The sequence below is a fragment of the Panicum virgatum genome, chromosome 4N (assembly GCF_016808335.1).
Source record: "Panicum virgatum strain AP13 chromosome 4N, P.virgatum_v5, whole genome shotgun sequence".
Lineage (NCBI taxonomy): Eukaryota > Viridiplantae > Streptophyta > Magnoliopsida > Poales > Poaceae > Panicum > Panicum virgatum.
The window spans coordinates 8,693,859-8,837,395 of record NC_053148.1 but is presented as its reverse complement, the minus strand read 5'-3'; the positions used below and the strand labels follow the sequence as shown (position 1 = coordinate 8,837,395).

The following is a 143,537-nucleotide window of genomic DNA, read 5'->3' as shown; positions in this document are numbered from 1 at the left end:
TAATGATACTTTAGTTTTTAGTTATGTAGTAGTAAATTAGTTTAGAAAATTAGTACTACGCATTTATTATTACAATTGCAGTACTATTAGAGACGTGTTTAAAAATTAATTATGATTTAGAATAGAATTTGGCATATGCAGTATAGAATTTGAGTGTCATCACGTAGTTATGAATACTTATACGTTGTAGTTGAATTTCATACTTAGTTTTTACGGATTATTGAATAAGGTAGTGAAGTAAAGAGTATAACTCGATAAGTATTCTGTGATATACAGATATGTCGAGCATGATGCAGTTTCAAGTATTTTATGGTGACTACAATGTTTTGTATGGGCCAAATGGAGTAGATATTTCTACCTTTAAGTGCACATTTAGCGTCATAGATAAACCTTTGGAAAGGAGTTTTGGTTCCATATGTAAGTGGCTGCACCGTGGGTTCGGTGTTGATCTGTTGACACATGTGATCACCGTCCAGTCTCTTGTTAATTGGGAGGTAGAAAGTGATTCATGGGAATTGATGATGATACACAGCACTGATGACTGGCAGAAGTACATGCAAGCAGCTCTAGAGCGTGAGTGGCCTCTGGCCATTCTTGTTCAAATCCGGAAGAAGACACAAAATGAAATCAAACATGATGCAGATCAAGCAACTCCGAGTATTCGAAGAGAGACCAATTATGTTGAGCAAGATGAGTCAGAAGAGACAGAGAACCAAAACATGGGACCACATGGCCTTGCTGATGAGGGAGAGATGGAGGCAGAAGACCAAACCACAATAGAGATGGAAGAATATGAGGACTCATCTGATGACGAGCAATACTCATTGCCAAAAGAGTGGAAGGAGCATGGTTTTGGCAGTCATGTCGCAGAAGACGTACGAAATCAGGAGTGGGAGTACAGAGGGAATGAGGTAGTGCAAGGTGCAACATATCCAAATATTGAAGCCGTGAAAGATGCTGTGAGACTATGGCGCGATCGACCGAGCGACAGCAATGCAGTGCTGTGAGTCTGCATGCACAGAGATTCATCGAGTAGTCATTTCGAGAATCGAATCTAGCCTTTTCAGTGTTAGGTCAGCTAGCCTCTTCACTGTGCTGTCATGTAGGCTTTTTAGGTGCATTTACACTCCACACTCCGGGTATCAGACCTTTGTGCGCCTATAAATACTCTGAAGTTTGTGAACTCCCAGCAGCACTCAAACACCAAAGCTCATTGTATACCCAATGTCTGGAGGTGGGTCTAGCGGGAAGAATTACTACGGTTTTGGGAAAGGAAAAAGGGGAAGAAAGGGAGACCTCATAATATGGGAGGGGCCTCTTGGACCTGATTCCTTTCCGGAACTAGTGTTTGAGTTTCCGCCACAGCACAAGAGTGAATTTACCAATGAAACTCCTCTTCGACAATACGATAACCGTAGAGAACCGTGGCCAAAATGCAGACATGGTGAGGACTGCTTAGTGCAGATGTGCACCGACGGGATGGATGGCGGTCGGCGTTTCTTTAAATGTCCACACGCATGGGTAATACTCGGTTGTTTCATTTCTTTATCTTCAATGAGACACCTTACATGAAATTTGTTTTGCAGTCTTCCGATGCTCCAGAAAACTGTGGTTTTACTAGGTGGGTCGATCCTGCACCAATTGATTCTGTTTAGGAGTTCATCGAGTACCTCCAGATAAAGATCTTTGATCTGGAATGTAAGGTGAACAATTATGAGGAAGCGAGCGAGGGTAACAAAGACGACGAAGATGATGATACCAGCAATGCTGCCGGTTCACAGGATGAACCATGCACTATTCCTTACTGCAACTGCCCTTGTCACAAGAAGATGGGCCCTGCGCCTCTAGCACCACCGCCTGCACCACCTACAATGGGTGGATACTGCGGAGAAGGCTCAACGCAGTTTGCTACGTGGGGGTACGGCTACTAGGACCACCCTAGTGCTAGTGACATGTTGCATCGTTGTGTTTGTTGTGTTTTTTTTAAAAAAAATTACCTAAAGCATGTTAGGTTAGTCCGGAATCTGTTTACCGTAGTTTGCAACGGGTTCTGCCATGCCACTGCATGTGTGATGTGTGTTTCATTATCGTTGTATTATACTTCGATGCTCCATTACGACTAAGTACGATTCAAATTCGACATTATGTACATGTCCAGTGAATGCAAGTTAGGTACGAGACATACATACAAGCATAATACAACATTAACAATACAAAATGCGAATACATCTTAAACCGATGAACATCATATGTTATAGATCATGGCATGAAATTATCTAGGTCGTCATCCGAGTTGACAGATGGTGGTGCTGCAGGTGGTATAGTATGGCTCGACGAACCTCTTGGCTTTCCCTTTCTCTCTTTTCTGGATCTACGTTCATGTACAGGGGAGGAACATCATGTGTTGGAGGCCATGGTTTGGGGGGCATGAAGTCATCCATGTCGTCATCCCAGTTAACACAAGTTTGTGCTGCAGGTGGTGCAACATGACTTGACGAACCTCTTGCCTTTCCCTTTGTCTCTTTTCTGATTCTAGGTTCATGTAAAGGGGGAGGAACATCATGTGTTGGAGGCCATGGTTTGGGGGCATGAAGTCATCCATGTCGTTATCCCAGTTAACACAAGTTGGTGGTTGAGGTGCTGCAGCATGACTCGACGAACCTCCGGGCATCTGTTCTTGCGCAGGCCAAGTACTATCACCCGAAGATCTTATCCACCTACTTCGTCTAGTTCGCGGCATAAGTCCACCGAAGATACATACCAATTTACGAAAATTTGGTGTCGTTTTGTTAATCAACTCCGTGTCCTCAGGGTAATCCTAGCATATAATTAAAAAATAATGTTACTGTTTCATAAATATGGATTCGAAATGGCGGACGGGATTACAACTGAATGAGAGTTACCTTAATGTGCATCTCATACACCTCTGGCCGTATCCATATCTTACAAGAACTTTGTAAGAATCCAATGATATTAGGATGATTCGCTAGTTCACATACTCTCATGTATATCTTCCGACGTTCTAGCAGGTGTCCCTTTACATCTTGCGTCGTAATACCTCGAAATAATGTGAAATCTTTAAACTCTACTACTTTGGACAACACCATCTCTATCGTACCATCCGCTAACGGATCCAACTTCTTACTGATAACAAGATGGGTCATAATATCAAGTATTATACTAGATTTTTCTTCAGTCCATGAAAATCCTCCACAATTGGAGGCAGCCATTGCCTTATGCTGCAATATCAATAAGGTACTTTCACAATTCTATTCTAATTCATAATTAATTTAAAAACAAGTCTGTAATAGTACTGAAATTGTAATACTAAACGAGTGTTCTAAAGCACCAAATCTAATTCAACTAATCCGCTAATTAAATTTAATTGTTATACAATATCAATGGATTCATACGGAAGTTACCGGTAGATCACAAGTACGCAATTCGGCAGAGCTGCGCCGCTTTTCTTCTCCTCACCCCTCTCTTTTTTTCTGAATTTTTAGGCTCAAATGACAAAGGGAATGTCGGCGAATGGCGGCCAGGGCTTATATAGGGGGAAGGGACCCTGTCGCCCCCCCCCAAACGGGCGACAGGCCCCTGTCGCCCCTGGGGTGGGCGACAGGCTCCTATCGCCCGTCGGGGGGAGGGGGGGCGACAGGCCCCCTTTTTATTTTTTTTCGACCATGGACCTCGTTGCAAATTTGAAGAAAAAAAGTTACATCTAGGGTTTGTCGCCCTCCCATAGGGCGACCGGGGGGTATTTTTGAAATTTTTTAAAACAGACATATATTTTTGAAATTTTGATTTTTTTTTAAATATAAAAAAGAAAAAAGGGCCTGCAGCTAGGCCGCACGCACCTTGCACCGGCCTACTAAAACTGGCATGGGCCGCTTGCCCTTCCTGGACTGCGCCGTGGACCGTCCCGGGCCGCCTGGCGCGGGCTTGAATAATCTCTATCTTCTTCTTGTAGCAAAACGTATGTTAAAACTGTACTGCTGCTAGGTTTCGGAGATCAGAAAACGGCATGCCATCCTCTAATTCACTATCTAGGCCTCTGAATTTGCCTTAGACAGTGTTGTGCTTGTGCCTAAACAAATTAATAAGTCCCCGCACACGTACGCATATTCTGCTATTTGGATTTGGTTATATATGTGGTTCCAACAGATTTTGCCATACTAAAGCGAGCATTCAAAATTTCTGAATCCCCTATATATTTGGTTATATATATGATTACAACAGATTTGGACACTCTTTTCCTTTAGAAGGGTATAATATAAAAGGCCTGGGCACTATAACCTGCCCTATAACTATCGCAGAAATCCGATTTTCAATCATTAACTACAAAACATGATAATATCGTCCATCCAACTGTCAAAACCATGCAATTTTGAACCTTGGGGTGTTTTCCAAGGTGAATTTGTATTTTGTGGGAATTAAAACTATTCAAATTTAAACTAAAAATAATAATTTTAGATCAAAAAATGTGAAAGGGGTATCAAAAATTTTCTACAAATGTAACATATCAATTGGCATGATACATTTTAGTAATTCAGATCAAAATATTTTATTTTCATAATATTTGGTTGCTTGTAGTTAAGTCTATTATTTTTAAATAACTAAGCTTCAAATAGATCAATAATAGACATGTCACTTTTTTAGAAAAATTTTGGTACTATTTTCATATTTTCTTGATTTAAAATGAATTTAATTTGATTTTTGTAGATCTAATTAGGATTTTTAAATTTTTTTAAAAAAATACAAAACCACTTGGAAACCACACGAAGGTAAAAATTTATCCGGTTTCGATAGTTGGATGGTCTATGTTATTCGGTTTTGTAGTTGAAGGTTGAAAATCAGACTTCTACAATAGTTCGAGGGTGTAATTCGGACTTTTCTCTTTTTCAATAATTCTCGTTTCCGTTTCATATTGTGTAAAAGTATAATGTTGTCTAAGAATGCCTGGCCCAAATAATTCTCAGTTTCACCTAGCTGAAGCTCCCAAAAATGACATGGATTCCATTTTGTCATACAAACCGATGTACAAATCTCTCCGCGGAAAAAGGATGATCGATTCGAAAATACTTTAGATGCTTTAAGTCTCTCCGGGGGAGCCCCTGCATGTCGTCGCCTCCCTTGGCTGCCGGAGATGGCGCTGCCATAGCGTGCAAGATCATCGGGCGAAAGCTTGCAACGATGACGCCTATGGGCGTCATGTCCCTTCCTGAAGGCGTTGCGGAGGTTTTCTTGCATTGCATATCTTGCCCTTGCTGCAGCACCTCACGCCGCTCGCGCATAAGGGGCAGGCGGGGGTGCCCAAGGAGGAGGTCGAGGAGGAGAGGATTGGGTCGCAGATCCAGTGGCGACTACCCGTCTTCGCCGCCACGACGGTGGCAGCCATTCCTCACACATTCTAACAGTGAGCATTAACCTCTCTTTCGCCGGGGGCAAATGCTTTTTCCATTGGCGACAATATTCGGCGTCGCGATGCACCTCGGCGACCCGGTAACGCACAGAGTCGGTGGATCGAAGACAGTTTGGGGTCTTCCTCCCGCACAAAAGATCGATGGTGGCTATTCGCCACCGATGCATCAAGGTGGAGGGGCAACAGTGAGGGCACACGATTTCAAGCATGGGCCGATTTGCCAGCCGCAGTGGGGGCTGTCTACATCCAATGAGTTTATTTCAAGTTCATTTTGGTGCATATTGTTCAAGGTGTGGTGGCTGATTCGAAGACCGCCATGAAGCGACATCGATATCTTTAGCATTGTCTTGAGTAGTAAACTCAATTCTTTTTTGGATATAGTAGATCTTTAGTACATATATCTTCATGTACTAAAGTTTTTATATTCTTAGTTTTTGTAATAAGTTTGGCTGTGTCACGCAGAGGTTTTAGGCTGTGTGTGTTATCGCAGAGGCCGGAATGTTAATTCCATTATCTAAAAAGATCAGAATAAACGGTCGAATGATATACGGTGCATCTAAACAATCAGCAGAGCAGCATCGGGACCCCACTAGCCACTGGTTAGGCAAAAGGTTTAACTAAAAGTAACTTAAATGTTTATCATATCACATAAAAAGCGACATGAAAAGTGCACACACTAATCATACGCTATTCTTTTATATAGATCATCAGATGCCATCATCAAGCCAATACACTTCGTTCCCATAGAGAAAAAAGGGCAATACATTAAGTACTAGAATTGGACATCGACACGATACAATTCACAAATATCACAAATATACCGTCGATCTCCACACAACAATTGAAGCTAACTTGCTTATACGAAGGTTCTAAGAAATATGAACACAAGAACCTACATGTTTATATGTAGCTGGACACGTGGAGTCCTTAATTTAGTAGTGCTACGTATCTAGGCCTCTAGCTCTGGATTCCGCCTGGAAACTTGAGGCGCCTGGTAGGGGAGTGGCGTGAAGCCAAATATGTTGGGAATACGATTCTACCAGAAATTAAAATCCACTACGTGAAAAAACCAAATTGGTAACGGGCATAGATTGCTATCGGTAACGGGCAAAGCACCCGTTACCCTTTTGGCGTTACTAATGACCCATCATCAGTAACGGACATTTGCCCGTGACCAATAACAGTCATTAGTAACTGGCAATAAGTCAATGCTCGTTACCAATAACATAATATCAGTAACGGGCATCAATTACACCCGTTACCGATAACAAAATATAGGTAACGAGCATCAACATGCCCGTTACCAACAACAGTTATAGGTAACGGGCATTATGGTAATGCCCGATACCTATGTGGAATTAAAATACAAAAAAAGAAATCAATTTTTTTTCTATTCTTTTATTACATCCACACAGTTACATTCATACACGCTTGTACGCACACATCATTATTCTTCTCAAGGAACTTCTCGCCATTGACCATGATAAGGGGAATGTATTGGAGGACCAATCTCTTGCACTGGCAACAAGATAATAATATGATTAAATGCATGCCATGCTTGCCTAATACATTAACTAAAGAAGCAGAAAACAGCTCCTAGTATTAAACTTCAGATTTATACACACAGTTCTAAGGATAAACATTTATGCAAGTTTTTGTTCTTGCAGGGACTAAATCTAAAATTTCTGCAATTTAAGCAAAAGTTTGCACATCAGTGGATAGTAGGAAAAAGGTACCAAATTGCTTACCTGCTGGACATGACCTTCGATCTTATTGCACTCCTTGATGAGAATTTGAATTATCTCAAACTACAGACATAAAAAATGAAGTGTTGGGTCCAGAAAGTCTGAAATTATGAACAGCACAAAGCAATTACCTCCGCATCTGGATCTTTCAGTTTGGACATAACTTCATCAAGCCGGTGGTGGCAAAACACACAAGTGCTATCACTTCCTAATTATAAGAACAAACAGAAAATTTTATTACCTTCTGTTCCAAGGAGAATGATTGAGAACAAGCAAAAGGCACCGGTCTAATCAGATGGGCTAAGCAAGTAGGAGTGATGGTCTAATCACAAAGCAGGAGTTATATCTAAGCCGTAGTACTTAAATGCAATGACAAATACTCCTGCTTATTTCATCCAAAAAGAAATAGCATGACTTAAAAGAATGGGCCACGAAAGATTCAGTTACCTGTACTAGAAATTCTAGTACTGCATCATCAGCCAGCAGTGATTTGACTTTCAATCCATGGAAGTCTGCAAGTAAACGTGGAATATATGAAATAGATGACTAATCAGCAACAATGCATTACAGTCATTTGGCAAATTTACTAAGTGGTTACTAAGAGGCCATGAGTGCAAGAGAAAGAAAAAAGTAGCTCATGAATCAAGATCTACACAAAAACTAGGATATAACAAAGGCACTCAACTTCCAGATTCCAGCAAAGTAAAATAGTGATGCCAGTACACTGGAGCTAGCTAGTTGATTCCAGCAAAGTATATATATAGATGACTATGAAATATATTTGATTCTGCCTAAAAATAAAAAGGACAGCTAATGTGGTACCAGGGATATGCACAAGCAGCTGCCTCCTCAGTATCATAGGCCCCAGCAGATCGTAGATAATTAATTGGAAAGACAGCTTAGATATATTTAGTAAATTGTGGGACTTACCCAAATAGACTATTGAACTGCAAGCAGATAAGTCTCTGATGCTACTTTGTACACATAGTTTTCAACCTGAATTTCTGAGATTTTATATACCAAAAGCTACTTAAGCCATTCACAGCATATCTATTGCACACCATGCATTTCATCGAACATGAACAAGGCAGGAGAGACCATGCCTTACCTCTGTTGTACGCTAATGGGGAGGAAGGGCAACACCTCTGTCGTGGCGTTGACGAGGGCGAGCGCATTGCTGGTGACCTGGACGACCTTGACGGCCCTGCGATGGATGGCGGTGCGCATGCCGGCGTCCACGCCGTGGGCGGCGAGCACTCGAATCGAAGGGAGGAGGGAGGGCGAGGGAGCGGAGGACCAACCGTCGTAGATCCGCCATGCTCTGCGCGGATCCGGTCGCCATGGCCGCCGTGCAGGCCTCCACCACCGCCGCCGCCATGGGAGGGCGCGGGAGAAGGGAGGACGAGGGGGACGGAGGGCCAGCCGCCGCATATCCTCCATGTCCTACGTGGATCTGGCCGCCGCGCAGGCCTCTGCCACCGCCTCCGCAATGGGAGGGGGGAGGGAGGAGGAGGGACTCGGAGTGCCGGGCGCCGCCGCCATGAGAGGGCGCGGGAGGTGGGAGGAGAACGGGGCAGAGGGCCGGCGCCGCCGCCATGGGAGGAGGACGGCGCAGTGGGCGCTGGGCGGACGCGAGACGGAATTTAACGGGATTGACATGAAAATTTGGGTTCGGAACCAGTGATAGGTAACTGTCATTCCACGATGCGTCACCACAAATATTAAAAGTAACGGGCGTTAATTAACACCCGTTACCAATAAGGCTGGGCTGCGACGTGGAGACTTTTTGTGTAACGGACATAGACCCATTGGTAACGGACGTCTTTAATATTTTTAGTAACGGGCCATATAAGTCCGTTACCAATGCCGTGTTATCTATTTGAGATTTTCACGTAGTGATCATGTGTATTCTGAAGACATCGCATTTGCTATATAAAATAAAGTAATCGTAGGCAGGCATAACTCATATGTGAACAAAAACATATCATGTAATGCAATAGATATAGCTGAAAATATTTGCAAAAAAAATATATACCTGACAAACTACATAATAACAATACGGAATGTTAAATTTCAACCTCAAATTAGCACGATATTCCCATTTTTTATCTTTAACTACAAAATTGGATAAAAAGTATCATCTAACTGTTGAAATCGAGCAAATTCGGCCCCTGGGATGGTTTCAAATGTGGGTTTCATTTTTATTTTTTTAAAAAATAAAAAACTAGTTTAATTTTTTAAAATAAAAAAATAATTCATTTTAAATAAACAAAAATATAAACCGGTATCAATTTTTTTATAAAAATACAACTTATCTGTTGGTGCTCTATTTTAAACTATTTATTCAAAAATAATATGCGTAACTGGAAATATAAAAAGCACTAAAAATAGAAATAATTGCATCAAAATAACTCAAATAGAATACCATAGATAGGTTTCATTTTTCTTATAAAAATGTTGGTCTATTTCATATTATTCTAATTTAAAAATGATTATTTCTAATTTTTAGATTAAATATGATTTTATTTAATTTCCACAAAATTTAAAACTCCTTTGAAACCACCCAATGGTCTAATTTCACAAGGTTTTAACAGTTGGATGGCTACCGTTATTTGGTTTGTAGTTTAAGAATGAAAATCAGACTTTTCGGATAGTTGAAAGATGTAAATTGAAATTTTCTCTATTATAGTTGCATTATGTTCAAAAGGACTTGCAAGTTAGCATCCTCCTCGTGAAGATTAAATACGGTGAGGACTAACTGCCATATGGACCTAAGATGAGGTCGAGCAGTCGAACTGTCTCGAGCGGCTACGCAGTTGCTTTACTCTGAAACCTTATGTTCGGATAAACCACATATTCTTCCCTCAGTTCCCACCAACTATTCTCATAGTTTTACACCTAGACAACCTAAATATCCTTAAAAGAAATAAAAAAATGACTACGATGGTTAATCGATACTGTAAAGTGTCTGATGCTTTGTATTATTAGAATAAACCCTACAGAAAGACGTGCATCTCATGAACAAACAGCAGTGTCCCGTCTGGCCACTTTTCGAGGAAAAAGACTGAACGAACTGAAGACAACTCACATATCCAGATACACGAACCATGAAAAGCTAGAGCACACAGTAATCATATTTGTTCTTCTATAAAAAAGATGACACTTTAAAGCCGATTCAGCATATATATCTCAGCATCAATACAGTACAAGATTACAAACCACGCACAAAAATATACCTTGGATCTTAGCACAACAAACCAAGCTACTACGAGGACGCATATATATCTCAGCATCACTACAGTACTAGCTTGCTTATCAGAAGATTCTCAACACAACGATGACCAGCGGGACGCGTAGCTGGAAAGACTTGCTTTCGTATCTCTGTCGATGAAGGCTGTTGCGTTACATCGATGCAGCTCTGTGTATGGTTGCAGGTGCTTATACTCGCTCTCTGAACAGTCGCAGCAGAAGCAGGTGCGCAGGATGCGCCACAGGACGTCGCCACGGTGGTGGCGCCGCGGTTTCTCGCCTCTTTTCTTCTTGTTGTTGCTGCCGGCGACGGCGAGTAGTGCTCCCATTCAGAGCTGGAGGTGGTGATGCGTCTAGTGTAGAGAAGAGAACAGACAAAAGTACTGAGAAGATGTGGAAAATACACTCCAGCTGGCTGCTCCAAGAGTGATGGATGTGCTGCTTTATATAGAGAGGGACCGTATCGAGTGACAGATCGACTGGCAGCACTAGAGTGCAGCAAAGAGATCGGAGAAAGACAGTATGGAAAGGGAACTCACTTTCGGCAGTATCAAGACCCAAAAGTGGCTAGTAAAATACTATGGAAGTGGTTTACGGCTTGATCTGCACACAAATTATGTCGTTACGGACACGACACATCAATTATATCTAACTCAATAGATGCAATACCTTTAAAGAGTAAAGCACGAAAGCGATAACAGAAAAACATTTGCATTATTTTTTATGGGACGATCTCTGCATCAGCAGCTAAGCACACTAGTTTTTCTTTGTCAGAAAAAAACTCATTTCTACTCTAACCAATCTTATTTCCTATAACACAGATGTTTATCTTTGTATTGCGGGAAAAGTTCGATTTACACCATCAAACTATCATAAAAGTTCGATTTTCAACCTTCAACTATGAAAGCGGATAATGAAAGTCGTCCAGCTGTTGAAACTAGGAAAAGTTGGCCCTTTCGATGGTATTGAAGGTGGTTTTCCATTTTTGATAATTTAAAATATTCAAAATTAAACTAAAAATATTCATAAGTAATTTATTTTAAGTCAAAAAATATGAAATGGTTATCAAAAGTTTTCCAAAAGTGTAACCTATCTATTGGCGCGATACTATTAGTTATTCAGACCCAATTTATTTATGTTCATAATGTTTGGTTGCTTGTACTTATTCCTATTATTTTTGAATAATTAAGATTCAAATAGAGTAATAATAGATAAAGTACATTATTAGAAAAGTTTTGGTACTAGTTTTATATTTTTTGGATATAAATAAACTAGTTTTGATTTTTAGATCTAGTTAGATTTTTTTTAAAAAAAAATACAAATCCACCTTCAAAAGTACCCAGAGTCCAATTTGTTCGGTTTTGACAACTGGATGGCCTTTGTTACCTGGTTTCGTAGTTGAAGGTTGAAAATCTTACGATAGTTCAATGTAAATTGGACTTTTCCCTTGTATTGCATAGCAATTAAAAATAGAGTTTTACAACGCCTGAAGAATTATTAACAGCTTGCATTAAATTAATATCTAACATAGAGAGATTATATTAGACAATAAACAGCCAATTAAGGGAAACACATCTAGCTCGAGAGTCGAGATGCAATGACTATAGAATGGTTTGGGGACGTTCGTTGCTACGTGCTAGCAGCGCACGCACCAACTATGAAAACTAACCTATCAACTCCAAGGTTCTAAAAAACGCTAGACGCTAGCCGAACGCTTGCCTATGGTTTAGAGTTTTTTGTGATTAAACGTAGATTGAACATGATTAAACATGTGTTGTGATTAAACGACACTGTGATTAAACGCAACGCTTGGCCACCGTTCAGCGTTTAATCAAGATTAAACGACGTTTAAAAATGTTTTTTTAGAACACTGATCAACTCGCACTCCTACACAGGCTAATTAGAATTTAGAATTACTATAAACTAAAGTTTATAATTAATAATTATAATTATCCATTTCACGCTCTCTTTCATCTATTAAATATTTGACACATACTCCAAAATACATATTTATCTTATCTAGTTGTAATAAGTTTCATTTTGCAGCACATCTCAACGTGTGTTTGATATATATTTAATTGAATATTTTTTTATGAATTGATATTCTTATATCTTCCATCATAATTCGTACATGAATATATGGTTATATGGTGACACATATCATATGTAGTATTTATATAAATAATAACATAAAGAATATATTAATAATGATAGAAATAATAATATAGAATTTTATCTTGGTGCACTTTAGTTTTTATTATAATGATATAATTTAGATTTAGGATTAGGGTTACTTTAACTTTAAATAATAATAATAATAATATAATTGGATAATTTATATACAAATTTTGGGGGTTATTTGCATTATTTCTATAATGGCATAGGTGGGAAATTTACGTGAAGATTAGGGGTTACTATAATTTTTAATAATGGCAGAGGTGGGTAATTTAGATACATATTTAGGGGTTACTTTAGTCTATTTTCATAATGGTAAAGATAGGTAATTTATTAGGAATTATAATAGATCCCATAACTATTATGATTAGAGTTGTTTTTGGATGGTTGGGTGTTTCTTATTTTTGTGAGAATTTTTTGTACTTCTCTATTTTTAAGTGTCAATCTAGAATTCTAGGTGACTTCACCTGAAAACTTCAAGGGAACCTCTAACGGTATAGAATGGAAGACTACGTACGTCCATGCTTCAGGTCGCGTTTATTTACCAAAATGTTTTGGCCACTTTTACAACATTAATTATGAGTATTAAATATATACTAATTATAAAACTAATTACATGGATGGATGGAAAATCGCGAGGCGAATCTATTAAGCCTAATTAATCCATCAATAGATATTGTTTATTGTAGCATGGCATTGTCTAATCATTGCCTAATTAAGTTCATTATATTCGTTTCGCGATTTTGTCTGGGGATTATGGAATGGATTTTGTCAGTTATCCACACTTAATACTCCTAATTAGTGGTTAATTGTTTGAAGTTACTGTAGCACAGAAATATTTTTGGGAAATAAACCTTCAATATGAAGGAACCCATAAGAGCAGGTACAATAATGGACTTATAGCCAAGTTAGTCAGCAATTTTGATGACGTGGAGGAGAGAAGAGAGGAGAGAGAAGAGAGCTTGGCTCCAAGTTAAGCACTAAGCTAGGCACGAATGCATAGACAATAGTGGGTCCCAATAGAGATCTTTGTGAGGAGAAGAGGAAAGAGAATGAAACCATATAATAATAATAAAATATTTGGAGCCAAATAAGAGCCTAATTATTGTATAGTTTGGCTTTTATTTCTTAGTTATGAGTTAAGCACTTGGCTCTATTATTAGCCATGCCCTAATGGTATCTGTACCAAACTAAATGATATGACCCTATAGGCTGAGTCATGTGGTGGTTATAGCATCCTAGTGTTTTATGTGAAAGATCACCACGGCACATAATCTGGCATCTAGTCTAGGGTATATAACCCATGTCTTTTGTGCGCTGCAAACTGCTATGATTACGGTATCGATCTGAAGCAGAACATCAACAACTTAATTAACGGTCGGCCAGCTTGCGATTCACGAGGACCTTTTTCTTTTTATATGCCTGATTCGTCGTGATCGATGTGTGACACAAACTAATTTGGTGTGCTGAAAGTTTTAGGAATAGAGTTTTTCGTTTGGCAGCACAATTGCCCTCCTACGATTTGGGAGGGTTCACCCAACAGGATGGGGGCTAAGGGCGGAGGAAGCAATTTGACCAATATGTCACTGGAAATGACGACCTCCCTTCAAGCTGAGGACAACACCAGTTGGGGCACATCCGGGTGCCGTGAACCACCATCCGGCAGCACAATTGTTTGCTTTCTCCCCTTGGAAAAGCGTAATCATCCGTGAGAATGTTCAGAAATTGGCATCCTAATCCTAATCAAAGAAGGGTGTGGTGTCAATATATATAACTGCGGTTTCAGATTGCTTCAGCTGTGCTATCCAGTGTCAACTAAAGCTGAGAAAATTTTAGACTGACAAACGTTTCAACTTTCAAAAACCTAGCTGGATAGGCACAGGGAAACACTTATACATGTGAGTTTTTTTTAATGCATCAATCTGTGATCTAGTAGCTAGGAGACTGCTATTCTGCTAAGCATCCAGCAGCTTCAGCGTGAATCTTCTCTTTGGACTCTGAACGCCATCTAGGCCTATCAAGCTATTGACGATGTGCTATTCACATCTCGTTATTCCGTAGAAAGGGCAGCGCACAGTCCTGCATTGGTTAAATGAACGAGAACAGAGACTAGAGAGTACTCTATCATTCCTGCCGGCTTTTGGATAATGCACGTTGTGAGGGACCGAAGGGGCGACCAGAGGGGGGGTGAATGGGAGCCAATTCAAAAATTTTGCAAACTGAAGTTTCGGCTTAGTCCCAAAGTGTGCACCCCACCCCAACATCCTAGATGAAGTGTGGAGTAGCTATGGATGAGCTATACCAACCCAAAACACCCCTAGGAACGAGCGAGAGCAATTTGCGGTAGCAATTACGAAGAAACAGAGTGAAACAGCCACGGTATATGAGCATCGGTTGAACCGACGAGTATAGGGTTGAACTCGTCGGTCAAACCGACGTCACAGAGCCGGCAGCAGCGAAATGCGAGCACCGGTTGATCCGACGTATGGGTTTTAGCAGCGTCGGTTCAACCGGTGTTAGCACACCGGATGATCCGGCAAAATCAAACGCCAGCGCCGGTGCAGTTTTCCAGAGGGACCACAAAACTGCGATATCAAGCACCGGTTAAACCGACGTGATCAAAACCATAACACCGGTGCAGTTGTCCAGAGAGACTGCTAAACCAATCACACATAGCACCGGTTAAACCGTCGTCAACTAATTTATATACGTCGGTTGAACGTGCAAAGCCGCAGCAGAAAAGCACTCACCGGTTGAACCGATGCTCTAGGGAGTGGATGCACCGGTGCAACCAGATGACCAGCAGAAAACCCTAACGTGGGAAAGACCTACTCACCGGTTGATCCGACGCATACGATTTCAAAGCGTCGGTTCATCCGGTGCTAGATGAAACAGAGTCCAGAAACGCTTTTCAGCCCGTGTTCTTTTGAAAACTTGATGTTCGAGTGACCAAATCAAGTCCAAAACTCACCAAATTTCGTAGGCATGATCACAAGGGACTTGTGAATACGTCCACGGAGGGAATCGACGAATTACTCCATGGTTTGGAAGAAATCGACGAAATACGAAGCAAGATTGGGGTTTTCTTAAGAACGCAAAAACTTCGATTCATGGTGACTCGTGATTCCGGGGGGTTTAGCACTAGGCTAGATGGTTTTGAATCACTACAAAGAGTCACGAAAACATCTAGAATCAAGCCATCAACTCGTGCTCATGAATCGACAAAAGAAAATCGAAATTCAATCAAACACAAGATGAACAAGAACGAGATGAATTCAAAACCCCGGAGGGCACAAGGAGGGATGGGCCTCCTTTCCCGAACAATCTCAATACCAAATCCTCAAGTATCCATGGCTAAAAACCCTAGTCCTAGAGAGGAGAGGGAGAGAAGGAGGTGGCGCCAGGAGAAGGGAGAGTTGGTTCTGTTCTGGTTGGCTGGCGCGCAGAGGGAGGAGAGGGGTGAGGGGATATTTATGGTGCCCACGCAGGGGTCCAAAATACCCCTAGACTCAAACTAGAGACTAAAACACCTGTAGGGGCTAAACCGGAAATATTTACATGATCCCATCCGACGGCCGGGGTTCTTTCTTCGAGTCGAAGCCTTCTCCGCGATGCCGCCATGTTGATGAAGATCCGGTTCGCGGTTTTGGGGGGTTCGCGAAACCCGGGTAGGTGGCCGGTTTTGAGAAAACCGTCAAAACTCCACGCGCGGGAAGATTCCCGCCTCCACGCCGTGGCCCTAGACGCCGTTCCCGCCTCGGCCTTCTGACGGCCCTAGACGCCGTCCGACGCCCGTCACCTCCTCGCTCGCAGCGAGGCCCTAGACGCCGTCGACGCCCGTCGCCTCCGTCAGTTCCGAGACCGATGCCTGTGCCTCCACGACTTGGCGTCTTCTACCGCCATCCGCCTGCTTGGTTTTGTGGCGCAAACCAAGAAACCCGCCTTCTGTCGTTGCTTGCGCCCTCGATCCCGGAGTGGACGCCACAGCTACCGCCCGGCATGAGCTCCGGTCCCGGCTGCCCTTCACCGCCGTCCACCGCACGGTCCATCGGTCACAGCACCTCCACGGCAGCTCTCCGTCGACACTTGACGCCCGTGTACCTGCAATCCAAAGACCAAGCGCACCATCACACCGCACGGTTGACAATTCACTCATCACAAGCAGGATAGAGTACTCAACATTCCTCAATCTCCCCCTTGATGAGTTCATTGTCAACACACCACAAACGAAACAAGATTGAAACAAAAACAGTGAAGAACAAAGAAGCAAGAGAGAACTTGAACAAGTGACAAAAGCTCGAAAGAAGCAAGAACAAGTCACTTGACCAAGCGAAGATCGATTCCCTAAGACAAGGGCAACGGCTCGACGCAATCGATCAAACATAAACATGACTCCTCAAAGACAGAGGTAGGGCTCGACACAGTCATGCCAGAAGCGGAGGGAAAACCAGGAACTAAACAAAGCAGAAACTCCCACTGAAATGCATTTTCCCCTTACCAATGTAACTCTCACCACATATATGCACTCACCACATGTATGCACTCTCAAAGCCCTGTGCACAACAAGTTTTTGTTCGATCACTAACTTCTTCCCCTTGTTGACACATGCACACATCAAGGCTTAGAACTAAAACTCCCCCTGAACATATGCTGTGCAATGAATGCAATGCAGGAGGTGTAAGTGAAAGCATTCAGGGATACAAGGATATGAGCAACAACTAGTCACAAGCACGTGTGCATCCATAAACAAGACCTGCATCTAGCTCAACATGGTATATCAAATCAGTCTAGAGCTAGGCAAGTTTCAGTTTAGGAGAAATAAAAGCAACACCCTTGATCTAGCACTAGCAAGTAGGGAATGAAAGACAGTGCTAATCAAACTCATACAGGTGAGCCAAAAACATCCAAAGCATGTTGTAAACATTGATTTTGCAATCTCATTTTATCAATCAATTTAATGCCAGGGGTTGAAAGCTTTTCATGCTTTACTTAGCAACAAGACCAAGCCTATGCCAAAGACAATCAGAAGCTTAAGGCACTCGTTTTAGTCATGCACAGCCTTGCCCGGGTTCTCACAAGTGCAAAGTGAGCCATCCTGAAAGCTCGATCAGTGCAACAAGCAATCCCACCTGGATCTTCCCATTTCATTTCAAGCACAATTCAAGCCATTTTATCAATTTTAGATCATGTTAAGTATGAATTGCTTAACGAAAGGCTACACTAGCATGAATGAGATAGCAAAACATATCAACACGCCCTAACATGCTAGTAGCCAAGACAGGGTGACCATGTTTTCAGATTTTCAATTCAAAATAGCTTAACTCAGATGATGTCATACACACAGTGGAGCAAACTATACATGATCACATTTATAAACTCACACTAGCAAGCACTAGGAGATCATAGCAATGTATACAGGAATGCTAGTGCAAGTGAAGCAATGCAAAATGCATAAATGTACAATGCATATGCACAATGCAACTACCAATCCTAGAAAACAAAGAGACAAACAAACAAGACCTACAAAGCTAACCAAGGAAAAGTCAGCGATCAAAAGGGGTAACAAACCCCAAGCTCCCCTCGCAAGCGAGCAAATGTGTCCTGCTCAAGAGGTTTGGTGAGGATATCTGCGGTTTGCCTCTCTGAAGGGACATAGATCAAGTCTATCTGGCCTCCCTCATGGTTGTCTCGCAGGAAGTGAAACCGGATATCTATATGTTTGGTTCTGGAGTGTAGGACAGGGTTCTTTACAATACTAATGGCGGACATGTTGTCTACAAAGATGGGAACCCTATCGTAACTCAGTTCATAATCCTGCAAGGTTTGTTTCATCCAAAGGATCAGGGAGCAGCAGCTAGCAGCGGCAACATACTCAGCTTCTGTGGAAGAAAGCGATACGCTAGCCTGCTTGCGAGAGGACCAAGACACCAAAGATGTACCGAGAAATTGACAAGTGCCGGATGTCGACTTACGATCCAACCGACACCCACCAAAGTCGGCATCAGAAAAGCCCACTAAAACCAGAGAAGAATCCGCAGAGTACCAAAGACCAAATTCAGGGGTGAATTTCGGATACCTGAAGATACGTTTCACCACCTGCTGTGGGAGGTGCGCGGCGAAGCCTGGTACCGTGCACAGAGGCCGACGCCAAACTGAATGTCCGGCCGCGTCGCTGTCAGGTACAGGAGGGAGCCGATCATGCTCCTGTACTCCGTTTGGTCCACCGCCTCGCCGTCCAAGTCCTCATCAAGCGCCGTCGAAGTGCTGATCGGAGTCGGCTGAGGAGACAAGTCACTCATGTCGAACTTTCGCAGCAAGTCCTTGGTGTACTTCGCTTGATGGATGAATGTGCCCTGAGGAGTTTGCTTGATCTGCAGCCCGAGGAAGAACTGCAGCTCACCCATCATGCTCATCTCAAGCTCCCTGGACATCTGCTCAGAAAACTTGGAGACAAGAGCGTGAGAAGAGCCATCAAAGATGATATCATCCACGTAAATCTGAACCAACAGAAAGTTAGAGCCAGAGCGCATGAGGAACAAGGTTTTGTCAACACATCTCATTTTAAAACCTTGAGCAAGCAAGAAGGTTTTAAGCCTATCGTACCAAGCTCTAGGCGCCTGTTTCAAACCATAAAGACATTTCTAAAGTTTGTAAACACGGTTTGGAAACTTGGAATTTTCAAAGCCAGGGGGTTGCTTCACATAAACCTCTTCTTCAATAAAACCATTCAAGAAGGCAGATTTCACATCCATTTGAAAAACTTTAAAACCCTTGGAAGTAGTAAATGCAAGAAAGATCCGAATAGCTTCCAAACGAGCAATTGGGGCAAAAGTTTCCTCATAATCAATACCTTCTTTTTGGCAAAACCCCTGGGCAACAAGACGAGCTTTGTTCCGAACAACCAACCCATCCTCACCCTGCTTGTTTTTGAAAATCCACTTCGTTCCGATGGGATTACAAGCAGGTGGAGGCTCGACTAGAACCCAAACTTGGTTTCTTTCAAAAGTTTCAAGTTCCTCATGCATGGCATTGTCCCAATTGGAGTCAGAAATTGCGTGTCCAACATCTTTGGGCTCGAAAGAGGCAACAAATGCTGAATGAGCAAAGCCAGCGATACTAGTTACCTTGGACCGTGTGACTCGCTCGTTGAGGTCACCTAGCATCTGTTGAAGTGGATGACGACGCTGAATGTGTCGTGGTGCTTCCCTTGTCGAAGTCGCCTCCTCCTCAACCAAAGCTGGTGCCTCCACAGGTGCAGCTGGGAAAGGCTGAATCACCTGCTCGATCAGCCCCCATGAAGTAGATGAAGTCGGATCGGGGCCATCGTCATCGTCCGAGCTCGTGGTGGAGGCTGCTTGGTCCACAACACGCGTGGTAGCCTCAGCATCACCCTCCGCAGCTTCTTCCTCCTCATCTTCAAAGATGGAGGTGCCGAGCTCATCATCTCCTGCAACTTCAAAGACAGAAGCATTGCACGGTGCAGTCTCGTCTAAAGTGAATTCACAAGTCTCTCTGACGATGTTAGAATCAATAAGCAACACACGGTATGATCTGGAATGAGATGCATAACCGAGAAAAATGCCATCAGTCGAGCGAGACTCAAACTTATCAAGATTTCCTTCTTTCAGCACAAAACACCGACAACCGAAAACTCTGAGATGGTCAACACGGGGCTGGCGTCCAAAACGCAACTCATAAGAAGTCTTGTGCATGAAAGCACGCAAAAAAATGCGGTTGGACACATAACAAGCGGTATTGACCGCCTCAGCCCAGTACTTTCGAGGAGTCCTATGCTCGTCGAGCATTGTCCTCGCCATCTGAACCAGCATCCGATTCTTCCATTCTACAACTCCATTTTGCTGTGGAGTGTAGGGGGAAGAATACTGGTGTTCGAGCCCTTGATCACTGCAAAAGGTGTCAAAACGAGCGTTTTTTAATTTTGTGCCATTATCACTGCGAATCGCTCGCATGGTCTGGGGTAGCTCGTTTTTCAACCTCAAGATCAAGTCTCGAACAAACTCGAAAGCCTCATCCTTGGTTCTCATGAAAAAGACCGAAAAATAGCGAGAAAAGTCGTCCACGATCACAAAAACGTACCACTTCCCACCAACTGACATCACCCGAGAAGGACCTACTGTGTCCATGTATAGCAACTCTCCAGGGTGAGCGGTCATCACTTGATTAACAGGCGGATGTGAAGCGGCAATCATCTTCCCGTGGCGACACGGATGGCAAACAAGGTCCTTTTCAAACTTCAATTTGGGCAATCATCGGATTAGGCCAAGTGAGCTAAGTCTCGACAACAAATCGAAGCTCAAATGTCCAAGTCTCCTATGCCACTTTCACATATCAGAAGAAGAACCAGCCAACAAGCAACGAGAAGGGCCAAGAGAAATTACAGAGAAGTCAGCCAAGAAAACCCGATCGCGAGGTAAAATCCAGCAAACCAAATCTCCTCTGGAATCCAAAACACAAGAACAACCCTCCTTGAAGCGAACTTCAAACCCCTCATCAAGAAGTTGCGAAACAGAGAGCAAATTGAACCCAAGGTTCGAAACCAAAGCAACTTCTCTCAGGGTAAAGCGATCAGAAACTCGAACAGCGCCTAAACCACGTACCTTTCCCTTACCATTGTCCCCGAACACAATGTATTCTTTTGAGCGCATCGGGGTGACGTTGGAGAACCATTTGTCATTCCCGGTCATATGGCGCGAAGAACCGGAGTCCATGATCCACCTGTTCTCCAAGCCTCCAACCTGCACATCAGTTTTGAGACAAAGGGTGAACAAATGTCTCAACACTTGGGTTAGCAAAGTGAGAAGCAAACCAGTGTCGAGCCATTTGCTCTACAGAAGGGTTAATAAGATCAAAAGCGTGTCCCCTGTCCCGTCTACCACGAGGCTGACGACCACCACCGCGAGGAAAGCGTGGTGCATCGTAACCTCCTCCAAAGCCTCGGTCCTATGGTCCATAGCCGTACTGAGGACGACCAGGAGCACGACCGGCAAAGCGACCACCCGCTGGAGCACGGTAAACACCACCGTCTCCCTGTCCTCCACCTACACGGCGCGCCCTAGCATCTTGCCTACCACCACGCCGAGGAGGACCATGCACCCGAGCAGAGTACATGTCCGAGTTACATCTCTCCTGCTCACGCCTCACAGCCCGCTTCCTCCTTAAGCACAACTCCTCCAGGTGACCTTCTCTGTCACAGTACTCGCAGTGGTACCTCACCTCTCTCTTGGGAGGTGGAGGCCTAGCCTGCGGACGGGGAGGAGCAGCCCCCTTCTTCTGGGTAACCTGGGCTGTGGCAGCAGGGAACATATCGAAGGGATTCCTCAGCTCATTGGGCTTTGGAACCCAAACCTGCTTCTGTGGAAGTGCTTTTGATGGTTCCTTAAGCACACCATCCACGGGGTCAACAAGTGAAGGCTGTGTGCTCGTGCTAGCAGTGTTCAGAGCACTTGAAGCTCCAGCAGCCTTGCCGATCTTACCAAACAACTTGTCAAAGTCTGACTTCATGTATGAGTAACCGACCCCAAACCCATCACCACGCTTGAACTGCTTGATCATCATGCCCAACTGCGGCTCACTAGCAGAAACCCAACTAAGAATCGCCCTAAGATAGGTATTCTCATTCTCCAAGTTGGTTTTCTCTACCGCAAGATTATCTAAATCAGAGATCAAACCAGGGTAAACATGACAATCAATAGGTGGGCTAGACTCCCCGACCTTAGTTTTCCCCCAAAGACTTAATCAAGGCGTTCTTCTCATCTAGCTCCGACCTAAGCATGGGACAAAGCTTACAGGCACCAAGCAGAACAGGCCTAGATCTAAGCTCCTCTAGTTCACAAATAACAGTGGCAAACTTATACTGCAAAGAAGCTAGATCAGACTTAAAGATAGGACACTCATCACATTCAAGCACATCACTAACAATGGGAGCGTCCTTAACTAGTTCAAGCTCATGCTTGGCCTTGGCTAGCTCATGAGACACGTCAGAAAGCGAGGTCTTGGCAACATCCAAGTTCGCGACGTTCTCATCATGCTTGGCATGGAGAGCAACAAGATCATTCATGTGAGATATGCAGCCAGTGCACTCATCCTCACTAGATTTCTCCCTAGCACAAGCCAGCTCAGCCCTAAGCTTTCTACGCTCTCTAGCTGCTTCCTTAAGTAGCCTCTTCTGGTTGTCGAGAGCGGCGTACAACTCCCTAACCTCAGTATCAAAGAGGTCGATGGTGGAGTTTACCTCTGAATCACTCTCGGATCCAGGAGAAGAGTCGACGTACGTCGGTGTAGCATGTTCACCCGAAGATGCACGAGCACCATTTGCTTAACCCACCATGGTGCAGAAGCCCTTGCGCCGACTGGCCGCCAAGCAAAGGCCAATGAAGCCGGTGGCATCCTTGTCCCGCTTCTTCTTCTTCTTGTCGTTATCGTCAGAGGTCGGTGAAGAAGATCGGTCGGTATCGGAGCTCTTGTCGAGGTCGCTGAGCTGCGCCAGGAAGGCCTTCTCCCGCTTCTTGGCCTTGTACTGGAAGCGCTTCTTGAGCGACTCCTTGTCGAAGCGTCCTCCCCGGTCACGACTGCGGTGCTTGTGGCAACGACGCTCCTTGTTGGAGCCTCCCTCGTCGCGGTCACGGTGGTGGTAGTAGTCGGGGTTGTTGTTCTGGCCACCGCCGGACTTCTTGGGGCACTCGGCGATGAAGTGGTTCGGATCGCCGCAGTGGTAGCACCCGGGGTTCTTCTGCCTCTGCCGGTTGTGGTAGACACGCTGAAACTTACTGATGAGAAGGCACAAGTCGTCGTCGCCCAGCGTCTCTAGCTGCTCATCTGTAATAGAGGGCAGAGAGGCAAGAGAAAAGTCAAGAGCAGAGTTAGCGTTAGAGCTCGATCCACCTGGGCCAGTCACAAGAGCGATGCTCTTGGAAGGAGGGGCACCATTGAGCTTGTCTCGTGTCTGGTTATCCACCTCCGTGGCCTTGAGCTTGCTGAAAAGCTCATTCACAGTCAGAGTCTCATAGCCTGCAGACTCGATGATCGTGTTCACCTTCAGATCCCACACAGAGCGGTCAAGTGCGTAGAACAACTTGAGGGCCTTCTCATGCTCTGTGTACTCAAGGGCATCAGCAGATCTATTCACATTGACTTTGTTCACAATCGATTGAAACCGACTGAACATGTCGCCAATGCTCTCACACGACCCTTGTGTGAAATTCTCATATTCACGTCGGTGAGTCTCGAACAGTCTGGCCTTGACCTGAGGTGTGCCCTCGTGGTAGTTCTCAAGACACGTCCAAATCTTGTGGGCTTCCTGAAAACCCTGGACGCGTGAGAACTCCGCACGAGAAACGCCAGCGAACAAGGCATTGACAGCCTTGGCGTTAGCCTCATGCTCGGACTCCTGAAGAGGTGAGGTCCGAATGGCAAGAACCTCGTAAGCCTGGTTCTTGGTGATCTCCCAAACCTCGGCTCCCATACTTTGCAAGAAGGCTCGCATACGCACCTTCCAATAAGCATAGTCCTCACCGGCAAACACAGAGATCTTACCAAGACTCGTCATGGTCGCCAAGTGGTTTTCGAACCGGTTAAGGTACTAAAAACCTCAACCAAACTCTGATACCAATTGAGGGACTGAAGGGGCGACCAGAGGGGGGGGTGAATGGGAGCCAATTCAAAAATCTTGCAAACTGAAGCTTCGGCTTAGTCCCAAAGTGTGCACCCCACCCCAACGTCCTAGATGAAGTGTGGAGTAGCTATGGATGAGCTATACCAACCCAAAACACCCCTAGGAACGAGCGAGAGCAATTTGCGGTAGCAATTACGAAGAAACAGAGTGAAACAGGCACGGTATATGAGCACCGGTTGAACCGACGAGTATAGGGTTGAACTCGTTGGTCAAACCGACGTCACAGAGCCGGCAGCAGCGAAATGCGAGCACCGGTTGATCCGACGTATGTGTTTTAGCAGCGTCGGTTCAACCGGTGTTAGCACACCGGATGATCCGGCAAAATCAAACGCCAGCGCCGGTGCAGTTATCCAGAGGGACCACAAAACTGCGATATCAAGCACTAGTTAAACCGACGTGATCAAAACCATAACACCGGTGCAGTTGTCCAGAGAGACTGCTAAACCGAACGCACAGAGCACCGGTTAAACCGACGTCAACTAATTTCTATATGTCGGTTGAACGTGCAAAGCCGCAGCAGAAAAGCACTCACCGGTTGAACTGATGCTCTAGGGAGTGGATGCACCGGTGCAACCAGATGACCAGCAGAAAACCCTAACGTGGGAAAGACCTACTCACCGGTTGATCCGACGCATACGATTTCAAAGCGTTGGTTCATCCGGTGCTAGATGAAACAGAGTCCAGAAACGCTTTTTAGCCCGTGTTCTATTGAAAACTTGATGTTCGAGTGACCAAATCAAGTCCAAAACTCACCAAATTTCGTAGGCATGATCACAAGGGACTTGTGAATACGTCCACAGAGGGAATCGACGAATTACTCCATGGTTTGGAAGAAATCGACGAAATACGAAGAAAGATTAGGGTTTTCTTAAGAATGCAAAAACTTCGATTCGTGGTGACTCGTCGTTCCGGGGGGTTTAGCACTAGGCTAGATGGTTTTGAATCACTACAAAAAGTCACGAAAACATCAAGAATCAAGCCATCAACTCGTGCTCATGAATCGACAAAAAAAATCGAAATTCAATCAAACGAGGCACAAGATGAACAAGAACGAGATGAATTCAAAACCCCGGAGGGCACAAGGAGGGATGGGCCTCCTTTCCCGAACAATCTCAGTACCAAATCCTCAAGTATCCTTGGCTAAAAACCCTAGTCCTAGAGAGGAGAGGGAGAGAACCGAGAGGGAGAGAAGGAGGTGGCGCTAGGAGAAGGGAGAGGCGGTTCTGTTCTGGTTGGCTGGCGCGCAGAGGGAGGAGAGGGGTGAGGGGATATTTATGGTGCCCACGCAGGGGTCCAAAATACCCCTAGACTCAAACTAGAGACTAAAACACCCGTAGGGGCTAAACCGGAAATATTTATATGATCCCATCCGACGGCCGGGGTTCTTTCTTCGAGTCGAAGCCTTCTCCGCGATGCCGCCATGTCGATGAAGATCCGGTTCGCGGTTTTGGGGGGTTCGCGAAACCCGGGTAGGTGGCCGGTTTTGAGAAAACCGTCAAAACTCCACGCGCGGGAAGATTCCCGCCTCCACGCCGTGACCCTAGACGCCGTTCCCGCCTCGGCCTTCTGACGGCCCTAGACGCCGTCCGACGCCCGTCACCTCCTCGCTCGCAGCGAGGCCCTAGACGCCGTCGACGCCCGTCACCTCCGTCAATTCCGAGACCGACGCCCGTGCCTCCATGACTTGGCGTTTTCTACCGCCGTCCGCCTGCTTGGTTTTGTGGCGCAAACCAAGAAACCCGCCTTCCGTCGTCGCTTGCGCCCTCGATCCCGGAGTGGACGCCACAGCTACCACCCGGCATGAGCTCCGGTCCCGGCTGCCCTTCACCGCCGTCCACCGCACGGTCCATCGGTCACAGCACCTCCACGGCAGCTCTCCGTCGACACTTGACGCCCGTGTACCTACAATCCAAAGACCAAGCGCACGATCACACCGCACGATTGACAATTCACTCATCACAAACAGGATAGAGTACTCAACATTCCTCACGTTGATATTCATAATTAAAACATCCAGATTCCAGAAAACCGTGAGCGAACGCTAGACCGGATGGTTCTGCTGCGCGCTTCGCACCCTGCCAGCGGGATTCGAACCTGCTCCGTGCCCCAAAAGTTTATATGGTTTGGCTGCACGCTTCGCACCCTGCCTGCCGGGTTTTATAGATTTTCTTTGACTCAATTACTTGGTTTACTGTGTGATGACATTTCCTACTAAAATTGGCTTTAAGCACAATACCTGGGGTTGTCTTACCCTCGCAAGCAAGTTTTTTAATATACACCTTGTTTAGTTGCAAAGTTCAAAATTCCAAATTTTTTCCTGCACAATCTAGACGAAATAAAAAAACACATTGCACAGTTTGCCTGTAAATCGCGAAACGAATCTAACGAACGCTAAATTGCTACAGTAATACTACAGTAACAATCTCTAATGATGGATTAATTAGGCTCATTAGATTCGTCTCGCGATTTACAGACGAGTTCTATAATTTATTTTATAATTAGTCTATATTTAGTACTTCAAATAAAAAAAGATGCTCTTTTAAAATTTTTATACAGCACAACTAAACAAGGCCATATTCCAAAAGACCAGCGGCTGACCTTGACCAGCAAAGCGGCCTCGTATTCCAGAAGACCAGCGGCTGACCTTGACCAGCAAACTGGCCTCAGTGTCAGTGGCCGTCAAGTTGGAACGTCTGGGCCACCGTACGTACCAGCGAGGATTAACTGTGGATTGAGTGAGTGGCCCGATCAAAGGCGCAATAGCTCCTGCATGGTTACATAGGGTCCTCGCTGAGACGTATAATTTGGAAACGGGCTCTCTCGGTTCGTAACCATACGTGGTGAATTACGTCCCTGCACAGTTGTGCGAAAATGGCAAAGACAAATAGGAATCCAAGTTAGATAATTTTTACGTCATTGGATCGACTCAAAAAATTGATAAAATGAATTAGAATAATATTATATGTAAATAATTTGGGAGGAGAAATGAACTAGAATGGCATACCATCGTAATTAATTAGCTGACTCAAAAATACTATTGGATAACCACTTGCATCCTTAAAACAGGTCATGATCTCATGGAGATGAGGAAATAGGCGCCCGTGCTGTATCTAAAACGTCCTCAGCTGCGAGGACCCTCGACTAACAGCATCGGAGCAGTTGGTGTGGTCTAATCCCCAGCCGCCGCCTCGTAGCATCGTGCTTAAAGTATTTGTACTGAAAGTTCGTCGCGATCATCCAAATCATCAGCACCTCGCTGAAAAGATCGATTGATACCGAAAGCGCCTGCAGATCGATGCTTTGGAGACTAAAATAAGGCCCTCTTTATATCCATAAAGCCAAAATATAATTTTTTTGTAAATCACTTGCATGATGTACTAAATATAGTCGAAAAATAAATCGTATTACACAAATGGACTATAAATCGCGAGACGAATCTAATGAGCCTAATCAGAACGTGATTAGACACTAAATTACTACAGTAATGCTACAATAAACATACTCTAATGATGAATTAATTAGGCTCATTAGATTCGTCTTGTAGTTTACAGACGAGATTTGTAATTAGTTTTGTGATTAGTCTACATTTAATACTTTAAATGTTGAAGATTCCCTTTCAAAAATATAAAAATCCAAAATGCAAAGTGATCTAAACATAACGGTAAAAGCCTCCCGAATCTAGCGCATCTAGACAACTACTCAACCAGTAGGCAAAAGGAAGAACTAATAAAGACAATTCACATATTCATCAGATCACATTGAAGCGACATGAAAAGCGCACACACAAATCATATGCTGCTCTTAATTCTTATATTATACATAGATCCGATGCCATCAGGCTGATCCAGCCTACCAGAATAATCAAGCATCATCGCATCGATGCAGTACAATCCACACAACTAAAACACACCTTCGATCTCCAGAGTTACCCAAGCAGCTATAGCTCGTTTATCTGTAGATTCTGAAAACAATAAACTACACACGACATGCATGTAGGCAGACACATATATATGGAGCCTTTTAGTAAATACAGCATAGCCTTAGACGATGGACGACGGCGATCGCAAGTCGTAACGTTGCGGAGGAAGGGAAGGCTCTCGATCGATCCCTGTGCATTACACTACACCATGGACACACCTGCGCGGTTCCTCTTCGGCTCGCCCTCTGACCAGTCGCAGCAGAACCAGGCGCGCAGGATGCGGCACAGGATCTCGCACCGGTGGCGGCGCGGCGGCTTCGTGCCTCCATCGTCGTCGTTGTTGTTGTTGCCGGCGAGGTGAGGAGCTTCCATGCAAAACAAGCTGAAGATGGTGTGTCTAGTGTAGATAACAGACAGACTAGACTCTATGAGCTGCCTGCTCCAAGAGTAGTGGCGTGTGTGGTGTGCATATATATACACAAGGGGTCCGTCGTGTTGACGTGCTGTACTTGTACATATTCGAGTGAGAGACTGACTGCAGTAGAGTGCAGCCAGCAAAAGGGAATGGACAACTGAGAAAGACAGTAGGAACATATTGAATGGGCAGTATGGAATAAGCAGTCAATTACTCGGTCAAGTTGCATTAAGAATCTTTAGACTTGACTTGGCCATATATGTATATGTACGTTCACAGTCCCCCCCCCCTTATTTATAGCTTTTATTTGCCAACATTTTCCTAGCATTTATTGCCTACTACTGGTAGTCAAAGTCGACCGAATTATACATCTCCAAGGCTAGTCTCACTGCACAGTTCATAGCATAGTTATCAAGACCGAGAACTAGATAACTATGCTGGCTGAGTTTGATGGAGATGAACTCCTCTATGATCCCATGAAATTCTCTCCTTCCACTCCTCATCATGAACTAAATTGATGATATGTCACAGAACTAGAATTTAATGCCATGAAACTCTTCATGGCCTAAATATACGCATATACAAAATGGTTAGGCTATGTGATTGTGCATTGTTCATCACAGAAATTCTTGCAACTCGCACTGATTTTAACATATCAGTGTGATAATATGCTTGAATTGCTTTAGTTGCATTGTGATTCATTTGACTTCATCAGTAGTGAGTCACCCATCACTTCATTAGTGTTAGTCTTTTCTCGTTTTCAACATTCATCGGTGGTATAGCCAATAGGGCTAGCCAACATTCATCACCCATCACATCAGTGTTAGTCTTTCTCATTTTTCAAATGTTCTCACTGGACTTTGAACGCTAGTCCTGTAAGGCCACTGATAATGTGGTTGTTCAGATGCCTTTGTCACATTCAGTAGAAAGGCACCATTTGCTTGTATCAGTAGTGAGCCGGAATAAAATGTATAGCAGTACTAGCTAGCTCCTGCTTTGTGGAAAGAACATCCGGAAGACTTGTGTTTGACCTTGACGGCCGAATCTCGGCAGCACAAAGTTTAGCTGGTACAGTCAGTAGTCACACATAAGAATTGGTGATTGCGCTGTGTGTCAAAAGTCGGCTGGGACGAATGAACAGATTCGCGTGGCAGCTTAATCAGCTCAAGGCACGCGCCAACCAGTTTAGTCTAGCTTGGAATTGAGTCTGCATCTATGTGATTGTTATTTTTCCTAATAAATTATCCACCTCTGTTATTATAAAAATAGACTAAAATAACCCTTATATATGTATCTAAATTATCCACATTTTCCATTATAAGAGAAATCTAAAGTAACATCCTAATCTTCGTGTAAACTACCCATCTATGCCATTACAAAAGTAATACTCCCTCCATCCCAAAAAGATTGTCCATTTAGCCTTCAAATTTTGTCCCACAAAGATTGTCCATCTAGATTGTAGTAAAATCCATCTAATTAAAGCAATATCAAATACCAAGAAAGAATTACATTGGGAATATCATGGAGCCAATCAAATGTTTAAGTAAATGTTTTTTTCTGGTTCTAATGCATTTGCATTTATTGATAATATAGGGAACCAAATAAACAACGCATTCTTCAATCACATATGCTATAGTTAATTAGGGGTAACATGATTATTTTCTAATACTAGTAACATGTCTGAAAATTTCTAAACGAACGGTTTTTCCGGGACGAAGGGAGTACAAACAACCCCCTAAATTTGCATATAAATAATTCAATTATGTTATTATTGAAATTTAAAGTAACCCCTAAATCTGAATCTAAATCATATAATTAAAATAAAATATTAAAGTGTACTAATATAAAATTCTAATTACTATTTATATTATTAACATACTATTTATATAAAATACTACCCACGATACGTGTCACTATGTACTCATGTATCATGGAAGAGATAAGAATACCAATTCATAAACAAATTATTCAATTAAATATATATCAAACACATAGAAGTGTGATGCAAAATAAAATCTATTGTAACTAGATAATGATAAATATATATTTTAGGGTATGTATTAGAATATTCAATAGATAAAAGAGGAAGAGAGATAGATAGATAAAATTATTAGCTATAATTTTTTTATATTAATTCTAATTAGCTCGGATTGATAGGCTAGTGTTTATAACACTTTAAAAAGTATTTTATGATATGTAAAATAAAAAGTTGATCATTTAGAAAAATTTGACACTTCCTGAGAGGTATAATTAAAATTTATTTGTGTTGCCGGGCCCTAACGATCCGCCAATATAAATAGGGTCATTTGTGCTAGTGGACGGTAAAAGAGCAAATTCTCCGTATGCTATTGGGAAATATAACTCATCCCTTATGTGCCATTGAAAATTAACACATCCCCTCTATGCTATTTTTTATAATTTTTCATCCCCTATATGCTATTATCGTCAGATTTCACTAACAAAGCTGTTAGAAGATAAGGTGAAAAGACAATTCTACCCCTAGCGCAGCGCGGAGCAGGAGCGTGGGTGACTGGGCCCTCAGCGACTGGGCCCTCAGCGCCCGAGTTCGACGTGCGGCGGCGCTGCAGCACCTCCGCCCACTCGCCGGCGCTCGCTCCCGTGTCCTCAGGATGCCGGCGACGGCTTTTATCGCCAGCTCGGCGGCCGCGGCCTCATCGACCACACGGGCAGCCGCGCGGAGCAGCAGCCAGCCATCGTCGGCGCTCAGCCTCTTCAAGCGGTGGATGTGGTCGGCAGTTTTTTTTTATCGGCCGATATTTCCTTTTTTTCCCCCCGAAATATCGCTTCTATCGCTGGGGGCCGATAAAAACATCTATCGGCCAAAAATTTCGGCCCTCTCCGCTTCCCGCGCAGGATGCCCAAATGGCGCGCTCGCCGGCCCAAAAGCGCCTCCCAGCCCAAAAAATCCCCCCAAACCCTAGAATCGAAATTTCTATCTCTATTTTCCTCACGCGGAGGCACAGGCTGCACCCTGCCCAGCCAGCCGCGCTCATGGCGCCAGGGCCGCTGCCGCTGCCGTAGCCACGAGCCCACGACCCTTAGTTCGCCCGCGGCGCCGCAGGGAGTCGACGAACGGCGGGCGCGCAGGCGGCTGCGCGCCGGCGCCACCTCCACGAGGCGGCCGCGCGCCGATTCCGGCCGGGGAACGGCCAGAACGGGTGGAGGAAAAGGCGGAGAAGGTAGAGGAGGTGGAGTGGAGGCTCAGGGTACAAGGGATTCGGGTGAGAGCGAGTGTGGCCGGTGGATTTGGCGAGCGGGCGGAGGCACGAACTGCTTGGTGGAGTAAGCACTCGCGGTTGCCGGCGGTGTGGTGGTCCATGGCGGCGCTCCCTCCAGCTCCTTTCCCTCCTCTGGTGACTTGGTGAGCGCCCGTCAGCAGGGGACCTGCTAGTGAACTTCACGCACACACAGCTTCAGCCGTTCAGCACTCCAGAGTCCAGATCTTGGTATGTTTTATCTTTTCTACTCAAGTATTTAACTTTGTTGCCAGCAATAGATGATAGATGGTAGAGAAGTGCAGTGGTGAACTTGTGGTTTAGAACCTGAACAATTAGTGCTGAATCATTCTAGGATGTTGTTTGAGTACAAAATGATTTATTTTATTTATTCAACTTGCTGGATTAGAGAATAGTAGAATTAAATGGAAGTGTGTATCAACCTGCATTTTTGTACAGACTGATTACTCTTGTATAAAATGAAATTTATTTTAGGAATTTTGATACAACATGTTTCAATCCTAATTGGCATACAAATTTAGGAGAGATGGAATGCCATGGCAGTGGCAAGGGGAAAGGGAATGTAGCTGACAACAGTGGCGAGCCATCCAGTGTGGCCGGCGGGTCATCTGACACATGTGGTTACTAGTGGAGGTCTGTTTGTGTGACAAAATACCGAATTATTTTTTCCAATATTTGATCTATTTGAATTGTTCTGCTCTAACAATGGATCACACTGTTTTTTAGGGAGGCGGATAAAATTGACAGAACCAATTGCAGATACATGGAGCCATGGGACACAGTCTGGTACAAATGGTTTCAAGTGTTCCTACTGTCCTCTAGGCCAGAAAAGTGGAGGGAAGACCCGTCTGACAGAGCATTTGTGTGGATTATCCGGTAATGTGAAACCATGTCCCTATGTGCCATATAATGTTAAGAAAATATTGCTGAATCAAGTAGCATTAGCGAAGCAAAAGAAGAGAGATGTTAAGGAAAATCGTCTCTATGTTGAGAAGGTTCTCATGGACCATAATTATAGAAAAACTTTGGATAGGCTTGACGAAGAGGCACAATATGAGATGGCAATGTAAAACTCGCTGATGGATATTTGGCTCAACTCCTAAAAGTAGGGCAAGTGGCTCAACTCCTAAAACTAGATTTGGCATGGTGTTCTTGTGCTTGCAAAGTTTTTTTGATAGGCAGAATGAGTTCAAGGCATGGATGGTCTCTCCTGAGTGGAAAAATAGTGAATGGAGAAATGACCCAGACCATGAATTTGCATATGATTGCTTGACAAGTAGAGTGTGGTGGGAAAAGATGGAATTGGTCTTGAAAGTTGTTGGACCACTTTTCTGTGTTCTTCGCTATGCTGATCAAGAAAAGAATGGTACTGTATCTGGCTTCCTTCCAAAGATGATACAGGCATATAATGAGATAACTGGTAAATTAAGAAAAAAACAAAAATGGTAAAGGAGATTTTCATAAGAAGGTAGCTGAAGTAATCAGTAAAAGGCTTCGATATCTTCTCAATGAAACACTTACTCATGCAGGTAACATTATGGACTGATCTGAAATTTTGTTCAGTTAGTGTTGCTTTGGGTTCTTATCTTTCTAATATTAGTGTTTTCTTTACCTTTGTAGCTGCTGCACTTGATCCTCCAGAATTATATAGGTCAAACCTTGCAAAAAAGTCGAGTTCCCAATTTGCTGTAACCATGGCAATCAAGAAGCTTGCAAAGTCAACTTCAGAAGCAGCAGCTGCGATTGATCAATATTCTCAGTTCATTGAAAAGAGAGGGTTATTTGGAGATCCAGAAGCTAAGTGGTCAGCATTAAATGGCAAAACCAGCGCAGGTATTTATCTTTTGTTACTCATGTATGAAACTGATATCTCTGAAATAAATTGCCTCATAGTGATCATGTCCTTTGTAAGCTACTGCAAGTAACTTTTTTTAATTAATTGCAGCTAGCTGGTGGGGTTCTTATGGAGGACAATGTCCAGAATTACAAGCAATTGCAAGACGCATTGTCTCGCAATGCGTATCCTCAAGTGGGTGTGAAAGAAACTGGAGCACGTTTGCTTTGGTGCATACAAAAGTAAGAAATCGTTTAGGCTATGATAAGCTGCAGAAATTAGTGTTTGTGCATTATAATCTGAAGCTGAGCATCCAACAATTCAAAATTGACTTCCAATATTTTCAAGAAAAAGATTCTGATCCATGTAGCACGATGATGGATCTTGCTCTTTATGATGAAAGCAACCCAATCGTGGAGTGGCTGAGTAATTCTATGAGTGAGTCTACACCGGTTCTTGATGAATATGATGATAGTGATGATGATTGGTCCACACCTAGCAAGTTCGTCATTGAAAGTTTACAAATGGACACTGAAGAGGTAGCTGCTTTTAAGCGGAAGATGCAATTGAGCAAGAAAAAGAAAAAGAGAAGGAATATGCAATTGGATGAAGATGAATGTATTGTAGATGACTAGGACACAACTTCTTTAGAAGAACAAGGTAGCCCAGCTTATGCCGAGTCAGGGGACAGCAGTTCCAATGATGAAGATGATGGTGAGTTTAAATCAGCTTCAGCAATTTGGATTTTGTTGTCAATACAATGTAGTTATTATTTTAAATGTTGGCCCTTTTTTTTTGCAAAGTTGATAATGACCTTGGTCACCCCTTTTTTTTTAAATGTAGAATTTCAGCTGGCTGGTTGAAATGGCGGCAAGCTTCTGGCATCCTTTGTGACAAGAGGGTGCCACAAAAGATAAAAGCCAAATTCTATAGGACATCAATTCGTCCGGCGATGTTATACGGTGCTGAATGTTGGCCTACAAAAAGGCGACATGTCCAATAACTGAGTGTAGCAGAGATGCGGATGTTGCGGTGGTTTTGCGGGCACACAAGGAAGGATAGAGTCCGGAACGAAGTTATTCGGGATAGGATCGGGGTGGCACCAATTGAGGAGAAACTTACCCAGCATCGGCTGAGATGGTTTGGACATGTCCAACGAAGGCCTCCTGAGGCGCCGGTGTGTAATAGGGTTCTTGAGCGGGTCGATAATGTAAAGAGGGGTAGAGGTAGACCTAAATTGATGTGGGATGAGTCGGTTAAGAGAGACTTTAAGTATTCGAATATCTCTAAAGAGATAGCTTTGGATAGGAGCGCTTAGAGACTAGCTATCAATGTGTTTGAATTTTGAACTTATTTCTTTCGGGTTTCATCTCTAGCCTACCCCAACTTTCTTGAGAAAAAAAGCTATGTTGTTGTTGTTGTTGTGATAATGACCTTGGTGATGGAAGTGGTGGTTCTAAAGCCGGTGCAGATGTACCAGGTGGTTCAGGTGACTAAAATCAACTCACATGTGACATAAAAATGCATACATGTGGTCATACTTGATTCTGTATAGTTATGCTCTTGAGTTATATTTGAAATTGTAGGTGTTAATCTTGGGGAATCAGCCTCCATACGGCCAAGATCAACCAGGAAAAGAAAACCGGTTGTTAAGAGCATCTACGGCCTATAAAAGGTCAGATGTCCCTTGATAAGGACACGCCTGCGCTGTCCAAAGATCTGCCCAAACTTTCACAGTACTAAAATACCAAGGATTAAGGTAATCTGAATTTTTGTTCTAAAATAGTGAGCACAATAGAAATTCAGTAGCTCTTATCCCACACGAATAACAACTGACAATTATGAGATACTGAATAGTATGTGATAGCAGTATGCACGAGTCTCGTAATGAACAGACTATCAGCAATTCAGACCTCCAATAGGAACACGATCAGATAGCAATATCAATTTATCCTCCCACCTGTCACTAGCACGTGATCAGCAAGAAGCAGAACACTTGGCCACGGCTGCCAGGTATTAGTCCCACGGAAAAGGAATTTAACTGAGCAAGAATTAATCTAGCGTGATATCAAACACAAGCAGCAGCACAATAGATCCAAAACCACCAGCAGCAATTCCAATATTAATTAAAGTGTCTGATGCATAACGGCTGAGATATCCAAGTCAATATAATTTCCGATTGATCAAGCAAAGACTAACAGTAGCAAGGTAGATAAAAGGATCGGCTTACAGTCAATGCAAACCAAACCCTAGATAGTTTCTTCCACCCGCGGCCACGAGGAACCACGATCAGAAGATGGGGATCCACTGAAGAATCCGGAGCAGCGCACCCAGGAAATAATCCTGATCACGCTCCCAATCACGATCCAGAAGAATCGGCAAAGTAGATGAGATCGGAGGGCGTCTCGTTGTTCGTTGGAGAAACCCTAGACGAGAGACACAAATAAAAATCCAATCTAATCTCCCCTCCAGGAGCCAGCGCCCCCCCCCCCTATTACTCTGTGCGCAGCACAAACTCAACATGCAATGGTTGGGCCCGCTAAACAGGCTTAACCTGACAGACCAGGTCCGACTCACACACAAGGAAAACAAAACAGACTCCAATGCAAAGATAAAAACGTTATCACGCTAGGCCTCACATGCAAGAATTAATATAATAATCTGGCAAGGATGCTAATCATGTCAAGCTTCATTAATCTCCACGGCAACCCTTCCAATGTGAATAAATCTTCTAGACTTCATCTCTTGCTTTTGGCGCAAATTAGCTTCAATGGAAAGTATACTGGATGGAGGTACATCAGAAGCACATATTCCTTTATTTCTCTTGATGTATTTTTCAACCAGATAGAAACCCCCAAACCGAATACCAGAAGACTTCGAAAAATCACCAATTGATTTATTTGAATTGACATAATAATTTTCCGTATCAATAATTTGAGGCGCCATGGGCTCATCATCCCTTTCATATACTTCCTCTTATAAGTATTGTCATTGTGATTTCATTTCATTATTAGAGTTTGAAATTGTCTATGTCAATATTTTTTAAGGTGTAGGCTCAAAGGAAAAGAACTAGATGGTGCATGGCACACTTCAGTGGATGTGCTGTTAGCTTTCAGTGGACTCCTTTATTTTGTAATGATGCATTTGAGACTACTTACTTATCAAACGGACTGTAATGTTTGCTAGCTATCTAATGGACTGTAATATGTGCTGTCGAGTCTAGTGGACCTTATTATATTGCTATAGAATGGACTGTAATATGTGGGACTTGGCGATGATTTAATTATGTTCGGTGTGGAACCTATCTAATGCATTCATAATGTTTTTCTTGTTTTTATCTGTGAACAAATGATAGCTTAGCAACAGTTTTAAGTTAAATTCTACAATTTTTTTTAAATTTTTTTTGAATTTGATCTGATATTTCCGATATATCATCTTTACCTTATTTATTTGTGATCTCCGATAAATTTTAATTTCCGAAAAGAAAAACCTCCGTCGCCTCCCGCCCCTGCGCCCCGCTCCGCGTGGCGAGTGCGCCCTGCACGCCTGCTCGCAGGCGCGCAGCGGCGAGCGTGTGCCGCAGCGCCGCCGCGCGTCGAGCTCGGGCGCTGAGGGCCCAGTCGCCCCGCGCTCCTGCTCTGCGCGGCCGCACACCATTCCGCGAGCCCAATCGATTCCCGGATTCCAACACCCCCCCCCCCCCCCCCCCCACCCGCGGCGTGAGGGCGCAGGCGGCAAGCAGGTCCGTTCCATCCTCTTCCCGCTTTCTTCCCCTCGCCTGCTCGCCACCGGACGTGGCGGACACGCGGGACGGGACGTTTCCCGTGCGGTCCGGCGACTGGCGACCGGCGACCGTGGAGCCAATCCAGGAATGTGCTCGCCCCCTGCATGGCGGCGCTCCCACCCCAACCCATGCTGTGGCGGCGGCGTGGCACCACGAGCCCCGCTTGTGCTCCGCTCTCCGCTTCCCTGATTAGAGTTCCCCTGTTTTGGTTGCCGTCTCCTTTCACGGATGCGTGCGCGTGTGCTAACTTTGATTATTTTTTCAACATCCTGCAGAAGCAGAGGACGAAGGTGACCAAGATTCAAGAAGAATACCAATCCGCAACGCCGCCGTGCGACGAGCTCTGGCGCTGAGGGCCTAGTCACCCGTGCTTCTGCTCCGCGCAGCGAGCGCGTGACGCTGCGCCGTCGAGCGGCTTCATCCTATCTAGGGGTAGAATTGTCTTTTCACCATACCCTTTAAACAGCTTACATGATGGTACTGGTATACAGGGGATCGGAAATTGTAAATGATGACATAGAAAAGATGTGTTCATAAGGGTGAGTTATATTTTTCAATGGCATATAGAAAATTTGCTCACGGTAAGAACGCCCGCCAACACAAATTTATTTCTGCTGGGGGGGGGGGGGGGCGCAAACACTGCTGGCCCCTGGTACGCGCCAGCACAAAATCTTTTCAGCATATGTTCGTGCCGACGCAGCGGCGACACTAGCATACCTCTTAACGATTAGTTATGCAGATGCCACGGCGTACTCTGCCAGTCCACCTCCAGACTGTTAAAGAAACAATGTGGTTTCTGAGAGCCGAGGCATAACTTCATCTTGGAATGGATTATGAGTAACCGGCCTATCAACCAGTGCTGCCGTATGGACTAATTAAAATTAATATAAAATAAGACTTAGCTAATAATTATAATTATCTATCTCATGCCCTATTTCATATATTAAATATTGTAACACATACTCTAAAATATATATTTATCATTATCTAGTTGCAATAGATTCCATTATGCATCACACCTCCATGTATATTTGATATATATTTAATTAAACTATTTTTTTGTAGATTGATATTTTTCTCTTCCATTAGTACATGAATACATGGTGACACTTATTGTAGGTAGTATTTTTATAAAAATAGTAACATAAATAATATACTACTACTAATAATAGAAATAGCAATTTAGAGTTGTATATTGATGCACTTAAAAAATTTATTATAATTATAAAATTTAGATTCAGATTTAGGTGTTAATTTAACTTTTAATAATAGTATAACTGGACAATTTATATGCAAATTTAGGGCGTTATTTGCATTTTCTTATAATGGTATGGATGGGTAATTTACATGAAGATTATGGGGTTATTTTAGATTTTTTAATAATGGGAGAGGTGGGTAATTTAGATACATGTTTAGGAGGTTAGTTTAGTCTATTTTCATAATGCCGGAGGTTGGTAATTTAGGAAAGATAATAAATCGAATAGCTATTATAGTTAAAGCTGTTGGAGTGATGGTCGGATGCTTCACGTAGATGCTTAAAATAAACCTCTAATTAGTAACTATAAAAAGTGCCAAAGTGTGCTCTGACAAGTAACTTCAACATGGCAGCACCTTGATCTCCGACCAACTATTACTCCAGAACCAACATCAAGTCATCACCTACTATTACTCCGGCCAAATCAGTCACAGCAGCAGACGGACTAGTAAAAGTCAATGAACATTCAAAGTTTTCACCCAGAAACAGATCCAGGTGCTAACTGCTGAGAGAAGGTTTGGTTCTCTTGCTCACATTTGCATACTCAAGATTGTGCGCATGAAATTCTTTGCTAGCAAATGGGAACCAATTTGGCTAAATGAAAAAAACAATTTCTCAAATTAAAATTTTGTAGCCTAGTAGCAAGACTAAGCAAGGGTGTGGAAGGGGACCAAAAATATTAAGGCCTTGTTCGGTTTGCATCGTATTGGAGGGGATTGAGGGGCACTACTACGAAAATGATTTGTCACAACGTCGTGTTTTTTTTCCAAAGGCGGGTCAAAACATGACCCACTCCTACTATAGCAGTTGACTGGTCCCTAAAATATTTTTAGGGGCAGATGATGGCATCACCCGTCCCTGAAAATGGTTACTATTTTTAGGGGCGGGTGATGCCATCACCAGCTCCTGAAAATGACCACTATTTCTAGGGGCGGGTGATGGTGTCACCCACCTCTAAAAATGCATTTTTAGAGGAGCCCCTACAAATGTCCCCACACAAAAAATTCATAATTGTTTCATACGATCTCGGATGAAGACAAACTTTATATTATGATTGTAGAGCTTAACAAAATCTAAAATTTTGTAGTTGACGACTTTTTCATTAAAGATCATTTAATAGTTCATAAAAAATATTATAAGTTCTCTAGTTTCAAAATCTACAAATTTTGATTTATTTTCAAACAACCTCAGATGCAGAATATAGAGTAGTTCCATATCAAAGTTTTAGTGGTAAGATTTAAAATTTATATTTTATTCCTTATTCATTTTAACAATATTTAGTACCACAAGATCAATTGCTAGTTATGTCCAATATATGGCTATGACTATATAGTATCCCATACAACTCAAGTCATATTTCCAAATTTCCACAATCTTAACCTTTATATACACTGAAATATATTTACTATATTTTTTCTATCTATAGTTCACAATAACCATAGTGTAGAAATTTTACTTTTTTTGGTTTGTTCTACTATATTTAAAGATTTAAATGAATTATCAAAATAAAATAGAAAAATATTTATCGAGGTGGGCAATGGCATGACGTGCCCCTGAAAATGGATTTGTAGGGACGTGCCATGGCCTCACCCATCTCTACAAATTGATTTCAGAGTTATAATAAAATAATAGCATATCCCAACGAGCCACAAGTAACTGTATAGTGAGGTGGAGAGAAAGGTATGCACAAGGCTTGAGGTAAGTGGTTCGAATCCCGGTTTACATAAGTGTGCATACCTCATCCAAAAAAATTATACCTCGATAGGAGAGGGGTTTGTGACAGTGGCTGGTTAGCAGAGATATTTTTTCTTTTTCCTTCTTGCTATTTTTATGGTTTTTTTTTCTAATTTTTTCATGTTCTGGTGAGTGGGCACGTTACCCTCCCCTACAAATCGAATTGTAGCTGCGCGAACTAGGGGCAAATATTGCACATGCCTCTAAAAATAATACGAAGCAACCGGCGCATGCGGTACCTGATCAGAAGCGGCGCCACGCACCATAATACATAGATGAAAAACAAACACTTCTCCCAGCGTCATACGAGGAACAGAGTATGTAGCTGTATAACTGATGTTATGGAAACAATCATACAGGGGACGCGACATTTGGTCAGCATTCTCTCTATGGAACAAAAAAAACTACTTTAAATGCAGTGTTACTAGATACCTCTCAGGTCACTCTAACATTTGTGTAGCCTAATAGGAGCATTTGGTCAGCATTCTCCTTAAGGCATTTTTATCACTGCTCCACGACGAATACAAGAAATTTTGTCGGTGCACTGTAACATTTGTGTAGCAAATAGATCAACAATGCAGTGCAACAACTATAATATGTTCAATCTAACGAAACATAAGCAATATGTGGTAACAAATAGAGGACTCCCACCGAATCATCAAACATACCAATACACATGAACATATGACACTAAATTAAGATGCCTACTGGGGTACCTTGCAGACATCAAGATTTCATGTTCCAAACTACCTACTGCTTGATTCCTCAATGGTTTGCCCTTCTTTAGTCGATGAGCATTTCATCAGAATATCATTATCACTCTCGAATTCCTCTGCTACTGTATCTTTTCCATACTTCCTGGAAGCCTCAAGTGCTTCAAGTGTATGCTCCACTTGTCGCATTGTTGGCCTCTCATCGCCTCTTAAGTTTATACAGGATGCTGCAAGTGCAGCAACTTCTTGGATTTCTTTGGCTCCCTCCTCTATAACTTGATGATCAAGTATTTGTTCTAGATTATCATTGGCAAGCAAATCAGCGAAATGAGCAACAATTCCTTCACCATCAGGGGACACATACAAAAAAGGTTTCTTTCTAGTAAGCAACTCCACCATAATGACACCAAAGCTATAGACATCACTTTTCTCAGTATAAGACGGCCTGTGTAGAAGTACATAGGGTCCAAGTATCCTACAGTCCCTTGAACTCTCGTTGTCAATCCTGTTTTATCCATTGGAATATACCTTGAGGCTCCAAAGTCTGATACCTTAGATGTCAAAGTATCATCAAGAAGTATGTTACTTCACTTGATATCTCTATGGATTATTGGGATTGAAATTGATGAGTGGAGATAGGAAAGAGCACTTGCAGTCTCAGTTGTGATTCTCAACCTATTTTCCCATGATAGTGATATTGGTCCTTCAACATGAAGATGTTGATAAAGGGTTCCATTGGAAATAAACTCATAAACCAACAAGGGAACCTTTGTCTCTAGGCAACACCCAAAAAGTTTTACCACATTCCTATGGTTGACTTGCGAGAGGATGGCTACCTCATTTATGAACTCGTCGATTTCATTTTGGATTGTTATCTTCGATTTCTTGATGGCAACAACATGTAGGTCTGATAAAATACCTTTATAGACAGTACCATGCCCTCCACCACCAAGCTCACGAGTTTTGTCAAAGTTACTAGTTGCCTTTTCAAGCTCATCCATAGGTATGATCATCCTCCCTGCAATATCAGCCCTTTGAGATACTAATTGCTGTAACAATTGTCCACGATTTTGCTTGAAATAATTTTGTTTCAACTTTAGTAGCCTCCTGTATTTATGTCTTTGGATCATGCATGTTGCAATCAGGACCAGAAGGACAAAAGCAGCCCCACTACTAACTCCTATACCAATGGTTATACCTGAAACTCCAAAAAATATTATTATTATTATTATTATTGAGATTATATCACTATTATTATTGGTTACACATTCTTATGAAAGAGCTTGGGTAGATGGTACAAAAATATAGACAAAGATTTTAAGTGAGGCCTAAAAATGGAAAATAGGGCATGCTATCTATTATTCCATAAGCCCTAACTTGAGAATAAGGAATTGTCTGGAATTCTTTATCATGTTCATTTTAAACCCAAATATACACTGAACAATAATGCTACTCTATACATGGTCACTTTACGGTGCAAAATGGTGACCCTTGGCAACTCCAGCCCTCTTTAGTTCAATATTTTTTGAAAATCAGTACAAGTAATTATTGAACTAACGATGACCAATATTCTCGCTAGTGGGCAGTGGCTACTTGTTGTGGTTGGATATTTTACACAACAACCATATATATATAATAAGGCACACCTTGTTATATGTGATTCTTTGCGTTTCAAAAGATTTCTTTTTTAGGGAGTTTCAAAAGATATTGGTACGTACAAGCTGAAGGCGTGCAGTACTGACCTGTGACGGGCCTGCATCCATTGGGAAGGGTATGGTTGCCGGATGTTCCGTACGGGCACCTGCAACGGAATCCCCCGTCTGTGTTGGTAGTGTCCAAAGTACCCATGTTCTTGTGGGTTCTCACACTCATCGACATCTAAGTTCCACTTGTAGCAACAACATATAAGTTATCACCAAAGCCTGTTAAGCAAGTGCGGTACGGTGTGCTCGTGTACTAACCTTGGCATCCCCCGGCGACGTATGGATTGCCCTCGTAGCCTCCGGCACAGTAGCACGTCGAGCCTCCATAGATGTCCCTGCAGTAGCTGTTGTTGCTCGTGCAGAGGCGGCGGCGGGATGTTTCGTCGGAGCACCACTGCGGGAGCACGAGGGGATCCATTGCCGGCGCGTCGTGGAGCGGAACTGACCATCCCAAAACCATGGGCGCCTCCAGCCCGGCCGTGGTCGGCCGGTAGTCGCCGCCGCTGCCGCCGCCTGAGCCCCCGTAGAGAACCTTGGCCGGCCTCTGGTCGAACCAACCCAGCAGGGCGACGAACGCGAGCACAGGATTGTTCTTCTTCTTCTTCTCCGGGATGACCTGCTCCGGCAGGCTGCTGTTCGTCTCTGCGACGACCCGTTTGTACTGAAACCCACTGGGCGCGGTGTCACTTGCGATGATGACCTGGCAGCACCCGATGCCCACTGTTGGAGAAAGGCATATTAGTGCCGGTCACAGGACGGCTTAGTGCCGGTCCCTGTGGCCGGCACTAAATGGCCGGCACTAACGTGACAGACGTTAGTGCCGGCTACTATGACCGGCACTAACGTGCGTATGTTAGTGCCGGTCCGTAATACCAGCCGGCACTAACGTGCCCGCCCCCGCCCGAGTCCTGACAGCAAGGTTAGTGCCGGCTGATATAACTAGCCGGCACTAAATGTTTTTTCTTCTTTATGTTTCTTTTCTTTTCGTTTTTATACGTATGGCTATGCGTATTTCTAGCGTATGTGACTACATAGTCGTATTCTTTGCATTGCACAGTATTATTAGAACAGCATATTACACTATAATATGTCATGTATGGAACACTTAGGAGTTCAAAAGTACATGAGATATTACATCAACTATAATAACGTATCAGCTTCCTCGTCGTCGGATCTTCTTGGGCGACGCTTAGACGGAGATCGCCATGAAATTCGTCCTTAGGATTTATGACTTCATCGAGTAGAAATCCGCATATAGCTTCTTGAATTGCCCTGATCCGAGCGATTTCAATGAGTTCTTCTTTCATCCGCCAACGCTGTCACATTTTTCGATAAAAACATGAGAATAAAAAATAATGAATTAAAATAATGAGCAGATGTGATTGTGCTCACTTACATTGAATGCCTCCACTGTCATTTGCCCTTTTTCACTTGCAAAAGAGTTGATCCACTCGCATACGTAGTATCCACATAAGTTGTTTCCTTGGCCCTGTCTCCAACACTATGGACAAATGTGGGTTACGATATAGAATTTTTTTGATGTTTATTGCGAATGACATTAGTAGCGAGAGTATATTCATACCGGAAAATCAGTCACCCAATGAAGAGGCTCGATTTCACCTATGGGCAAGCCTATGTGTTTGTGGAGGTAGCGACTCCATGCAGTATTTACCACCTCGATGATATCTTGGTACTTTGATTTATCTTGCCTTAACGAGTCGTACACCAAGACCTTGTGCTCCTCAATCGGAATACAAAGCAATATCCAATGAAAGCTGTGCATATACATACGCATAACCAATTAATGTTGATTATAATAGTTATTAAATAGTATTATTAATACGAAGGGATTGAAAAAAAAATCTAACAAAGAACGACTCACTGATGGTTGTATGGCAAGAGAATGAAGGGACACATGCTATTTTTACGCAACCCCCTGTATATAACATTGACTATGTCTCCAGGATTTAGCGCTAGCGATTTCTCGTGTATAATATCGGGGTCGAAAAACCCGACGTTATGAAAGTTCTTCTTTCGGCAAATTTGAATTTTTGACCTACGGGACACAAGAAAAACGGGGATCAATCAACACACAAGGCTAAAATAATGAAATGAGAGACAATACTTACATGCACCATACACTGACGAGGGACTTGTGAAGGGCATCTTGATGGTATAAATCGTAGAGTGATGCAAACTCGATATATACATCATCTGCCCCCCGCCAGAAATGCTCATCTTTAATCCGAGCTGGGAACATCTCTAATTTACTAGCTTTATATTGCACGGCATACCATTTGTGTAACTCGGCCATTCTCGTTGGTAGGAATGGTAGCAACTCTGGCCATATCAAAGGTTCACCAAGTACAAACTTTTTCCTGCCGCGGGCATTCTGTAGGGCCTCCCCAAGCAATTGAGCCCTTGTTAGATCAGTTTGCAATATCATCCCAGCCATGGTCAACGGATCTCTTGATTCATCGGGACAGTCTTCATGCGGCACTATCAACGGAGGGATCGATTGTTTGGACTGCTCTCCGAGCTGGGGAACGGTCTTTGCATTAATCAGGCGATTCTTGGGGTTGCTGTAGCACTTTCTGATCTGCCGATCATAATCCGACTCTCTTTCTTTCTCCTTGGTGGGATCTTTAATGAAGTGTTTAACAAAGTGTGCCTTTGCAACCGGATCTATTTCTGGCTTCTTGTTCGCAGGCTCCCTCAGTAGCTTGCGCTTCAGCAAGAAGGTTTGAAATGATTCTTCTGCCTCTTCCTCTTCTGGAGCCTTCTTTTTCTTCTTTCTTTGCTGCTTTTGAGATGGCTGGACCGAAGGTACCGTGTATGCCTTCTGTTGCTGACTCTGATTCTGTTGTGCGGCTGGTGATGATGCCGGAATTGGCTCACTTTGTGCGGCTGGTGATGGCGGATCCATGCTGGGGTCCCGTGCAGGCGGTGGAGAAGGTGGGCCAACACTAGGATTCCTGTCAGCTGGCGTTGGTGATCTTTGCCTTGAGCACCGAGCGGAATTTGTGTCTGCTTGCACCAATCTTATGTCGCGCTTTGGCCACACGATCCATGTGTGTACGGCATGTTGTAGTTCTGTTTCTTCAGGACTTATAGGGATCGGGAGGTCCATGTCTTCCTAGCGTTCTTCAGTAATTCGGTCAACAAAGACTCTGGCGAATCCTTCAGGAATCGGCTGGCAATGTATTGTCCCGCCCTCTTCTTGGACTTCCGCATAACCCTCAGCACAAACTTTGAGTTTTTTCCCATAAAGAACCAGAAGCTCACATTAGGTCCTAACGGTGATGTCGTCAATGGGGTCCCTCGGCCTGTCGGCACCCAAATTAGGGTGCTCCGTGGAAGCAACACTGCTACGACGCTGAGAAGGGGGGCTGATCTCCACATTGGCAGCTGGTTGGTCCGAGCATTGCCCAACTGCTGCCTCAAGTGACATTATCCGGTTTTCTAGGCTACAGATCTTCTCTGCCACTACTGCCTTGCTTCTGCATCGGCTTCGGTAGGTTTCGAGATCTCCGGAAAAGCCATATTTCCATGGAACTACGCCCACGCCTCGGGTCCGTGCAGTGTGTTCCGCATTCCCAAGAGCGTAAGTCAGCTCGTTATTCTCTCTGTTGGGCTGGAAGGTTCCTTCTTCGGTACGCCTCATTGCGTCCTCGAGTCTTTGGGCAGCCTCTCTTAGTACGTCGCTAGTCACAAACATTCCAGTGTCGGGGTCTAGTGTGCCTCCATGAGCATAGAAGTAATACCTTGCTCGTTTGGGCCAACTCAAGGTCTGCGGTACGATTCCTTTTACAATTAAATTATTTTCCATCTTTTCCCATTTCGGAATAGCAACCTTATAACCTCCAGGCCCAAGTATATGGAAGTTTTTCTTTTTGCTAGCATTCATTTTGCCTTGAATCGAGGCTGCCATGCTGTCAGCACTGTGTTTGTAATTCACGAATTCATTCCACCACTCTCGTTGCTTCTTCCAAACTTTATCAAAATCTGGTGTGAGGCCCTTGTTGACAAAGTTTGCCACCAATTTTTTCTTGAACGAGCCGAACTGAGTTGCCATCTTCTTAAATGCCCATCTCTTTACTTTGTCAGTTTTGCCTGGGAGAAAGTTGAAGTGCAACGACACCTCTTTCCATAACAATTCTTTCTCTGAATCTGGCACGATATCTTCAGGTCGATCAGAGACTTTATTTCTCTTCCAAAGCTTGTATTTTATGGGGACAGATTCCCTAACAAGATATCCCAATTGATTTACAAATGTCGTCTTAATTTGACCAGGGGCTAGTGGCTCGCCGGTTGCTTCGTTGATCTCCGTGATGGTCGTACATCCTACCATCTTCCTCTTGGAGCCACGTTTCCGTTTAGGCTTCGTCGATCCAGATGCCTGAAAGAATCGCAAATTTATCAAGCGGTTTGCTAGCAACTAATGGACGTCGCGGCAGGTATGCGTAACCTGCATAACCCGCAAGCAAGGGTTCCAGATCGAAAATTATCATGATATTAGGTAACTTATTGACTGAAATGTTCATAAGAATTTTTAGCTGGAGCACGACTGCTTACACAAGGACTGAAATCATCAACAAAGCTAGCAACAAAACACAAATAGTTCGCAGCTGGGCTGCATGTGTCACAAACAATATCTTGCTCCTAACATATATATTGAGAAAGCGTTTATCCTGATGCCTGAAAGAATCACTAAACTTTTATACCTCTGCTTCCTCGACATTTTCTTCTTCCTCCCCACTAATATCTTGGTCCTCGACGCCATGATAATGCAAGTTTAAAAATTGGCTGCCATCGTTCTCGTCCTCATCAAACTCTGGAGCTACGTACGCAGTACTATCACGAATGAGGTCGTGCATTAACTCGTCTTGGTTGTCCGTAGGATCCATTTCCACTACCTGAAACAATAAAAAAACATTAAGTATTTTCTAGTACTAATAAAATGTACATATTAGCAAAAATATTGTACACATGTTTATATTCATAAATGCTCACATGGTTATTTAGATCCAGAAATCAAAACACCAAGGCAATCATAGCAATCATACAGAGAAATCGAAAAATAATCCGAAGCCTAACTATGAGACTAATAAGCTAAAAGAGCAAGCATGAGACTATGAGACTATGAGTCAAGATCACAAGTTGAATTTGAAACAGTCGCAAAGAGCGAAGCTTTCCGCCCAATAGGTAACGGTTGGGACACCCATTCTCACTCAGATGTTCACTCCACTCCTATGATCGATTTCAGTAACTAGAGTTTCATGTTGATCTCTACCAGGTCCGAAGTGTCCCTTGAGCTGACAGTTATTGTTCTTAGTGTATCAAGCTGCTCCCTCAAATGTTCCTATGTGTAGTTGCCCTGGTGGAAACAAGTGATAATTAAGATGATTTTAGATCATGCTACACAAATTATGGTTTCGAACAAAAGCACAACTAATCAGTAAATTGTTCTATAAACTGCCCGACGGGCTTGTTCATGTCCGCGACTAGCAGTTAGTTACTTCAACTAAATGCCCAGATGTTGAATTAACTTAATAATTGGTAAGACTGACTTCAATAATATTACGTGGAGGTGATTTGTACTGTAACATTATGATGAAATAGGCAAGATGAGTGCCCGTAGTGACGTGGTCCTGGAGATCAAGAATCTCACTGAGGTGAACTTCTAGGACAAGCTGGATTGGCTGGCATAGTTGGAGGATTCCGGACTGTAGACTCCGACGAATCGAAGGTATTCTGTTTATTATAATTTTTCAACTGATCGATCAGCTGCTAGCTCCTCCACCAGACATCAGCTCGGTGGTCAAACCTCAAGTGATCATCATCATTCATTCATCAACTCAACACTGACTGATTAATCACTACCGCAACAGACGTGATCAAGAATTGATCACGGTACAATAAACAGTATTATATATACGATCAAGGATTATTTGATTCATATAAACTACTAGAAGTTAATTATTGTACTACATACTAGTGCTAGGGTAATTGTGCAATGTGGGGGAGCTCTCATGGAGCTACATGTTTTAAGGCAGCTTTCCATGGAGTCAACCTGCTCTCATCAGTTGCATGCCATGCTATGTGTAGAATCTGTGTTTCTGCAAGTGCAAGTAATGAATTATGATGATGTACTCCTACTTGTGTCCAAAGCATTGTCCCCTTTACTATTTCAGCCATCGGATGATACATATACTAATATACTATCTACTAGTAGATGCAGGATTTCTGGGATCCTTGTGACTGAAATATACTAATATACAGTGACAATAATTCTCAATAGCATGTTAAACCTGAACATCAGGCGTGAGATTTTTATGCTTTAAGCTAGTGCGGTAAAGAAAGGAAAAGAACAGCATCTGTTACTACCTAGAAGTCTGATTTGGAAAAGGAAGAAATCACGATCAGGCGTCTCTTGGACACTGAAGATTCAGGCCCACAGTTCTACACTTCTACTGCTCCATTCACTAGATTTAAATGATGAGGAAATACACAAATGAAGTAATTGTCGGTGCAAGTTCAACAACACATACTCATGTCAAAGCAGTAAGATCCAAGCAAGGAGGGACGAATTCCAGTAACAACACATACAGCAACATTTTCACCTGATGACGACGAGGCTGGGGCGCGGCCTTGGACGGCGGGGGCAGGGCGGCGTTGGGGACGCGCGAGGGATGCGCGGCCGGCACGGCGTGCCGGGCCGGGGAGGTCGACGGGGACCCGCGCCGGCGCACGCAGGCGAAGGCTGGCCGGGGATCCACGCGCGGCCGCGGGGGCGGGGGCGGTGGCGCACAGGGCCGGTGCAGGGCGGCGTCGGGGGGGGGGGGGGCGCCGCGCCGGAGACGAGGTAGTGGCGGCGCGCGCACGGGGCCGGGGTAGGGCGGCGTCGGGGGTGCTGAGGACGACGAGGTCGGGGCGGCGTGCCGGGCCGGGGAGTTCGACGGCGAACCGCGGCGGCGCACGCGGGCGAGGGCCGGCCGGGGATCCACGTGCGGCCGGGGGCGGGGGTGGCGCGGCGGCGCACGAGCGCGGGCGAGCGAGCAGGGGGTGCGGGCGGGGCAACGACGACGTCGATCTAAATTCTGTGATTTGGGGGAGAGAAGAAAAGGGATTTGTTGGGAAGGTTAGTGCCGGCTGGTCTTACCAGCCGGCACTAACATGCCCCTATGACATCAGCGAGACAAGTTAGTGCCGGCTAGTAATCCTAGCCGGCACTAACGTGCGTACCAGCCGGCACTAACATGCCCCTATGACATCAGCGAGACAAGTTAGTGCCGGCTGGTAATCCTAGCCGGCACTAACGTGCGCACGTTAGTGCCGGCTAGGATTACCAGCCGGCACTAACTTGTCCAAACTGGCGGGAAAGAAAATTTGGCCGCGCCAATTCTCTTTTACACAAAATTTTTAATATTAGTAAATGTATTCATAATTGGCTTAATAAATAGATTAATAAATTGAAAATTGATATCATAATTTTTTAAGTATATTGTTAATTATATCTACACAATAATAATAGTAATTGAAGTAAATTAACAAATATGCAACCATTATCAATTATGTGTAGCGTATAGGGTTTATATGTGTATATATTTCTGTTATTCATAATAAATCGAAAACATTTCATTTTGATCCATGCAAAATATTAAAAAAAATTTCAATAGTAGCATATACAATGATGTAATCAATTCGCATATTACTTGATTATTTGTTTGTAATTTAATATTTCAATGCTTCTAGTAATGCAAAATTAGTGAATGTAAATAATATTTATATCATGCAAAAATATAATATTATCTGAAGATGATATTGTGTCCTAATTGGATGAATAGTATCGAGAATTGAGACAAATACGACGCGGTGCGTTACATTACATCACTTAATGAGAAAATACAATATATAATTTATATAAAAGTACTACTCATCATCATTATCTACTGGAACATTGATAATCTTCCTTTTGACGAAAGTGCCTTGGACGTGATCACGGCGTAAGTAAGGCGTGTCTTCTTTGGATAAGAGGATGCTGGGGTCAACGTCAACTGAGAATGGAGGAAGGTCATCAATCTGGTCATAATCTTCCGAATTGTCCGAAATATTCTCGACTCCAATAACTTTTCTTTTTCCTGGAAGAACTATGTGCCGTTTCGGCTCATTTCCAGCCTTGTTTGCTTGAGACGTCTTATCCGACTTCTTCTTCGGTTTGCTCGACATGTCCTTCACATAGAACACTTGTGTCACATCCTTGGCTAGAACAAATGGTTCATCTTTATATCCAATCTTTTTAAAATCGACTATGGTCATCCCATACCGGTCCTTCGTTACACCTCCTCCAGCCACCCATTCGCAAGGAAACAGAGGGACAACTATGGGTCCATATTCAAGTTCTCATATCTCCTCTATGACACCATAGTAGTTGTTCTTTTCTCCATTATTGTTTACTATACACATACGGACACCACTATTTTGGTTGGTGCTTTTTTATCTTGAGCTCTCGTGTAAAATGTATACACATTGATTTCGTACCCTTGGTATTGCTGGACGGTTATTGATGGTCCCCTGGCCAGCCATTGAAGTTCTTGATCAACTGTGTTGTTGCCCAATAATTTTCGTCTGAACCAGCCGTCAAAAGTTTTTATATGTTGGCGTGTAATCCAAGCAAAATTCTTCTGTGGATTTTCGGACCGTATAATATTCATGTGCTCATCAATATATGGAGCCACCTTGGATGAATTCTGAAGAACCGTGAAGTTTGCTTGGCTGAATTCACTACAAGAGATGTTCATATTACATTTCTTTCCTAGCGTGCCTTTTCCCTTTAGTCGCCCCTCATGGTGTGACACGGGGAGCCCAATCGGATTGAGATCAGGAAGATAGTCAACGCAAAACTCAATGACCTCCTCTGTTCCATAACCCTTAGCAATGCATCCTTCTGGGCGAGAACGTTTGCGCACGTACTTCTTCAATACGGCCATGAACCTCTCGAAAGGGAACATATTGTGTAGAAAAACAGGACCCAGGATAGTTATTTCTGTCACAATATGAACTAGAAGGTGTGTCATAATATTGAAGAAGGAAGGTGGGAAGACCATCTCGAAGCTGACAAGACATTCGACAATGTCTTTCTGCAGCTTTATTAGATTATTTGGATTAATTGCTTTTTGCGAAATTTCATTCATGAACGCACAAAGCTTTACAACTGCCAATCTCACATTTTCCGGTAGAACACCCCTCAATATAACCGGAAGTAATTGTGTCATCAGGACGTGGCAGTCATGGGACTTCAAGTTTTGGATTTTCTTCTCTTTCACATTTATTATGCCCTGTATATTTGAGGAGTACCCAGACGGGACCTTGATACTGTTCAGGCAATCGAACATACTTTCCTTCTCCTCTTTGCTCAGATTATAGCTGGCAGGTTTTAAATAGTGGCATCCTTTGTCTCTCTTCTCGGGTTGCAAGCCTTGTCGTCCTGCTAGCTGCTGCATGTCGCGTCTTGCTTCCAATGTGTCTTTTGACTTACCATACACTCCCAGAAAACCTAGTAGGTTCACGCAAAGATTCTTCGACAGATGCATCACATCAATTGCGTTGCGAACCTGTAAGACTTGCCAATAAGGTAGGTTCCACAATATAGACTTCTTCTTCCACATTGGAACATGTCCCTGATCATCCTTGGGAACAGGTTGGCTACCGGGACCCTTTCCAAATACTACCTTCACATCCTTGATCATCGAGAACACACGCTTTCCATTACGGAATAGAGGCTTAGGACGAGTTTCGGGCTCTCCTTTAAAATGCTTCCCTTCGGTTCTTAGGGGGTGATCGGTAGGAAGAAATCGACGATGACCCATGTATACGCACTTCTTACAGTGTTTCAAATAAATGCTACCGGTCTCATCATAACAGTGGGTGCAGACCATGTATCCCATGTTCGACTGTCCCGAAAGTTTTGCAAGTGCAGGCCAATCATTGATGCATACAAAAAGCAAAGCTCGGAGGTTGAAGGACTCCTGTTTATACTCATCCCACACACGTACACCTTCTTCTTTCCAGAATAGTAAGAGATCATCCATCAAGAGTTGCAGGAACACATCAATGTCGTTGCCAGGTTCTTTTGGCCCTTCGATAAGCACCGGCATCATGATGAACTTACGCTTCAGGCACAACCAAGGAGGAAGGTTGAACATACATAGGGTCACGGGCCATGTACTATGAGCGCTGCCAAACTCACCATACGGATTCATTCCATCCGCACTTAGAGCAAATCTTATATTCCTTGGGTCGTTGTCAAATTGAGGATACTCTCGGTTAAGGTTTCTCCACTGGGACCCATCTGCTGGGTGTCTGATCATGTGATCCTCCTTACGGTCTTCTTTGTGCCACCGCATCAACTTGGCGTTATCCTTGTTTTTGAAAAAGCGCTTCAGACGTGGTATTATAGGGAAGTACCACACCAATTTTGCGGGAACTCTCTTCTTTACCGGCTGCCCATCAACATCACCTGGATCATCTCGCCTGATCTTATACCGCAATGCGCTGCAAACAGGACAAGCTTCCAAGTTCTCGTATTCGCCGCGATACAGGATGCAGTCGTTAGGACATGCGTGAATCTTCTGCACGTCCAATCCAAGAGGGCAAACCATCTTTTTAGCTTCGTATGTTGTTGACGGCAGTTCATTACCCTCAGGAAGTATGTTCTTTACAATCTTTAATAGCTCACCAAATCCCTTATCGGTTACACCATTAGTTGCCTTCCATTTCAGCATCTCCAGCGTGGTACCCAACTTCTTTTGCTCCGGTTTGCAATTAGGGAACAACGGCCTTTTATGATCCTCCAACATCTTCTCGAACTTTAATGCCTCCTTCACAGTCTCACTGTCTTTCTGTGCATCAAGCAACGCCTGACCTAGCTCGTCGGGTGGATCCTCTTGTGCAACATTTGCTTCACCCTCGTCCATTGGTTCATCTTGAAAGCCACCTGCTTCATGAACCCATGCCCAATCTGGAAGATTGTTATCACCATCGTCATCTTCTTCATTATCTTCCATCATAACTCCAATTTCACCGTGCTTAGTCCAAAGACTATAGTTACTCATGAAACCATTCAAGGCCAGGTGATTCCATAGAGTATCTCTTTTTCGGAATTCCTTTTTATTTTCGCAAACACTGCATGGACAACACATTAAACCCTTTGGCGACCTATTTGCCATTGCCGCTTTGAGAAAAGAATCTAAACCCTAAATCCACGCCGAGGTGCTCCGGCTTCCGTGCATCCATTGCCGGTCCATCTGTACAAATTAAAAAAAATCATGCTCATTATCCCTAAAAACAGGTTACTATGAAGTAATTCAAAAAAATGTAAATATGTCATAGACCACCTATCTAGTAAATTTAAACTAAATAGAAAAATAAATTGGCACAATAACATATACACATGTCACCATGAAATAATTCAAAAAAACTCATTCTAAATGTGTGATAGTCAAACTATATAGTAATCATTCTCTAAAAAGCAACAAATCAATTCTACCTTGCTCAAATTAATGAACAAATTAATAAATCATGCTCATTTTTCCTCATCCTTAAAATCCTTAAAATTTTGCATAATAACATATACACATGTCCCCGTGAAATAATTCAAAAAAATTACTCTAAATGTGTCATAGTCAAACTATCTAGAAAACATTCTCTAAAAAGTAACAAATCGATTCTATTTTACTCAAATTAATGAATAAATTGGAAAATTATGCTCATTTTTCCTCAACCTTAATATCACTATTTTCTTTATCTAGAAAGCATGAAACAAAGAATAAACACCGTGAAAGAAGAGTGGAAGAAGCTACTAACCTTTGGTGCACTTGGATGGGTGAAATCCTCACAAATTTGGGGGAAAATGGGCAGCACCTCCCCTCTAACACGCCATGAGAGAGAGGAGGAGCTCGGCCAAATGAAATGGTCGGGCTGGGGAAGAAGGAGTGCCTGGCTTATACGGGGCAAGTTAGTGCCGGCTAGTGGATTTAGCCGGCACTAAGTGTGGACGTTTAGTGCCGGCTAGATTTACTAGCCGGCATTAACATGCAATTGACCAAGTTAGTGCCGGCTAGAATCACCAGCCGGCACTAACGTGTCTTTTGACCGTTGTGGCAGACGGGCTGACCGTTGGGGGATGGCACGTTAGTGCCGGCTAGAGTTTCTAGTCGGCACTAACGTACCCGCTTTGTACGGTTCATGCACGTTAGTGCCGGCTCCTATTTGACCGGCACTAACGTGCTGGTACCAATGTACCATACTCCAACAGTGGCCAGAGCAATACTTGCTGGTGGTCTTGTTGCCATCCAGCAGGAGGGAGCCGAGGTCGGCAGTGTCGTTGTTGCAGAAGGAGGCGCACGCGCTGATCATCTCGCCGGTGTCGTTGATGGCGGCGTCGAGCAGCGTGGCCTGCACGTCGCACCCGATGAGGACCAGCTCATTCCGGCACTCAGCACTACTACAGATTCAGCCTTTTGTCCCGGTTCCAAACTGGCTTTTATCCCGGTTTTGGAACCGGGACAAGGCTTCCGGGAGGCTTTTGTCCCGGGTGGCAGAATCGGGACAAAAGGTGCCTGACATTAAAATTTTTTTTGCACACCACAGGATTCGATCCCAAGACCTCTTACCTAGCGTATGATTTCCTTGCCAACTCATCTAAATAGTACACGTGACTCAGTATAGAATAACTTTCTTTTGAACTATCACGTGGCGGGACCTTTTGTCCGGGTTGGTAACACCAACCGGGACAAAAGGGTCACCGTTGGTGTTACCACCCGGGATAAAAGGGTTGAGCCTTTTTGTCCCGGGTGGAGCCACCAACCGGGACAAAAGGGGGGCCATTTGTCCGGGTTGGTGGCTCCACCCGAAACAAAAAGCCCCTGTCCCCCACGTTGGCCCGGCTAGCCGTTGGAACCGGGACAAAAGCCACCTTTTGTCCCGGGCCCAAAGGTAACCGGGACAAATGGCCTGGAACAAAGTCCTATTCTGTAGTAGTGCAGGCAAGAAGTACAGCCCCGCGAGGGCGCCGGCGCCGACGACTGCGCCGAGGCCGCCGCCGCCGAGGGAGGTAATGTTGATGTCGCCGGCGCGGACGACGTGCACCGTGGAGTCGCCGAGGGAGATGGCGGTGACCCGGAGGTCGTCGTCGCCGCCGCCAAGGAGGAGGCGCGGGGGGCTGTGGGCGGTGTCGCAGGTGAGGTTGAACCCCGACCGGTAGCAGCGCGGCGGCCCTAGACCGAAGGGGTACGGCACGCTCACGTTGCCGCAGTTGGTAGTGCAGTTGGGCTGCCCTATCGGAGCCGGCGTAGCTGCGGCGGCGGAGATCGGGGCTGTGTTTAGTTCCAAAATTTCTATCTCCAAACTTTACTATTCACCTATCACATTGTTGGGGGAATGGCCCAAGGCGTATTTGTAAATGGGCCTCATGTGATGGTCCAAGAGTCTATTTGTAAATATTTTACTTATCAGGGGCCGGAGGTAAATTGCAACCTCATCCCCTCCTATATATATAGCTGATCCAAGGGGTCAAGAGGGTCTCTTTTTTTTTTGGAGCTCTCTCCATTTGCTCTCATTTTGTGGGTCGTCAAATTTCTCCTCCTTTCTCTACTGTTTGGTGGAGTTTTCTCCCCAATAGTTTGGCGCCCACCGTGTGTTTGGCACGAAATTAAAACTCACGGATTATCACATGAAAGAGCCGAGCTTCTTCACTCTTCGTCGAACTTGAACGAGGGCCTTCGGTTGGCCTTCAGATTGCTTGCCGAAGCACATGAAGGGAGTTTCGGATTTGGCAACAAGCCATCTGTTTTTTCGTCTTCGCAGTTCGTAGGTGAATCTAGCACATGGAACTTCAGGTGTTCAGTGTCCACTTCGGTACACGAGCTTCGGTTGAACGTCACCGTCAGTTTTTGTTGAGTACATATTGTCATGCAGTCACGTAGGCTCAAGAAAAACTTCGTACTGTCTTTGCCTCTTTACCACTTCGGTTGGCAGGCAAACAAGCCAGCGAAGCCATCGCCTGTCTATCCATGAAAACTAACCTTCGTTCACGCAGCAACAATCCAGCGAAGTCCCTTCCGTCGGCTCGGCCAAGAAAACAGCCACACGCACGGCCGCTTCGCCCGTGGTGAAGGCGGCCACGTGCAGCTTCGACCGCGCGCCCCGGCTTCGGCCCCTGGCGAAGGGGCAACCTGCCCGGCCTTTTCCCGCAGCAGCCAAGCTCCGGCTTATGGCCGACCGACTTCGGCTTCATCTTCAGCCAGGCTTCGGCGTAGCATCCGGTCCACCAGATGCACCTTCGGCCGGCACGCCTTGACTTCGGCCCTGGAAAGCCTACTCCAGCAGGCGCGCTGCCACCTCGCGGCTCTAGCCAGATTGGCTTCAGCTCAGGCTCTTCGGCGTCAGCATTGGCTCCGGCTCTTCGACTTCGGCTCCAGCTTGGGCATCAACTTTGGCATGGCCTTCGGCTTCGGCGTCAACCTCGGCTCCGCCCGGATTCGACTCCGGCTTCGGCTGAGCTTCGTCGTCAGCTCGGCTTGGATCAGAGCTGCGGCCTCGACTCCAGCATCGGATTCACTTCGGCCCGACCAGCTGCAGGCGGCAGACCTCGGTCAAACCGCGCGAAGCCACCATCAGCCCATGGCGCACCTTCGGCTGGCTCTCCGTGCATGTTTTATGAATGCAGGTACGAAGTAAAGCATTTGGCGAAGACAGCGACCCACGGCAAAGGCGCCGCGCGCCCGCTGCTTCGGCCATCCAATCGGCCCACCACGGCACGCGCGGCCACCCGCTGCTTCCGCCCAGGGCGAAGGCCCAGCTCGCGTTTTCAGCCCGGGCAAGCGGCGAGGGCAGGCACGGCCAGCTCCAAATCAACAAAAAAAAAAACGCAGGACCACCTGCTGCTTCGGCCCAGGGCGAAGGCCCAGCTCACGTTTTCAGCCCGGGCAAGCGGCTAGGGCAGGCACGGCCAGCTCCAAATCAACAAAAAAAAGAAAAAAACGCAGGACAGCGCACTGGGGATTCGAGCCCACCCACTTCGTGATATTGGTAGATGTCTCCGTCACTTTAATATCTATACTTTATTTAGCATATATGCTGCTCCTTTCCATCAGGCAACAATTACTGTCCGACTAGGCCTTTACCTCTTCGAGTCTTCGTTGACTTTGTTCATATATCTTGCACCTGGTGAAATCAGTTTACACATTAAGTCATCTCTTCGGCCTGCATGTGCTACCAACGTGTTCTATTTTCACTTTGCTTTGCATTTTATATAAGAAATATGCATGCCCTCGCTCATAAATAATATGGTTTGGTAGCCGGGTTCCTTGTTCAGCTACATGTGGGCCGGGTACTGTTCATAATAAAAAAAATAAAAACTACTGTTTATGTGGCCCACGGGTACTGTTCATAATAAAAAAACTCGAAATTAAAAATAAAAAAATGGCCCGCGTGTTTAAATGTTTAGCTTTTTATGCACAAAAATAATAAAAAAAATTGTATACTACATTTATCTCTATTATTTATTGGATTTTATTTTCACTTTGCGAACTCGCAAAATATAAATGAATCATACATTCATTTCTAACCTTATCATTTTTTCTACCAAAATTAATAATTAGTGTATGCTAATCCATCAATTGAGTAAGTATACTAACGCGCCAAGAATTAGCGCGCGCCCGTGCGTCGTGGCCCCACGTGGGCCGTGGGTACTGTTTATAATTTAAAAATAATAAAAGATACTGTTCATGTGGGCCGGGTACTGTTCATAATAAAAAAATAAAAACTACTGTTTATGTGGCCCACGGGCACTGTTCATAATAAAAACACTCGAAATTAAAAATAAAAAAATGGCCCGCGTGTTTAAATGTTTAGCTTTTTATGCACAAAAATAATAAAAAAAATTGTATACTACATTTATCTCTATTATTTATTGGATTTTATTTTCACTTTGCGAACTCGCAAAATATAAATGAATCATACATTCATTTCTAACCTTATCATTTTTTCTACCAAAATTAATAATTAGTGTAAGCTAATCCATCAACTATATCTATTAACATACAAAAAATAAATTCCTCTATGTACTATTTATACAGAACACACGTGGGCCCTGTGTGTTATTTAGGTGTTACCCACATAATATTCAATTGGAATCCACCCACAAAATATGTTTAATTATTTATTTACATGAAAATAATAACCATGTATCATACACTACGTTTACACGTGCTAACTCCTACTACTTATTGGATTTTAATTCCACTTCATAAACTCGCAAAATATAATTATATAACAATCTATGAACTATACCTATCAGACTTCATTCAATACATCAACACATTGTCAAAATATATCAACACGATATTGCTTTAACTGTAACACATGATAATATATTTTTATTATTATTTTAGATCAAACTTTTTGCTACATGCGCGCAAAGCGCGCCAACCTGCCTAGTTCTTGTAATTGGGCTTCGGAATTCTTGCTCTAGGGCTTCATCATCAGCTTTCCGAGTGTTCTTGTAATTTGGGCTTTGGCAATCAGCTTTGGAACTCATCTCGTCGTTCGCCGCCGCTGTCGACACTCCACTTTTTTGTGTTCACCAACAAGCTAGCGAAGACCAGAATAAAGCATACACGCGCCGTTCCCTCATCGATGGATTGTTCTTTGGGACTATATATGCCTCTTCGGCCACGACTACGAGGCCCCGATGATGGTCAGCTCCGGTCCGGCTTTGGCAGCTTTGGACAGCACCCTCGGTTATCCATTGGCTGGGTATCAACCATCACAATTAATTTTTATCTCTTCGGAATTAATTTTTCACCCCTTCGACGGGACACGATGCTAGCTTTACCCTTCGGTTTCAACTATTCTCAAGCGTGAAATACTCTCTTTCGGTGCAAGGGCTTCGGTCATAAGGCTTCGTCAGTTCTTGTTGTATATAGTATCATGCAATCTTCAAGCTAAATCACTTTTTACTGCTTTGGTTTGCAAGCAAAGCCGAAGAACCAATGTCAGTAACCTTCGGTGTTTAGCCTCCATCGCGCCTTAGGGCTTCGGCACCTATTAAAATTGGGACACGATGCACAAAAAGAACCTCGAATTTTGATCAACTCATAGCCTTCGGTCAAAACGGCCAAGCTAGGCTTTCGTTCCTGCGCTCTTAAACAGAGTTCGTCATAAATATAAAAGCTATGCTTCTCTGCCTTTAATAAACACTTATTTATTTGTTTATTACTCATGCCTTCGCATGTTCATGGATAAATATTTTCATACTTGACTAATCGTGATTATTGTAAAAATATCATGTTGTGCTAACCTTTCGTGAGTCAATAAGCTCCGTGACGAAGGTTTAGTTTCGACAGCACTGCTGTTCGGAAACCGGAGCGTCTCCGTCTGGTGGGCTTCGGCTGCACATTTTTTCTTCACGGAGCTTCGGTTCTGATGCTAGCTGAGCCATAATATTGGTACTAAACAAGGCTCGTACCGACCAAAAGTCGAGCTTCGGTACCCTCAATCACTGGGCTTCGGTCTGCAACTCTGCATACCAAAGCTGCTCCTGCCGACGAAGGCTTTCTTGTCATTTGTGCGGCCTCACCACCGGATGGATACTTCGTTCTCGTGTGCATTTAACCTTCGGCTGGAAGCAATAAAATAATCTTTGTTGCAAGCCACTGTGACAGCATGGGAGCAGAGGCCTTCGGTTTGTGCTATTTGGCTTCGGCTACACATTTTCTTGGCTTCGGATAATTCTATATGGCCTTCGGGCAATTTGGCTTTCACCGTGAAGAAAAATTCACCGAAGCGTTTATCCCTCTTCGTCAAGCGAAGAAGGGAGTCATCGGTGCGTAGCAAGCAAGAATGCTTGAAAGAAGTAAGCACGGGCCGCAGAAGCTGAGTGGCCCCGCACTCCTTAGCTTCACTTCTAACACCATGTCAAAAGTCCTTCCGTGCGTAAAGCCGAAGGCAGGAAAGTCCTGTCGTGCGAAATGCCGAAGGCTAGGTGTGACGCCCTAAGGAAAGCGCGAAAGCCGAAGGCTAGGTGTGGTCCTCTCGCGCTAAAGAGCCGAAGGCACCCTAAGGAAAGTCCTATCGCGCGAAAGCCGAAGGCTAGGTGTGGTCCTCTCACGCTAAAGAGCCGAAGGCACCCTAAGGAAAGTCCCGTCGTGCGAAACGCCGAAGGCAAGAAAAGCCCTCTCATGCGAGAGGCCGAAGGCGTATGAAAATGATGGATCCCTTCTCGGACAAAAGGCTGAAGGGTTGAAAAAATCGAACTCTTTGGTTAAATGTCTTCGTCATAAATTGACATGTTCGATCAAGGGTCTTCGTCGAATAGGCTTCGCCAAAACGGCCTTCGTCGAAGTTTCTCTTCGTCAAAATGGTCTTCGTCCAGTCCAACAATGGTCTTCGTCGAGATTATCTTCGCCAAAATGGCCTTCATCCAGTCCAACAATGGTCTTCATCGAGATTATCTTCATCGAAATGGCCTTCGTCGAGTCCAACAATGGTCTTCGTCGAGATTATCTTCGCCGAAATGGCCTTCGTCCAGTCCAACAATGGTCTTCGTCGAGATTATCTTCGTCGAAATGGCCTTCGTCCAGTCCAACAATGGTCTTCGTCGAGATTATCTTCGCCGAAATGGCCTTCGTCCAGTCCAACAATGGTCTTCGTCGAAATTTCTCTTCGCCAAAATGGCTTTCGTCCAGTGCAACAATGGTCTTCGTCGAGATTATCTTCGCCGAAATGGCCTTCGTCCAGTCCAACAATGGTCTTCGTCGAAATTTCTCTTCGCCAAAATAGCTTTCGTTCAGTCCAACAATGGTCTTCGTTGAGATTATCTTCGCCAAAATGGTCTTCGTCCAGTCCAAAAATGGTCTTCATCGACAGACAAAACGGTCTTCGTCGAAGTTGTCTTCGACGAAATGGTCTTCGTCAGAAATTCTCTTCAACAAAATGGTCTTTGTCGAAGTGGTCTTCGTCGTAAGTCTCTGACGAAACCATCTTCGTCGCACTGGTCTTCGTCGAAAGACAAAATGGTCTTCATTGAAGTGGTCCTCGTCGCAAGTCTCCGACGAAACCATCTTCGTCGCACTGGTCTTCGTCGAAAGACAAAATGGTCTTCGTCGCAATAGTCTCCGACGAAACCATCTTCATCGCACTGGTCTTCGTTGAAGTGGTCTTCATTGAAGTGGTCTTCATCACAATAGTCTCCGACGAAACCATCTTTGTCGCACTGGTCTTCGTCGAAAGACAAAATGGTCTTCGTCGAAGTGGTCTTCATCGCAACAGTCTCCGACGTTATCTTCTTCGTCGAAGTTTTCTTCGACAATATGGTCTTTGTCCAAATTATCTTCGTCACTATGGTCTTCGTCGAAGTGGTCTTCATCGCATTCATCGAAATTATCTTCGTCGAATTGGCTTCGTCAAATTGGCCTTCGTCGAAAATATCTTCGTCAAAATAGCAATGGCTACATTAGGGTTTTACAGAATTCTATTCGGCCTTCGGTACCGCTTCATTGAAGTTAACTTGTTGAATTTCCATCAGATAAAAAGGGGACCCACCCGAAGGTTGGCACTTGGTTATCAGGTCAATTAAGAGTCAGCTTTAGAGCAGAAAAATTCCATCTTCGGTTCCCATATCTCTTGTCAAATATAAATAAAGCATCAAGAAAGAGTATCTAGTCAAATATGCACCGAAGCTCTATCCCTCTTCGTCGAGCGAAAAAAGGGAGTCATCGGCACGTACCAAGCGAAGACGCTTGAAAGAAGTAAGCACGGATCGCACGTCCTGAATGGGTCCTGCTCCCCTTAGCTTCACTTCCAGTATATTAAAGTCTTCCCATGCGCAACACCGAAGGCAGGAAGGACTTGTCGCGCGAAACTATAGAGGTTTGGCCTAACACCTTTCTGAGTTCTGGGGATGTCTGAACAATTTCGCTGGCTCTGCGCCTGTGTCGCCATGTTGAACTCAGATATTCGTTTAAAATGGGCTTCGTCACTTCCATGCTGCCTCCACCACGAACTCCGGACAAGAGGGGCTATAGGAGGGCCAGGGGATAGGGGAGTAGCACCTTCTGGTGAATAAGTCTTGCCCGGTGCTCGTCGTTTCGGCTTCGACGACGACTTCAGACTTCGCCCTCATCGACAGAGTTCGGCTCGAGGAGCTCGCCGTTTACTTTGGCGACTGCGACTTCGGCTTCGCCCTCGTCGATAGAGTTCGGCTCGAGGAGCTCGCTTTCTACTTCGGCGACGACGACTTCGGCCTTCGCCCGTGTCGACAGAGTTCGGCTCGAGGGGCTCGCTCTCTACTTCGGCGAGCGCGACTTCAGGTTCACCCTCATCGACAGTTCGGCTCGAGGGCTCGCCGTCTACTTCGGCAACCGCGACTCCGGCTTCGCCCTCGTCGATAGAGTTCGGCTCGAGGAGCTCACCTTCTACTTCGGCGACGACGACTTCGGCCTTCGCCCGTGTCGGCAGAGCTCGACCCGAGGGGCTCGCCTTCAACTTCTGCGACGGCGACTCCAGCTCGCCTTTCTACTTCGGCTACGACGAAGAGTGATCCGAAGATGCGACGAGACTCCTCCGGTGCGAGGGGTGAGAACGCCCGGGAATCAAGGCTCTGAAGTCACATACGGATTTGGGCCACTCCTTGTAAATTCAGCTAATGTGCTTTATTGTACCCATCAAACCAAAGTAGCTGAGGGGCTACTATTTAGGAATAGCCCCAACCGTATTTTAAATGGGCTAGCGCAGCCCAAGCCGGCTGGGACGACGACGCCAGCGCTAGCGCAGCTAGGACCGCTGTTAGAGCCATCAAGCTAGCTCTGATGGCAAGCATGGTGTGGGGTTAGCGTGAGCCACGAGAATCAATTATCACTGCGTCACGTTAGCATGGGGAAGAGTACCGGGTTGTATGGTCTTGTTTGGTTTTGCCCCGTATTAATTTGACCGCTAATTACGGTGTCAAATAAAGACAATTTACAAAACCAACTTCAGAATCCAACGCTAGTGACTCTGAAGAATCTAATAAGTCTTTTGGCCGCGCGATTAAAGGATGGTTACTGTAGCATTATTGTAGCAAATCATCGATTAATTACTATCATTAGATTCGTCGCGAAAAGTTATGCCATTTTTAAAAAAATTTCAAATAGATTTCATTTAGTATTTCATGTATGCGAATTTTTCTTTCTGAGAAACGTACGCGCTAGGATTCTTACAAAACCAAACAAACAAGCCACCAATGTCCAATGATGATGCGCCATCGTCAGACCAGACGACGACATAGATCTCAACAGCCACGCACGCGCGCGACCAGCTAAAAAGCTGTGCGTTTCGACGCCCGAGAAGGCCCCTCGGGACCGTTACCCGCGAGCACATGCGGTTTGGAGTAAACAAATTGCTCGCCCGCGTCGGGGACGAGTAAAGGCTAAGCGCATGTATAATGGTGATTAATGCATTGTCTATGTCCGGTTTATTCCAATTTCTCGCGAGACGACGGCACAGGCTCATGCTCCGAGCGCTTGTAGACGATCACGAGTCGTTGGCCGTTGTACCGGGCAGTGGCGAGCCGGTGATGGCATAATGGATCCAGTGCTCCTGGGCAAGTTTTTCGGCGAGACGTTCTTTTCCCCCCTGAATCCACATGCCCCCTCAAATCCCCACCCACGAGCACCTATCTCCAACTGCGGCAGAATCGGTGGGCTCCCTATGGCGTCGGAGAAGGAATCCGCGGCTTCGGCTCGTGAGCTCCTTGCTGCTACCGCGGAGCGCGAGCGGAGGGACATAGCTGCACAGGCGTGGGCTGCTATGAAGCTCGAGAGCTCGACGACGACGACGATGGCGTGGGGCGAGAAGTTAGCGAAGATGGCGGCGCGGGGAGGAAGAATGCGACGGCGATGCAGCAGCAATTGGAGGAGGATCCGCCCGAAGGACACTCCCTCCTGGCCCAAGATCACCCCTGGGTGAAGCTTTGGCGCCGCCGGGAGCCTCGCTGCTAGCCCAACATCCACTCCTGTGCAAAGCTTTGTCACCGCCCCAAGATCAATAGGTGCTTCGCCTCAAGGTACAATGGCGGCATGAACTTCTCCGGCAGACCAACCTTGATGTCGTCAACCATGGCCAGTCATCTAGATTCATGCCGATCCGACCGTATGGTAAGGCTTCTTAGTACTTTGTTGTGAGAACTTTTGTTCCGACCTCCAAATTGTAGTGTGAATTCTGTCAATTTTTGTTTAGTTTGACAAGCAGTGTTTTTGCAACTGAATGCACTGAATGCTACATGGTTCATAAAGAGATGCACTGAAATGTTTTTTCTTCTATAACTTTCTGAAACTGAATACTGCAATTTTATGTTTAGTTTGGCAACCAGTGTTTCTGCAACTGAATGCACTGAATGCTGCATCGTTCATATAGAGATGCACTAAAATGTACCGAGACTAATTTCTAAATTGAGTATATTTAAAGTGAATGTACTGAGACTAATTTCTAAATTGAGTTTATCTAAACTGAATGTACTGAGACTAATTTCTAAATTGAAGCACATTCATTTGAATTTAAAGGATTGAAGCACATTCATTTGAATTTACATTTGGTGAATTTAAATTCAACTGAACTCATTCAATAAAACAATGCAAAGCAGTATGAATGCAATACAAAAAAACAACCTTATTAAATTTTTAAAAAGGAACTAATTATATTATTTTTCCTATACTAAATTTTCTGTAAAGAGAATAAATGTTGGGAAAAAAACTTAAAATTATGAGAAAATTATTGCTTTAGTTTTCCTTATAATCACATCCTAAAATTCAAAAATTTTAGTGTGTGACACACCCCTTGGGTGCCTTATGGGATTTCAGAGGCTATACTCCCTGTATTTTTATTTATATATTGCATTAGGTTTGTCTTAAGTTAAACTTGGCAAACTTTGACTAAACTTATAGAAAGAAATAATAACATTAGAATACCAAATTTGTTTCATTGAATCCATCATGAAGTATATGTTGCTAGTGCATATATTGGATAGTATAGTTCTTGCTATATTTTTCTATAGATTTGGTAGAGTTAGCTAAGTTTGACTTAAGACAAACCTAATATGACATGTAAATAAAAATGGAGGGAGTAGATCTTGGCTGTTTGGCCAAAATATTGAGGGTATTAGAGGTTATACTTTATTGCATGCACGCACGCAATGCAGCTAGCAGGCGCATTGATTTCTTGGTTGACGCATGTGACGCATGCAGCTTTGCAGTTCAACTTGGAACTTAATGGTTGTTTGTTCTCCATTCTTTTCTTTGTTCATTTTTATTCCCTTCCTTTGCTTTTTTTCCTATTTTTTGTTTTTCTATTAGCCCGCATATACGGAAAGTTTTTCCTTCTCCATTTTACTTATTTTTCCTTTTGCATTATTAACTTCATTTTCTTTTTTCCCTTTTAATTAGTTTCACTTCTTTTTTGTAGTTTGTATCATTGTATTTGTTTCCATGTGAACTACTTATTCATAAGAAGAATGGCTCGTACTTTGTGTATTCTAATTTTTTTTTGCCGTTATAGGTTTATGGTAATTATTTTTGAGTAAATTTCACCGGCGGTCCTCGAACTTGTTCCACGTTCTCATCCCGGTCCCGATACTTCCAAAACGCACATTCAACACCCTAAACTTGCTTTATTGTATCACTGCCGGTCCAAACGGCCCCTGTGCGTGTCCGCTCGCTAATTCACGGTGGCCGCCAGCATTCTGCAGCAGCCGCCCCTGCAGCAGCAGTAGGCCGTCATCGCGCGCGTGGACGCGGACACTTGCGCACCCGCGTCGCCGGCTGCGAACCACTGGCAGCAGCTCAAGTGGAGGGACTTCCTCGCCGACTTCGCGTCACCGCGTTCCTGCGCCTCCTGCACGAACTCCGGGAGTGCCAGCTGCAGCGCGATGCTGGTGGTCTCGCCATGCCCCGCGGCGCCTAGCCCGCTTCGTCTCCTCGCGCGCTGCCGTCCTCGTCTCCGACGCCTCTTCCCACTATGCCGTCCTCGTGCTCCCGGACGATGACTCCGCACTCGGGCTCGGGGAGAAGGTGCTGGCGGCCTCAAATCGGCCACAACGCGCAAGCATGGCAGGAGCAGTGCGCAGCGGCCACCAGCCTCTGCTCCGCGTCGCCGGGCGGGTTCGCGGCCATCTTCATGACCGCGAGGTAAGCAGCGGCCGTAGCGCGGTCGCCGCCGGCTATGGCGGGTGCTGTGGACGACGAGACAGAGTTCGCCGGCGACCTTGATATGGGCACGGAGTTGTTGTTGCTCGTCGCGCTCGCCATGGGAAGAGACGGCAGCAATGCAGCGGTGATGGATTTGAGCTCCTGCATCGTGTTTCCCCACGCTGAGGTTGTGACCAAGGAGCCGCACGCGCTCCCCTCCGCCTCTGCCTCAGCGTAGTCATCGTTGCCCGCAGCTGTTTCTTGAGCTCCTGCAGCAACACCATCTGATGCTGCGGCCGGTCATCGCAGGCCTCGCAGCCGGCCGCCGCGTCCTGTCGCAGCTGATGCTGCGGTTGCCGCCTCACCGACGGCACCTGCGCCGCCGACCTGACGCCGTAGCCATAGCCGTAGGCGTAGCCCCAGCGAGGGTCGCACCATGCGGGGTCCGTGCCGCCGAGGACGCCCAGAGCACGCAAGGACAGCAAAGGAAGCCGCACGGGAGCAGGCAGCCCATCATCTACGGGTACCTCAACTCCGAGGAGAACAACCCCACCATGGCTGACAACTTGGTGAGGATGTGGTGCGGAGGTGGCCGGAATTCAGCTGAAGAGCGGGACCAGTGGCGGCGGCGTGCTGGCGTCTCGATTCCAAGTGAGGCGGCAGTACTTCGGTGGCCGACGAGTGACGAGGAGCGGTGGAATCAGTTCACCTCGACGTGGGGAATCTCGTGGTGGTGGTGGATTGAGCCGTCGAGGAGGAAACGACGGCGGCGGGCTCCTTGCAGCTCCGGTGGGCTTTTGCGGCGGCGGCACTGTGACACCTTAGGTGTCAATACTTTTAAATCCAATCAATACACCTTAGTTAAAGTTAAAAGAAAAATTTGGGAAAATAATTCAAGAGAAGGGTTCAAATAAAAGACCAACTATTGCATAAGAAATGAAAGGAGAAAGAAAAAGGGTGAAAAGCTATTCAAAAGTTAATTCAAAAATATGCACAAAATTTTAGTTGGCTCATGGGAGGTGTTTCAATTGACATGTGCTCAATTGAACTTCAGCCAAAATCAATTCAAAAACTGAATAAAACTAAAGTCCTTTTGTGCAAATATGCAAATGTACCAATAGTTCAAAATGTGAGTTTCAAATGAAAATTTGCATAACACAAAAGTTGTATATCTTGAAAAGTTATGCAAAAGTGGTATTCAACACTTTTCCATTTGAGCCCTCCAAATAGGAGATAATTTTAGTTTACCGGGAGGTCCCTGGAAATTTCAGAAATCGCAAAAGAGCCCCCATCTCCATCTCTCTCTCCCGGCTGGCTCTGTTTCGCCCGCCGCCCGCCGTACGCCGCCGGTGGACTTCGTCCACCGCGCGCCCGCGGCCAAATGGACCCGGGGAAACCTCTCCACGCCACCTGGCCCGCCCCTTGGCACCTCCTCGCGCGCACACGCGTCCCAGGCCGCTCCCGAGCCGCCACGACACCCCGGCCGGCGCAGCGCCGCTGCCTCCTCCGCCCGCTCGCCGTCGAGCCGCCCAGGACCAAATCAACCGCCCCCAGTCACTACATTCCTCACACAGGAGCTCTTTGGCCTATAAAAACCCCCAGAGCTCCACAGTCGCGCCCCTTCTCCTCCTTCTTCTTCCTCCCGCCGCTCCGCCATGGCCGCCGAGATCCAGCTCTCGCGGACCGGCTAGCCCAGCCCCACATTGCCCCCTCCGACCACCGCAGAAGCTTCTCCACCTCCTAGTTACGCTCCACGCGCGCGGAATCGAACCCAAACCCCCTCCCGACGCCGTTCCCCTCTTGCGCCGCCGCCGGCGAGCTCGGGCTCACCGCGGACTGGCTAGCTCCGAAGGAGACCGAGCCCGACAGCTACCCCAGAAGCATCCACGAGCTCACGCGGTGCTCGTGCGCGCCTTGTTCCCCTACCCCGAGCCCTCCTTCACCTCCAGCGCCGGCGAACCGAACAACCGACCCGCCATCAACGCCGACGAGCTCAAACCCGTGCACCAAACCCTCGAACGTCGACCAGGGTAGGTGTTCCTCGATCCTTTCTCTCCCACGCGCCTCCCCGTGGCAGCCCCGGTAAGCCCTGCACCGCAGAACACCACCGGCAAGATGCCACGGCGGAGAAGGCCGGCGAAGGACCCGGTTGTAATTTGTTTTTTTCGTTTAAGGGTGTTTCTGCAAGTTTTTCAGTGTATACCAGTGAACTCCTAAAATGCGAAACAAATCACAGAAAAATCAGAAAAATGCAAACTCAACTGATCTGGATTCCTTGTAACAAGATCTACAAATTTTGTAACATTCACATTTGCAGAAACTCAACCGAATTTAATCTAGGGAAAAGAATAAGAAAACCACCTTATGCATGTTCATGAAGTTCTACCCATCAAATGACCTTGATTTTTGGATATGTTGTCATTAAGGGAATTTTAAGATCACAGTAAAAAGATGGCACCCAACCAAAGCAGTATCATATGGGAACAATCAAGATTCTCTAATCTGTTGTTAGCTTTTTCGATTTAATTCAGGAAAATATACACATGAACTTGCTCTGAAAATTTTTACTACAGACTTGTGCCACTGAATCACTGCTAATCTCTAAATTTCAAATTTATTAGAGTTCATGTGCTATATACCATGATTTATGCTGGTTTAATCAACTTAATTCCTCATATATAGTTCTTATACTCAGAAAAATCTATATTTATTTCTGGAGTCTCTTTTTAGCTCTGTGTTTCTGTCTAAAAATTTTGAGCTGCAGTTACTGAGTTTTGCTTTGTTGAATAATCATGCTTAGCATCTTAGGGCTAGATTTACTATTTTTTGTTCTGAGTAATCTACAATGTTTTTGATCATTATTTTTGGGCACGATCTTGTCTAGAGTATGCTCTACCTGTAATAAAAAGTTCATAAGCAATACTGGTTAAATGCACCTTGAGAAATTTATGCAAACTCATGCTAAGTTCACTGAATAACTAATTTATCATAGTGAGTTAAATCTTGAAAAATTTTCTGGAGTATGTTTAACTCATGTCTAGTCTCTGGTAAAAATTTGAGAGCCATATCCCTAGTAAAACTCTCTGTAGAATTAATCTTAGTTACAAGCTTGCTGTTTTTATTCTTTTTATTACCTCAGTTACATAAGTGAATAAAATCTGGAAAAATTTCAGTGCTGAGTAGATGCTGTGAAGTTGCTCTCGTAAAATTTGTAGCACCATAACCCATATTAAACGTTCTGTACAAAAAGATGAAGTAACTAGAGTGATCTACTTGCATGAATAGTTATAGTTTTTGCTTTATGGTTAAATGCTGAAATCTATACCATAAGTACTTATTTTGAATCTGGGTTACTTTAGTGTTTCATCACTAGCTCTTTAGTAGTTGTGTTGATAAGAAATAAGGGAAGCATGCTATATGTTGAAATTGAAAAATGGAAACTAAAACCCCCCACTCATTCATGAAGAAACGTAGTTAGGTTTACTACTCTATAAATGACTGCCCATGAAATAAACTGTTGAAATCATCACTTAAGTAACTTTTGTTGGACTACAACTTTATCGTGAAGGAAAGAAATTGTTATCCATGAATAACTCATAATCTTGCATGGCATATAGAAACGGTTAATCTTGCGGACGGTGACTACGAACTGGTGCCCGCGGACTCTCGTGCGGATCAGGAGGTCTCCTTGAACTGTACTAACTTGTCTCAAGACCTGGGCCAAGCCCCAGAAGCTTTTCTGCCTGACAGTGCCCAAGAAGGCAAGCCCCGGAGCATAATCCCATTATTTTTCCGAATTATCTTTCAGCTATCTATTTATTAATGTATGGTAATAGTTGGTTTTCTGCATTTAAGTTTTCTAGGCGTTGATCGAAAACCTTAGATGCATGATCCATAGGAACCTATGTTTGATACCGGATCTTTGTATCGACTAGTTGCCATGCTAAATAGGTACGGTAGAAGTCGAGTGGTTTCCTGCCTCTCGCGAGCAAATAGGAATTGTACTGACTTTAATTCCTGTTGAAATGTAAGGACAACGGGCGGGGTTGTGTAGTTGTGATACCCCGCTGGTGTAGTCAAAAATGGCTAAGGTCGCGGTGTGTGGCTCATTTCGTTAAGCGTTTGAAAGTACTAGCCACATACCGAGAAATATGGTAATCGGTAAGCTGAAGTACCTGATTGGACCGGCGAGTGGAACGATCTCGCACCCTCCTGGTAGAAGTAGGATTTATATTTTTGTCGCGACGTACGGGTGCAGAGTGGTCGGACTCTGTAGTCGGGGAGGGTGTTCCGGATCCACGGACTGGAAAGAAAGGGGAAAAGTAGCGTGGGCGGGAGCGAAGTCGATCCCCATGCGTGTGGTCTAGGTTCCCCTGGCCAGGTTGAAATTCGATTCGGAATCGTCCGCCTCTCACGGCATGAGATTGCTTAATGATTTCGGTCACATAGAGTAACAAGTGGAATATGATGATGATAATACTGCTGGTTGATTAAATGATTGCTCTACCATGTTTGAGTAGAGTTAGTTGCAAATTTAGAATGGTTAATTCCACTAGAATCTGGCTAAGTAAAACCTGAAAGTAAGGATCAACACTTAGCGGCATTTTTGGCAAACAAACCCTACCAACCAAAAAGCCTTGCATGTCTAGTTATCGGACTATGTTATATCCGGAGACGGGTCAGTCTTGCTGAGTATTAGTATACTCAGCCTTGCTTGTGGCACTGTTTTTCAGGTACTAACTTTGAAGATCTGTTTGCGAGTCTTACTTGGCCTTGTACTCTGCCTCCGGGTTGGTCTGTTGAGTGGGATGGCCCTTCAGCTGGTGCTGACCACCCTCCCGCTGAGTGACGCATCCATACGGGCTTTATCGATGCGTCACGTTATCTCGCTAGTTATCTTTGCTGCTTCCGTTGAACATGAGACTTAAATAATTGAGTAGTTGGAACTCCGTGGTACTTTGTTACTCTGAACTTGGTTTGTAATAAATTTTCTTTCCGCTGCAATCACTCTGAGATGTATGAAATGGTTTGTGTTGTAATCTCTGGGCTCACCTTCGTGTGAGTGTTGTCTGCTGATCCTGGAATAGCGTGGCTTTTATCGAGGCTTCACTCGAGGAACTACCGGTGAGTGCCAAATTGGGTCAGAGTTGCTTAGCAACAAAGATCAGTGCACCCAGGCCCAGTGGTTTTGGGTGGTTCCACCACAGGCACTGCGCAAAAAGGAGCAGGCGGCAGCAGAGCGTAAGCATGCGGACGAGCGGCAGCAGGGACCCGAGGAGACAGGGGCACGAGCTTTATGGGCGCGTGGATCGAGGATGGCCGGCGGCGGAAGGGAGGGTATGAGCGAGAGAGGTGCTCGGCTCGGGGAGGCCGTTTGGACCGGCAGTGATACAATAGAGCAAGTTTAGGGTGCTGAATGCGCATTTTGCAAGTACCGGGACCGAGATGAGAACGCGGAACAAGTTCGAGGACCGCCGGTGAAATTTACTCATTATTTTTTAACCTTGTAGACTCACGATTCAAACTATTTTTTCGCACTATAGACTAATGATTCGAACTTATCTTCCTTTTATTTTATTGTTGTTTATTAATTTTCTTCCTATGTTTTTTCTTCTCATTTCTAATGCTCCAGTAAATATTTCTTCACTAGTATATAATCTATCTTCCTCTTCTCATCTACTCTTATTTCCATTCTCCATTTTCTTTCTTTCTTTTAATTGTATTAATAATTGAATTTGCTAATATCATTTCTAATTATTTCTTATCTAATGTTTTATTTTATTCTTTTTTTATTCCGCTTTTTTTACCTATTCTTTATATACCTATCCTCTTTTTTATATTTTTTATATTCTTTTGTTATTCAATCTATCCACTAATTTTTTATAGATAATAATATTTTATTCTGTGTTCATAATAATTGTTCTAGGTGTAAAATTTATTTGTTCGCTTGGTAGATTAAATTGTTTCGCCAATTGACTCATTTGTTCGCGATATTTTACTATTATTTCTATATAATTAAATGTTCTTGGTATTAAATATTTTGTTTGTTGTACATTATTATTTGTTCGTTATGTCTAATTTTTTCGTTAAAAAAATTATTTGTTCATGTTATTAAATTATTTATTTCCAGTAGCTGAACTAATTATTTAATATTAAAAATATATTTTTAAAAAATAACATTCAAATATAAGTAAATGTGATCTTGTTTCTTGTCATAAAAAATAATGGTACAATCCTTTTTTATCAGGATGCTCGGTTTAATAGTTATAATTTTTTATTTTTAAAATTGCTTGCATGTGCGTAGTAGATTCTCAAATCCATATTTTCAAAAAATTTATTTCAATGTCAGCAATCTTATCTACATCTACATGCATGCATGGATTCTCTCCAACTTAGCTAGCAACATTCCGCTAATGGGCCTAATTTATAGTCCAAAACTATATCTGCGCCCGTAGGGCATTAAGGCACCACATTCAGGCACCTGAAGTGATGGATAATCGCTCCCACACGTGAGACCCCGAGCAGATTCACAAAAGCGACGGGGAAGCTGGGTTATGAATCCTTTTTGGCCTGTCGACCCACAGCTTTCCCTAAAATTGTTCCGTTGGGAAATAATCCCATTGGAATGAAAATTAATATTTGTTCAATTGCATCCTTAGTTATTAGGACTGGATCGGACCGCCGGTCGGATTGAAAAAACAGCAAACCAGACACTACACTGGCCCGGTTCACTTAAAAGACCATTCGTGCAATCGAACCGGTAAAAACTGGATGAATCGGCTGGTTTTTTATAGAATTGGTGAAACGGCCGGTTCCATTCAAACTGGACTGGTTTCGTATTTTCCCTATTTTACCCCTCTGTCGATTGAGCATAGCCTTATCTAATTAGGGGTATAACAGGAAAGACTGAGTTCTTCTCAACATATGGGAGGGAAATCTTTGCATTTGGCGCCCGGTACTGGTAGGCGGTGGCGCATCTGAAAAAAAGGGCGGTGGCCGGCGGCGCATCTGGCTTGCTGGTGGTGACAAGGGCGACGGCCGACGACAGCCGTCGAGACGTCGATCCCGTGCGGCCCTGGCGCCCTGCCTGTTCTTCGTCAGAGGTGGCTCTCCCCCTCATCCACTGCTTCCTCTTGTAGGTGTCGCCCTGTCCCCTTGGTGGTTGCGTGTCTGCGTGATTCGGCGGCCGGTGGCCGGGGCCAGCACGACGCTTGCTCCATGATCCAGCCCGCCATGGCTCCACCTCCGTGACTCCTCGTCCGTGCCATGCGGCGGTGCGCGCCCGGCGGCCGGAAGAGGGCCGCTCCACAAGCAAGAAAGCAAAGCCAGCACAACATAGCCAACGGTTAGTTTCCAGAGTTCCAGATTCAATACCTTATTGATTCAATTTGTATAATGTGTGTTAGGACTTGAGTTAGAGACTTCGCAGATTTAGTCAGAACATTAAACCTGCATGCAACTCAGTAGGCTAATGAGTAGGATATTAAATGGATATACTATGCTGTGTTGTTTATTATGAGTTTATCTTCGCACAATGGATTCTTCCGGAATTCCAAAAACAATTGACAGCATCCCAAGTTCAACACCTATAACTTGCTATTTATGAGCATATTTTACTTATGATCAAGTATGTACTGATAATTATTATATTTATATCCATGACCGGTTTAGTTCAACGGTCTAATATTTTTGAAATGGCAGTTCAAACGGTTTGTAACTGTTGAACCTGTGAACGATTGAACCGACACCCTCGCCGGTTCGATTACCTTTCCGATCCTAATAACTATGGTTGCATCCGATCTTATCTTTAAAAATAAAAAATAGTCAACTGGAACAAATTATTTGATTGGAAAACGAAAAACATAAAAAAAACTGAACCTTTAACTCACCAGTGGGCCGCGAAGTCCATCCAAAAGCGGCACAGAAGTGAGTGGGCCGCGCGCGCGACCCTGAGTGAGTGTATTTGCGTCCACCACACCGACAACTTTCCAAGTCCGCCGCCGATCGGCCGGCCCTCTTCGACCAGGCTGCATCCGTGCCGGGCCGAATCTCGTGCCCAACTAACGGCCCGCTAGCCAAACCGACCACGCGACGCTCGGCCCAAGCAAGACTCCAGGCTAAATTTCTGGCCCAAGGCGGGCGCGCACTGGAGTTTTTTCAATTTTTATATTTTTTGTATTTTTCAAAAATATATATTTAATTTTTTTTTCAGATCTGGCCTCCTGCCGCCAGTTCAACCGGCGGAATGTTGTGTCGATTATTTGAACACTAAGATAATTTCAAATGAAAAAGTTTGAATTACAAAGTTGTAGATCTTGTTGAGGTCTATAATTTTCGTATAAATTTTATTTCCATCCGAATCCATATGAATTTGTTATATTTTTTTGAAAATGTGCTACAGGAAATTGCTACATTCCTCCGGTTGATTTGGCGGTAGGTCGCTACAGTGCCAGTGAAAACCGCTACAGCACTCTTTCGCCAGATGAACCGGCGGTATGTTTGCTATAGTGCTCGTGCCACCAGTTCATCCGGCGATACCTTCATTCCGCCGGTTGAACTGGTGGCAGGAGGACAGATCTGAAAAAAAAACATATATTTTCAAAAAATCAATAAAATAAATAATTTAAAATTTTAAAAAATTCCGCGCACGGCGTCGAAGCCGAACGCCGGCACGGCCCGGCCCGGCTCGGCCTGCGCGCACGAAGAGTCCGAGGAGGAGGTAGTGTCTGGCAACCGAACCGCTACGACTACGAACGCGGAACGCGAGCCGATGGATCAGCCCGCCGCCGGCGTGCATGGCGAGCTGGTGCTGGTGCGGCGCAGCACGTTCTGTGGTGGCGCCAGTCATCACGGTGCCGCCGCCTAGGCTTGTCGCATGCGCGCGCTCCGTGGTAGCGCACGCAGGGAGCGTCAGAATAAAGTCGTGCTTTGCTGCCTGCCTGTGGCTGGCTCCCCTCCGGCCCGGGCTGCTTCAGAGCAAGTATTATGAATGACATGGAGCCGGCTGAATCCGACGTGGGAGAGAGAGAAATCATGAGAGAGACAGAAACGGGCGTTTCGCGGTACGCCGGCTAGGAACGGGCGCAACGATCTCCTATTGGCTACACTGGTCACGCGCTCGCCATTTATTGGCTGCTGGCCATGCACCACTTGCCGCGGCTGCCGCTGCAGCATTAACTACGGGCCACGCCAGCTTCCATTTCGCCCGCTGCCGCCGCAACCATAAGTCTTGCTCTCAGAGAGCGGTGTAGTACGTTGCACTACTACCCTGCAGCTTCTGACAATGTACCATGGCTACCAAAGTGAATTTCAGAAAGGGAAACAAGGTGTACGTATCCGTAGCATTATTGGTTGATTTTGATCCGCAACTTCCAGCTCTCCATTTCGTCACTCGTCACTTTCTTGCACTTCCACGGCCAAGAACAGCCCAGCCCTCACAACCGGTCCCCAAAGTTGCACCGATCACACAGTCGCAGGAAACTTGCATGATTGCAATAATTCTAGCCGCGCGGCACGGCGGAGACCGGCCACGAACGCCGGCCGGGTGGCCTCACTGTGCCGGCACCTGCTCCTGCTCCACGCCAACGCCGACATTCAAAGTCCCACCAAAAAATCGCATCGAGGATTTAATCTTCGCGTCGCCGACCAGCGAAATGCGCCACCAAAACGAAAGAATCCCGCGGTTCGATCCCTACCTAGCAGGGCGGCAGCGCCGGCAGGCTCGGCGGCGCATCGGCCCTGGGCGGCGGCGCGGCGGCGATCGTGACCGTGGAGGCCGCGTCCACCACCGCGGCGGGGGCCGTCGTCCTGGCCGCCCCGTGCTCGGTGCGCCCGAGCCGGCCCCGCGCCGCGGCCGCCGCCGCGCTCCGCATCCGGCCCTTGCCGAGGTGGTGCTCGCAGAGCGAGTACCCCACCAGCGTCGGCTGGCTGCACCGCCACCCGCGCCCGTTCACGCGACTGCACCGCGAACCCTCCAGCAGCACCGCCGACCCGCGCCGCTTCTTCGCCCCGCCGCCGCTCCTGCCGGACACGGCCGCCGCCGGCACCGGCACCAACGCAAGCTGCAACCCTCCGTTGCTCGCCGCGCGTTCCTCCACCTTCGCCGTCGCCGCCGGCACCGGCACTAACGCAAGTTGCAACCCGCCGTTGCTCATCGCCACGCGTTCCTCCACCTCCGCCGCCGCCACCGGCTCGGCCTTTCCGCCGACGCACGCCACCCCGTCCTTCTGGTCCGTGCTGCGATGGCCATTACTCACCGCACCGAATCTGCAAGTGCAGAACACACCAGTCGTACAAACATTTCAGCACGAGAGAATTTTAAAAGCAAAAAACTTGAAAAAATAACCAAACAAACAGGTTATTTTGCCTAGGCAGCAACGCAGTGTGCAATGTGCATCGGCTCTGGACGTGCACACCGAGCCGCCAGGGGCCAAGCGCGACCCCGCGCGGATACAACCAAGCCGCTAGGCTGGTGATCGACGACAAGTAGCACTCCGAAGTGGCAGCGCAAGGCAAGCAAGCTGCAAGCAAGCCACCAAGACGTGCGCATGGGCGCCGGGAACAGAATCATGCGTGGCGCCGTGGACGGATCATGGATGGGAGGACGTGCCTACAGGGTGCGCTAAAATAATTGGATCCGTGTCACGGTGTCAGGTGTCCCTCGTGGCCTCCCTCATGGGTCAAGCTAGCTGGCATTGCACAATCGCATCGCCCACTATGAAGCAGTAGTAGAACACTAGAGCAGAGAAGATCGAAAGGAAAAGAACCCAGAATGCTTTCCGTTTTCTTTTAGTTTTTGGTGGTAGATAGCATACATGTATCTATTGTGCAGTCGAAATTGCAAAGTTGCTAGTGGCAGTTACATCTTTCTTTTGCAGCTGTTTAATCCGTACCTCTTGTGGCCACCATCACCGGCACCAGCTCCAACTCCATGCTGCCGCGCGCCACCCACGCTCCTGCCGCGATCCTCCGCCACATTGCCGTCGTCCTGCGCAGCCACAAAGACGCAGGGGATTCAGCTAGATCTGGGCACCTCCTCCGCGGGTGCAACTTGCGCAGGAGCCGGAGGTGCAGAGACAATGAGGAGACGCTACGCACCTGCGGCAATGCCAGGCGCCTGGCGACCCCGGATTTGTGCCCGAGATCCGCGCCCGCGCGCGGCAGCTTCGCCTCGCGATCCTCGCCGCCGCTGCCGCCGGTGCCGGCCGCCCCGAGCCAGCCCCGGCTCCTCGCAGCGTTCCACTGCGGCGTCTGCGGCGCGGTGGTGGACGTGGTCGGATCTGAGCCCGGCTGCAGGGCCGGTTGTGGCCGCCTCCTGATCCTCATGGAGAGAGAGAGAGAGAGAGAGAGAGAGAGAGAGAGAGAGAGAGAGAGAGAGAGAGAAAGAGATGGGAGCAGAGAGAGAGAGAGAGGGTGGCAATGGTCTGGTCGGAGATGGGAGATTTGGGGAGGGTGCAAATTAAAGAGGGAGGGCTTTTGGTTCCGTCTGCCTGCGTGTATTTGTGGTGATGCAGTATAGTGCAGTGGTGTGTAGAATAGTGGTAGATGGTGCAGTTTTTTCCAGCACCGCCCGCTGTCTTGGCTTGGCCGGAGGTCGTCCCCTGGCCGTCGGATCCGGGATCCGGCGGCGGCCGATCCGCGAGGCCGCCGTCACTAGCGTAATAGATCGCGCGACGGCATGTGCGCCTGGAGCTCTGCGGTGGCGGTGTGGTGTGGGGATGTGAAAAGGCTGGTGAGTATGGATGGAAATGGATCGGGTCGACCCATTGGGTAGTTGATCCGACTCTTAAAAATAGGGTTAATGGGTTATAGGAGCCGATCCTAAATTTTAAAATGGGTTAATATGACCGGTACCTATTTACCCTATGGGTATTATGAGTCGACCCACTTGTAATATTAATATTTTTTATTTAATTTATTAGTTTTATTTATTTTTTTTGAATAAATACAACTGGTCATAAGTTGTTAGATTCTGTATACTTCAAAATATAGTAAGAAATATCATATGTTGGAAGTGAAAATGGATAAAATTAAAATCATGGACCACTAGTAAATATGTTTAATTTGATGCATTGCTAACAATATTAACATATTATTGTGATATATGTTAATCTTGAATATTATCTTTTCTAAAAGTGTTCATAGTATTCATAGTTTAGGATTATAGAAAAATACTGTCAGCCTATAATACCCAATGAGCCATCAAGCACTGTGTTCGCTTGGCTGTAGCTAATGGCTGGTGCTGATTTGTTATGAGAGAACAGTACTGCTGACTGACTGGTAGCTGGTGGCTGGTGTTAATTTAGTATGAGAGAAGAGTACTGCTGGCTGGTTAATGACAAGCCAAGCGAACACAGTGAAGGCCATAACATTTATGAGAAATGTGTCGACCCATGATTTCTAAAATTGGCCTCAAGGCCATAGGGCCGGATCCAAGGCCAGGGCCGGATGGCCCATTCCCATATGAGATGCGTCGGTTTTAGTATATCGGGAAGTATAGGCGATTAGACAAAAGTACAAAAACCCCCGCGAAATCGAGATCCCACCCACACGATCAAACATTACTGGCCAGTGGCCAAATCAAGATCGGTTTTTTTAAAACTGTTCCTTTGATCAAAATACCAAATATCTCTCTCTCTGCTCGTGCTCGGTCGATCTTGTTCTTGAGGCTCGCCGTGGATCTTGGAAGAGGGGGTCGAACGGTCAGATCGAGGTGGGGGACGCACGGCGACCGATTAGCCAGGTGGAGCAGTGGCGAGAACTGGGGAGCGGACAGGGGCGGAAAGCGAAGAGAGCTTGGTTGGGGGCGCTGCCTGTCAGGGGGAGCATGTGTGGCCGACACATCCAGGTGTCCAGCTTTTAGGCAGCATGGTGGGGGGGGGGGGGGGGGGGGGGGGCAGGAGCCACCGGACAGTTGGCAGCCCATATATAGACGGCGCCTCGTGGGCGTTTCCACGCCCGTGGCCGTGCTGATGATGCTCGGGATCGGGCCGGCGTAACCGGTGCGGTTTTGGCAAGCCATTGATGTGATTCTGGTCTCGCCAAACGGTGGCGAGATTGGAGGACCGAGAACGGCCACGTTAAACGGATCGAGGGAGAACGATGCAAGCACGGCAAAAATTGCAGCTTTGGTGATTGGTTCGCAGATGGAGTTCGTGTCTCGAGTGGCGTCGACAGATCTGCTAGACGAGATTTACCCAGGCGCGGAGCTACGTAGGTTAATCATCAAATTTTTACCTTATAAATTAAAGAGCTGGTAGCAGAATCATAGACATGGCACCCCTCTCGATTCAGCTGTAGCTTCGCCCCTGGACTTACCCCGTGGGTACCCGTCACACAAGGTCAAGCACTTAGGCACATTAACTTCTGGTCTGCCTAAGGGTGTGTTTAGTTGGTGAAAAAGTTTGAATTTGAATACTGTAGCACATTTCGTTGTTATTTGGTAATTAATGTCTAATCATGAATTAATTAGGCTTAAAAGATTTATCTCGTCATAATCAGTTAAACTGTATAATTAGTTATTTTTTCAACTGCATTTAATGTTTATGCATGTGTCTGAAAATTCGATGTGACGAAAACTGTACAAAATTTTTTGGAAACGAACGCTGCCTAAGCTGCTTCTTTCTTAGTGAGTCCAAAGAAAAGAAGTCAGATTGGTGTAATATATCAGTTTGCAGTAAATATTAAAGATTTTGGAATAATATTTTTGCTGCTAGTATAAATTTGTTCCGGTAAAAAAATATTTTTCTCATCGCAGATGTTACTACTAATATTTTTTTTGAAGGAAATGATTTCTAATATTTGCCAAGAAGTAAGGGAAGTGGACGGATGCGCGAAAGAGATCGGAGGAACCGTACGAGAGGGCCGTTTCATGGGCCTCGAAGGATGCTTGCGCCGATTGATCGCATTTGGCCCATGGGCTCTGAACTGTACATGGCGGCCGTGGCGCAGCGAAAGGAATTCTACGGTGCACACTAGCTGACAAGCATGCCATTGGTGTTTGTTTGCCCATTGATTGATGCTGGTGAAGTACCGCTCACTGTTCAGGCCAAGCATCAACGGAGCCGGTGAGTCGGCCACCTTGTTTGAATTTCGAATTTACCGACGCGCTAACAAAGGATTCAGCAGCAGTAGGGTTTAAATAGAGGCTGCTGAGCTACCAATTGGCACACGAGATGACGAGGATGAGGCTTATGCCCATGGTCTGCGGAAAGCAGAAAAATCACCTTTCAAAAGTTTATTTTTTTCTGACTACTACAGCGAGCAGGCCATAAACGACTGACAGTTTTTTTTTCTTTTTTGAAAAGATTAAACGACTGAGAGTCGACAAATCTCTGTTAGCAGATGAGCCGCACTAGTGCAAAACGCCGAAGGAGTGAAGGACGCAGCAGCAAGAGCAGACCAGAATTTCTCGGAGAAAAGGAACAAATGCTGACCGGAGGTTAACCTCGTAAGGTCAAGCAGTTAGGCACATTAACTTTCTGCGTCGTGAATGGCAAGGCACGTCCTTCAAACTTTCAATATGCATCGTGAATGGCATGTAGGGCATACTATATAATTGCAAATGTAGGTACTTCCTAGTACATTGTTCACTAGGAGAAAAATGCTGGCACTGGAGGGCAGTCTGTACATTTAAAACCCCAGCACGATATTTCATCACCCGTACATTAGGCATTAAAGCATACCATTTTCCAACAGTTAGATCTTCATCTAAAATAGATCTTCCCAATCCCAGATTCATTGGTAGAAATGAATTTCAAATGAAAAAAAAAACTATGTCTATATTCTGAAGCAACCTTAGGCACAGAGAACAGGCAGGGAATCACAGAAGACATATGAGCATCTATATCATCACATCTATACTATTTTCTTATTTCTGATTATAGCTAGATACGAACTTCACAATATGACGCCCCAGAAGCCTCTACTGAAGAATATGTGTTGGTATTGAGAGGTAACACTAACTGGACACAATTTAGTCTCTATATGGATTTAGAAAAACCCAAGGTCCCGTGTTGATCTTAGTTTGATCATCGTGTTGACTATTATCCTAGACAACAACAGAATCCTACTTGCCTTTATTGTTGGCGCATTTGATGCTGTCTGATCAAAAGTTGAGCATAAAGCAGCTCATTCCAGGAATCTGGTACTCCAGGTAGGCACCAGTGGCTGCAGTCCTGATATCTCTCAGGCGATCTCCTCTCCTCGTCAGTTAGGTTCTGCTTGCGGTAGATGGAAGGGTGCGCGTCCTTTCTGTAGTCAGTCATTCTAGTTATGTTCAAGTAGACAACTGGAGTTTTCATCTTGTGGATCACATCCTCCAAAATGCTCATCTTTGGTGGGTAGGTTGAAAGGTACTGCTCATTTGTTATTTGTTCACTCTCCTTGTCGCAGTTTCCACCTGAATTCCATTGACCGCCGCTGCATAGTGGGGATGCACAGCAATATATTTGTTCAAATGACGTAAATGAAATATATCATGGTAATTTGCAATAAAAAAGGGAATGCACACCTAAAATGAGATGCTGAGTAGCCTCTGAATAACACAGTGGTCTTTTGGGGGTTAACATTGGCATCAATCCACTTGGACCAGGTGAGAAGAGCTTTATGAAAGGCATCCACGACATTAAGCTCCCTATACACGTGGTTGCCTTCTTGATAGTAGTCCTTCCTGTGGCACATTCAATCTGTCATTAGTGTTTAATCAATAATGAAATGGGAATGCTTGTTCAACCAAAGAGCCGTCAAGGTGAGTCACCCCAGAGCAGTTTTCTCATGTGTCCACCAATGGCCAGTATTGAAGATTAGAAAGTCTGCATCCTTGTATTTCGGAGACGATTCCTCAACCAGGTCAAGCCTGAGAGTTTCCTTTTTCTTTCCACCATTTACTTGTGTCTCCCATTCCCGTACTAGGAATGGGGAGCGGAAGAACTCCACGCTGCAGTTATAATCCTGAAAGACATGAATGGAAAAGGCAATTAGGCAACAATACTAATTCAGTTAAATGAACAGACACATGAGTAGTATAGAATCTGAACTTCAAAGTATATACCATGAACAGGAAGGAGTATGAGCCTTCGGTCTTAAATTCACGCCTGCCAGATGCCTCAAAAACCTTCCTCTTGTCTTTGACAGAATTCCTCAAAATACACACAAGGGATTCCCACATGTTCCTGTTGAGTGAATCACCGATGAAAACAAGTCGTTTTCCTCTCAGCCTCTCCAACATGTCAGTCGGGTTCAATCTGATATAACAAGAACATAATTGGGCACATTACAGACCTAGCTTGAAACCAAATCACTAAAATCATTTTGCATTGCTCTAATAACCATAGCCTCACCTTGGGATACTGCATCCGCTGGGTTGCCAACGGAGCTTCTGGTAAGCTAGATCTCGTCGGCCATTTAGATAGCAGTCAAAGGGCTCATCAATGTGAGGACACGATCCCTCTGGGTAGAGAGGGTACAAGTCATCCCTAACCCATTGCCCATGGAACAGATCACAACCAGCCACCTGCTTGAACCAATCAACTTTCTTGTTTCCACTAGAGCCTCCATCCTGTTTTATTGTCGACACATTACCCTTGCTGTTGTTTCCAGATTTTGAGGTGACTGCTTGGGCTGAATGGTCCTTTGATGAACCAGCACTGCCCTGCCCCTGAGTACCACCGTCCTTCTGCTTATTCACTGTACCACTGCTTCCACCAGAAGCAATTCCACTGCTTGTCAGTTCCTGATTCTTCACAGCCGGAGATGCTACAGCTGTGTTGTTCTTCCTGGGAGATCCAACTTCTTTCTCCCTTGCCAATGCCAGACTGCCTGTTTGATTACTAATTGGAACAGCACTCACTCTGGTACTATCTTGCTCGCCTCCATCATTGCTCTTCACAGGAGTAGTACTGCTTTTCGCCGGAGTAGAACTTCCAGCTGATTTATGGTTTGCATCGCCACTTCCAGTCCCTGGCTGAGCACCTGAACCATTATTTGAACTAGCCTTCAGATCTGCGCTCATTGCCGGACTGGAGCTTCCAGTTGATTTACCACTTGCATCTCCATTCCCACTCCCTTGCTGAGCATCTGAGCTATTATTCGAACCAGCCTTTGTATCTGTGCTCTTCACCAGACTAGAATTTCCAGTTGATTTATGGCTTGCATCTCCATTTCCACTCCCTGGCTGAGCATCTGAACTTTTACTCAAATCAGCCTTCTTTTCTGTGCCATTTCCAGAAGAACCACTGCTCCCAGCACCAACAGCACCTTGTGCCTTCAACGAGCTGCTATTTCCAGAAGTAGAACCACTGGTTGGGGCGCCACTTCCATTTCCAGCCTGATTATTAGAAGATCCGGTGCTCAAATCAACCTTCTCCGAGCTGCTAATCCCAGCAGAATTATTGCTGGGAACAGAATCTCCAACTTTGGCCTCGGTTCTCACAGGGCTGCCTTGTCCGGCAGCAGCGTTGCTCGGGGCTCCGCTTCCACTTCCCGACTGCTTGCCAGACGCGTCAACACTCTGCTCACCGGTCTTCGCCACAGCTCCGTCTCCGGCGGCACTACTGGCTGGGGATCCACTGCCGCCCCCCGCCCTACTACTGGAAACGCCTCCGCCGTTTCCATTATTCCGATCCACCGCGCCGTTCGGCGCACCGCCACTCGACGCAGAGTTATTCGTCGGAGCTCCGCCTCCGCCCTTGTCGATAATGCCGGTTCCGGCCAAATCGGCGGCCGGAGGCACACTCCCGCCGCCGGCATTGCCGATCGGAGAACCAGCACCACTGCCCAACTGCTTACCAGACCCAGGCGCAGCAGAGTTGTTGCTTCCCGCCGCGCTCCCCGCTGACTCCCCGCTCTCGTCGCCACCGCCGCCGCCCGATCCACCTGCCGGGGCGCGCAGCGGCCCCGGCGAAGGGGCGGGCGCGTCGGCGGGCAGGATGGACGAGAAGAAGCTTGAAATCTGCGAGCGGTACGGCGCCGTGGACGCGTACACGCCGCCGAACCACGAGGCGCCACCCGGCGCCTCACCGGCGCCGGCGCCGCCCGCGGAGGAGGGCGTGGCGAAGGCGACGTAGGCGGTGAACGCGGCGAAGGCGACGGCAAACCCGTACAGGGTGAGCCTGGCGCGGCGCCGCGAGCGGCCGCCGAGCCGGCCGAGGGGCCCGGCGTCCGCGCACACCAGGCCGCCGCTCTGCTTCCACAGGCTCTTCATGCCGCCCGGCCGCGGCGGCGCCGGGCAACGGCGCGCCGCGCTCCGGGAGATGCGGAGCGCGGCCCAGTGGGTGGAGGGGGGCGGAGGCGACGGGCTGGCAAGCGCGAGTGGCCGCAGCGCTGGTGGCGATGGGGGAGGAGGGGAAGACGGCGAATGGTTTGGGGGCGCTGGTGGGTGGTGGCTATAGTAATTTCGCGGAGCCAGGAAATAACAGACTCATTAGCAATCTGTTTAGATTTTGTTGAGAGGGGTCATTGGAAGGTCAAAAGAGAAACTGCAAGATTGCAATGGTCAAAATAGGTAAAGAAGCGGTGCAACTTCACGAAGAAATGCTTCCCGCATTACTTGCAACTTTTATGGGCGACTTTCCGTATTGACTGTTCTTTTATCATGTGTGCTTACCAGTTTCTACAAAACAAAGATGATGTTCATAGTTCAAAATTAAGAAAAAACATACTCGTAGACGATGATATTTTTGTGATTGTTCATACATTTCATGTACACCCTCTATTTACTCCTTCTCAAACCACTCTGGCCTAGTATATGAATATCTATGTTTGTGAGAGTTGTACAATAAGACATAAGAGGCAAACAAATTTAAAGAATAAAGCTAGGTCTGCGAACTTACATAGATGTCGGCACATTGTAGGGGGCGTGTACAATGGTATAGACAGCTGATGTATATTGGCACACGTATGTATTATGTAATAAGACAAATAACAGACGTCATTTGCACAATAGGTAAAATCATCGTCTGTAGAACTTTCCTCCCATGCTTCTAGTAGACCGTGTGTTAATTGTCAACAAGAACAAGAATGGTTCCATGCGGCCATGCGGGCGTTCCATCTTGTGTACGGCAGCTATCACGCGCCAAATGAATCAGGGTGGATGAAAGTCAAAACACCAAGAACTGGTTTGCAGGACGATGGATGGGGAATGAATGCCAGACGAAGGACCCCAAGATGATGCAAATTCAAGACCTCCTTCCTATGCACTCCTAAAGATGTGGAGAAGCTCAATCTAATTGGAGTCTCATCGAGCACGCCGTTGATAGGCATCGAGGCAGAAGCATGCAGCTAAAATCTCACTAATTGTGATCGAAATAAATGGAGCCTATCAAGATTACATACTAAATCGAAATCTGTATATGTAGACTCTCAAAAGGATAAAAAGAAAATCAGATGAAGAAGGGTCGAGGGGCAGCAAATATAAAAGCCGCCGCTCCTGAGAAAGCGGGCCCATGCCCATGTCAGAGAGGGAGAGAGAGGAGCAGGTCAAAGATACGAAGGACATTTGACACCAGCGAACTGACTGGGTACCAGCGTGTCATGTCTGCGGGGCTTGCCACATGTGCAAAAGTGGTAAAATTATAAGTTAAACTTCTCTCTACTGGTATAGTTGTAGGTGCCAATCTAAAAATAATAATCTAATGAGTGTCATTTGTTATAATGGTAAAAATGTAAAAACACCCTATCTTTGCCGGCCCTCGATGGCACCATCTGGCTGGGCGGCTCGCGACGCCGACGCGCGTGCCCGTGCTCGCGGCCGCATACAATTCGGGGAGGCGCCGACAGGTGGGCCCGCCAGGAGGTACAAGCGGAGTGCGCGGCGCGAAATCCTTGCCACGTGATTTGCCTTTGGTAGGATAACGGTAGCGAGGGACACGTGAATGCGAGTATCCCAAAGAGTAGTTTTTAGGTATTAAAATTCTATACCATATTATTAATTTTGCTGATACGAAGAGAAGAAAGTTTTATAAAATAAGAGACGAGTTTTATCTCCTTAAAACTCAGCTGTCACCGTTACCTACTACTACATCCCACAAAGACTGTTGGTTTAAAAAATTTGAGACATATCACTAGTAGTACAAAATGATCATAAAATATAATTAACTATAATAGTTGTGTGGAGACCGCGTTGTTTATATGGTTCTCTAGATTCTTAATAAATGTATGTATTGGAACCAGAAAAGTAACATCTACTTAATTATTTAATTGGTTCCATGCCCTTCTCGGTGTAATTATTTCTTAAATTGCTTCAATTAGATGGATTTACTACAATATAAACGAACAGTCTTTATGGGATAAAAGTTGAACGTTAAATGAAAAATCTTTGCGGGATCGAAAGAGTAGTTCTCTGTTACTATTTAGTAATTGTACTATGAAATTGTGCATTGAGACTGACCTATTGTCATTCTACTATTAACGTTGACTAGATCCATGGCCTAAGTACCAAGGAGACATCATAATGTCACATTAGTGTGTTTCCTCCCTCTTGGTTTGAGAGATTGTACTAGTTTGATCTCAGCGTTAAATTATTGCCAACTTCCTCCTCCGTCCCAAAAAATAAATTATTTTAAAAAATTTAGAATAAATTAATAAGAAAATAAAATAATCATCTTTATCCATATTTGTTATTCATATTTAACACTAATTAATTCTTGCATATATATACTTTCTAAATAGATAAGATGACTTGTTTTTTGGGATAAATTTTGAATCTTAGAATGATTTGTTTCTAGGGATGGAGGGAGTAAGGTAAAATTTTGCATCGAAAGGCTTAGAGCATTACCAAATGTCACAAGAGTAATTTATTTTGCGACAATACAAACAAGAATACTCCCTTCCTTACAAAACAAGTATATACAAGGCATTGTAATTACGATGAGGAGCTTGCACCTGTCCTGCATGCGTTTTCTGGGGAGAAAAAGCGAAATCGAAGAGCACGATGGCTACTGTTGTACGGTGGTGGACTGGGGGAGCCGGGGAGGGTGGGTCGTCTCTTTGCCTCGTCTTGACATAATAGGTGCCCGTTGACAAATAATAGAGTACTCCACCAGCTAGTGCGCCTCTGCTTGCCGTGCCCGTAGGTGCGTCGGTGCAGCAGCGTTTGGACTTTTAGGCGAGCCGGTCCAAAAGCGTACGGGCTGCTTTGCATCGGAAAGCTGGAAAAATTACGTTATCTAGCTAGTCCCGTGTGCTTTGCCTTTTTGCAACCCAGCTGGAGATCGTCGGGCTTGCTTGAGCAATTGCAGTTTGATGTGTTCTCGACCGGAATTTGAGAATTCTTCGCTCTGAAATCTATCCGGATTCTTTTTTTTAAGAAAAACAATCTAGTTACATTGCAAACGGGCGGTAGTTGTCGATAATGTGACCAATCCCAAAGCACGCAGCAACCGATGCTGATCGGGACAGAATCGTCAAGAACGGGGTGAAAGCTCAGTCTACCGCTCGGAAAGGAGACTGTACATGTACAAGGCGCCCGTTAGGTACAAGCTCACTCGACGCGCTCCTCTTCCGTCCACACCTGCAATGTTCGCTCCACTCACGCCCTCGCGTGGAGCAATTGGCACCAGGTCCCTACCATTGTTCTACTTGAATCATCTAGGATTAAACTTTAGTTCGGACTAAACTTTAGTTAACTAAATATTAGATAATTAAACTTTAGTCCACGACTGTTTGGATCCATGGACTAAATATTAGGTGTGACACGTATAAAAATATAAAAATATTCTTTTTGCCCTTGGATTATACTTATGTTGTGCCTGCATGTATATAGTGAGGGATAGTTTGATATTTTTGCAGTTCACAGGTTGGTTTAGTCCTAATTAGATGATTTTGAACTGATAGACTAAATTTTAGTTGAGACAACTAAAATTTAGTCACTTGTTTGGATCACCTAATGAACTAAACTTTTGATATGGATCACCTAATGAACTAAAGTTTCGATATTAAGTTTAGTTCATGGACTATGAACAGTGCAAGGCCGGCCGGGTCAAAACGGAATGGAACGGGGTTGGGAGCCGAGCCTTTGCGCCGGACACCAAGACAAGTGGCGCAGTATCAAACCGTCCACCTGGCCTGGTCTGGACGGACCACCGTGATCAGGATCTAATCATCTATTGGAACACAATAATAATCTAGTGGTGCATGCCATTTAAAATACTACTGTATTACGAGAGCGCAAGCAAAGCTTGCAGCTAGCGTTCTTTTGCGGCTCACATGCGCCCCAAACCCGGCCAGGCATGCATATATATAGCATGGCCATCGATCGCCGTCCGGGCCGGGGGATGGACCGACCATGCTGATGATGCCATCACAAAAGCTCCGCTCTGTGTGTGGCCTGATGGTGGGGTTGCTTTCAGGGATTCGATCCTGTGCCGCCGATAGTTCCACTCTTTAACTGGCCAGATGCCCCAGTCCGTTGTCGCGTCGTCTCCTTTCGTTAGTTTATGTTTTTCGATCCACTGGGTCACTAGCTTTTACCTTCATGATCAAAGTACCAATCTTTCCTCCCTTTTGTTATTTGTTTACTTACCGGGCTGTTATGTTGGTCTTAATCAAGTGAGCATTCACTAGGAGAGACGCCTTATTTGCCGTGTGCTTTGGGCACACGGCAAAGTCCGAAAAACCCACGGTAAAAGTTTTGCCGTAGGCCGCATACGGCAAAGGGCACACGGCAAACAGCCATCGGCAAATGCAGCCTTTGCCGTGTGCAATATTTCGAGCACACGGCAAAGCCTTTGTCGTGTGCCGAACCTGACCCACGGCAAACTTTTGGACACGACCGCTACGATGACGTGGCAAAGTCCTTTGCCGTGTGCTTCCCCGGTCTGGCACACAACAAACAATGGTAATTTTGCCGTGTGCCATGGTCATTACACACGGAAAAAGGCCCAGATTCTAAATATTTTTTTGTGGATTACGTATATGGTACCCCAAACAATACACGCATTTCATATATATATCACAATTATCATCGCATGCAATTTCAAATAAGCATCGCATGCATTTTCTATTATCCAAAAATGCACAGATGCAAATAAATTCTAGTATCGTTCATCGACAACCACAAGTAGTACGTACAAGTCCATACAATAGTCCATACAAGCTCATGTCCCTACTAATCAAGTCCATTCAACTCACGGGGCCGATGGCGGAGGCGGCGGTGGCGCCTGCTGCGGCCAAATCGGCGGGGGCGGCTATGTAGGCGTCTGCGACCAACTTTGCTGCGGTGGTGACGGCGGCTGCTGCTGCTGAATCCAAGCCACCCATTGAGGTGGTGGTCACACAAACTGCTGAGGCGGTTGCACCGGAGGTGAGAAGTCAGGATTCACTGGCTCATCATTGGATGCCGCCGATTGATTCTGCACATAAGCGAATATATATTGCATGTGTTATACAAGAATTAAGTTACGAGTATTCAAATTTAGGCATAACAATTTAGTTACATAAGAATGAAACTACAAGCATTAGCCTTAGTTGTAAGTCATTATAGATGTATCATAAGGCATTATTCTTAAATCATTCTAGATTAATGCTAAGTCACTAAGACGAATGAAACTCGATAGGAGTCAAAGCCACTTACGATAGGAGGAGTTTCTGCCCGACGAACAAGTGGGGCCGGAGGGAATTGTGGAGGCGAAACACCCATCGCCGAGCCCAGGCTTTGCATAAATGTTAGAGCTTGATCCAATTTTTGCTGCATGTTGTCCCGCTCGGCCCTCCACCTCTCCTCTGCCGCCTCCTACCGTGCTTGGAAGGTTGCTTCCATCTAGACCTAAAGGATTTGATCCCAGGGTTAGAATTCAAAGCGAACATATGTAAAAACGGAGGAACGATGGATGAAACAGAAATAACCTTGACAGCCTCAACTGAGTCTGTGTAGTGTCTGGCCGTGGGCGTATGGCAGGGCTTGAGCTGGTACTCCTGGCTCGAATCTGCGAGAGAGTGGGAGTAATCGCCGTGTCGACTAAGCTGTCGCCAAACCAGTACCGTCCATGCTTCTTGCCTCCTCCCGCCCTCATGACGACTTCTCCATCAATGGGCTCATTGATCGCATCAAACTCCGGCCCATGAACTTCTTGTGCCATCGAGGTGTACCCACTGAGGCGGCTGTGGACGCTTGCGTTGCTGTACGCTTCAGGTGGATCCTGCGGGTTGAAGGTGACATTGGACGTCGCCTTTTCTTTGTGGGCCAAACAGTATGCCTGGACTTGGGTGCAAGGCACACCACCATGTGACGCCGACTGCGAAAAAAGAAAGATGATTAGAAATTATGCAGAATTGAGCATTAGAATAAATAAATAAATTCACATACACATCTAGATGCGTACGCCTTGAGGTTACGGTTACCCTGATGGTGCAAACGCCGCTGCCGGGCAGCCTCGTGCATCTCCAGCCACTCTTGCGAGCACCACCGGTCCACTATCATTTCCCAGCATGGATAATCATTGGCAATTCACCACGGAGGCACATGCACATCATTAATATCTAATACATTTAAGAAGAACAAATGGAACATATTTGATAACTCCTTAAGATTGAGTATTTACCCGCAAGTATTGTTCCCGGGTGAGTCTGATGTCTCTCGCAGGTCCTTTGTAGATCCTCACTTTTTCGATCCTGGCCTTGTAGTCGATGACGGCCTGGATGCGCGCCTCGTAAAGCATATCCGCCACCAGCTTGTAACAAGCTTTGCTAGCCACCTGCATCGCCGTGAGCATCATTCCCTCCTCGCATCTATAGAAATCCTGCACAAAAACGTGAACAAAGTCATTATTTCAAAACCCGGTGCAATGAATATGATGTATTCGTAAATGTAGTTCCATAAAGACTTACCCATAGTTCGCTCAACACCCGGTGCGCCTTGTTGTCGAATGCCCTGCCTTCCTCATCTGGTCCATCCGGTGCGGTGATGTAGTGCTCCCACGAAGACGCTGGCTGACGTACCCCAGCAATATCCATGGCGCCTGGGTAGTGTCGCTTGCAGAGGAGTCCCAGGATGCCATTGGCCATGCGGTTGTGAGCAACACCTGGAACAACTATCGCAAAGTTCCCGCGCAAGTTATTGAGAGATAATATTAGTGTCAATTGTGATTCTAAATATATCAAAAGGAAACGTATTGAAATCTTGTAAACTTACTTACCTTTTCCCTTCAGGTCGGAGGACCGGTCGGTGCTCTAGAGGTATCGGACGATCCGGGAGCCTCGAGGGGCCTCACTGCCAGACAGCAGGTGCGCCCAAATCCTCCTCCTCCTCGTCTGCCCCATCCTCCTCTTCCTCCTCCTGCTCCTGCTCCTGCTCATGCTCCTCAGCACCGGCCTCCTCCTCCTCTGCCTGCTCTGCCACCTCCTCCACAAGAGGAGCCCTTCTCCTGCTCCTCCTCCTCCTCCCAGCCCTCCTCCCACCCCATCTACGCATCCTCGGGCTGTCCAAAAAATATGGACAATTCGAAATAGATATGGTCGTATATATGCAAATTTCTGCATATTTCCATCCGTATCTATTTCAAACGGGAGACGCCTAACTAGGTTACGTGATATACGAACATGCGATATGAAAAGCGGAGTCTTAATTGTATGCCTCACCTTGCAGCGGAGGCTAGTGACGGGAACTAGGTGGCGGTGCTCGGTCCTGCAAGATGGCGGCGCAGGAGGCACAGCTCAACAAGATGGCGTATACATACTGCGACGCTACTGTTGACACCGTTTTTGACACATGTCAGGGAAGCTGATTCTTGTGAAGGGAAGATGGCCGATTTGGAAGAAACCAAAAGATACACAGGGTTGGAATCGACAGATGGAAGTCCGTCCGATGGGCCAGGAAAATATTCTGCGAAGATGCTGATCCGCTAGCTCTGGTGCTCGGCCGATAGAGAGTTGCCGATGAAGTCAAGGAAGGAGAAGAGGATCCGGACTCTACGAGAATCTTGATGATTCGGTTGTAATATTTTAAGTAGTTTATCTTTTAGATAGTCTTTTCTTTAGGGTCAAGTAATATTTGCTGTGATCGGTTAGGACTTGATAGCGCTAGGCTATATATATCAGTTGTAAGGGACCGGAAAAAACTTGATACACATCCAATACAACAAATTTTACAATTCCTTTGCACTTTTTCGGTGACTTCACCTTTTCTTTTCTTTTTTCGACGAGTTCTTTCAAGTTGATCAAGGACGCCTCACATTCGAGCGACTTGATTTGCTGGTGAGTTTTCGTTTTATCGAGTATATTTGAGCTTTAGCTACTGGGCGCATCGCTGTAGCTTCGTTCAAATCTATTCAAAAGTTATCGAGTTTATCTAGGCTTTGACTTCCGGGCGCATCGCTGTCGTCTCGTCTAGATTTATTCAACAATTATCGATATCGGCTAGATTTGTAGGTTTTCCTATGTTTTTTGGCTATTATCACATCTAAAAACATTTTAGATCGGTTTTAGGTTTTGGAGTAACACTTTTGTTATCTCAGGAGCCGGTTTAGATCTGTTTTTAGCTCACATCATCTGAGTTACACATTCGTAGCTTAGATCTTGTCATACATACGCAATCGGCTGCTCAAAGCTGGTTTTGTCATTTAGTGCATCGGCTGATCCTGCCGATGCGCTCTTTTACTACGCGTTTATATTTAATATATTTTTGTCGTCTATAGTATCGGCAAAGCCTGCCGATATGCCAATCTGAGAGATATTCGGAATCCCAGCCGATACGCTCTCGAATTTGACTTTGTTTTCTCCCTTGTCAATTTCAAGTCAAATTGACTGGCACGCTTGGTTGACTTTTCCGTGCTTTGCGAACACTTGCCCTCGGATTCTAGTGTTGATTTTTGCGTCAACTGCTACATTTGGCACGCCCGGTGGGACCGAAAGCTGCAACATGGTGGAAATCACAGATAAATCTGCAGTTAGTGAAGAAAACCAGATTCTTGTTCCTGAAGACAAGCTCAAAGAAGAACAAAAGAAGGAATATGAAGAGCTGGTGGAGAGATTCAAACGTGAATGCCTCAAGTCATACAGCGTCAATAGATCTGGTGAGGTGATCAAGAAGTTTAATCTTCCATCTTTCCAGCCATTGACAGAGGCTCAACGTGAAAGCAAGATGATAGACGCAGTTGGCCAAGCTGAGGCACAAGCCTTCATCAAGAGTGCAACAGTTATGGGCAACACAGTGCACAATGCGGTGGTTAAGACTTTTGCTGAATACACGTTTCCATGGTGCATGGGTCTTTGCTATATACAGCCAGATCAGATGCAGTATGTTCCCTTGGAAATATCTATGGCAGCAGCCCTGTCGGCTCAAGATAGCCAGGCAGGAACAAGCAACAGTCAAACTCCACCCCAGATGAACAGCAGATCCTATTTACTCAACCATGCCGCCGATCGCCACAACTGTGCAAGATGGATCTGCGTCTGTATTTCCTAAAGGATGAAATTCTGCTACTGGGTATGGTATGCATCCGGATTTCTTTTCTACGCCACCCAAAGTGAGTTTAATGCGTCGGCTTCTCAGCCGATAGCTTCTCAGCCTGATCTATTGGCCGTTCAGCCGATGGGTGCACAACAGGATGCATCGACTACACAGCTAAATGCACAAGGCGCATGGAGTTCACAACAGATGGCACAAGCTAATGCATAGGCGCCACCGCCGATGACCCCACAGCAGCGTCTTGCTATCCTGCTCCAACCCTAGTCTCCTTCAGAAGTATTGTTGTCGCAATCTCCGCATCAGAACAGAGTCAACTGGGTATTCCACAATCAAGCAACTGGACAGATATGGTGTGTCAGTGTACCATACATGGATGCTATTGGGAAACAGTAGGCAAGTCCATCGGCTCCACAGCCGATGATGATTCAGCAGACACCCAATCGGATAGCTCAGCAAACACATCAGATGCAATCGGCTGGACAGCCGATGAACCATGTAGCTCAACAACTTGCGATGATGACCAATGCAACAAGCACGGTTTCCCCTCAGCAAATGCCAATAGTTGAGCCGCAAGTTGATTGGAGCACAAAGATAGCTGACTCCATATCCTCCGGCTTATGATTAGATTCCTCTCCCACACAAGTACAAGATGCCTGACTTCACAAAGTTCTCAGGGCAGGGAGAAATTTCTACGATGGAACATGTTAATAGGTTCCTTCTACAGTTGGGAGAAGCGGGCAACTATGATGCACTTAGAGTCCGTTTGTTCTCCTTGTCTTTGTCTGGATCGGCCTTTGCTTGGTTCACCACTTTGCCGGCAAACTCTATATTATATTGGGCCGATCTAGAGAGACAATTTCATCAATTCTTTTTCTCTGGGATTACTGAGTTAAAGTTGACCGATTTGGCTGGCTTAAGACAAAGAAATGATGAATCGGTTGCTGCTTTTATCCAAAAGTTCAGAGATGTCAAGAACCGATGTTACAGTTTAGTTCTGTCCGATCAGCAGTTAGCCGATGCAGCATTTAATGGGCTCTTGCCGCATATTAAAGATAAATATGCATCGTAGGAGTTTGAAAGTATTAGCCAGATCGCAAGTCGGATGACAGGAGAGACTCGATCCTACGAGTCCAAGAAGCCTTTTCAGAAGAAGATCAACTATGTGGAGTATTCTGCTAATGATGAGTCTGAAGAGGAGCAAGAAATGGTCGCATCGGCTGAGTGGATACAAAATAGCAAAAAGCCGGTGACGTGTCCATTTGGGAAGAAAGAGCCTGAGTCGTATGGGTTTGACATCACCAAAGCCGACAAGATCTTTGACTTGTTATTGTCGGAAGGGTTGATCAAGTTGAAGCCATATCACAAGATTCCATCGGAGGACGAGCTCAAGAATATGAAGTACTGCAAGTGGCACAACGCCACATCGCATGATACAAATGAGTGCAAGGTCTTCCGACAGCAGATTCAGATGGCTTTCGAACAAGGGAGATTGAAATTTGAGGCTCCCAAGAAGATGATGAAGATCAACGGGCATCCTTTCGGCACAAACATGGTTGATGTGGCCAGAGATGAGGGTTCTCCTCAAGCCAAGATTCTGACGTCGTCATCGGCCAAGAGATCTGGGGCTGTTGATCCTAAAGTGCAGATAGCGGCCGATGAGGTCAAAGGAAAGGGTCCGATGAAGGGTGTTGGACGTTCATCGACACCATGTAGACGTGTCACGTCTCAGATGCTATTGAACAAGTTTCAGTGTGATTGTGAAAGGCGGCAACGTAGAGAAGAAGAGGAACGACGCGAGCAAGATCATTGGAGGTGTCCTTTCTTTGTCTACTGCTGGGAAGAAGGGTTGACATTGCCATCGGCGTATGATTGTCTCGAGTGCAATGGTCAAGGCAGCCGATCATATGAAAAACCACGTCATGAACCCTATCGACGTGAGTGCACTCATGTGCATGATCGGCTAGGAAAAAGGGTACCAGTACATGATCGACTGGGAGGCAGGACAATGGTACGTGATCCTGCTGGGAGAAGAGTGCATGCACACGATCGGCTAGAGCAAATGGCCGATGAAAGAGTGCAAGATGATCAGCCAATGCGGAGAGATCCAGAACGCGAGCCTGATGGCACGAATCAATCTCAATGGTGCCCAGGGGGTTTGACCAGGTCTCAGAAGTGACGTGTTCAGAGGTTACGCCAGCTGGAGATCATTGAGGAAGAACAAGAACAAACTCTGAATAAGAAAGGGATCAAGTCACAAGTTTGGTGTGCTAAGCCCAGAGCCGATAGTAATTAAAATTCTGGATCATCGGCTGCGCCAATTAATATGGTTTTCATAATGCCGAGAGAGTTTATGGCGCTAGGCGATGAAGATCATGAACTAGAATTAGAGGAAGCCATGGCACAGTTGAATTTGGAGCCATTGCCAGCAACATTTGAGAAGCCAGAAGATGATAAGAGGCAGTATCTTAAGGCACTGTTCCTGAAGGGATTCGTTGATGGCAAGCCTGTCATGAAGATGTTGGTTGATGGAGGTGCAGCCGTGAATATAATGCCCTATGTTATGCTACGCAGGCTTGGGAAGAATCAAGATAATCTGATGAAGACTGATATGATACTCAAGGATTTCGAAGGAGTTGTATCTCCTGCTTTGGGGGCATTATGCGTCGATCTCACAATTGGCAGTAAGACCCTTCCCACTGCTTTCTTCGTTATTAATGGCAAAGGTTTATACAGTTTGCTGTTGGGTCGGGATTGGATACATGCCAATTGTTGCATTCCATCTACTATGCATCAATGTTTGATTCAGTGGGTTGATGATACTGTTGAAATAGTATCGGCCGATTCGTCATTCAGTGTGGCATCGGCTGAAGCCCATATAGTGAGTTATGATCGGATGAATTGTCTTTTTGGTCAAGCATGGGAGAAGGATTTCTTTCGGATGGCTGATTATGAAGTTACGTCAGAAAAGTCAGGAGATTCTTCGGAAGAATCTTGATCAATGAAGGATATGGCCGATTGTAGTATCGGCCGAATTTTGTAAGTTATAGCCAATACTAGGAAGTATTGCCTTTATTGCAAAAAATATGTAAAAACTGGTTTGCAAGTCAGATGCATCGGTTGTGACATGGCCGACATGATATGAGTCGCCCTTAGAGCAATAAATCATAAAGACAAATTTCTGGATTAAGATCAAGTTGTCTGCTAATTCTGGAGGTTGCAGTACATTGACCAAATCCGCCTGCGCGCAATAAAAGTAATCCTAGGGCTTCCCGGATTACTTTTATTACGCGCAGGCGGATTTGGTCAATGTTTTCGATTATTTGATTATTGTCTACTGATGAACCAGAAATCGGCCGCAGGCTCTTGTGGAGTTGATATGCCTAACGAGCATATTTTTGCTTATCTTCCTCGAGTCTGGTGATGGCCGGTGGAATCTGAGAGAGATCGTGATCTGCAGTATCTATTGCTTGATTTACTTGACTGAGTTCCTGTAGAAGACGATCACGTTTAGCCTCCAATGCAGCCTTGTTTCTCAGAATGCTGGCTCGGGTGTCATTTAGAGATTTGAACTCGCCGATGGCCGATTCTGCCAAAGCTTTGAAGTCGTCCCTCTATTTGATGATTTCTTCCTGCTGACGACGATCGGCGAGTTGTTTCTGAGCCTTGTTGAATTGTGCGCAGTGGCTCTCGATGAAGGCTGCAGGAGTTAGTGCATCTTCAATTGCTTCTAGGAGTCTACCCTCCAGTTCTTCCTAGATGGCGTGGATCGGCTGTACATTCTTGATCAGTAGGCCGATGTCTTGATTCAGAAATTGGAGGGATTCTTGGAGTTTGGCCTTGATTTCATCTGATAGTACAGCTGAATCGGCCGATGTTGCTTCTTCTCCTTCTTCCTGAGAAGTAGCTCCGATTGGAAAGTAGAACAGACGGTTGTCCGGAGACTCCTGTGCCTGAAAGGAAGATAAAGTTAAGATGGCTGATGGAAACAAAACAGTGATGGGATCGGCCAACAGAGAGAAATGTTGTTTATCTGCTTCAGGCGTATTTCTTCTAGATTGGAGCCAACGGGAACGAGGGGTTGCGATGAAGAGCTCGGGATTACAGTGTTTGACTGGCCAAGTAATTCAGATAGTGCATGATCGGCAAGCTGAAGGATAATTGTCAGAAATATACAGAATATGTTCATGAACAAGTTCTAAAATCGTACATGTATCAATGGAGAGTCTGCCCTGGATTTCCTGGGAGCTGAAGGTAAATGTTGTACCTGATGAAACCAGAAGGAAATAATACCAGATTCAGGATCACGGGAAAATTTGAATACTTGCTGAGAAAGCAGGGTTACACCTGAATGGTGGGTGATTGACGAGGAGGCGTGTTCTGAAGATTTTCTTCTCCTTCAGATTGGTGTTCAGGAGTATCTTGATTGTGAAGCAAAAATATGATCAGCGTTCAGATAAAGTAAAAGCATAAGAGTTCTAGCTTTTACCTTCTGAGGAAGAGGAGGGAAGGTCAACCAGAGCATCTATTTGGAATGCTGCTGCTGCTGAAGATTGGCATGGAGATTTCATTTTCTTACGAGTTGTTACCTTAGTGTAAGATACCTTGCGTTTTCTCCCAGTGGCCATATCTGTCAGAGTTGGGGCACCATTGCCGATATTTGGCTTATCGGTTGGCAAGGCATAGTTGATCGGCTGCCCACTCCTGCTGATTGTTGGAGGATTCCGATTATCATCCTGCAAAGAGTAGAAGTCAAAGGCTGCAAGTGAAAGATGTTAAGATGTTTTGGGAGGTAATTTGACTTGTACCTCATTCTTACCTGATTGGTAATTGTTGTCCAGAGCCATGCAATATAGATTGGCCGATTTGCAGAAGATATGCTCTTGCCATTCAGACAACCATTGGATGAAAGGAGTAGTGGCAAAAGGTGCAATCTGCCAATCGGCTAGAAGTGTCATATTTACATCAGGCTCTAAATCTTTTAGTCGACCATAAGAGAGGGCGTTGTCAAGAGCTCCTCTGAACTGAACTTTGGCAACGAAGAAAAGAAAAGGGGGCACTTGGCCAAATCCCAGTTGTCTGGCCGCCACTGATGGATTATAAAACTCATAGCTGGGGACATCTTTGCCATCTGTGAAGTTGACCGGCAGAATTCTTGGGGAGATTATCTCTTTCATAATCTTGGTGGCTTCTTCATCAGTTTTCCACGAGTCAAGCTAGAATTTGAAAGGGTTTTCATATATGACCTTTTCATCCTTGTATGCAAACCAAGTACTGGAGATCTCTGGGAAACCATTGTAGAAGGACTTGAAAAAGTCAGTAATGCCAAGGGTCTTGGGATCATTGGCAATCATGATAGCTGCTTCACCGAATGATGTCCATCGGCGAGTAACGGTTTCTTCGTCTTCTAAGAAGTTTTCTAATGGGAATTCTATCTCTGACAATTCAGCTGTCATAGTTTTGTGCATGTACATATGCAGCCACAACTGAATGAACCACTAGGGGCCTCCCAAGTTGGTGATCGGCTGATTCTTTCTGAGTCTGGATGATACTTGATGAAGCAAGTGGTAAACTGACCCCAGAAGATGTTTGCCGAGAGGAACAGGATTGCCAGTAGCCAGATTTTCTGCCAACTTGAGATTATTGCTTGTTGGACCAACTGCTTTGCCACAGAAGATGAATTTCTCAAGCCACATGTTGAGAAAGGCAGTATGCTCTCTGACAGATACTGATCCGGTCTTCATAATCTTGCCGATATATCCTTTCCATCCGCCAATGCTTTTAGTTTCAATCTTGAAAGATGTTTTTTCTAGCAAACGAAAAGGTCTATTGGCAGCATGAATATTCAGGCCAGTGAGCATCACAACATTCATCAGGGTATGTGTCATTGGCCCATGATTGAACATAAATGCATTGATGGCGTCAGACCAAAAGTGAGAAGCAGATATTAGCATCGGCTCATTTCTGATCATCTCCGATAAAGATAAGTTCAGACATTGGCTGATATCGTATTGTTTCCAATTGGTTCTCTGATAATTGGCTATCCTACGGAACCAATTACTCCATCCGGGAGTGACGCTCGGCCAAGATCTAAAGGCCTGAGAACAATCTATGTTCATATCGGAGGATTTAAGGGGTATTCTATTGGTCTCCAGATTGATGATACTGGTGGGGTCTGGATTACCCATGGGGCCTAAACAGATCATGCTGGGTTGATTCACTAGCGGAATAATCATATTACCCCTAAGATTATGAAAATAAAGGCGGAAATGAGAAACGCGATTGAAGGGATCAGGAAGAGAATGAAAAGCAAATGCTGTGGGTGAAGAAAGGAGATGTACCTCTGGAATCTCGGAGATGGACGTCATTGCCAGAAGAGTGGTTCTTGGACTTGGGTCCTTGAAACCCTAGGAGGCTGCGATGGCGGCGGCAGGTCAGATGTGTTTTTGAGTAAGAGAGAAGGCAGATGTGCTACAGGAAATGTGCCAGCGCAAGGGAAGACAGAGATATTTATAACCTTTACTCGAGGGCAAAATGGGGATTCGATACACCGTCTGATTGGGAGATGAGTATAAATTTGAACGTTGGCAATGATGAGTATAAATTTGGGAGATGTGTTGACACCATTTTTTGACACGTGTCAAGGAAGCTGATTCTTGTGAAGAGAAGATGGCCGATTTGGAAGAAACCAAAAGATACACAGGGTTGGAATCGACCGATGGAAGTCCGTCCGATGGGCCAGGAGAATATTCTGCGAAGATGCTGATCCGCTAGCTCTGGTGCTCGGCCGATGGAGAGTTGCCGATGAAGTCAAGGAAGGAGAAGAGGATCCGGACTCTACGAGAATCTTGATGATTTGGTTGTAATATTTTAAGTAGTTTATCTTTTAGATAGTCTTTTCTTTAGGGTCAAATAATGTTTGCCGTGATCGGTTAGGACTTGATAGCGCTAGGTTATATATATCAGTTGTAAGGGACCGGAAAAAACTTGATACACATCCAATACAACAAATTTTACAATTCCTTTGCACTTTTTCGGTGACTTCACCTTTTCTTTTCTTTTTTCGACGAGTTCTTTCAAGTTGATCAAGGACGCCTCACATTCAAGCGACTTGATTTGCTGGTGAGTTTTCGTTTTACCGAGTATATTTGAGCTTTAGCTACCGGGCGCATCGCTGTAGCTTCGTTCAAATCTATTCAAAAGTTATCGAGTTTATCTAGGCTTTGACTTCCGAGCGCATCGCTGTCGTCTCATCTAGATTTATTCAACAATTATCGATATCGGCTAGATTTGTAGGTTTTCCTATGCTTTTTGGCTATTATCACATCTGAAAACATATTAGATTGTCTTTAGGTTTTGGAGTAACACTTTTGTTATCTTAGGAGCTGGTTTAGATCTATTTTTAGCTCACATCATCTGAGTTACATATTCGTAGCTTAGATCTTGTCATACATACGCAATCGGCTGCTCAAATCCGGTTTTGTCGTTTAGTGCATCGGCTGATCCTGCCGATGCGCTCTTTTACTACGCACTTGCATTTAATATCTTTTTATCGTCTATAGTATCGGCAAAGCCTGTCGATACGCCCATCTGAGAGATATTCGGAATCCCAGCCGATACACTCTCGAATTTGACTTTGTTTTCTCCCTTGTCAATTTCAGGTCAAATTGACTGACACGCTTGGTTGACTTTTCTGTGCTTGGCGAACACTTGCCCTCGGATTCCAGTGTGTTGATTTTTGCGTCAACAGCTAGATTTCATGCAAATAGAAAAATACAGCTATATTATCCATATACATTTTTATCAATTGCAATGAAATGACAAAATATGCCACAATCAATCACCAGCGTAGAGGCAGAAGGAGGTCAGCGGGTGCCGGGGGTGCAGTGTGGCTGGGGCCAGCGGGGTTGAGGCGGGAGGAGGTCGGCCGGGGCTGCCGGGGTGGAGGGCGGCCGGGACCAGCGGGGTTGAGGCGGGAGGAGGTCGGCCGGGCTGCTGGGGTGGAGGGCGGCCGGGACCGACGGGGTTGAGGCGGAAGGACGTCGGCCGGGGCTGCCAGGTTGGAGGGCGGCCAGGACTCGGCCTGCGGCGGGGCCACGTCTCGGCAAACCTATGGGCACACGGCAAACCTATGGGCACACGGCAAACACACGGTTTTCGGTAGTGATTCCGAGAAGAAAGTCTGGCTAGACAGTCATTAGTACTAGGTGGAGATTCATGGTGTGACAGAACCGCCAAGTTAAACGACTTAATTAAGTGTAATCGCCATCATTTGAACGCATCAGGCGTATTAGCTTAATTAAGTGTAACCTGACAGTCTGTTTCTAACCCACAGGCCGATCGAAACACACCAGTAGTCTCGCACGACGGGGAGCGCTGACGGTACGAGCATGACAGAATCTTACAAAAATAGTAACTAACATTAAGACAATTACATAACCGCTTTCAATATAAAAATTTACAAAAACAATTTCCAATTTAGAATTTACGTAAGAAGGGATAGCAGCGGAAAAGAATCTAATCTGAGGAATAATTTTAGTAAAGGACTCATAAAATAGCAAAATTAGATTGAGAACTACGGAGACAGGAGGACATCACATCGAGCCCACTGACGTGAATCCTAGTTAGCTTCTACACCTGAAATAGGGTAAACAACAAACCCTGAGCAACTAATACTCAGCAAGACTTACCCGACTATTGGGTATACTTAGCCCACATATCTAGACATACAAAGCTTTCTGGCTGGTGGTTTATTTTGCAGAAAAGCGTCTAAAAGTGGATTCTTATTTTCAATATTTTAGCTCCAGACTAACCATGATCTAATATTTGCATAAACCAACTAAAGCAAACATGGTAGAATACTAATCACAATTTAAAGTAGACATCAACATATATAATTTAATCCATGTTCCATATCATATTACTACGATGTGATGCAGTTGATCAAGGTGCTCATATCCGAGAGCGACTGATGGCGAATCGATCCAATTTAACCTTGCAAGGTGGACCTAACCAACACGGCATGCATAAAGCCCCGTCGGACTACACGCACCAACCATTCCCCTCCCCGCCTCGAACTACAGGACCGCCCCACCATCATATGGTCAGTCGAGCTCAACTTGAGACCACCAAAAGTAAATACATGCATCCCCATTTCTCCGCGACTACTCAACTACCCCAGGAGGTGAGATGGGGTCTTGTACTTTCGAAGCGAAGCAGTACTAGACTTACCGGTTTCGACTACCTCCTACTCCCAGTATGCGGTTAGTACAATTCAAACATGATCAGCAGGGCCAACAACGATACGGTCCTTAATCGACACGGACGGGGCTAAGACACCCAGAAACCCTGTTCTGCTGCCATACCTACATCTCATTAACCTTCCCCGTCCGGTCTCCATTTCCATTCTTTTTCATATCTCACACATTGAAGTATAAAGACAATTATACATCTCGCGAGTAACCGGCAATTACTCGACTTCTATAAAATCCTATATCTCACGAGTGACAAGAAATCACCCGACTTCTACCGAGACCTATTAAGCATGGCATCACTATCGTTCTATACATACTAGTATAACTCAAGGGAACCTAAGGATCATGCAATTAGGGTTCCAAATAATTCCTGAAATGTAATGCACAAGTAATAAATAAACATATATATAGTGAATCATAATTTAAAATAATAGGACATGCACCGGGGAGGGCAACACTAGGTTAGTGTTAATTCTATCAAGGCCTTGGAGAACACCGTCTTGTGGTCCGGCTCCAACACCGCGTGCTTCACGTCCACACGTGTACATCTAGCGTACCTAAATGAGATGCAACAATGCATATGTATAAATGCACGGATGATGCGATAAAAGGTGCAGCAATACATGCACAAGGTCACTATTACCTAAACACGAACAACTACACAAGAGGAAATTAATTACTTTACACGAGTCCAAACCAAATTAACCCAGCTAGTTTTATACACTTACGAGCTATAAAAGCATTTTACCTAACATAATTAAAACTACAAAGTAAAATTTGTCAAACAATATATTTTATAGTTCTACCCTACAGAGCATGAAAATACGAAGCTAACAAAACTAGTTTTGTATTTTTCTCATTTTTCTACAATTTTCTACATATTTTACAAGCATTGAAGGTCTGCGTTGATCGGATTATCCGACCCAACGCCGGATGATCCAACCACCACCAGAAAGTTTTGGCTTCGGATTGCCGTTAAGTCCCCTTGGTCGGATGATCCGCCCATAGGTCGGATGATCCGGCCAAACAGTACTTTTTGCTACTGGAAGGTGCCGGATGATCCGACCATAGGCCGGATGATCCGGACCTGGGTATTTTCTGGAGTGAGTTTCGTGCCTAAAAAGAGTGTTGAGTCGGATGATCTGGTACTAGGCCGGATAATCCGGACCTGGGTGGGGCGGCGGCACGTGTGCGGCGTGTGGCGGGGCTCCGGCAAGGAAGCTTCGGGAAAAAGGGCGGGGAAGAAGCGGGGGAGGTGGAGGAGCTCACCAAGAAACCATCCTTGGGGTCGATTTGGGCGGAGAAGGACCGAAGAAGCGGATCGACGCGAAGGGGTGGAGCTCGGGCGATGCTCCCATGGCGGCCGGCGATGGAGGGCCGATTCCGGTGGGGAAAGCTCGAGCGAGGCTTGGGGAGGTGCGGGGGAGGTGGAGGACAAGGTGAGGAAGGTGCTCGTGGAAGGAATCGACGAACGACGGCCGCAGTAAGGAGATCGATGGGAGGGGGCGGCGACGGGACGAGCTCAGCTCGGCGTGGTGGAGGAAGGGGAGAGAGAGAGCTGAATGAAATAAATAAGAATTGGGAGATGGTAAGGGGATTAAAAGACTCCCAACCGGTCTGATCGGTCACTCAGACCGGTCGGACCGGTCTAGCTTGAACTAACAAAAATTTGATAGAAATTTTTTCCTCTAGTGCTTGAATCATGAAGATTTAAAGCTAATGGCTGAGATTAGTCTTAATGACGAATAATTAACACTTAGGGTGTTACACATGGAGTGCGGTGGAAGGAAGGGCGTGGCTCTTTAATCCTGTCCTTGCGATGTGAGCATGCATGGCCGTCCAGTACTTCATCAATTGTGTAAAGGTAAAAAAAAAGGGAAAGGATGCAAAGTTGTTTGCTAATGCCATCCAGGCGGCGCGTGACGTGGCGGGGACGGCAAAACCGTAGTGAGGGTGGCAAACAAACAAAGATGCATAGCATGTCCTACGGGATCATGCTGACTGGGGGACTGTAACCGAGTGCCATCGAGCTGGAAATGGCATCACCAGATGCAGATCAGTGCGTGTCTTTAACGCTAACATTGTCAATGTCTCGGTCCGTATATTTTTGTGTTTTTTAGACAAGTATATTTTGTTTAAAAAAAGAAAGAAAAGAGATCGCACGAATTTCAGGGCTACATGGCACGGCAGGTCCTGGTACATTTTCTGGATGGATTGCCAGCCATGTCCTGGAAAGCTACACCCCGTTTTGGTTCTGGGATCCCGATTCCATCCGGACCCAAACGACATCGGCTAGCATCGGACACCACCAGTGGGGGACTGACAGCATGACCCGGTGGCTGCTTCATCAGCAAAAGCAAAGCGAGCAGCCCAGGCGGGGTACCTTTCCTCCTGGGCCCAGGTTAAGCGGCAGCCCGGCCCCGAGACCGGAAAGCACGGGGCCCGCGCCAGACGCGGCATTGAACAGGGCCCGGTGCGCGGCAGGGGGCCAGCCGTCCGGCCGGGGCCGCGCCACGCCGAGCGGCGCGGCGGCTGGCCGGCTGCCGACGACGTCCCTCCGGCAGTCGCCGGCGCGACCCGGCGTGCTGGGCTACACTGCTCCGTCGGCACGCACGACGGCCGCCCGCCCGCCGTCGGTGGACGTGCACTGCGCGTCGGTCGGACAGGCAAGTAGCCGAGCTGGGCGTCGGGTTTTCCATCGGTGAACGGGTGGGGGGTGGGAAAGCGACGGTTAGAGGGCCGGTTTGTCCTGTCGACACGAACGCTGGTGTGGTAGTGCGATGCTGACCTCTGGTGTGGCGGCCATGTTCTCTCCACCGGCGGGGCACTACGTGAGGAGGGACCATGGGCGATTCTATCTCCTTTTGGCCATGGGAGCAGAAGGGTACGCCGGCACGTGCATGATGGGTTGGGCCTGCACCGTAGCATGCAGCTTCAGGTGTGGTGCCAGTGCTCGATACGCCAAGAAAGGCAAGAACTAGCCAAATGCGGGGCGGTGGGACAAACAAACAGAGCGCACCGTAAGCTGCATCGGTGTACGGTGTACCGACTAGGCGACTAGTTCGTAGTGCCGCTTGTAGCACACGTTTTCCCCTGTTTGTCGTGCATGGCCGAAAACACGATTGCTTCAACTTTTCAGTTGATAGTATTTTTTTATAGTGGGACTGAGTCTTCGACTAGCGTGGTACTTGTATTTACGACTAATTTATTCTTTGTAATGGTAGATGCCATGTTGTACTTAATGGGTAGCCAGCGTATTGTCGACACCAGACACTTGTCACTTTTTTTTTTTGATAATACACTTGTGACTTGTTCAATATAACACTTGTGTGCAATTGAGGGTCAGTGTATACGATGGAGTGGGCCGTAACTGGGCTGTCGAGGCTACTTCGAAACGCAAACAGTCATTTGGGCTCATCGGCTCACTGCTACGCTATATGCAAACAAGCAGCGGTCGTGCACATCCGAAACCAAATTAGTAATTCTGATTCTGACGATGAAGAAAAGTGACCCAGACTCGGAAATTCCTGATCAAGCTCAATGCACAAAGGTTTAAAACTGCAGAGAGCTCCATACACAAACTATCTGTACATTCATAGTACCATACACGAATACACATCATACCTCAAATACTACCATTTTTACATGTAATAAATGAAATTTTTAGGTTTGCGTAATTCCTGCTAGTACGTACTAGTTAGGCATAGGATAGGTCGATCACTAAGTTTGTTTAATCAAGGTGCCGCCGAGAAACCCATCGAACCGAAGGATCACTTGAGCCAGCTCGCACGCTCGTCATCAGCCCCCGGATTATCCAGCGGCGAAGTCGCCGGCGCGCCGTCCTCCGGGACGCCGACGGGGACGTCGGAGAACGCGGCCAACACGCGGTGGACGCTCATGCTCCGCATGGGCCGGAAGCTGAGCGACCTCGCCGTCCTCCCCGGCGCGAAGACGTCCGACGACTTGCGCAGGATCAGGTAGACCAGCGCCTGGACCAGCGTGAACACGGCCACCTTGGCCAGCGCGTCGCCGAGCTCCGGCGAGACGGCGAACGGCGTCGCCTCCACGTTCCCCATTGCTGCTAGCTAACAGTCGATCAAACTTGCTCGATCGATCGCTGCACTGTGATCGCCGGTCACTCGCTATCGACGACTTCAAATTCGAAAGATGGATGGATGATGATCGAAGAGATAGATAACGGTGTATGAGCTCGATTGCTCGAATGGTTTGGTTTTTTCAGTTCTTGGATGGATTGGTTTATATAGGCAACGCCAGCTCGATAAGGCCGCCTGCGCAAGGCTTGTACGCAAGCGATAGTGTGCGCTGGGATCTGAGAGATCAATGCGTGTTGTCCGGCTCGACCCGGTGTCTGTCTGCTGGGCGGGCCGACCGTGCTTGTGGGCGAAGGAAGGAGGCGCAAGCCTGCACGTTTTGTTTCAACTACCGAAACTTTTAGAATGCACCAGCAGGGTACTCAACTTTGTCTGTCTCGGACCTCGGAGCTTCGGAATTTCGGATCCAGCTAGCGTTGAACTGTGTCTTGGATCGGACTTGGAGGTTGACACGTTTGGAAAGCAGGGGTTCAGTTAGGTCACTGTTACGTTGTACTAGTTAAGCTGAACTGTTTGCAAGATCGAGATGAATGAAGGATGCACGTTCAAGTTTCTGTAAGAAGAAGCACAAGAATGAAGCAATCCCTGACTCCATTTGAGCAAGCTCGATCAGGCTTATCCAGATCGATCCGAGCTGATTAGAGTGCAGTGTGAGGTCAATACGTACTAGCAGGTTGCTTGTGATTGAGAGTAGAGACACGCATAGAGATCGATGCGCAATGCTGATCCAGTCCCGATCGATCTGGTTAACCGCTAACCTAGCAGCAAGGAATCGAGGATTAAAGCGCGATCCATTCTCGTGGCGTGTTCTGCCGGGTCCGGGCGGCCTGAAACCATCAGGACACAGCGTCAGGGCAACGTGAGTTCACGTGGCGGCCGGGTTCTCCGGACGCGGTTCCAGGGGGCTAAGCTGGCTGACTGGCTCTTGCAAGCCAAGCAAGCGCTCAGTGGTTTTTGCAGCGTCAGCGTCCGAGCCAATGCTTGCCTCGCAAGCCCCTCTCTTTGGCCTTTGCCTTGCTTGTTGCTTGTTCATGCACGAGACCGCCCAGGGGCTTAGGTTCAGCGCCAGCACAACGTTGTGTTCACTTCTAGCGGTGAGTAACCGCAGGAGAAACCAGAAATGTGAATGTGTGAAGTGGGTCGTCGTGTCACTTTATGCAAGGTGGCCGGTTGTGTGTCCAGTCCTGGGAAAAAGAAGGCATGTAGCTAGCTTTGCTTCGGCAAACGGAGCTGACATGTGGGGAAATCATACGGACTACATGGGCTGTGTTTAGATCCGTAAAATATGGTGGTAAAAAGGGTCACATCGGACATTGTAGCATTTTCGTTTGTTTGTGATAATTGTTGTCTTACCATGACCTAACTAGGCTCAAAAGATTCATCTCGTCGTGTACATCAAAACTATACAATTAGCTTTTTTTATTTACCTACATTTAATGCTTCATGCATGAGTTAAGAGATTTGATGTGATAGGTGAATAGTAAAGTTTGGAAAGAGAAATTTTGAAACTAAACAAAGCCATGGTTGGCAGCAGCTGCCTAAGACGACACACAACATGCTAAGCTGCCGTACCACCCCGTTTTAGTCGGGAGACGCTCTTGGCATACTGGGAGCCTGAGAAAGATGGTTGCCTACATTTTTGGGACTTTAATGTTGTTAAATCTATTATCTTAATACAATAGTGTTAAAAGAAGCCACCACGTTCGCCGAGAGGGTCTAGAAATTCTCACGTTAATCTAAAAAAGAGAAGAATTTGTACTGTTGGATTTTATGAAGATCTAACGGTCTAGACGAATCCGAGAAATCCATATCGAGAGGGTCTAGAAATTCCCACGTTAATCTAAAAAAAGAAGAATTTGCACCGTTGGATTTTATAAAAATCTAACGGTCTAGATTAATCCGAGAAATCCATATCGAATAAAAGTACGACATATATCTAAACTTAGAATTAGAAAAGAAAGCTAAATCTGAGTGGAGCCGATCACGGATACATGATACATGCACCGCGCGGAGCCACATATTGGCCGACCCAGGCTGTGGGTCGTGGGCCCCCTTCCACCATCAAAATTCCATTCCATGTGAAGCGCATCAGCTGAGAAATTGTTGCTTACACCTACTGCAGGCATACACACGAACCTAAAGTCGTATATATATTGTTGTCGTAGGAGTCCATGAAGCCACCATACGTATGCAAAAACACATATAGCGCATTCCCACTCCCTTCTCTATTCTATGGGGCTACGAACGCATGTACACCGCATCATCGGCCTGGATTCCTTGAATCCTCAGTCCCCACCGATTTGACTCCGTAACAAAAACTGATGTCACTAGCCATGCTGATGATTAGGTTGATAATTTGAAAAATTGCTGTCACTAGCCATGCTGATGATTAGGTTAATAATTTGGGCAGTGCATGCATGAACCATATCATCCGTTAGGCATTTATTCCCTGTTGGTTGATTTGCTTATTTGATTAGCATAATTATCAGTTTTTTCAAAGAAAAGGGAGAGAAATAGTTGGGGACGATCTGTTCTGGAGCTCCTTCCGGTCCTCCCTTCCTCCCTTCAGTTCTAGCTCCATCACTGGATACATGCCATCCATATATGGCTATTAGGTACCATATGCCCAAGATCTAATTTGGCAAGCACATGTACTCAAAGCTTGCAAGCACACAATCCCATAATAACACATGTCCACACACAGTTTGCTTTGTGCCATCATTGCTTTCGAGAAGATGCATTGCAGTCTATCCATGGCCGCAAGAGGTTTATTCTTTACACCTCAACTAGGAACAGGGGCGGATCCAACGTGGGGGCAGGTGGGGCTGGAGCCCCCCCTACTCCCATGCAGTCTATTGGAGTCCCCCTACAATTTCTAGCCATGAATGAAGAGGAAGAAGAAGAAAAGGTGAAGAATGAAGAAGGAAAAGAGAGGAAGAAGGAAGAAGATGGGAAACTTAGCCCCCCTTACTTCAATTCTATATCCGCCCCTGACTAGGAATGCAAGTCTCGTCCTTTTTGGGTCATCAGGTCGACCCAAAACTTGATAAAATGAACTAGAATGGCATGCTACATAATTATTTTGGGAGAAAAAGTAAACTAAAATGACAAACCTAAAAACACCAATGGGTACCCACTTGCATCCCTATGAACCAATCAAATAGCTAGAGTTATCATTTGGGCCAAATAGTGTGAAATTTTCTCTTTTTTCACCATTCACACGAGAATTTCTAGCACATTTAAATTAACATGGTGACATTTTTAATTTACAAGTATTAATCTTTGCGGGCACTACTTATTCCAAAGCCCTTTTGCTTTGTAGTTGGTTATATCAATGTTCTCCTTCATGTTGAGGGCATTCATTCTCAAGGATTAGAAATGTCCATGTTGATTTGTGGAAAAAAGAAAGATCTACTGTGTTAATCTCAGCAACAATTTGACACTAGAGACTTTATAAGCTATGGAGTCAAATGTTCGCATTAAAAGGAAAGAAAGGAAACCGAGAACATAAATTTGTGTGTAGGCTAAGTTATTAGAAAAATCAACATCTAGAATTTCCTTAAAAAACACATGTATTAATTATTTTAATACTTAAGTGTGATACAAAGTCATGATTATAGAGCATGCAAATTACCATGTTAGCCGGTGAAAAAATAGAGATATTTGGGACCATACCGTAATGGCTCAGGTTATTTGATACCAAGTAAAATACAAGAGCACAACTCTAATTAAAATAAATCTTGGATGAGGGCCTAATACAATGCCAAGAAAATTAGAGAGCAAAAGAACAATATAAGAAGCCGACAAGGAAAGGACGTGGAATAACTGGATGAGTAGTAGTGTGAGATCTCGACCAACGAGGAGCTGCACGTGGCATACATGCTTGCTAGATACGAGTAAAATAAACAAGTTGGGCAGGATACTAGCATGATGTCTAGCACAGTGGTGCTCCAATGCTGGAAAGATAGTGCAACTAAAAGCACCCATTTGTCAAGTCTAGATGATTGTCCAAGACACCACGTTTCATAAGCCATAAGTGTCTTTGGAACATAAAACCAAGACAGCAAGAATACTTCACGTGTCTAAACGATGCTTCTAGGAGAAGTGATCGGCGTGAAAAATAAAACTCATCAGTGATTACATTGCAACATTGTATCACCAGAGTTGCAAAAAAAGGTCCAAGGACAACACTCCTACAACTATTATTACCTCGAGTGCAATGTATATGTGCTGGACAGGATCAATAGTTTTGAAATGTGAAAGGAGTTGATAAGTTCCACTATGCATGGATTGCCGTCGTAGTGATGGTATGAAGAAAGATCCGTTGACTAGGTGTAAGAAATGGGAATGTATAGGTGAAGAACGTGATACAAGGTAAAAACAACTTCAAAACTTTGCGTGGCCATACCAGGCAGTTGTGATGGCAGTCGGATTGAACGAGACTAGAAGAGAGAGAAATAAATAAATAAATAAATTAATTTTCCTAGAAGGAAAAGAATGACCAACTATCAGGAGACTAGAGTGGTCCCGATGGTATATATGCTATTGCAAAAAAAATTATAATTAAGGATATTTTAAAAAGTGTATGAATCTTAAATGGACTAAAAATTTATAAAATTAAGTATATCCATGGTGGATCAAAGAAAGTAATAGAATTAAGGAAAATTAGCAGTTTGTTTTTTATAGTCTTCAGAATATAAAGTAACTAAACAATAATCTATATCAACTACATATAAATAAATATATTTGTCTTGAATAAAGAATTTGAAAACATAATAGAATAGAATAAATATAGTCGTGATATTTGCGTTGTGGCAACATTTGAAAAGTGCAGTAATGACCAGTTTATTAAGATTAAGGGCATAATAGTATCATGGCCTGAAACAATTATTAATTTATTTTCTCTTTGAAGAATTGAGCGGTCCGGTATGAACCCGATCTCTTCTTGAGTTGGGCTCGAATTTGCAGGTGTGATATAGTTGATTTTGAGCAAAAAATAGATTAGAATTTTTATTAATCCCACCGAGCCCGACTACCCACAAAATAATTGGGTCTATTTTTCATGCACGCACGTCCATCGCAAGCTAAAATGGACGTGCTAAAACACAATCAATGATTTATGTTTGATGACTGCAAAGGTAGCAGGAAAAGCTACTTGCGAGCAAAATAGAAAAGAAAGAGGGGGTGAGAATATACGGTACTAAGAGATTGAACAAGCATAAAGGAGAAGGCTATACAGCCTATCACAATAGTAAATCCAGGCAGACAAGTCATAAGAAAATATGAGAACATACATGCAATATATAGTGCGTAGATTTGGATTGGACAAACAAAACTATTTACAATAATTTATTTGAAATAAAAATTTATATACTAATATAAAATTCTAGCCACCTGCGCTATTTGCGCGGGCCACCTTGCTAGTTTCACTTTATTAGAAGGCGCGCAAGCGCCGCTTTGGCCGAGTGGTTAAGGCATATACATGCTAAGTAAATGGGGTTTGCCCGTGAATCTCTCAAGTACTCTTTTCTTTTCTTTTTATCCTTTTCATTTTTCAATTCTGTTTCAGCTAGACATATGATTTCAAACTCATTGTCAAACCCTTGTCACCTCAAGTACCTACTAACACATCCTCTTCGGGCCGCCACATCTACCAGTCTACCACCATGTTGTGTGGCCTCCTAATCACTTTTTTTTACGCTAGTACAACCTCCAGGCCGCCATATCTACCAGTCTACCACACCATGTTAAACAAAAAGGCACGAGATTACAAATGCAGTTGAACTTTTACATGAAGTTCTCATCCACAGGCCAAGACATAAAATTAAGCTTTATTACAAAATCACTCAAATTACCCACCTCAAGAACACGCAAACTTATTGCATTGTGACTTGTGAGTACATGGACATAGAAAATTAATGTGCAATGAAACACACTGCACACACGTGCTTAGATCAATCGAAGCCTCAGCTGCAGGATGGGCTCACGGAGAAGGCGCTGACCGGAAATGACTGCGAGAACTGCTGCACCTGAAGCGTGAGCTGGTCACCAGCACGATCAACTTGTCTCAACCCAAGCCACCCAAACTTGATCTGCACACTCACGCCGTACACCTCATGTATCGATCCAGATTTGATGACGCCTCCAACTGTGGTGGCGAAATGAAACTTGAACTCTTGGCAATCGTAGGTGAGGGGGAAGTCGCACTCCCTAGGAAGGGTCACCTCAAATTTACCTTCCGGATTGAGAGTGTATGACTTCACGCCGTTGGGGAGAAGGCCACGCGGTAAGTTGTTTTTTTCTAGGACACTGTATGCTGTCGTGGTCGCCTCTACCGCCAAGTTGGCTGAAGTTGTAGATGTTGTAGCGTAGGCTGCATGAAGGATTGAAGCCACCAGGACAACAAGGAGAAAGTGGCTAGCCACTACCGGAGACGGGGGGTTTGCCGTGTGCCTGTTGCACACGGCAAAGCTCAGTAAACACACGGTAAACCCTTTGCCGTGTGTAACACACGGCAAAAAGCTCACGGCATACAAACATCGGCAAAGAGCTCTTTTGCCGTGTGCCTTTTTTCAGGCACACGGCAAACGGTTTGCCGTGTGTTTAAGTGGCACTCGGCAAAAAATTTCAGAATAAATAAAAAAAAGCCACCACGTCCGCCGCCGCCGCCACCGAGGGAAGGCCGTCGAGGGAAGGCCGGATCCGGGCCGTCACCGCTGCTCTCGGGGAGAGACGGTGCAGCCAGCTCCGCTCGTCGTGGCCATGGAGGGAGGGGAGGACGCCGCCACTGGATCCGCCCGCGCTGCCGAGATCCGCCGCTCACCATGGCCATGGAGGGAGGGGTGGAGGCCGCCGCCAGATCCGCCTGCTCCGCCGCCCGCCGAGGACGGATTCGCCGTCGCCAGGACGGATCCGCCCGCGCCGCCGCCACCGTCCACGACATGCAGGAGGAGCTCCTCCAGGTGGCCGTCTTCGCCAGGAGAGGAGGGGAGGGGACGGCGCTCGCAGGTGGTCCTGCCGACCGCCGGCCACATCCTGGCAACCGCCCGTGGCCGTGAAGCCACCACCCATAGGCGCCCCCACCGGCCGCCGGCTCTGCTCCTCGCCTTGGCTGACGCCGTCGCCACTGCTCCTCGCTCGGCCGCCGCTCCCCTCGCCCGGCCGCCTCTGCCGCTCCCCTCCCCCTGCGCCGCCGCTCCCGCCACCCCTCGCCCCGCCGCCGCTCCCCACTATAGCGAGGGGCGAGCGAAGGGGGGAGGAGAGGGGCAGCAAGCAGGAGGTGCAGGCCACGCGCCGCGCCGATGGGGAGAAGGAGTGGCCGCCGATGGGGAGAATGAGAGGAGTGGCCGGTGGAGAGGATAAGGCAGGAGTGGATAAGGGAGGGGGTTGAGTTTGAAATAAATAGTGGGGTTTTTTGCCGTGTGGCGTGATCCGGCCCACGGCAAAAAATCACTGCCGTGTGTCTTTCTGACCTGCACACGGCAAAAGGGGGTGATTGTCGCGCGTGTTGTGTTTGCCGTGTGTTTTTCATGTGGCACACGGCAAATACACTCTTTGCCGTGTGCTCGATATCCTGCACACGGCAAAGGTCTAGACACACGGTAAATTTGCGGTTTCCCGTAGTGAGCCTGGGATTATTTCTTGCATGAGTATATGGTGAAGCTGAGGCAGATGGGGTAATATGGTGTTAACCTGGTACTTGTGTGTATATATAGACAAATTTGCAGCCATGCGTGCAATGCTGAATTGATCAGAGTTTAATTGCATTTATTTCTGTGTTAATGCCATTCCATCCAAACGTCCACCATGCAAAGAAATTAATCTGGATTTTAATTGTTTTTATTGTCACTAAATAAAATTCCTACTGTAACCTCCACAATGTCACATTATTTCAGCATTTTTTGTGAAACAATGCTACTCCATTTTCTTTAATATATTTATTGGTACCAGATTCTGCAGATATATGAAATAATGGGTTTTCATGTACAAATCATGAAAATTATAATTGTTTGATATTTTCAGGCAATATTAATCTCATTATTAAAGTGTGAAATATTTCACACTTATTTGTAGCAGACACTAATTTGGCAAATATCCCATTGTCATTAAGTAGTCCAGAGAGCATCACGCAGGCAAAGACAGATGAATCCTCCCTACTCTTTTTGCTGGCATAAGATCGATATTCTGACTAGTATTTGGTTATTCTATTCCCTAGTCCAACAAAACTTTATGAAAATGCTTCCTATATAGAGAGGAATAAAATTATTACAGGGATATTATTAATACAAACTTGTTTCACAACAATCATAAAAGCTTTTTTTTTTTGCAATTATATGCTTATATATACATGCAAGGAATACGGGCTTATGTATAGTATAAATGTAAATAACAAAAATAAGAATATTTTGTCAGGCTGAATTTAGGATTGTCTGACTATTGTGAAAGTAAATATACAGCAATATGTTGTGGATTGTTTTCGAATAGAAAGCTCCCCGATTTTCTGGACTCCATTCGGATCTACTCGAAAGCTGCTCGATCGTCTGTAATATCTGGCGTGCTGTTTTAGCTAAAAATGAGCAGGGTGGGGCATCAGTACTTTAGATGCACCCAAAAGAAAATCAACCAATCTCAAATTGCCGGGCTTCGGTTTATTAAGCTGAAGTAAACTGATGCACTCCTTTCTGCAATGACATGGTGACCTGGTGACGTGTTGTGTCTTTCTCTCTTTCGAGGCCATTAATGAAGAAATAAAAATAAGTGATGTTTCCTATTCCACCTGAAACTGAATGTTTTATTCCAACGGAAATTGGAAAATATATACCATTCTGATAATACCAGATAATTACTGGTTTTGATAACTACTTATACAACATTTACACACAGGAACAAGGCTACATCAATGGAGCAAATACAGAGGCTCTTGTAAAGAATAAGAATAATAATAATACAACACAGGCTCACTAGATGAGCAAGGCTAATTGACATTTCTTTTTTTGCCAGACTTTGGTCTTCCTATACGACTTACATTTTGGAACCATTCCCTAAACTGTTATAGGTTACAACAAACTGAGGCTGGCGGCCATTCCCTAAATTGTTATAGGTTACAACAAACTGAGGCTGGCGTTTTATTGGTTCACAAGGTTTGCACCTTGCAGCTTAGCTCTCAATTCAGCGTTCTCCCTCTGTAATCGCTCAACCTCAGCCTTAAGCGCAGCGTTGTTATTCCGTAAGCTTTCAATTTCCTCTTCAAGCGTATTATTTTCTCCCTGAAAAAAGACAGGCCAGAAGAAAAATGCCATAGTAAGAGAACTTGTTAGGTTGGTATTGCAAATTCTATTATAATTTAGCTAGGTTGCTTCTTGCTGATGTATGTCTCTTACATTCTCCTGTTGTTCAGTGACGGGTAAAGATGGGAATTGACCAGTGTATGGTGCACCAAGCAAGACCTCCCTAATGACTTCATGCGCCGCCAAGCTATCAATTCCCATGTTTTCGTAACTCCAAAATGCACCCAGTGTTCCCAAAAACCCTTCATGACATAGAAATGTGGTCTGGACTTCACCTTTTGACCTGGAAGCAAAGAACAAAGAGGTAAGGACTAGACTAAGTGGACATGTAGCAAACATAGTCATGGTGCCAGAGAGCAAATTTCAGGAAGTACAATAATATTCGTCACATCCCCCTAGGAATGAAAATGGTCAGAATTTTTTTAGGGGGGACTATGGCGAGTGAACTGCCAGCCTGAACAATATATTATATGGAGTGGCAAAAGTACACCAACAACTGCTAGCGCAGCACGACACAAGAGAAAACGGTCAGAAATGACTGGAAGCAATATCGTTTATACGGAAATGATTCCTGGTCAAGCACAAGTTTTCATATTTGTGAAGATTTAGTGGCGACTTCGATACGATGTTGATAAAAATTGGGAAAAATCCACTTTACACCCTCCAACTATCACAAAAGTCTAATTTTTGAAAATAGCGAGGGTCGAGGGTCATCTAACTATTGAAACCAGGCAGACTTGACCCCTCAAGTGGTTTCAAAGTTGGTTTTCCATTTTATGGGAATTTTGAAATTCTAGTCTAAAGTAAAAAATATATAAATAATTCGTTTTAAATAAGAAAAATACGTAACTAATACCAAATTTTTTCTAAAAACGTCACCTACATATAGGTACTCTACATGTCAGTTGTTTGGAACTAATTTATTCCTTCGTAGTGTTTTTTCTGCTCGTACTCACATCTATTATTTATGAATAAATCAGATGTTATGGTCGGCCAAGTCTACCAGAGAAGGCGCCGCGACGTTCATGGCTGATGTTGGGCGCGCGCTGGGCCTGCTCTCGTTTCGGTTCCTAGATCCTAGAAAGTGTTTTTGGGTTGTTAAACTTTAAAGTTTGTTAGGATATTTTGTATAAGAACCCTATCGCAAGTAATGAGGAAGGTAGCCAGAGATAAGAGTTTATCTCTCTCGCTCCCTGGCGTTCCACGCTCGCTCGCTCTTCTCCCGTCGCGCCGCCGGCCAGCAGGACGGCGTCGCGAGCTCGTTCCTAGCGAGAACCCTCGCCACGCCCTCCTCCCACTCATTCATACTTCCTCCGTAGCACACACAACACTCTGGTATCAGGAATGTCGGACCCTGTTCCTGGTGTTTCCGCCGCGCCCTCCATGTCCACCGCACCGTCCACCTCCGCAGCGCAGTCCACCGCCATTTCCACTGAGCCCACTCCTTCGACTACGGCCGCGGAGCCGAGCGCCCTCGACACCTTGACGACGGCCATATACGGGCCCCAGCGCCAGATGGGTTCCTTCGCGACACGCCTGTCGTCCATGGAGGGCCGCGGCTCCCCATCTGCTGTGGGGTCCTCGTTCGTGCCTCAGTCCTCACCGTTCGGGATGCCCGGCTACAGCGCGCCGCCACAGCCGCCAGTGTCGTCCACAGCGTCCACCATCGTGCATACCGCCGCCGCCACTCAGCCACTACCCATCCACTAGATCAATTTTCCCCACTCGCCGTCGCCGATCCCGAACCTGAACGGGCCGCCGTCCTCGCTCCCGCCCTCGGCGCCGACGTTCGAAGCCCTGGACGCCACCGATGATCTGGAGGTGCCGCGCTTCCACAAGCTCACATTCCCGACGTTCGACGGCAAGACCAACCCCTTGGGATGGCTAAACAAATGTGAGCAATTCTTCCGCGGGTAGCAAACCCGTGAGAACACCAAGGTCTGGCTCGCCTCGTTCCATCTGACGGAGGGCGCCCAGCAGTGGTACGACATGCTCGAACGCGACGCGGGAGGTGTCCACAACATTCCGTGGCCGACCTTTCGCGCTCTCTGCCAGCAGCGCTTTGGGCCGGCCCTGGGCACGAACCACCTCTCCGACCTGGCGCGCCTTCCGTTCCCGGGGACCGTCAACGGCTTCATCGACGCGTTCCAGCAGCGTTTGGCGCACGCCGGCTTCCTCACCCAGGAACAGCAAGTGCAGCTCTTCTCCGGGGCCTTCCCGACCATATCAGGGTCGACGTCGAGCTGCAGATGCCGCAAGACCTCCAGCGCACCATGTGTCTGGCGCGCGCCTACGAGCGCCGTGCCGCGACAACGATCACCACTCTAGCGGCTCGCCCTCCGCGCGTTCCGGCCCGTCACCAGCAGCAGCCCGCGGGCGCGACTCCGGGGGCCCTTCCAGCACCCACCGCGGCTTCGGCGGCCTTGCCGCCACCACCACCTCGGTCGTTCCGTCGCCTCACACTGACAGAGATGGCGAACCGCCGGCGTCAGGGTCTGTGCTATAACAGCGACGAGCAGTACGCGCGTGGCCACAAGTGTCAGCATCTCTTCTACCTCGAGGTCTCAAACTTCGACGACGACGACTCGCCTCCTCAGGACTCCACCCAACCTTCGACGGACGAGCCTCTGATCTCGTTGCACGCCATTGCCGGTATCCGCACCGCGGACACGATGCGCGTGCGTGTTTCGGTGGGTAACCATGTGATGATGGCGCTGCTGCACTCCGGCTCGACACATAACTTCATCAGTCCCGCAGCGGCCTCTCGGGTGGGACTCTGTTTCGGCGACAGTGACGGCATGTCCGTCATCGTGGCTAATGGCGACCACGTTCTGTGCGCCGGCCTGGCCCGCGACATCGACATCCGGATCGTCGACGAGCACTTCTCCATCGACTGCTACACCATCCCGTTGGACTGCTACGACATGGTCCTGGGCGTTCACTGGCTGCGTACCTGGGACCCATCCTATGGGACTTTGATTACCTTTGCTTGGCGTTCTGGTGCCATGGCCGGCGTGTCCTCTGGCACGGCATCGACTCCGCATGGCCGCCCACCTCTTCCACGGGTCGTCTACACGGTGTCCGCGCCGCCGAGCCGGACCTCTTGGCCCTGCTGCTGAACGACTACAGCGACATCTTCGACAAGCCGACCAGCCTGCCGTCACCGCGCCACTGCGATCACCGGATCCACCTCGTGCCTGGCACCCCCCCGGTGTCAGTTCGGCCATACCGGTACCCTCAACTCCAGAAGGATGAGTTGGAGAAGCAGTGCGCCACCATGCTGGCGCAGGGGATCGTCCGGCCTAGCTCCTCTTCGTTCTCAGCTCCGGTCCTCCTCGTCAAGAAGCAGGACGGCTCTTGGCGCTTCTGCGTCGATTATAGAGCCCTCAACGACCGTACTATCAAGGACAAATTCCCGATTCCGGTCGTAGAGGAGCTCATTGATGAACTCCATGGTGCTCGCTTCTTCACGAAGTTAGATCTACGCGCGAGCTATCACCAAGTGCGCGTTCATCTGGCCGACATCGAGAAGGCGGCATTCCGGACACACCAATGCCATTTTGAGTTCCTGGTCATGCCATTCGGCTTGTCCAATGCCCCGGCGACGTTCCAGCGCCTCATGAACGCCGTGCTTCACCCCTTTCTCCGGAGGTGCGTCCTAGTCTTTTTCGACGACATTCTAATATATAGTCGTTCCTGGAGTGAGCATATCCAACACCTCCGCGCTGTCTTCGACACTCTGCGGGCGCACCATCTCAAAGTGAAGCGCTCCAAGTGTGCCTTTGCTACGTCTTCGGTGGCCTATCTTGGCCACGTGATCTCCGCTGATGTCGTCGCCATGGACGGCGACAAGGTAGCTGCGGTGACCGCCTGGCCACAACCGTGCTCCGTGCGTTCCCTTCGCGGTTTCCTCGGCTTGGCCGGGTACTACCGGTGCTTCATCAAACACTTCGGCAACCTGGCAGCTCCACTGACGCAGCTCCTCAAGAAAGAAGCGTTCCTCTGGTCTAAGGCTGCCACGACCGCGTTTGAGGCCCTCAAGCGCGCTCTGACCACGGCGCCGGTGCTGCACATGCCGGACTTCGACAAGCCGTTCATGGTGAACTGTGACGCGTCCGGGACGGGGTTCGGCGCAGTGCTCCATCAAGGCGCGGGACCTCTGGAGTTTTACAGCAAGCCGTTCGCGCCTCGACATCTCAAGATCGCGGCCTACGAGCGCGAACTGATCGGCCTCGTTCAAGCAGTCCGCCACTGAAGGCCCTACTTGTGGGGCCGGCCTTTCGTCGTGCGCACCGACCACTACGCCCTCAAGTTCATGCTCGACCAGCGCTTGTCCACGGTGCCTCAACACCAGTGGATTAGCAAGCTCTTCGGCCTCGACTTCTCTGTCGAGTACCGGCCGGGGCGCCTCAATACGGTGGCCGATGCCCTGTCCAGAATGGAGGCCGATCATCCCTAGCTGGTGGCTCTCTCCGGGCCGACGTTCAGCTTCTTTACCGGCCTCCGCGCTGAATTGTAGGACGACGCCGACCTGCGCCGCATCCGTGACACCATCACCGCGACGCGCGGGGCTCCATGGCGCGTCGAGGATGGCCTCATCCTCTGCGGCACCCGGGTCTTCATCCCGGCGACGTCGACGGCGCTCCCCACCGTGCTCCAACTCTCCCACACCACCGCCCACGAGGGTGTCCAGAAGACCCTGCATCGACTTCACGCGCACTTCATCGTCGACGGCGACCAGCGTCTTGTCCGTGACTACGTCCGCGCCTGCGCCATATGTCAGCGCAACAAAACGGAGTCTTTGCACCCGGCGGGCCTCCTTCAACCGCTCGACGTCCCGGCGCAGGTCTGGTCGGACATCTCCATCGATTTCGTCGAGGGCCTCCCCAAGGTACATGGCAAAAGCGTCATACTCACCGTCGTGGATCGCCTATCCAAGTATGCCCACTTCATCCCCTTGGGCCACCCATACAAGGCTGCCTCGGTGGCGCAGGCTTTCTTCTCGGAGGTGGTGCGCCTCCATGGCTTTCCGTCCTCGATCGTCAGTGATCGCGACCCTATGTTCACTGGCCATGTCTGGCGCGACTTGTTCAAGTGCGCGGGAGTTCAGCTGCGGATGACTACAGGTTTTCATCCTCAGACGGATGGCCAATCGGAGGCTGTGAACAAGAACATCGCCATGTACCTGCGCTGCATCACCGGCGACCGCCCCCGCGCCTAGCTCGACTGGCTGCCGTGGGCCGAGTACTGCTACAACACGGCTTTCCACTTAGCCCTGCGCACAACTCCGTTCCAGGTCGTCTACGACAGGCCTCCACCAGCGCTCCTTCAGTACACAGCCTCCACCAGCGCTCCTTCAGTACACGGGCGGTGGACACGCTGCTCCAGGACCGCGACGCTTTCATAGCCGATGTCCGGGAACGTCTCCAGTAAGCATAGAACTATGCCAAGCGCTACTATGACGCTCATCATCGCGACCTGATCTTCGACGCCGGGGATTGGGTGTGGCTCCGGCTGCTCCACCGCCCGGCTCAGTCGCTGCTTCCAGGGCGCCGCAGCAAGCTGAGTCCACGCTACGCCGGTCCGTACTAGGTGCAAGAACACGTGGGCGACGTTGCCTACCGCCTTCGTCTTCCGGAGGGCGCCGCGCATTCACGACATCTTCCATGTGGGCGTCCTCAAGCCATTCCATGGGACGCCGCCTTCGTCTACTCCGGCTCTTCCGCCCATGCAGCATGGGCGTCCCCTCCAGGCTCCGCAGAAGGTGCTCCGTTCCCAGCTACGCCGCGGCGCGTGGTACATTCTCGTTTAGTGGACAGGTCTTCCGTCGGCTGAAGCTACTTGGGAGCCTGTGGACGCGTTCCGTGAGGCGCACCCTACGTTCCAGCTCGAGGACGAGCTGTTTGTCGACGGAGGGAGAGATGTTATGGTCGGCCAAGTCTACTAGAGAAGGCGCCGCGACGTTCGTGGCTGATGTTGGGCGCGCGCTGGGCCTACTCTCGTTTCGGTTCCTAGATCCTAGGAAGTGTTTTTGGGTTGTTAATCTTTAAAGTTTGTTAGGATATTTTGTATAAGAACCCTATCGCAAGTAATGAGGAAGGTAGCCAGAGATAGAGTTTATCTCTCGCTCCCTGGCGTTCCACGCTCGCTCGCTCTTCTCCCGTCGCGCCGCCGGCCAGCAGGACGGCGTCGCGAGCTCGTTCCCGGCGAGAACCCTCACCACGCCCTCCTCCCACTCATTCATACTTCCTCCGTAGCACACACAACATCAGATCCAAATAACTCAAAATAGAACAAGAACGGATATATTACATTTTTAGAAAAATTAGTTCAAGTTTCATATTTTTCTTATTTAAAATAAATTAGTTTTGAACTTTTTAGATCGAGCTAGAATTTTCAATTTTCGAAAAAAATGGAAAACCATCTTTGAAACCACTCAAAAGGACCGTATCAGTCTGGTTATGATAGTTGGATGGCCTTTTGGTATCTGGTTTTGTAACTCATGGTTCAAAACTAGATTATCATGCTAGTTGGAAGTTGGAAATTGAAGTTTTCCAAAAAAAAAATTAGAAAATTCTATTTTTATAGTAAAAAATGTGTTTTTCATCCCTTAAATATTGCAAAAGCGTGATATTCATCCCTTATGTTTCACTTAGTGCAAATTACTCCCTCAACTAGCTAAACAGTGCTCTAATAATCCGCACCTCAACGTAACAACAGTTTAGGACATACAATCATCTAACTAACCATATCTTATCCATGTGTGCTAAGTGGAAAACATAAATATCAATAATGTTTTTAGGAAAATCTCTAAATTTGCTATCCTATAAAATTCAAGCTTCATGACAAATCATGCATAATTCACTCAAGGGTGGACCCATGATTCGAAGCGTGGGTATTCAAAATTTCATATGAATTTTTTTTCTAGACAGCCAAAAATACGACTGCCGCATTGTCACATGCATGGCTAGCAATTAACGAATCATTAATCAACAATCACAAGTTGACATGTTTTGCACTTTTGCTATAACCTGGAAAGGAGAGGTTGGAGAGTTGGAGAAGCTGAGAGACGAGAGACTACAGAGATTTGGAACTGACTATACCGGTGGCGACGCAGCGCCATGTGGGGCCGCGGCCGCGGCCACAAGCCGCCCCCGCCGCCGCCGGTGTGCGTTTTGCGTTATGCCTATCGCAGCCCTAGTTATTAGGATCGGACCGGACCGGCAGTCCGACCTATAAAAGACCGAACCAAAGAGTATACCGGTTTGGTTCATCTAAAAGACCGCTCGTGCAATTGAACCGCTTAAAACCGGTTGAACCAACCGGTTTTTTGTGAAATCGGTGAAACGGCCGGTTCCTTGTGAACCGTTCCGGTCCGTGCAGATAGCGTGCGCGGAGGTTGCTGCAGCCTACAGCGTTCCGTGTGGAGAGGTGGAGTGCATGGCTGCCACCCATGGGCCCGCTGGGTTGCTGGCCTGCTGCTTTGGATTTCGAACTTGCACGTGGTGTCCTGCTCAAGGGTCGATTGACTTTTAAATTTCACAATTTAGTAACTTTTCAAATGAACCCTAAATGAGATAAACAACATATCTATTTTGATTGTTTTAACAAGCTCTTTACAGTATCGCATTCCATTCTAGCATTCAAGATTGTTTTGCAATGATGAATATTAAGATTATTATACTATAATCATTTTTGCACCAATTTGTAAGTGCTCATATAATATATAATATGTTTCCATACACATTGTTTTTTGTATATCTCGTAATCAAAACTAGAGCACCAATATTAGTGAGAAGCTGGCTATATAATTGTGTTTTTTATCATCTTATTTGTATATCTGATCAGTTATATATATATATTGTTAATTATATGTTATATATTATTTTATTGCACCTTAAAGTATTTCTGAGCGGTCCAATACTATCGAACCAACGGTTCAACCGGTTCGATGCCCGGTCCGGTCCTAATAACTATGATCGCAGCCCCTAGGATCATTGTTTGTTTCTATCAAGCTCAAGCATGTTCTGTGCGAGGAGCTGAGCAGAGCATGTGCAGCTAGCTGGGGACTGTCTCCTTGCTTAGTGCGCGTTCGACCCTGGACAGCCCTGTGGACTGCACAGCGCGGCGGCAGCACCCCTGTGGCCTGTGTGGCTGCGCGCCTGCACGGCATGGGGGCGCCACGCGGCAAGTGGCCGGAGCTTGCCCGGCTAGCCCCTGTAGCCCTCGCGAGTCGGGAGCGCGGAAGCGTGGCACCGGCCTCCGCGCGTGGGCCACGGGTCCTGGGGCGATGAGTGCAGGCGGCCGGTGAGGGAGACGGGGATGGTAGGACGGGCATGTTACGGTAGGCGGCGGGGGGAATCGGCAGGGAGGGGGCATCGCCGCATGCCCCATCGAGATGCTGGGAGGCCCTTGATGATAAATTTTGGGCCGTGTGGGCCGGCAGTGGGGGAGGGGAGCTGAGCTGCCAAGGTTTCATGGGTCAAAAGAGGGACTGTGACTCTAGGAGTATGTTTTGTTTTGTCATTTTCGTTTTTCTGAATCATATACGTAGAATGCATTATATATACAAAATTTTTAATAAAAAATAATGGGTATTCAACTGAATACCCTTGAATTCAATGGGGCCCGCCCCTGAATTCACTGTGGGAGCGGTCTTCCATCTTGCACGACCGAAGAAGGCTACGCCCTCTTATGGTGTGCATGGGAAAGATGACTGGCATTAGCATGATGAAGATGATGAATAGCACGACCTGAGTGACTCTCGTCCTCTTTCTTCCAACGCCATCATGGTCGGTGTCGACAAGCTAGCAAGGGTTAGGTATGGGTAACAAAGGGAAAGCAGAATTTTTCTATGGGAAAATAAACAAAACCGATTCACACCAGACTGCTATAGAGATCAGTTCGACTCAGCATGACAATGATCAATCATATGATTACATGGTCCAAACCACTCTTAGATGGCAAGATTATTGTTAAGACGAGATGGGGATGATTAGTGCATTGATTTAGTTAGTTAATGGGTTTATTTGCACTAATTGAAATATAAAGGATGAATGTCACACTTTTTTAATATTTAAGGGATGAAAAACACACTTTTTCCATTACAATAAGCGATTTTCTTTTGATGGCGTCTCATTACAATCGCTGACATGATGACTAGCCTCGCTTGGTGGTGGTCACCTTGGTGCAACAACAGTAGCCCGCTTGTGTTGGGGACATGTGGGTGGCGGGGGATCTCAAGCGAGGGCCATGCTTGACTTTATGCTAATGCTGACAACGGTGACACCATATGGGCGTGTACCTCCTTGGAGGCATCATTGTGTAACCCCCCATCCAACAGTGTTCTATGGTTGAAAAACCTTACATTGGCGTCATCGTCAAACATTGTTCCCTCCTTGGAGGCTCTGCAAAGATCCCGCACCCTTTGTTTATTTTTTGCTGCGGTAGCAGAGTCTGCGGTGGTGCGTTGGTTGGCGACTATTGGTTTTGTTTCGGTTGTTGTCATTGTCGTTGTGGTGATTGGTGGCTACCCACAAGGGTCGGTGACAGCTTGGCATGAGGCGGTCCATGTAGACCGGCATGGAGGCAAGTTAGGCAACTACTCATATATGCCTCTAACTAGCTCTTCTTCGGCTGAGATAGCCAGGTGAAGGCTTGTCCTTGCGGTCTTTGTCGTGGTGGCGCAACAACCGAACAACGGTAGCACCAGGTTCTTCATTGGAGTTGTGATGTGTTTTGAGGTCTCCAACTAGCCTTGCTTGTTGTTGTGTGGCCGTTTTTTACGTGTGGAGGTGGCATTGTTGTGTGTTGTAATTGTGATCTTTTATATATATATTTCACCTTCTCTAATAATACGTAGACAAGCGGCCGACTTCTCTTTTAAAAAAAAGACAAAAAATGCTTGTAAACGATCACCTTTATGGAAACAAGCCCTGGTAAAGGGGATTTTTCATCTCCACTTTCATTCCTACTATATCATAATTAAAATTCTTACCAATATTTTAGGGAACGAGAAATCTTGTCCATAGTCTTTTCATGACCACATACGTAAGCACCTCTGAAGAAAATTCGCTTTAGGCCTGAAAGATTAGCCACAAAGTAGGCTATCTAGAAGAGAGGAAAAAAAATAAGGTCAAGATAACTAATGGATGATAACTACTAACCACATATCTAGAGAGAAGAATACCTGTCCAATGTTGTAAGTGAAAGAATTCAATAGAGCAGCAGCAAGATCCTCTATTTTGTAATCTGATAGTTTGCTTGAGTTCACTTTTCCAAAGCTAGCTGCAGTAGTGGATGCTGGAAGACCAATCTGAAAAAGAGAAACAAGAATTAATGGACACACTGATAATTATTCATTACAATTTGTCACATTAGGTTAACAACTCAAAAGTATTGCAACACCAATTCTGCATACATATAATATATTTTGAACATATATATAAGGATAGTTGAATATTACACATAATGGTTCAAGAATTCAAAGCTAATGTGCTTGAGTTTTATTGCTTCCATGATATGTGCACCAAATACCTAAAATCTCATAAAGGAAGCATTTATTAAACAACCATCTGTTAAATAATGACAGTGGTATATCCCCCTGGCAAATGCAGATCCTTCTTATGGACAGTTGCTCACAAGAAATGCAGGACAGCTGACAGACTAGCAAGAAAGGGATTGGATCACCCGGCAGCCTGTCCTCTATGTGACCAAACTGAAGAAACAATTGATCATTTGCTGATGTCTTGTGTTTTCAGCCAGCAAGTTTGGTTTTCTGTCCTACAGGGCCTCAGCTTGCAAGCAATTGCACCACAAGCTGCGGACCTATCCTTGAGGACTGGTGGGCTGCTGCAAGTAACAGGGTTGCTGGTCAAGAACAGAAAGGGCTTAATTCCATCATCATCCAAGGAGCCTGGTCCATTTGGAATCATCGTAATCGCTGTGTGTTTGATGGAATCACTCCTAGCCTGCCTTGTGTTATTGTAACCATCAAAGAGGAGATGCATCAGTGGGCTGTGGCTGGGGCTTGAGGAATTTCTCACCTCCTCGCCCTAGCAGCTCCAGCCACTTAGGCCCTGTTTGGCCGGGCTCCACGAGCGGCTCCGAAACCGCCTGCTCCAGAGCCCTGCCAAACGGGTGCTTCGCTCTCGGCTCCAGCTTCAGAACCCCGGAAAACGCGCTCTCTGGAGCACTTTGGGGGAGGCGGAGCCGAAAAACGTGGCTCTGTCCGGATCCATGGAGCTTCTCCATGTCGCCTACCCCCTTTGCCCCCCGCGCGCAGCACCTCCTCGCGCCATCTTGTGGCGGCGGTGCAGGGGCCGGTGGGAGCTCGTGGTGGCGGCCGGCGGTCGGAGGTGCGGGCGGCAGGAGGAGGTGGCGTGGGCAGAGCCGTGGGTGCAGGGGCTGCGGGAGCTTGCGGCGGCGGCCGGCGGGAGGAGGCACGGACAGCAGGAGGCATGAGGGGAGGAGGGGCGGAGCCGGAAGGAGACAGCGACGATGGGGAGGTGGGGCGAATGGCTAAGGAGGAGAGGAGAAAAAAAAGAAAAGTGAGAGAAAAAGAAAAGGAGAGGAGATAAGGAAGAAAAAGGAAAGGAAAAAAGAAGAAAAAAGGTAAAATAAAAATATAGGAAGGGCAATTTCAATATTTTACAACAGGTGAAGCCGTTTTGCCAATAGGTGAAGCCGTTTTGCCAAATATTTTTCAAAACGACTCCAACTCCATTAGACAGCCTGTTCGGCTGAATGTAATTGGCTGGGCTGGGCCGGTTTTGGCTGCTCCAGCCGAACGGCTGGCCACGCCCAGCCACTCGCCGCTGCTCAATCCAGCGCTGACTCTTCACTCGCCGTCCGCTCCCGCTGCAGCTGGTTGGCTGTTTTGGCTGCTCCAGCCCCTGCTCCAGCCCAGCCAAACACGTCCATCCGAACAGGCCGAGAAAAGCCGCTCCACCAGAGGAGCCGGAGCCCTGCCAAATAGGCCCTTAAAAGGTTCTAGTCATGTGATTGGGTCTAGCTTTGTTCCTTTTTTGTAAGAAGTTTTTATGTATAAGGGTGGGTTGCAGGCCCTTAACTCTAACACTCTGGGGTTCTTTTCCCTTTTTTTCTTCTTAATATATTGATGCGCATCACTCCTACACGTTCAAGAAAAAAAAAAGTATATGTACATAAATGCGAATAGGAAGCCTCTGATATTTATTGTGCCCTGATGGATGGAAAGTGTTGTAGTTCAACTAAGATGATTGTTTCATGCACTTTCTCCAATGTGCTATTTTCGTATGTATTTTTACTATTTTCTTTTCCAGCTACAGAACAGAATAGTCTACTTCCAAGGTCATCATTCAGCAGAGGCAGTGTGATTTTCGTTTTTAAAAAAAATCTTAGAACCAATAACTAGAAGATAGTTGTTGCACATAAACGTGTTCTTTTTTAAGAGGGTATAGATAAGTACCTTTGGGTAACCTTGTTCACCATATATGTCTCCAACAGTCAAATCAACGGACAAATTATTGCCCCTCTGGCTCAACTCCAAGAATTCTTCATAACTAAAAGGAAAAGATTAATTATATAACCAAAAGAAAATCTCATACCAGTAATTGGATGGTACCTTGAACAGCCAGTCAAGAGCCTGGCAAGACCAAGAATAGTACCGCCACCTAGATGGGATCCTATAATTCTTTCAAACTTCCCCTTACCAATTACCTGTTCATAAAATCATGTTGCTGTGAACAATTTTTTTTTTTAAATTGTTGCTGGCAACAGCTGACTTGTGAAGAATATGATTACTGGAAAGAGAAGCAGTTTCAGTGTACCTCTATCATGCTGACACCTGATCCGATATTAACAAGAAGGTAAGGAAATATATTGCCATCGTTCTCTTCATCTGATGATGTTCCATCAACAGGTGCTGCTGACTCGTGATGAGGCTCCTGTATCAATTAAAAGGCAGAGCAGCGAAAATACCACATTTAGCTTGGCAAATATAAATCCTTGTATGTAGAACCTACATTGAACATGCTTCTCTAATCACTAGTCACCTAGGTTACATACTGAAAAGGTTGACAAAAAACATATAGATCAGACTGGTCAAGGTCAGCCTTGAAATCATGGTTTACCTAAGCAAGCATGCCACTTGTAATGCTGGTTACTGGATAAAAGCACTTTCCTTATACATAAAGCAAGAGACTAAAACTTCATGTGAATAGGGCAACAATGATAAAGATGCATGGGATATTCTTGTTGAAATTCACCTTCTCCTTTGATTCCTCAAGGGTATGATTTTCACCACTCAGATCTCCATAACTCATCAGGGCACCAAGCGCTCCCAAATACCCCTCATGTCTCAAGAATACTGCTTGCATTTGGCTCTGTGACCTGATCCATGCATATGTTTAGATTCTTGCCAGCCTAGAGTAACAGAAATCCTACCTATAGTAGTTCTGAACGTAGAATTTTCATAATGATAAAGCTAGAGAATTCAGAGTCAGACACTGAAATATAGCATATAGTTTCCCCCTTTTTTCTTATAGCAAATTTATGTACAGAGTAATTAATTGCATACGAAATGCTTACCAGAAATCAATTGCAAAAGAAATGTTTTCCATTGTGCTTTTATGTCCACGTATATATGATCCACCAAAGAAGACCCTTCGGAGGCCCAGGAGTGATGCAACAAGGAAAGCAATCTGAAGGACACATACCGTGGGTTGAAAACAACAATAAATATAACAGAAATAGATGAAAACCAAGATTGAGCAGTCTCTGACAGTGCTCCTATCTTATTGGAGCTCCCGTCCCTCTCTTGAGACGAGTGAGGACTTAAGTTCATTAGAAAGCACACACAGGGACCACCACCCCCCTCCCCCCCGGCAGCCACAACTAGCCACCTGCTACGTTGAGGCTGGAGCGAAACTCCGAGAAAGTTGAGGAGGGGAGACCCTTGGTGAAGATGTCGGCAAACTGGGAGGTGGTCGGGACATAGAGGACCCGAACATCGCCGATAGCAACCCGGTCGCGAACGAAGTGCAAGTCGATCTCCACCTGTTTCGTCCGCTAATGCTGAACGGGGTTGGTGGAGAGATACACGTTGTCGCAGTAGACGAGCGTGCTCTTGGCGAACGGGCTATGGAGCTCCGCCAAGACCTGTCGAAGCCAGGACGCCTCCGCCACGCCGTTAGCGACAGCACGGTACTCCGCCTCGGCACTAGAGCGGGAGACAACCGGCTGCCGCTTGGACGACCAGGAGACAAGGTTGCCGCCCAGAAAGACGGCATAGCCGGAAGTGGAGCGGCGAGTGTCCGGACAGCCAGCCCAGTCAGCGTCGGTGTAGACAACCAGCTCAGCAGAGGGAGATCGGTGAAGAACCAGGCCGAAGTCAACAGTGCCACGGACGTAGCGGAATAGACGCTTCAGCGCAGCAAGATGTGACTCCCGGGAATCATGCATATGAAGGCAGACCTGCTGAACGGCATATGTGAGGTCCGGCCTGGTGAAAGTGAGGTACTGCAAGGCTCCAGCAAGACTCCGGTAGGCAGTAGGATCAGCCACGGGATCACCCAGAGCAGCAGACAGCTTCGCCTGAGTGTCGACAGGAGTGGAGTATGGCTTGCAATCAGTCATCCCAGCCCGCTCCAGAATATCAAGTGCATACTGCCACTGGTGAAGGAGAAGGCCAGAAGAACGTGGCTTAACAGTAACACCCAAGAAGTGATGGAGCTGACCAAGATCCTTCATAGCAAATTCCTGCTGCAGAGAGGAGATGATGCGCTGAAGCAACTGCTGACTGGAGGCTGTGAGCACAATGTCATCAACATAGAGCAGCAGGTAAGCAGTCTCATCCCCACGGTGGTCGATGAATAGAGAAGTGTCAGACTTGGCCTCGGTGAACCCAATGTCAGCAAGAACGTGGCGAACCGAGAATACCAAGCCCGAGGAGCCTACTTCAGACCATAGAGAGACTTGTTGAGCCGGCAGACCATGTTCGGACGACTGGAGTCTACAAATCCCGCTGGCTGAATACAGTAGACTGTCTCGGACAAAGTGCCATGGAGAAACGCATTCTTCACATCCAGCTGGTGCACAGGCTAAGAGCGAGAGAGAGAGCGAGTGCGAGGACCGTGTGCACGGTAGCAGGCTTCACCACTGGACTGAAGGTCTCATCATAGTCCACACCAGGCTGCTGGGTGAAACCCCGGAGAACCCAACAAGCCTTGTAGCGATCCAGTGTACCATCAGCCCGACGCTTATGCGTCCAGATCCACTTGTCAGTGACCACATTGCAACCAGACGGACGTGGTACGAGGTCCCACGTCTGGTTGGCAAGAAGAGTCATGTACTCCTCTTCCATTGCGCGACGCCAGTGAGGACCCACCAGGGCGTCGCGAACAGAGGAGGGTACTGGAGAGATCCGCGGCTCGCCCTCGGTGGTGGAGAGATCCGCGGCTCGCCCTCGGTGGCGGAGAGAGTCGCGGGCCGAGAGGCCATCCGCCGAGTCACAATGGGATGAATATGACCAGGGTCCCGATGGATGACCGGGGGGGTACACCACCGGCTTGAAACGAGAGCGATGCGGTGGAGGCGGCGGTGGCGACGGCGCCGGTGTATGTGGCGGCGGCGATGGCTCCGGAGTAGGCGACGCAGGAGCCTCCGTAGCCGGAGTCGGCGCCGGTGCCGACACCGAACGACGCCGGTACACCTGCACCGGCTGAGCGTAGCGCGCAGGCGCAGGAGGAGACAGCGGGGCCGCACGTGGCGCAGCAGGAGACACCGAGGCCGCGCGTGGCGCAACAGAAGGCATCGGGGCCGTGCGTGGCGCGACAGAAGGCACTGGTGCCCCGCGAGGCGCAGCAGAGATCACCGGAGGCGGTGCCAGTGTACCAGGAAAACCTACAGGAAGAGGACAGACAGACAAAGGTGGCTGAACCACCGGGTCAAGCGAAAACAGGGACTCCAACTCGGGGTCAGGGGAAGATGTAGAGAAGGTAGAGTAGGGGAAATCCGACTCGTCAAACACAACGTGTCGGGAGATGAGGACCCGACGAGAGATGAGGTCAAAGTATCGGTACCCCTTGTGGTCAGGGGAGTAACCAAGAAACACACAACGAGTCGAACGGGGTGCCAGCTTGTGAGGAGCAGTGGCGGAGATGTTAGGATAACAAGCACACCCGAAGACACGAAGGTGATCGTAGCGAGGAGGGGTACCAAAAAGAGCGTGGTGTGGAGTGGGAGCAGGGGAAGCCATGGACAGAAGGCGGTTGAGCAAGTAGGTGGCAGTGTGGAGACTCTCAGCCCAGAAGTGGGGAGGCAGAGAGGCTTGGATCAGAAGGGTGCGCATGACGTCGTTCGACGTGCGAATCATCCGCTCAGCCTTGCCGTTCTGGGGAGGTATACGGACAGACATGCGCCGCTGAACACCCCGAGAGAGGAAGAAAGAACAGGAGGTGGTGTTGTCGAACTCACACCCGTTGTCACACTGGACGGCCTTGATGGTGAGGCCGAACTGAGTGGACGCCCAGGCAAAGAAGTGGAGGAGGGTGGGAAAGGTCTCAGACTTGGCGCGCAAAGAAAAAGTCCAAGAGTAAAGAAAGAAATCATCAACCACCATCAGATAGTATTTATAACCAGAAATGCTGGGTACAGGAAAAGTCCACAGATCACAGTGAACAAGATCAAATGCATGCGTCGCGTGCGAAGAAGAAGAAAAAAAAACTCTAGCATGACGACCAAGCTGGCACGCATGACAGAGGTGCTCAGCAGGAGCCCTAGTACAAAGAACATCGGTACTACGACTAAGCTGAGCCAAAACGTCGCGGCCGGGGTGACCAAGCCGGCGGTGCCAGGTGGTGGAAGACGGCGTCGCGGCAAAGGCAGCAGACGAAGAAGTCGAATGCGCAGCAACGGAAGCAGGAAGACGAAGGGTGTAAAGAGGCCCCGAGCTGTCACATCAGAGGAGCGGACGCCGGAAAGTAGAATCCTTCACAGTAAGACCAGAGGAGTCAAATTCGATGAAACAAGAATTGTAAGCAGTAAACTGGCGAATGAAAAGAAAATTATAAATCATCTGAGGAGCAACAAGAACATTGGGAAGACGGAAAGAACCAGAAGCAGAACCCATGTCGGTGACAGGAAGATAAGACCCATCGCCAACCATGATGGAAGGACAAGAGGAGTGTGGGGATCGGAAAGAAGAGAGGATACCGGCATCTGGGGTGGTGTGGAAGGAGGCACCGGAGTCGGCGATCCACTCGGTGCTGACCGGCGGTGTCAGCCCCATGGTGCTGAAGGACTGCGCCAGCGCGGCCTGGTCCCACCCCCAGGCCAGGTCGGTGGCTGGCTGGGCTGAACGGGTGGAGTCCAGGATGGCGCGAACAGGAGAGCAGTACCGGTGAACATGGCCGCCGGCTGGAGCTGAGGGCGAGAGCCCCCCCCCCACCCTGGAACGGCCACATCGAGATGCGCCCTGACCATGGGTTGCTAAAGGATGGCCAGGGAGTACCTCCAGGGGCAGGGGCAGGAGCTGGGCCCCCACCAGAACCACCACCGGTACCAGCACCACCAGAAGCAGGGCCACTAGTACCACCACCACCACGTCCCCCCCCCCCCTCGACGACGTCCACGACGCCCCCCCTCCCCCCCGGTCTGCCCGGTGGGAGGAGCACCAAGGAGGGAGGTGGCTGGCGAGGCGGAGGAAGCCGGTGGAGCAGCCACGAGCGTGGTGGAGGAGGATGAGGACGAGCCGGTCGCGGGACCCCTTGTGATCTCCTCGAGAACGAGGTCGTCCCGGACCTGCAGGAAGGAGGAGAAGGGCCTCTGGCGGGTGATCCATGTCCGCAGGTGGTCATAGGTGGTGTTGAGACCCCGCAGGACATTGAGCACCAAGACCCGGTCGGGCACCGGGCACCCGAGGTCGTGAAGAGCATCATCCATGCCCTTCATCCTCCTGCAGAACTCACCAACGGAGAGGTCCCCCTGCTTGAAGGTGCGGAAGGACGCGTCGAGCTGAAGAGCGCGGAACTCGGCGTTACCGAGAAACTGCCCCTCAAGCGCCAGCCAGGCCTGTCGCGCGGTGCCGCCGTGAGTCCTGACGACGTCCTGCGGATCTAGGGAGATGGTCCCAAAGATCCAGGACATGGCGACGCTGTCGAAGCGCAGCCACACCACATCCCACGCCTCGACCGACATGTCGAAGAGGACGTGGTCGTCGAGGGCGTAGCGGCGGAGGGCGAGGACCTGATCCCGCCAGCGCCCGTAGGAGGACGTAGAGTCGAGGAGGACGGAGACCAGGGCCTTGATGTTCTGGACGCCGGCAGCCTGGAGGTGAAGCTGGGCGACCATGGGATCGGTCGGGTCGAGCCGGGGTCCAGAACCCGAGGACGGAGCCTGGTGGGAAGAAGAGGCGGCGTGCTCGGCGAAGGGGACGACGGGCTGCTGGCCGGAGGAGAGGAGGATGTAGTGCTCTGCCTCGGCGACCCGGCGAGCAAGAGCGTCGGCCGCGGAGCGCTCGCGCTCCCAGGCGATGGCAGCCGCACTAACCCGCTCCTGAGCCACCGCAGCCTCGGACTTGGCGACGAGGGGCGCCGTTCCGCGGAAGGTAGTGGCGGCCACGCCCCCCGCGCCAGCGCCCATGGTGGCTGCGGCGGCGGCCACGCCCCTCGCGCCCAGACCGGCTGCACCGAGAGGAGGGGCTGCGAGGGCGGGCAGAGCAGCGGCGGGCGGATCCGGCGGCGGGCAAAGGCGGCGGCAGCGGCGGATCCGCGTCGGCCACACCGAGAAGAGGAGCTGCGGGGGCGGGCAGAGGCGGCGGCGGCGGCGGATCTGCACCGGCGGCGTCGGCCAGGGCGACGACGGGCCGCCAAGGGCCGGTGCGCCCGCGGCAGCCGCAAGGGCGACGACGGGCCGCCAAGGGCCGCGCGTGCCTGCAGGGGTAGGGGCAGGGGCGCCTGCAGCAGCCGCAGCAGCAGGAGAGGAGAGGGGGCGCCGGCGGTCGGCCGGCCATGGAGGCGGCGGCGGCGGCAGCAGGTGAGAGGGAGAGAGAGAGAGAGAGGCTAAACCTAGGCTGATACCATACTAGAGAATAATCTCCATTATATTCCTCCAAACCCTAGAATGGTGGGTAATATAGTAGCTGTACATGGACCTCTAGATGGGCCTAACATGTATACACCAACAGTTTCACCCAGTAGAAATAAGGCAGCAAAGTTGCATTCCCTCCACTTAGCTTTAGAAAGAGGGGTTCTCATACCATATTTTTCTTCAAAACAAGTGAATAACTAGATTGTTTCCTTCAATAAAAGAAATCTTGGGTGTCACAGATGCAAATAGCTAATGAAGTAGCTGGCAGAATTTGTTCCTTTTTGCTCAATATTTTCATTTGAGAGTAAGAAGTTTAATTTCATAAGAAGCACTGAAGCAGACAGGTAAAAAAGAGGAACTTGCCTGTGCAATGTTGTAGGTAAAGGCGCTCAATAATGTGGATGCAAGATCTTCAGGCTTATAATCTGTCAGCCTTTTTTTGGAAGTAATAACTTTCCCAAAGCTAGAAGCAAGAGTTGATGTTGCAAGTCCTTGCTGGCACAAGTAAGAAATGAATCAATCAACCATCCATGAGGACTGATGCACAACGATGATAAGAAAAAGGATAGATAAGTTTAAACACAACAAAAGACCTCTTGTGGAATAAAAGATGATGACAGGCATTTCAAAGCAACTAGGAAAGAAATATGCTAGAAACAGTCTTCCCTCAAACTGGAGTTCTTTTGATTCTGATTAGAGAACCATTACATATCATTAGGGGAACTCATTTCGACTTAAGAAAACTCCTAATAACATTAACAAAAGTCCCACCTCTAGGTTTACAGAAACTCAAGATAAAACTCCTAATAACGTTAACAAAAGTCCGCTTAATACATGAGATATCCCAAATATTAACACATGAACCGTGATATATTAGTTCTCGAAGATACACATCCATGCAAATGCACAGGCCAACCAATCTAGTCATCAGAAACATAGACGTATGTATGCCACCAATCATATGTTAAGCAGTTATGGTGTCACATGGATTCAGCAATGCTAGACAAGTGAGTCTATCTAAGGAAAGTATATCTGTTCTCTACTTCTGTAGGTTGTTATGGAATCCTATGTAAGATTTGTCAAAAAAAATCCTAAGTAATGATGCCTTCGATATTCACCCAGCAAAAACAGGAAAGGGAAATAAGTACGAAGAACCTCATTCCTACATAATAGAGCAGTAGTGGTCCCACCAAAAGGTAAATCAGAAGAAATAAACATGCATATCAGAAATTAAAAACAAATCGTGACAGCGTCATAGAAGAGAAATGATAGGTTCCATAATCAGAACACAACAACAAAAGGGTGAAGACAAACCTTCTGGCAGACAAGCTCTCCACATATATCCTTGACAATTAGATCGAGAACAAAGTTATCCCCTTTCTGGCTTAATTGCAAGAATTCGTCATAACTAAGAGAATTGTAACAAGTTAGTAGGGGAAACAGTAAACAAGTCATTGCATGATGCAGAAAAAGGTTGATATTACCTCTTACAGCCTGTTAAAAGTTTCGCTAAACCAAACATGGTACCACCACCAATGTGCGTCCCAGTTACCCTTTCAAACTTCCTATTTCCAGTAACCTACAATATGCTTATTAACATATTGTCATATGAGTTACGTTGCAATGCGCTTCCAAAAAAAGTATCTCTGTGAAGAATTACAACCTTCAGTATGCTAACTCCTGAGCCAATGTTGACAAGTAGGTAAGGAAATAAGTTGTTTAGAGAAACATCTACTGGATTCCTCTGTCCATTCATGTGTGTGAAGGCTGCACCAGGGATATTCTGCAAAATTCATAAGTTAAAGGAAAAACGTGTTATGCATCAAAATAAATAATGTATGGCTAATGAGCTGACTACGTAATTTGCTCAAGACTGTGATGGAGCCACATTAAATAGTAAGTGAGTAAAAGTTAAAAATAAAACTTAACTATAAGGAGACGCACAAGAATATCTGTCAGTAAAATAAGAAATAACAAATGCAGCTAATGAGTTAAGGCTGACCTGCAACAAAAAGTTTGCTCCAGAAACAACACTATCCATTTCATCAAGCTTGTCCAAACAAACACCAAGTTTCTCCCGAAAATCATCAGCAAATTTATATGCTCCACCACCTGAAGCCTGTGCATGGTATCTATTATATAATTTTTTTGATTCTTTGGAAAATAAAGCACAAAAGTATGTCATCCAACAATCTTCTGTTCTCATGTCATGCAGCAATCATCTGTTCTGAATGATCGATACTTATAACAGCAGACATCAGATTTTGACAAGGATAGTTCCAATAACTATATGTACATATAAGATGTCATACTAGACAGCCAGGTAAAAACTCTGTTTTCAAAGCTCAAGGAAAAGTTATACTCTTTTTCGCAGAGTACGATATACCAAAATATTATTTCTGTAACTCTATAGGAATTACCAGTGTCAGTAACAGTGAACAACTATTCAAGAATAACTTGCAATCAAATATAAATAAGAGTATAAAATATACTTAGACCATGTTGATATTTACATGCCATTCAAGAAGGAATAATGATTTCAGCCAGCTTTAACAGCAGCATCTCCAGTGGCATAATGAACACAACAGAAGCGAATGGAAACATTAAAGTTAACAGGGAATTTTGGTGATAGTTTGTTCTGTGTACGGATAGAGGTAACCATTTTTCCCAGAATGACCTTGCGAACAAATACAATAGTTGCTAACTGCCAAAACGGGCTTCCTTTGTATTAATATCTTTATCATTTTGGCTACAAATACATTAGCACAGAGAAAAAATTACCTTCAGCGGCACATTTTCTTTGCCTGACCTTGTCCCTGACATTCAAAAATTACAATTTAATACACAATAAAAAAAGCACCTCACGACATAATCAAACAGCTAGGCTGAATTTAACATGTGCTAAGAAAAAAACTGTGCTCCGGATCTGTACAGGATATTACTGCAATCTATCCGAAAATCCAGAGTAGTCGCCAATTTAGATGCCACTTCTCAAAAAGGGAAACAAAAGTAGATACGCTGAGAGTTCGTCATACACTACAATGGAAATTTCTAAATGCGGCAAGGAATATCCTAACTCCTGACCAGCTAGTGACCGTCATCAAGCCTCTATGCTGTCCTATACTCAATTCTCCCAACCAACAAGCTACCGAATTATCCAGTGCCCTCATACTGAGACTGTCGCGATCTCAAAATCCAAGCATGGGCGCCTACCGTTGCAGCCGAGGAGCCCCTTGGCCCGGATGAAGTCGAAGCACTCGTGGAGCCGTCGCCTCTCGAACTTGGCGAACCGCAGCTCCGCGCCGTCGCCGCCTCCCTCGCAGCTGGCCGTGTACACCAGCTTGATCAGAGTCCCTGCGACCACAAGGAGCCCGCCCGCCGCACCCATCAGCACCCAGCGAAACTCAGAAGGACAGGAGAGCAGAACCTGGAGCCAGTGGAGCCCGGAGGAACGTACCGCCGAGGTCGAGGGCGACGAGCGGGACAGCGGCGGTGGGCTGGCGCGGGAGGAAGATGGGCGGGTTGCGAGCCTCGAGGTCCCCGCGGATCTCGGCGCCCGTGAGGTCGACGGCGCGGCCGCCGCGGCAGTCCATCGCCTCGCCCATGCCTGCCATCGCCAGGCCGCCGTCACAGATCGCCGCGCGGGTCCCGGGATCGCGGCGCCCGCATTCGCCCCCTCGTGTTGACCGCGGCCGCCGCCGCCTCGGTTTGATCGACTCCCGCGGCTGCTGACCTGCTCTGTGCTGTCGGCGGTTGGGACTCTGACTCTCCCTCGCTGCTGGCTGTCTCGGTCGCGTCGCGTCGCGTGGTGGCGTGGCGCGGGCGGAGTCGTGCGCAGGCAGTGGCGGGTACAAGTGTGCACGCGCGATCTCTATCTCTCGCCCGCGCCGCGCGGCGGCAGTGGTGGCGCGGCCTGGTGGGGGGAGTGGGGGCGGGTTGGAATTATTTGGGTGGGCCGGTGGGGTTTGGTGAGGGACTGGAGGGTGGTGGTGAACTTTTTTTAAAAAACTGGGTGGTGGTGAACTGGTGACGAACTGACGATGACGATGGGTTCACCTGATCGGAGGCCAGGAACAGAACGGAAGGGGGGAATAAAAAACTGGGCACGTGCAGCGCAGTCCGGGTTGCGTGCGCCTGGTTCCCGTATCCGGCGGCGCCCGCTCCAGGCTGGGCCGGCCTCGCGCCGTCGCCAGGGCCGGCTCATAGTTTTCAAGGCACTAGAGCGAGGCAGACACTATGGGCTCTTTATAACCTCCACAATGATGTGGTGGTGTTTGTTTCCAACAATTTTTTTAGCCTCTAAAGAAATCTTACCATTTTGAAGTATCAAATAAAATTTGTTTATAAATTTTTTGGCATATGGGTGTTAATTCGCTAGATTAATCTAATGAGCCGAATTAATCCATGATTTGCTACAGTAATACTATATTAATTATCTGCTACTTATGGATTACTATACATCATTAGATTTGTATCGCAGTTTAGCCCTAGAGTTCTCCAATTAATTTTGTAATTAGACTTCATTTAATACTTTTAAATAATAAGATTTTTTTTTGATGTGACATGGTCTAAAGTTTAGCCCATAAAACCAAACAACTCCGTAGTGATACTTTTTTTTCCTGAAATGAGTGAATAGGTATCAACCTCCCAGAGCTACGGTGTACGGATGAATGGTCATCAAAACTATCAAATATGCTTGGAATTCACATCAAATAAAATAGCATTGCTTTTAATTTTCTCTTCCCAGACCTGAGACAAGTTTTGAGCGGCAGTTGGTGAGGAGAACCGACAAGGACAATAAAACATTTTTTAATGGAATTGGCACATGAGCAAGTTCTTTCCCCACTCCATATTTTCTTGGCATAGCTTGAAATAAGTATCGCCTTCCACTGTGTGCATAGTAATGCCCCAATCCTGCTCTCTCCTTTCTTAGTATCACTTAAGTCCCATATCATGGAGGGTTTTAGGCCAAATATGTTTTATTTAAGACGCTAATTAAAAGAAAGATAGAAATTCTAATAATATATCTAATACATACGGAAGTCCGGAAAACCTGCATGATTGGCTACGTGCCGCCTGCTCGTATACTCTGAATTAGACCAATTACTATCTATTAGATACAAAATCTTGGGGCCCCCAACTCCATGGGCCCCGGGCTGTTGCCCCGGCTGCCCACCCCTCTAAGCCAGGCCTGGCCGTCGCTGTGTTGTGCTAGTGCTAGTCTGCTTAACGACCCGACCAGGGGGGGGGTCCTGGGGTTTCTTCTTAAGATGTCCACTAGCTATAGCTAGTCATGATTCGTAACTAACAGGTCAGGTACTGTTGGGGATCATCATCTCGGATGCCGGAGGTTGCCTAAAACCACAGGGCGGGAGCCGAAGGGACCGAAGGTCACCGAAGGCCAGGAGGTTACCCTTTTGGCCGAAGGTCAAAAGATTCGCCCGAAGGTTTCCGGAAGAAGCCGAAGGTTGCTGAGTTCCCGAAGGTGATTCTGTCGCCCGAAGGTCACCGGAAACTACCGAAGGTCTAGAGAAGCGCATGAAGGTCAACTGCTGATCTAAAGGTTACTGTAGACCTTCGGGGTAGCATCCCGATCACGAATCGGATAGGATATATAATTTGTACACTCCGACCTGTATGAAATGACCTACGACCCAGAATATTCCGGGCAGGTAGGGGTATCATAGTCATTATGTAACAAGGGTTAGGGGTATAAATATCCCCAACCAATCTGTACTAGACATGTGCATTTACGAGGGCGAAACTCCGCCACTTTACTCTGTGTCAACCTTAGAACCCAACAAGGGCGCCCACCGTGTTCCCAGCTCGGAAACCAACCCCCGATGGCACCACACAAGAGGAAACCCACAGACCCTCCCGTGGATGACAACCAAAATGATTCCCGAACCTCCCAGGAACACCTCTCCACACAACCCCCATCACAAGACAACCAACCACCTAATGGAACACCCGAAGTTACAGAACCTTCGGGGTCCAACCAAGATGAGCTCACTTTCGTGAGCCTCCAGCTCCAGGCCTTGGAGAAGCAAAAAGATATTCTCGCCAAGCAGCTAGCCACACAGTAGAACGCACTGAACCGAGCAAACCAACTGGTCGAAGCCAAGCGCAAAGTAGCAGCCATGCAAGCAGAAATTGACAGAATGCAGCAAGAATGTGCAAGTGCTCGGACCAATCACGAACAGCAACCTCCGATGGGCCCCCCATCAAAACGAGATCCATAACATCTGAACCATCCATACCCTCCAAGATCACTACGTCCCACCTTCGGCTGGAACATATGACCCCAGCTCGCCACTCTCTGCAGCCTTGCAGCACACACCATGGCCACTGGGCTACAAACCAACACAGCTCCCCAGATACAACGGCTCCGAGGACCCACTCAATTCATCATGGCCTACGAAGCTACCATAGCTTTGGCCGGCGGCGACGGCCCTATCATGGCAAAATCCTTTATCATGGCCTGTGAAGGTACAGTAGCTAACTGGTACTCTCACCAGCCCTCGGGCTCCATCACAAGCTGGCCTCAGCTAAAGGCGAGGCTCAGGCAGGACTTCCAAGGCTTCAGGCGACTCGACCCAAACACCATAGAGAACCTCCAATGTCTCCAAGGAGACAAAGAACCTCTCTATGATTACTTTCGAAGGTTCGTCCAGAAAGAGACTCTGATTCCAAACTTCCCAGAAAAATATGCGATCGCCAAGTGTATCGCCGGCCTACTACCCGGACAGCTAGCCTCGCATCTGTCTAGGAAGCCACCCAGAACACTCAGTGACCTATATGCAGAAGCAAAAAAATACGCCAGGTCAAATGCAGATCACAGACGGAGAGTCGAACAACGAAGGATAATGAGGCAGGCCGAAAAGCACAACTGGAATTACCAAAACAAAAACCCACAGTTCGTGTTCCCTGTGGAACCTTCGCAAGAAAACAGTCCTGAACAAGATCAGGACCCATTCATGACTCCCCCAAATAAGTCTCCCGAAAGTCAACACAACAACCAAGGTCGCAATCACTCAAGGCATAAGGGTTGAGGCCGCGGGCGCGGTCGCGGAAACGGTCGCAGACCTTCGCACAGACCGAAAAAGTTTTTTTTGCCATTTCCATGGCAACGAGTCGGATCATACAACCAATCTCTACCCCTAGAAAAAGATAACACTAGAGCGAATGGAAGAAGAGAAAAAGACAAAACTGGTCAGCCACACTACGTGGTCAGGACCTTCGGCGCCACCTTTCCCGCCAGCACCTAAACTATACAATCCAACCTTCCAACCCACACCCGC

At 46.5% G+C, this 143,537-nt stretch overlaps 6 protein-coding genes, 3 long non-coding RNA genes and 1 pseudogene across 9 annotated transcripts; 3 read left to right on the top strand and 7 right to left on the bottom strand.

Annotated features, from left to right (window-relative positions):
- Positions 1–6,780: 6,780 nt before the first annotated feature.
- LOC120669082 lies at positions 6,781–8,394 on the bottom strand. Its single transcript, XM_039948901.1, has 5 exons — positions 8,276–8,394; positions 7,615–7,634; positions 7,299–7,375; positions 7,171–7,230; positions 6,781–6,940 (listed from the first exon to the last, which is right to left on the bottom strand). The coding sequence occupies exons 1-5, from the start codon at positions 8,392–8,394 to the stop codon at positions 6,824–6,826; spliced, it is 393 nt and encodes a 130-aa protein (XP_039804835.1). The 3' UTR covers positions 6,781–6,823.
- A 23,175-nt stretch (positions 8,395–31,569) lies between these two features.
- On the top strand, positions 31,570–34,610 carry LOC120670289. The gene is made up of 6 exons (XR_005673183.1): positions 31,570–32,084; positions 32,396–32,507; positions 32,601–33,403; positions 33,495–33,707; positions 33,820–34,422; positions 34,552–34,610. It is a non-coding gene; the product is annotated as an uncharacterized LOC120670289 (long non-coding RNA).
- Positions 34,611–35,130: 520 nt separating this feature from the next.
- LOC120670290 lies at positions 35,131–37,045 on the top strand. The gene is made up of 3 exons (XR_005673184.1): positions 35,131–35,197; positions 35,295–35,383; positions 36,756–37,045. It is a non-coding gene; the product is annotated as an uncharacterized LOC120670290 (long non-coding RNA).
- A 4,110-nt stretch (positions 37,046–41,155) lies between these two features.
- LOC120669037 lies at positions 41,156–42,366 on the bottom strand (annotated as a pseudogene).
- A 784-nt stretch (positions 42,367–43,150) lies between these two features.
- On the bottom strand, positions 43,151–62,221 carry LOC120669081. Its single transcript, XM_039948900.1, has 4 exons — positions 62,086–62,221; positions 56,047–56,174; positions 55,206–55,353; positions 43,151–43,617 (listed from the first exon to the last, which is right to left on the bottom strand). The coding sequence occupies exons 1-4, from the start codon at positions 62,219–62,221 to the stop codon at positions 43,151–43,153; spliced, it is 879 nt and encodes a 292-aa protein (XP_039804834.1).
- An 11,756-nt stretch (positions 62,222–73,977) lies between these two features.
- Positions 73,978–74,612, top strand: LOC120670699. The gene is made up of 2 exons (XR_005673299.1): positions 73,978–74,185; positions 74,258–74,612. It is a non-coding gene; the product is annotated as an uncharacterized LOC120670699 (long non-coding RNA).
- A 1,742-nt stretch (positions 74,613–76,354) lies between these two features.
- LOC120670478 (growth-regulating factor 10-like) lies at positions 76,355–78,643 on the bottom strand. The gene is made up of 3 exons (XM_039950577.1): positions 78,216–78,643; positions 78,011–78,105; positions 76,355–77,384 (listed from the first exon to the last, which is right to left on the bottom strand). The coding sequence occupies exons 1-3, from the start codon at positions 78,441–78,443 to the stop codon at positions 76,814–76,816; spliced, it is 894 nt and encodes a 297-aa protein (XP_039806511.1). The 5' UTR covers positions 78,444–78,643; the 3' UTR covers positions 76,355–76,813.
- Positions 78,644–81,746: 3,103 nt separating this feature from the next.
- LOC120669976 (protein trichome birefringence-like) lies at positions 81,747–85,480 on the bottom strand. The gene is made up of 5 exons (XM_039949914.1): positions 83,459–85,480; positions 83,170–83,362; positions 82,876–83,069; positions 82,630–82,788; positions 81,747–82,538 (listed from the first exon to the last, which is right to left on the bottom strand). Exons 1-5 carry the CDS (start codon positions 85,318–85,320, stop codon positions 82,196–82,198), a joined length of 2,751 nt encoding a protein of 916 aa, XP_039805848.1. The 5' UTR covers positions 85,321–85,480; the 3' UTR covers positions 81,747–82,195.
- Positions 85,481–107,316: 21,836 nt separating this feature from the next.
- LOC120670392 lies at positions 107,317–107,983 on the bottom strand. The gene has a single exon (XM_039950478.1). It carries the CDS (start codon positions 107,843–107,845, stop codon positions 107,540–107,542), a length of 306 nt encoding a protein of 101 aa, XP_039806412.1. The 5' UTR covers positions 107,846–107,983; the 3' UTR covers positions 107,317–107,539.
- An 8,666-nt stretch (positions 107,984–116,649) lies between these two features.
- Positions 116,650–140,130, bottom strand: LOC120669913 (pantothenate kinase 1-like). The gene is made up of 17 exons (XM_039949812.1): positions 139,694–140,130; positions 139,450–139,590; positions 139,018–139,052; positions 138,239–138,355; positions 137,900–138,019; positions 137,721–137,815; positions 137,551–137,644; positions 136,600–136,731; positions 130,738–130,850; positions 130,416–130,539; positions 129,978–130,094; positions 129,773–129,867; positions 129,617–129,710; positions 127,358–127,483; positions 127,166–127,278; positions 117,262–117,451; positions 116,650–117,147 (listed from the first exon to the last, which is right to left on the bottom strand). Exons 1-17 carry the CDS (start codon positions 139,848–139,850, stop codon positions 117,007–117,009), a joined length of 2,004 nt encoding a protein of 667 aa, XP_039805746.1. The 5' UTR covers positions 139,851–140,130; the 3' UTR covers positions 116,650–117,006.
- Between the last annotated feature and the right edge of the window lie 3,407 nt (positions 140,131–143,537).

What these genes read in the sequence shown, in the direction of transcription:
- LOC120669082 (XM_039948901.1), bottom strand. Translation starts at nt 8,394, where the DNA reads ATGCGCACCGCCATCCATCGCAGGGCCGTCAAGGTCGTCCAGGTCACC. An exon ending in TACTAGAATTTCTAGTACAG is followed by an intron (nt 7,376 to 7,614) that starts GTAACTGAATCT and finishes TCTTATAATTAG; the next exon opens with GAAGTGATAGCACTTGTGTG. An exon ending in TGAAAGATCCAGATGCGGAG is followed by an intron (nt 7,231 to 7,298) that starts GTAATTGCTTTG and finishes TTATGTCTGTAG; the next exon opens with TTTGAGATAATTCAAATTCT.
- LOC120669976 (XM_039949914.1), bottom strand. Translation starts at nt 85,320, where the DNA reads ATGAAGAGCCTGTGGAAGCAGAGCGGCGGCCTGGTGTGCGCGGACGCC. An exon ending in CATACTCCTTCCTGTTCATG is followed by an intron (nt 83,070 to 83,169) that starts GTATATACTTTG and finishes CATGTCTTTCAG; the next exon opens with GATTATAACTGCAGCGTGGA. An exon ending in TACTCAGCATCTCATTTTAG is followed by an intron (nt 82,539 to 82,629) that starts GTGTGCATTCCC and finishes CCCACTATGCAG; the next exon opens with CGGCGGTCAATGGAATTCAG.
- LOC120670392 (XM_039950478.1), bottom strand. Translation starts at nt 107,845, where the DNA reads ATGGGGAACGTGGAGGCGACGCCGTTCGCCGTCTCGCCGGAGCTCGGC.
- LOC120669913 (XM_039949812.1), bottom strand. Translation starts at nt 139,850, where the DNA reads ATGGCAGGCATGGGCGAGGCGATGGACTGCCGCGGCGGCCGCGCCGTC. An exon ending in CAGGAGTTAGCATACTGAAG is followed by an intron (nt 137,816 to 137,899) that starts GTTGTAATTCTT and finishes AGCATATTGTAG; the next exon opens with GTTACTGGAAATAGGAAGTT. An exon ending in CTTTTAACAGGCTGTAAGAG is followed by an intron (nt 137,645 to 137,720) that starts GTAATATCAACC and finishes CAATTCTCTTAG; the next exon opens with TTATGACGAATTCTTGCAAT.
- LOC120670478 (XM_039950577.1), bottom strand. Translation starts at nt 78,443, where the DNA reads ATGAGGATCAGGAGGCGGCCACAACCGGCCCTGCAGCCGGGCTCAGAT. An exon ending in GGCGCCTGGCATTGCCGCAG is followed by an intron (nt 78,106 to 78,215) that starts GTGCGTAGCGTC and finishes GTGGCTGCGCAG; the next exon opens with GACGACGGCAATGTGGCGGA. An exon ending in GGTGATGGTGGCCACAAGAG is followed by an intron (nt 77,385 to 78,010) that starts GTACGGATTAAA and finishes CTGCACTTGCAG; the next exon opens with ATTCGGTGCGGTGAGTAATG.
- LOC120669081 (XM_039948900.1), bottom strand. Translation starts at nt 62,221, where the DNA reads ATGAAGACCACTTCGACGAAGACCATTTTGTCTTTCGACGAAGACCAG. An exon ending in AGACCAGTGCGATGAAGATG is followed by an intron (nt 56,175 to 62,085) that starts GTTTCGTCGGAG and finishes CCTTCGGTCTAG; the next exon opens with GGCCGCCGCGCTGCTACCGG. An exon ending in TTGCTCTGGCCACTGTTGGA is followed by an intron (nt 43,618 to 55,205) that starts GTATGGTACATT and finishes TTTCTCCAACAG; the next exon opens with TGGGCATCGGGTGCTGCCAG.